A 144179-nucleotide genomic window follows, 5' to 3' on the forward strand; every position below is an offset into this window, starting at 1 on the left:
GACAAGCTGGAAACAATGAAGGTCCCAGGTATCTTAGGGGGCAGCACAGTGTCGCAGTGGTAGAGTTGGTGCCTTACAGTGCCAGAGACCTGAGTTCGGTCCTGACTGTGGGTGCTGTCTGTACAGAGTTTGTACGTTTCTCCGGGTGCTCCGGTTTCCTCCCACACTCCAAAGAACTACAGGTTTGTACAGGTTGGCTTCAGTAAAGTTGTAATATTGTCCCCAGTGTGGAGGACAGTGTTAGTGTGAGGGGTGATTGCTAGTTGGCGTGGACTTGGTGGGCTCAAGGCCCTGTTTTCATGCTGTATGTTTAAAGTCTAAAGTCCAGAGGATGTACTTACAGAGATCATTCAATTGTTTGATCCGGATTGGGGAATCAGTTGCAATGCCTGCATGCGAATGAATAGGAAGTTGCACCCTGTGAGCACATTTTCATGGATTTATCCCTATCGGTTTTCATATATGGTGATGTTTACCCACAATTATGAGGTTCTATAAAGGCAACTCGCTACCATTGTTTCCACAGCATTTCCGTTGGAACTACTGTGGCCAAATGAGATAGTATGAACTCACCCCTAAATGCTTATCACCACATGTGAAGAGTAATCAAGAGTGCCTATCTGTCTAATTAACAAAACTTTACTCAAGAAGCATTACATCTGCGGGAGACATGGGAAAAAGAACTGGAAAAAGACAAAAATAAATTCCATACCTTATTTTAATTTATTTGGTGACTGTGATATTAATCAGATTATAAGGTAACTAGAAAGTGACATTGGATCCTGCCTTTGAAAACTTAGAACAATAAAGTTTAATAATATTCATAAAAGACTGCAAATCCTCTAAGTGATCCCATTCAAATGCAATTTCATCTATAGTTCTGCACAGAAAATTGTTCGCTTAGATGTGGGTCGATTAAATTCCTAATGACTACAAATTGCCTGAGTGAACCAATGTCTACACTCATTCTTTTTAAGTATGACTTCAGTCATGCTTAAGTGTCATATATGGAGAGTTTACATCCACTCTAGGTAAAATATGTAACCAGTTAGATGGATCTAACATTCTCACCTAAAGATTCCATTTGAGCAGGGCTAATTTGCGATTTTCTTCTACAGAATTAAAATGAATCGTTATCTGCCTTTGATAATTACCATTAGTGATTCTCCTGATAATAATAGTTCAGGAAGTGTTTCCACCTCCAGCACATTAGGCACACTGCCCTCATGAGTCACCTGACCCCCATCTACAAAAGTCTGGTCATCAAAAATGAAGTGACAGCTGAAGGAATAGATTTTTACTCCTCTAGTGAATCACCGAGTATCGTTCTAATAGCTTAATCCTTTAGTGCCTTCACACATTTCCGTTCCCTGATGGAATTAATATTGATACATTTGATAATGGACTTTCTTTGTCAGAGAAAGTGAAGTGTAAAGTTGTGAAAGCAAACTAGACCCAAGCTTGATGGCCTGGCTGCAATCAAATTAATATTTTACACCTCACAAAGAAAGTGTTTAGAAAGTATGAAAATGCATTTCTAATAGAGGTTTGGCAAAAATCGACTCAGTAAATGATATGTCCAGAAAATTTGTTGTCTGATGCTAATTTGTAAACATATATAATTTCCTACAAATTCCTTTGGTTGTTTAACAGCGATATTGGCATGCAGAATTAAAATTATTACTTGATTTTAGTGAAGTCACCACAAGATCAGATTTCCAGCTTACTTCTCTTTAATTGATTTTAACTGAATAAGATGGAACTTGATAGAACAATAATGGATGTTAATGATGCTAATGATGTTAATGATGCATGGCATTATTAATATGATAGAAAATGCAGGAGATTAAGAGATACACCATGAGCTATATATATTCAGCTCCCACAGGTTAATTTACAGCTCTCTACCATCTGAAGTACTATATTTTGAAGCACTATATTTTGGCCTCCATTTTATTTTTTAAGCAAGCTTTAAATATTATGATTAAAATGTAGAAACAAGGAACTGCAGATTCTGTTTTACACAAAAGAACACTAAGTGCTGGAATAACTCTAATAGAGGGGTTCTGTTCTAAAACATCACCTATCCATGTTCTCCAGAGATGCTGCCTGACCCGTTGAGTTACTCCAGAGGTTTATGTACTTTTAGATTATAATTAAACCTGTTGTGCAAAAAATACTTACTGTAATTTAAGGCATATGTACTATTATAATAATTTAGTAATCACAAATAACTTCACCAATAATTGTTAAAGATCCAAAAATACCAATTTAACACTAGAATTCTTCAGAAAATGTGATTTTTTTAAAATGTGAGAATTTATAATGATTATTCCTTACCCTCTGCATTTTCCTTTCAGTTTTTTCCTTCCTCTTATCTTTCCATCTCTTCATCTGTATTGAAAGTGATTCTAGTTTTCCTTCCACTGCCTATTGCTCAATCGTTACATTTCATTTGTTAAGGAAAAAGTCCCATCATTCATCTGGCTTCCGAGTAGTGTTTTTTTCCCCTCTCACCGTACCTTTATCAGCTTGAACTTACAGCAATTCAAGTGAGGCAAGCTTTAGTTTTTTACAATTTGGGTTAAAAAAATTGTGAGCTGTCACAAATGAACTTGAACCATGGAAGGAACATAGATTACACCAGTGCCCTGGAATGTCACAATTCAATAAATTGGGCCAGATTTAAAGGGTGTGTAATGTGAATGGATAATTGATCATCTGATATTTCTGAAAAAGGTATAAAATTCCAATTCACAACATTAGATTGAAGTAGCAATAATATCATCCTCAGTTTCACATGTGGATTTTCATATGGAAAAGCAAGTTAACCCTGAGGCAAATAATTATTTGAAAAGACTTTATTGAAGCATCTCAGTTGTCGCCTTCCTGCCCCTCCAGGACTTATTCGTTCTGATCTGCTGCCAAAGTTATTTCTCATTATTTCTTTTCTACCTTTCATTCAATATAAAGCTTTAGTTTCTTTTCTTAGAACAAACTGATCCCTTTTATAACTCTTATGATTCTTGTAAAGTACATCCTTCCATCCCTCCTTTCTGTCCCTTTTGTTATTGTCAACTCCATTGTACCTGTCAGAGCAGTCTTTTCTATTTGTCCAAGGTTTATTTCTTCAAACTTCTATCCCATTCTTTTTGATTCCAGACAGCCTATTGTCTTCTAAAGAAACTTTTCTGTGGTCCCTGTAAAAGATGTATGTATCTCTTCTTACCTTTCCAACATCCAAGTAACTTAGTTCAATATCTAAAAAAGGTTGAAGGGTTCTTTTGGATATCAAATTAACCATCATCTTAACAGATATGTGGTTTATCAGGATTAACAGCACACTTTTGGGAACAGTCATTAACTCAACAATTTCCGTGCCTATTTATGCATCATTGAATTTCTTGAACAGTGACGACCTTGGCTCTTGACTGGGTCTAGTATTGTTCATTCCAAAGTAAGTTTAGATCATGTGGTCTTTTAACAGAGAGACCACAAAGAGTGTGAATAATCCGAGGGTGGTAGTCTGTGACTAGGGGCGTGCGACAGGGATTGGTATGTGGGTCACTTCCATTCATCTACATCTATGATTTTGCAAAATGGACAAAAGGGACAATAAGTTAATCCGTATTTTTTAAGTATACAATAGTATTGTTGGAATATTTTGCTATTTGTCCCCCACCCACACTAAGTACTAAGCACACTGTTAAGTATCATTTAGGTTTGATTGAGTTTGAGTTTAGTTTATTGTCACGTGTACCGAGGTACAATGAAAAGCTTTTGATTGAAGCTCTCTTTACACTCCCCGATGACACATTGACTTCTGAAGAGCATTTTCTTGTAACCTGCACTACCCTCACCATTTCCAACAAAAAGGGTGCAGAGATTTACCTGGATGTTGCCAGGACTCCAGGGTCTGAACTATAGGAAGCGGTTGGGCAGGGCAGGGCTTGAAGGATGACCTTATAAGGTGTAGACAATCAGGAGGGGAACAAATAGGCCATTTCCATGCTGCATTACTCTGTGACTCTACAAATAATTTAATTCATCTCGAGGTGAAAAAGACTATTATATAGAAAGAGAGGATGGTAATGGAAGGTAGGCGATCATAGGCACCAAAACATTATACAAACGTTTTACTGGTTCACAATAAAAAGAAATTGAACCTCATTGTGATTGTGAAACAGTAATTAATTGAATGTGTTGAGAGAGCCTTCAAACTCATAAAACAATTCTTATTTATGTTTTAACAAAATTATCAGTGGAGAATAACGTATTGCAAATTCCCCAAAAAGCATTCCAGATTCCATTAATTCCAAATTATACTTCTTTTGAATTGACTTAATTGCAATAGTATTAGACCCACCACAACTAACCCTCACCAACACCACTCCCAATCAAACATCGCCAGAATAAAATCAAAATTGGTTGAAACTTTAAAGGACCATCATTTTTTATGGTGGAGAGCAGAGATGAAACAATTAAAAGCAGTGGTTCACTTTATGTTTAGAGACACTATGCACAAAGGATACAACGTTTCCCATTGCTTTGATGGGAAAGCTTTGCGCTGGTCTGCTATGTGACTTGAGAGAGTGCCGTCGTCTCACTTTGATCCTGACCGCTGAATCAAGCAAGCAAACAGCAATCAAGCCACTATCAGTCACAGACTGTTTGTGGCCTAGTCCATACCGGAGTCAACAAAGAGACCCCCAGAGGCCAGTTTGAGGCTTCCTCGGTTTACTCAGTTTGTAAATCACACAGGTTTTGAACGATTTGGTGTAAATAAACACATATTCAAGAGTGGAACTGCCTCTTGAACTGTTAAAACTTAACTAGTACTTGAAATAGTGAAACAGCTGTAGTTGATTATGACTTGATACATTTTAGCCTCTATACTGCCTAGTTAAATGTCACAAATGTAAAGTGTTTTTACCACAAAGTGATAAATTCATTTTTAACAAAAAAGGCAAAGAAAACTAACACAGTTGTATAAATACTTGGAAAAGTTATTTAATGTTTATCAAACCAGTTTCTACTAGTCCAAGGTAGGCCCCTGCTACTTTTCATCAATATAAATGGACTTTGAACCAATTTAAGATAGAGCAGTCTGCAATCTAGATTAAACAAAACAATTAGACAAAATATTTAAGGGCCTGTATAAGAAAACAGAATAATACAATTTGAATACTTCCTAAAATATTATTTACTTATTTTGATGTAAAGCTTATGTTACAAAATGTTAGTTAGAGATCTTTTCAATAATTGTTCCAGAAATGAGAAGACCCCTAAAAACTATCTGAGGTTCTAGTCTAAAATAGATTAGGAGTAAAACTACTCATTATTCTTTGATAGTTGCATGATGAATCCATTGTTATTCTTAATTATTCCTTGATTGGATTGTTTACATATTGCAGTTTATGTAATTATGCATGCGTATGTTGTGGTACTTTTGTATGTTTAGATACATATCAATAATCATTGTCGATTCAAATACTAATAACTATTGCAGATTCAATTGCTGACAGCGATATAGACATCTTTAATTGTATTCATCTGCTTACATTCTTTTCCATATATTTTATACAAATGTGTATTTAAACATGTGTGTTTAGATATCTTTTATATGTATGTAAGCTATTTACCACATCAAACTTGATTCTTGGTAACAATTATTTTGATAGAAAACATCAATATCACGATACAGATACCAGTGGTGACCTTCATGTAATCTATTGTTTCATGTTTGAAACAATATTATTTTAGATTAGATTAAAAAACTATAAAGTCATGTTCCTGCGAATGTTATCAGCTGCTTTAATGTTTTGGAGGGTTTTTGCACGTTGAAGTATTTTAAGAATAATTAAAAAACCATGTTATAATATGTACAGTTAGCACAGCAGTTGATTTTCAGTTGTCACTTAGTAGGTTGCACTGACGGATTTTAGTTCATGGGCTATACAGTGCACAACATTTCAAACCATCTTGCAAAGCAGTCATGCTATAGAACTTGAAGTCAAGTCACTATTAACGTCCAGGACTTCTACATTCTAGCAATGTTGAAATTCTCCATCATAATTCATATTCGATGCATTGTGGGTTGCAAAATTCAATAAATATTTTAATTTTACCCAGTAAATCTTAATTTCTTTCTGCTTTTAGTGGTTGTCAGGCTAGTCTCCTTAAATCCAAATGTTATGATAATCAATGATATGCAAATGAAAATCAATACAATGATCTAGTGTTATGCCAGAGTATCAGTGTATTGATACATTGTGACATTACTTACATCCAGTTTTACATGAGATTCCCCCACTGGGAGATGTTGGTGACCACTAGTGTCTCCTTTCATTAGTCATTCTTGAACATTTAGACTCCATTTAAACCACAGCACTGAGTTACCAATGTTCAGTTGTTCTGAATACAGAAACTTTTGTGATAACAATACGAATAATAGTTGGTCCAAACAATCTCCTGTGTGACAGCTCCATATATTTTAAAACAGTTGTTTGTTTTTAATTTTGTGATAAGGTAAATAGTACAGTGGATATTGTTATAGATAATCCATTTGAAGTACAGTAATTATACACAGTGACTTAATCTTACCAGATGAATGGAACACTAAATTGATATCATAATGAATACAGGGCAGCTTGACATTGAACAAGGAACCAACGTCTGTCTCTAATTCAGTGTCAGACTGCCCTAAAGACCATGCAATGTTTGTTATTTTCACTGCATTAGTTTAGTAAAGCCTGTGGGCCTACATTAACTAGCTGACATTTTTTAATAGTTCCAGATGGATCAGTGCTTAAACGGGTTTGCTGTGAATTAATAGTTTTTCAGTGCAAGGAGATCTTGAGATGCAATTTCAGCTGTTGTGCTGATATAAACTCGTAGGACTATTTTGGTTCTCTGGATAATGAAGTCGACTCCAAATGAAAACTGTGGTTTTATTTATTGTAACGTTTGCAGTGATTCTGAGCCTGTTTAAATTATAGTTTACAATATTTCTAAAAAGGAATATGCCACTTGAATGTGTCCACATTGTTGACACGTTTTTGCGGTGCTGCCAAGCATTGGACCTACTGTTGCTCAACAGAAAGTCCACTACTACCTTCTCAAAACAACTAGTAATGGTAAATTGACGCTTGTTGTCCACATCCTAGAAACTAACATATTAAAAATTGCAGCTGAAATCAGATTGTTAGCACAATGACAGTGATGGATAACTTTAGTTCAGGGAAACAAACTGCCGGTGGAACTCAGTGGGTCAGGCAGCATCTGCAGAGGGAAATAGACAGACAACGTTTAGGGATGAGATCCTTCCTCTGGCCTGAAAAGAAGGAGGGGTGATATCCTGCATAATGAGGGTGGGGTGGTGGAGCAAGAGCTGGCAAGTCATAAATTAATCCCAATGAGGAGGGAGTGGGTTGGTGGATGGTGTCAAGTGAGGAAGAGAGGAGTGCAGATAACAACAGAGGCTGGGATGTGATTTGTGGAGGCAACAAGGGGCTGCAGATGATGGAATTTGATGGGAAAGGAAGGTGGAATATGGGACCGAATAATGGAGGTAGGGTGGGCAGGTTAGAACAGTGGGACAAGGGGAACCCGATGAGTGGAGTTTGTGGGTGATGGGCAGTTGGTGTGGGTGGGGAACAATGTTGGTGAGGGAGTGCGAGGGAATTCATGTGAAACAAGAGCATGTGTGGGAGAAATCTAGAGATGGGCAAAAGGGAGAGAAGGACTGAGGATTAGTAGCTTGTAGGGAATTCAGTGTTCATGCCATTGGGTTATAGAATACCCAGGCAGAATATTCAGTATTGTTCCTCCAGTTTGCATTTGGCCTCACTGTAGGTAGTCTCCACAGGTGATACCTGACCGATTGAGTAGCTCCAGCAGTTTGTTTTCGTTTTACTCTAGACTGCAGCATCTCCAGTCTCTTGTGTCACAATTTGTGGAAATACTGGATATGCTTGGGTTGTCCTTTGCAAGAAAGATGTTGAAAATGATGAAATATTCTAACAGATGGAGGGGAATTGTTCCTACAGGAGTTTGATTAGTAACCACATGACACAACGTTATGGTAACTGTGGAAAGAACTCCCGTATAAATATTTTTTAGTGGGTATTATGATCTGGCATAGATCTTAAAAGGGTGGTGAAAGTAGACCGCAATGGTAACGTTCTGACAGTAGCAGTATATCTAGAGTTATGGGAAATAAACAGGAGGATTGAGCTAATTGGATATCCCAAAACTGCAACTTCAAGAACATTTTTCTGATGGTTTGTTGAAGGTTCTGGCAAATCGATCAGTTGGAATCCTTCACCAATTCTGCAATAATAATATTGGAAGGAATGCAAAAATAACCTTGGCCTGCATGCCAACTTTTCTTCAAATGATAGAGTCAGTGAGTGCATCATGTCCTACCACCTCAGTCCTTTCCTTCAGCAACAATTTCCCTGCTTCTGTGTCATTTCATGCTTTTGGCTTTAAACACGTTACCGCAAGTTCAGTTTAGTTTATTGTCACGTGTACCGAGGAACAGTGAAAAGCTTTGGTTGGCTATGAATGGAAAGGTAAACGCCTCCCTCAAATTCTTGTGACATTTGCAACCACTTTCACTGCATTGCATTTACAATACAATACAATACAATACAATACAATACAATACAATACAATACAATACAATACAATACAATACAATACAATATATCTTTATTGTCATTGTAGAGGGGTACAACGAGATTGGGAATGCGACTTCCATTCGATGCAATAAATTAATTAGCTAATCAACAGAAATTTAGACAACCCATAGAAACAAAATTAGAAACAGTTAAAACATAGTATAAAGTGCAAATAGGTCTGTGCCGGGCTGATGTGTGACATGACCATCCGAAGGAGACAGTTCATGGGGGGGCACTCAGCAGGACCGGTTCAGAGCAGCTATAGCTCTGGGGATGAAGCTGTTCCTAAGTCTGAAGGTGCGGGCGTAGAAGGCCTTGTAACGTCTGCCGGATGATAGAAGTTCGAACAGACTATTGCAGGGGTGTGAGGAGTCTTTCTGAATGCTGGTAGCTTTCCTGAGGCATCGTGTATTGTTGATGCCCTCCAAGGCTGGTAGCTGTGTCCCGATAATCTTCTGAGCTCTGTACACTACCCGCTGAAGAGCTCTCCTCTCTGCCTCCGTGCAGCTGAGATACCACACAGAGATGCCATACGTTAGGATGCTCTCTGTGGTGCAGCGCTAGAAGGTCGTCAGACCAGACTTTTTCAGTGTCCTCAGGAAAAAGTCGTTGCTGTGCCTTCTTGACCAGAGCAGCGGTGTTAGTGGACCATGTGAGGTCCTCCGAAATGTGTCTGCCCAGAAACCTGAAGCTGGACACTCTCCACACTGTCCCCGTTGATAAAGATCGGAGCATCAACTGTCCAATTTATTACAATGGTTTATCTTCCACCTCATATACTGCTACCTCGATGGAACCAATCAATTGTCCCATCCCAGTTTTTTCCCCTCAAAATCAACTGAAGTTATAAGGAACTGTTCCAAATATGCATCAATAAAACTGACTGTGTCTTGCCACCTTCTGCTTCAAGAGATTAATTGCTGCTGCTCATCGATAATCTGGTCCTGGATGATCCATCATTTTCTCCATCCGATCATCAAAAAGTCCAAACCACTTTGTCTTCAATCTTTTACGGCAAACTCTGTTCTTTCATCTCCCAACTCAGCCATTGCTTCCTATTCTACAATACCTCTTTGAAGCACAGTTTCAGTCATGTGCTTTTATCATTGTCTTTGTCATAATGTTAAATTTCTACCTTTTTATACTCTCCGAAATGACTAGTGTTTCTGTCTGCATTAGATTGTTACATAGATACAAGGTTTTGTGGTTGGTATTATCAGATTGGTTAACAATTGGAGAATCCCTCCATATAAAGTAGGGTAGCCAATAACTGGAATAATTTGAGAAAAAGTTGAATGCCACAATGAGGGAGAATCAATCTGGAGGGATGATTTATGATAGAGGGAGTGTGCTTCCTCATGATTAATTATGTTGTTGTCTAATTCAAAAAAAGGAAAACCTATAATCAATTGTGCACTGAGATAATTCTAAAAATCCTGCATTACTCTGCCTCTAATTAACTGTTGTGTGCAATATAAATGATCAGTTTAGTTTATTGTCACATGTACCAAGGTATGCTTTTGTTGCGTGCTAACTAGTCAGCAGAAAGACAATACACGATTACAATCGAGCCATTACAGTGCATCAATAGTCAATAGTCAATTTATTTGTCACATACACATAAATGTGCAGTGAAATGAAAAATTACCCGCAGTTCAACAATAAGACCAATAAGAATAATCATTAAAAATGCAATAACACATACAATCATAACCAACACCAAACAAAAGAAACATCCATCACAGTGAGTCTCCTCCACTCCCTCCTCACTGTGATAGAAGGCCAGAATGTCTTTTTCTCTTCCCCTGCGGTCAGGCTATGGGAGTTGCCACATCGGGGCGGTCGGGGCTCCCAACATTGAAGCCCCTGCCGGGCGGAGAAAATCCCACGGCCTATTCCAGGCCGCGCGGGATGGTGAAAGGTCTGCGACGGGTCGACCCAAGCCCCGCGATTCAGGGCGGGCGAAGACGCTGCCACTGCCGGAGTTCCCGATGTCGGCCCCCACTCAGGGGCCTGCGGGTTTCCGACGTCCAGGCGGCCCGCGCCGGAGCCTCCGGAGACAAGTCGCAGCTGCTCCCGCAGCCTCCGAAGGCAGCCAGCGCCGCAGGTGGTGAGTCCGGGCCGCGGGCTCTGCGAACCAGAGCCCAGGTGGTCCTCGCCGGAGGCCGCCAGCTCCAGGTGCATGGCCGGTGGTAGGCTGCAGCGGGAACGGAGACACGACACAGAAAATAAAGGTCGGGTCTCCGTTCGGGAGAGACAATGTTACAGTTCCCCCCCCCCCCCCCCCCACATAACACACAACCGCAAACACTACATTATATTTAAACTACAATTAAGACAAAAACAACAAAAAACACAAAAGACAATGGACTGCAGGCAAGCCGCAGCTGCGAGGTACATAAGGGAATATAAAGTGATATAAAGTGATTGGCTAGTTTTATTGTAATAATACAATGGGTGAATACTGTTAAATCTTAGATCTAAACTGAGAACATAATCATGTTTAAAGCAACAGTATTTAAAGCAAATACTGTTGCTTTAAATCAAAGTGTGAAATGCAATATTTAAAAGAACATTATGCCATAATTAGGAATTGTGGCAGTTAAATCAGTAATATTATGACTCTACCACAATGAATCTGCCAGTTAATATATAATTTGTTTTGAATTATTTTGAAATGGATTCATACCTTGCCTATTTTATCAGAACTATATTTGCAACACAGGCAAACTGATAACGCTATAGATATTCTTATTCACCTGTAGCTTGATGCCATTCCCTGGGTAGTAAAAAGCAACAGACATTAATGTTTTACTCTTTCATTATCATTCAGCTTGACCTGAGAAAAGGTGGGGTGAGTAACACTGACCTGCATACAAGCATAAATAGATATTATAAATGATAACACAGAAAAAGAAAAGTGATTTTTTGTTTTACAAAAGTAGTAATATTGGGAAGCTCACAGACTGTTCAACAAAAAATCACAATTCTTTATTCTAGAACGGGAACAGCAAAACAAAAGATAGACAGAAAAAGCTGGAGTAACTCAGCGGACAGGCAGCATATCTGGAGTGAAAAAATAGGTGACGTTTCAGGTCGAGACCCTTCGAAGGGTCACCCATTCCTTCTCTCCAGTGAGGCTGCCTGTCCCGCTGAGTTATTCCAGCTTTTTCTGTCTATCTTCGGTTTAAACCAGCATCTGTACTTCCTTCCTACACAGAACAGCAAAACAAATATGTTTACCATTTTAATTTTAAATTCTTCATTACAATAACCATTGACCATTCAAGATGCAATATCTTTATTAACTGGGAAGATTTGATCAGTACATATGTGAAACAAGATCATGAATGCATTCATAATAACAGGCTGTATGATTTTGCAGAATAGGTTGGAGAGCTTGTAATTGCAATTTGAAGCCACAGATACATAATGTCATAGTAAGTGCATGAATAGCCAGAAGAGTGAAAGTAAACTGGAAGCAATAGGGAAAGGGAACAAAGAACAAAGCATTTTCAAAAGTTGACACGGGGAATTTGTTTTGATCGAAAGCCTTTTAGTGAGCTGACACCTATCCGAAAATAAAATGTCCAGAAAATTGATCAGTTGAAAAATATATCCACAAACAGAATTAAACTAGAAGCTATAGGGGCAGCACAGTGGCGCAGCGGTAGAGATCCTGCCTTACAGTGCCGGAGACCCGGGTTTGATCATTACGACGGGCGTTGTCTGTACGGAGTTTGTACGTTCTCCCCATGACCGAGTGGATTTTTGCCGAGATCTTCGGTTTCCTCCCACACTCCAAAGACATAAAGGTATGTAGGCTAATTGGCTTTGTGTATGTGTAAACTGTCCCTGGTGTGTGTAGGATAGTGTTAATGTGCAGGGATCGTTGGTCAGCGCGGACTCGGTGGGCCAAAGAGCCTGTTTCCGTGCTGTATCTCTAAACTAAACTAAACTATCTCAGAAGAGACAAGAGAAGTGATATTAAGTATAATAATGATGTTTCTTCGAGGTAAGAGTGAGAATGAAAATAATCAAATATTTATGGAGATGGTGTAGCATATTGGATTGATCAGGCATAGTTTCAATGAAACACAGATTCAATGAGCTAATTGATGATAACTGTATTCATCTGGGCTCTGAATTAGTGCCAGCCTGATCAACAGAGGAGAACAGATGAAGCTTTGCTGATATTGTTTCCTGAAGTAACAGGGAGCAATGATTTCTGCACTTGGGGTGATAAAGTTAACATTTTTGAACAAAAAATGAGAAGTTCTAGCTAATTATTAGCAGTGGAAGAACGAATCAGATAACAAAAGAATTTAAGGAAACTGGTGTGAGCTAATTTTAGATCTAAAAATAATATTAGGGATCGAAAACAATTAATGTGCATAGCAGGGTTATCAGAACAAAAGTTAACACATCAATAGAACATTCAAAAAGTAAAAATATGAAAATGGTGGAAATTGGGTTTCAGGAGAAACAAAAGATGGAAAGACTGTTGATGGATATGGGCAAATTCCAAATTAACATGTCGTTGATATGGTGATTAAAGTTAAAAAAGGATGTGGATTAACAATGACTTCTTTGTTATTTCCTCCATCTCAGACACAGCTCTATGACAAAGCCTCATGAGTTGAAATGCAGTGTTAGGACTTTAACTCGCTAAGGAAACAGCTTCCCAAAATACAACTGGATGCTGGGGCCTCTGTTAATCTGCTCTGTCAGCTTTGACAAGGAGCCACTCCACAAATGCACCCTACTTCACACCTTTTGTGACAATAGGATAAATAAGGAAGCAAGGAATTCACCAGTGTGTTGTAAAAGAACAAGAAACATTTTAGCAACCACGGTGAGACACTGGGAGATGGTGTCCGATCCCTCCCTACCTATGTCCAAGACACCTCACATGCTCTCCGTCTCCTCAATAACTTCTGTTTTCCAGACTCCCACTCCCTCATCATTACTATGGATGTCCAGTCACTCTACACCTCCATCCCCCACCAGGAGGGCTGAAAGCCGTTCGTTTCTTCCTCGACCGCAGAACCAGACAATTTCCATCTACCAATACTCTCCTCCGCCTAGCAGAGCTGGTCCTTACCCACATCATCTTCTCCTTTGACTCTTCCCACTTCCTCCAAATCCAAGGCGTAGCTATGGGCACTCGCATGGGCCCTAGCTATGCCTGCCTCCTTGTAGGGTGCGTCGAACAATCCCTGTTCCAGGCGTATACTGGCCCTATCCCCGAACTCTACCACCGCTACATTGATGACTGTATTGGTGCTATCTCTTGTACTCATGCAGAACTCACTGACTTCATCAATTTCACCACTAATTTCCATCTTGCCCTCAAATATACTTGGACCATCTCCGATATCGCCCTACCGTTTCTGGATCTCACCATCTCCATCCCAGGAGACAAACTAGTGACCGACATCTACTACAAACCCACAGACTTCCATAACTATCTTGACTACACTTCTTCCCACCCTGTTTCCTGTAAAAGCTCTATCCCCTACTCCCAATTCCTCTGTCTATGCTGCATCTGCGCCGAGGATGAGGTGCTCCACACTAGGGCCTGGAGATGTCCTCATTCTTTAGGAAATGGGGTTCCCCACTTCCATTATAGATGAGGCTCTCACTACGGCTCAATATCCCGCAGCTCTACTCTTGCTCCCCCTCCCCCATTCATAACAAGGATAGAGCCCCCTTGTCCTCACCTTCCACCCCATCAGCCGTCGCATTCAACAAATTATCCTCCAACATTTCCGCCACCTTCAATGGGATCCCACTACTGGCCACATTTTCCCATCTCCTCCCCTTTCTGCTTTCCGCAGAGACCGTTCCCTCCGTAACTCCCTGGTCCACTCGTCCCTTCCCACCCAAACCACCCCCTCCCCAGTTACTTTCCCCTGCAACCGCAGGAGATGCAACACCTGTCCCTTTACCTCCCCCTCGACTTCATCCAAGGACCCAAACAGTCTTTCCAGGTGAGGCAGAGGTTCACCTGCACCTCCTCCAACCTCATCTATTGCATCCACTGTTCCAGATGTCAACCTCTCTACATCGGCGAGATCAAGCGCAAGCTCGGCGATCGTTTCGCTGAACACCTCCGCTCAGTCCGACTCAACCAACCTGATCTCCGGGTGGCTTAGCACTTCAACTCCCCCTCCCATTCCCAATCTGACCTTTCTGCCTGGGCCTCCTCCATTGTCAGTGAGGCCCAGCGCAAATTTGAGGAACAGCACCTCATATTTCACTTAGGCAGTTTACACCCTGCTTCCCCTCTCTAACCCCTCTAACCCCTCTCTAACCCCTCTAACCCCTCCCCTTTCCAGTTCACCCACTAGTCTTCTTGTCTCCGACTACATCCTATCTTTGTCTCGCCTCCTCCCCTGACATTAGTCTGAAGAAGGGTCTCGACCCGAAACGTCACCCATTCCTACAATCCATAATGCTAATTTTTTAATAAATCCACAAGGATTTATAGACTCAGGAGACTACAGTTGCTGGAATCCGGGCCAAGAAAATATCTGCTGGAGGAAATCCATGGGTGGAGAAGTTTACATACAGGGAAATAGACAGTTGACCTTTTGGGTTGGAATCCTTCAACTGGGCTAAAAATGTAAAGGGGAGATAGCTGGCATAAAGGGCCTGGCAATTTATCAGTGGATTCAGATGAGAAGGGGATGAGCAGCAGATGAGTCAGGTGGGTAAGGGAAGGGTGGGAAGAGTGACGGAGCCTGGAAGTAGATAGGTGGCCTATCACCACCCAGACTCTGCTGCTATCTCCACCCTTCCGTTCCTCACCTGATTCTATCTTCCCCTTTGCTCTGTATCTTCCCTTTTGCTTTATATATTGTACTTGAGTTTGACTTGATTGTACTTATGCATTGTGTATCTGATCTATTTGTATAGCATGTTTTTCCAATGCTTTTCAATGCTGTCTGAAGAAAGGTCTCGACCCGAAACGTCACCCATTCCTTCTCTCCAGGGATGCTGCCTGTCCCGCTGAGTTACTCCAGCTTTTTGTGTCTATCTTTGCTTTTCAATGTACCTCAGTGCACAGAACAATAATAAACCTAATAAACCAATCAAACCCTCTCGCCTGAACCCACCTGTCACTGACCCGCTCTTGCCTAATTCCCCTCCTCATATTTTTATTCTGGTTATCTTCCAGCTACACTGTTCCTCCAGCAGAAAGGATCTATCATTACTGCAGAAATTTCTCTGCATTATATAAGTAGCTGAAGAGTGCAGAAAGAAAGCCACTAAACCTTCATGATTAGATTATGACTAGATCATTTCTAATGGTTTTCACTAAACCGTTGCATGACTTTTCATTCTGGAAAAAATTGTTGAGATCATGGGTTAAGATAGAAGAGATCCATTCTGATAACGTGATGTATGAGAGACTTTAAGATTAATAAAAATAAATTGAGACTCTCAAATCAAGAAGGCTCACTCACTTCCACTGTCCTGGCTGATAGTCATTTTGTTTTTGTTTCATTATTTCAATAATCATAAATGTATGAGGAGATTGGTATGTTCAAAATCATCAGGACTGTTAAAAACATAAAGATAAGCTGTTTCATACGGACTAAGAAGACCCTTCTATTCAGAAGGGATGAAGCCCAGAGCCCTTCTAGTTAGTATTTGTCCCTTTGCGTCAACATATAATGTTGCAGTGGATTCAGTCTTGGAAATATAACATGTACACATTTGCAAAAGCAAAGTAAGTATTTAACAAGGGCAATTTTAAGGAGTAGGGAATTTGACCAAAAATGATGATGCATTTCAGAATTTAGAATAGGTGGTCAGACCCCCCAGAACCAGTCCTTCGATGAATTAAATTAAGGCCAACCTGTACCCATTAATTTGCCTACACAGAACTGTGCAGCCAGCAGCAGTCTGGAATTATTTGAGTCTAAGTCACAAGAAGTGACAGAACACTGTTTTTTACTTTTCCACTTTCCATCTACCAGTCTCTGTGGATCCCATGTACTTTTATCTTCTGTATCAGAATACTGAGGGACCATGTTCAAAGTTTTACTGAAATTCATGTTTGTTGCACTACCCTCAACAAATATTTTTAATCGCATCTTCAAATAACTCATTTGAGTTTGTAAGATGTGATCTCCCTCACACTGAGCCATGTTGTCTACCTCCTATAAGGCTAAGATGTGAGTAATTCCTCAACCTACGAATCTTCTCTAGTAACCTCCCTCCCACTGATGTAAAGTTTGTTTCCATGCCCATTTTAAACCGAGGAATAGCAATCTAATCTTAAGGCGAGCAAATGGGTTTCATATAGATGGGCAAAAAGATTGGCTTTGGTTAATTGGGATGAAGGCTCTGCTTCTGCGCTGTGATACTCTATGGTATTATGGCAAAATTAGCAGGGAATTGTTTTGAAAATTGGCAGATATTTTACACGCTGAAATGGCCTTCTATAATGTATGGTGATACGGAAACATGAACTAAATGTGGTTATTTATTTCTGTGCAATAAAAAGCAGAGCATAACTAGAGCAGTTTTACAGCATGGGCACAAGGAGCCAGCATGGTGTCAGAGGCAACATGTAGTAATTCTGTGGAAAACAAGAACCACAGATGCTGGTTTGCAAAAAACGGTCACAGAGTGCTGGAGAAACTCAACGCATCAGGCAGCATCTCTGGAGAGTCAAAATGTAGAAACAATGAACTGCAAGTCCAAATGTTGTAACAAATGTAGTCATTCTGAAATGTTGGTTGGGAAACTTATGAATCAATGTCGGAATTGCATAACAGTTGTGGGAAGGACAGGCCAAGTCATTGAGCTTATCCTATTGGAATCATTCTATCAGAGCCAACATAAATATGACCACACAGTTTTTGTTACTAAATTAGGCCCACGTCAGTTGAAAGCTTATCTGCTTTGCATTCTTTTAAATCAACATGATTGCATAAAGAGTGATTTCTTTTGTTTAGCTGCACGTTAAAGTGAACTTAACTATCTGTATTCCCAGTTAGGTTTGATAATGTTATCAGAACAAAAGTTTCCTCCTGCCCACTGCGTGTTTATTTTTTCCTTGTTTTCATTCAGTGCTTCCTGAAGCCCCTTTGTCAACTGAAGGAATAACATTGGATGTTATCATGGATTTTGTACTTTTGGGATCCTTATCACGTGCATTTGTCAACAGATCATTAGTGACGCTAATAAACTAATTATCTGGGTTTCTCCTTGCACTGATTAAAGTCACATTTTCATTGTGTCCTAAAACACAAAAGCTGAAGAAATGAAGACTTCTTATCATCACTCCCAACCAAACCTACAGATTTTCTATTTTAACATCTACTGTATAAACCTAAACACCAGAAGCTAATCTTTGCATTAGATATGCACAGTCATCCTGAAAGCTGTATGAATCTTTTTTGATGTTTCAGTACATGTTTGCCAAGTATCCTTAAGTGGCTGAGGCTGAGAAATGAAATGCATATCCATGGTCAGAAGGTAACTTCTTAGGTTTCAATTAGCAATACAACTGAGTTAAGCTACAACTCAACCAGACAGAATGTGGAAAATTAAATATTGTGAAAGAAAAGTGATAATTTATCAAAGAAATTATGCTGAAATTAAAATCTACAGCTAATCTTGTGTATTGCCTCAGTGTAATCTATTATTCTTTCACTCTTGGGCTTGAGTATGATGCTGCTTATGTATAGGAAGATGTGTACTGAACTGCATGGGGGGAAAAAAAAGGAATTTCACTGTGCCTAGGTACATGTGACAATAAAATACCATTGAACCTTTGAACCATTGAGCTATCAGAAAGGATTTCCAGGTCAGACAAAAAGTTCCCTCTTTTCCACCACACCCTGACTATAACTGTATGTCCAGTGTCCAGGATTTGCTGACTAAGAAAGTGCCACTTTAGTCGAATAGAGGTCATATCTGAGACAGTAAAAGGCTCCACCCCAAAAAGGCCATAAAATAAATCCTTGAAGTGATCTGTGTTCAGAACATTTTCATCAGTTGTTAGCACAAAACATGCCATATAAATGTATAGCACAAAACAGGCTATATATAAATTAATTCCCAGTAACTGTACAGTACCACTTATGAATAATGAATTTCTATGTGCTGCACTCATCTTTATTTTAATCTTCCGTTTAAATGACGTTGGCATGTCATACCAATGAAACATGGATTCTTCCAGTACTATTGAAATCTTGAGTTTACAATCATTAAAAAAAACAATATTTTTGAGAATGTTTATCTTGAAAACATGGATTGCGCTCAGCTTGCTTTAGATTAAATTCAGAATTCTTGGTTAATATTTTAAATTTGTGTGGTGCAGAAAGTTGGACAAGATATATTATTGATGTAGAGACTGCATTTTATTAAGTAGCATACATCTGATATCTTCTTGTGTTTAGCTAGAAACTATAGAGACAGAAGCTGGGAGACACATAGAGAAAGAAATGTTTTGATAGTGAATCATGGACATCTGGTTCATTGAACTTGGAAAATGTTTACAAATTTCTTGGCTTAATTCAAGAGTATCTCAACCTTTGCTACCTGGTATCCCATTTCTGATCTAATAATTGATGTGTCTGCTGGCAAAATTCCTGCACAACCACAAAAGTTTGTTTGCAAAATGTCTTTCTTTGATTGTTCATTCAGTACCTAACAAATCTTCATTGTTTACATGACTACCTGCACCCGGTCTCTAGTTACCGGTTGTGATATATTGTGCAATGCTTTTCCAGTCATTAACTGCAGAAAATGCATCAAACATTTCATGAAAACTTCATGCAGAGGTAGTAATAGTTGAGGGAAATATTTATCATTACTCTAATGTGAACGATTAGGAGAAGGGGAGATGCAACGTGACCTGGGTGTCATGGTGCACCAGTCATTGAAAGCAAGCATGCAGGTGCAGCAGGCAGTGAAGAAAGCGAATGGTATGTTGGCATTCATAGCAAGAGGATTTGAGTTTAGGAGCAGGGAGGTTCTACTGCAGTTGTACAGGGCCTTGGTGAGACCGCACCTGGAGTATTGTGTGCAGTTTTGGTCTCCTAATCTGAGGAAAGACGTTCTTGCCTTAGAGGGAGTACAGAGAAGGTTCACTAGATTGATCCCTGGGATGGCGGGACTTTCATATGAAGAAAGACTGGATAGACTAGGCTTGTACTCGCTGGAATTTAGAAGACTGAGGGGGGATCTTATAGAAACATATAAAATTCTTAAGGGGTTGGAGAGGCTAGATGCGGGAAGATTGTTCCCGATGTTGGGGGAGTCCAGAACCAAGGGTCACAGCTTAAGGATAAGGGGGAAGTCTTTTAGGACCGAGATGAGAAAACATTTCTTCACACAGAGAGTGGTGAGTCTGTGGAATTCTCTGCCACAGAAGGCCAGTTCATTGGCTATATTTAAGAGGGAGTTAGATGTGGCCCTTTTTGCTAAAGGGATCAGGGGGTATGGAGAGAAGGCAGGTACAGGTTACTGAGCTGGATGATCAGCCATGATCATATTGAATGGCGGTGCAGGCTCGAAGGGCCGAATGGCCTACTCCTGCACCTATTTTCTATGTTTCTATGTTTCTATTTGTATTTTGAACTTAGTTGAAGAATGTAACAAATAAACACTGATGTTAATGGTTGCCAAAATGTGTGGTAAGGAACTGCAGATGCCGGTTTCAACCGAAGATAGACACAAAAAGCTGAAGTAACTCAGTGGGATAGGCAGCATCTCTGGAGAGAAGGAATAGGTGATGTTTCAGGTCAAGACCCTTCTTCAGACTAATCAGGGGAAAAGGAAATGAGATATATTGATGATGATGTAGAGAGATAAAGAACAATGAATGAAAGATATGCAAAAAAGTAACGATGATAAAGGAAACAGGCCATTGTTACCTGTTTGTTGGGTGAAAACGAGAATCTGGTGCGACTTGGGTGAGGGAGGGATAGAGAGGGAATGCCGGGGTTACTTGAAATTAGTGAAATCAATATTCATACCACTGGGCTGTAAACTGCTGAACTCATTTATCCCTGTATCTTTTAGACCTAAGTGGATTGGTTGAGTGAAATGGTCCAATATTCGCCAGGATAGGAGCCATTTTAAGAATTGCTTGATAGCACAAAGGAAAAAGGCACCAAAATGAATACGGAAACACACATTGGTGCAAGCGCAAGTGTCTCATGTTTAACAAATTCAACTCCTTCGTGAAAGTACCACCATCCAACCATTTAACATTTCTGTCACTTTTGGATTTTGCTTCAAGTATTGGAGAGTAGAAGTCATACTGCTCTTCATAAAACAGCACTCATCAGACCACATGTGTGGCACAACTACTCAGCAACAACAGGGTTTGATCTTTTCTGGAAGCTATATAACTCATTTTTAGTATCTTTGATCTCTGAAAAAGGATGCCCTTTCAGGCTGTAACTTAACTTTTATTGATTTGTTCTCATGCAAAGCAAATCAAGTCTCACTTTTATGACCAGATTGGCAAACAGATACTACAATTGCCTCTGAGGCAGTGTTTTAGGTCAGTACCATGCTGAGTGAAAGCAAAAGATAAGGTTTGTTTATATCTCTCAGATCCTATATCATAATTTATAGAAATTCAATTGCAAATTCAACCATGTTATGCTCTAGCACTTGCCATACAAAATATTAAAATGCTTTCAATTATATAAAGCTTCCATTAAAACAATCATTTGTAAGTGTCATACAATCAATAATTTCAGTTTCCAATTATAAATAAATTAGTACTTTGACATATTTGCATTAAATAACATATTTTATGTTTTCTACTCAGGTGAAAATTAAGATTTTTGAGTGAGTTAGCTTTGAAATTTTATTTTCTATATTCTAAGTATCTCGACAAATAGGCAAAATTTCAAGTCATCTCAGCTTAACCACAATGTCATTCTTTTATTGCAGCCATGTTTGTATTGGCTGTGCTCCTGCTCAAGGTTGTAAGATCATGCAAAGGTCACAAAATAAGTCATAAAACCACAAGTGACTCCTTTCAGAGCAAGACTCCTTGTAAAAGCCTATACTATAATTATGGGGACTAAATATACTCGTACACACACTATCACTAAATCTTTTTTGTTATGTATTACTTACTATTACAATACTTATTGAAATAAACAAAAGAGTTAGCATAGCTTTAAGAAATATTCTAATTCTTTTTTCAATAAAATCACGTTATTCTAAGTATTCTAGCAGCTTATAAGGCTACATTAGCAATACAACATGTATATACTGAAGAATAACAATTCTGTTTTAACTGCATGTGTGACATCTCTATAAAGCATTACACACTCTGATCTTTTGTTGTATTGAGGTCTGCTAGAGTTTTATTAGGTACAGAGCTATAAAGAAGTCTCAACATATAATTACCAGATGAAGATCTACAGCAGAATATGCAGCTAAAAATCCTTTGGTATTTGTGCTTGTGAATTTCAGACTTTCATGAATTAGATAAAGTTCAAATGCCAGAGTGAAATGTACCAATGATTATTCACCATGCATCTTAAACAAGACGGACTGTTGTGTATTATGGGTTTCTAAAATATTGAACAATGATAATAAAATGATCAAATCCTGATAAATTAGATGGACTTAGTCATAATTGTAAACAATAAAATTAAAAATATATATAGTGATTACATACACATTTCAAAAGAAATACTCGAATTCTCATATCATAACTATTGAATTTAGTTTAGTTTAGTTCAGAGATACAGCGTGGAATCAGGCCCTTCGGTCCAACGAGTCCATGCTGACCAGCGATCCCCGCACATTTACACTATCCTACACACACTAGGGACACTTATACCAAGCTAATTTACCTACAAACCAGTATGTCTTTGGAGTGTGGGAGGATACCGAAGATCTCGGAGAAAACCCACACGGTCACAGGGAGAAGGTAAAACTCTGTACAGACAGCACCCACAGTCAGGATCGAACCCGGGTCTCCGCCGCTGCAAGCGCTGTAAGGCAGCAACTCTACCGCTGCGCCACCATGCCGCCTGAATTGACCCAGATTTGAATCTGCCTTGCTAGTTAAATGTGAGAGTTTTCCTTCATCTACATTTAAGAATAGATCACCAGCTAGAAGAAGTTGTTGCTAATATTTTTATTGCACAAAAAGTCAATGCATTTATTCTGTAAGAAAATAACTGCAGATGCTGGTCTGAAGAAGGGTCTCGACCCGAAACATCACCCATTCCTTCTCTCATGAGATGCTGCCTGACCTGCTGAGTTACTCCAGCATTTTGTGAATAAATACCTTCGGGTCTGAAGAAGGGTCTCAACCTAAAACGTCACCCATTCCTTATCTCCTGAGATGCTGCCTGACCTGCTGAGTTACTCCAGCATTTTGTTAATAAATGCATTTATTCTGATCATTCATTATACTTTATTTTGGTATAGATGATTATTTTAAAGAAATGATGGATCTGCAAAATAAAGGGTACAGAATTTTGTTTTACGTTTCTATCTGCAATAATTGGCAAGAATTATCTTGAAGGCTGATAATTTAAAACGTTGGTACCTTATCCTGAATCCTTCTGAGTTCTGCTGCTTCCACAGAATTGTGCCACTCTGTCACAATATTCCAGATATAGGAGTAGGTAAAAGAATGATTAGAACGTCTTATTTTCTAAACAACATTCTTGCCGCCTCCAGTTAAATTTTACTAGTAGTCTTTGTTAACAAATAATACTGGCTTTGTTGCAAAATACCAAGCAGCAATTAAGTCATCATTTTGTCACTGGTTAACCACATCAAACCCTGCAGGAAGTAATTTACCTCTTTCAAGATAAAGCTGTTTTCATTTAGTTCTGATATCTGATTTTCTCTGAAGCATTAAAAGTATAGCAAAGATATTAAAATTCACAAAGTAAAAGCATTTGTGGTAAGCAGTTTATTTAATGCTGATTTCTAGTTTTGCTCTCACTAAATTAAATATATTGTGACAACTACAATAATGGCAGAGCAGAGTTTATCATCAGTAGCTGTTGCTTACAATTTATTCCACTATATCTTAAAAGGAACTGTTTCATTTGCGATAATGGAGCAAGCTATTTGGTAGAGCTACAACAGTTTGAGGAATCAAAGGTACAAATAAAGCAATGTTAGTTCAAACATGGTCTATTTATCTGCAAGGACAATGCCACTGAAAGTTGAGAAATGCCAGATTGGTGCTTCTTTTGTCTGCTTTGTTGTCTAACCAGATATTGGCCTTCAATTAAACAAACAGGCATTTGTGGGGAAGAGCAAGTTGAGCATTCAAATTAAATTCAGAGGTTCGTCTGGTTTATTCGAGTGGACTGGCGAGCTTGATGTTATCCTTTCCAATCTTATCAAGTGCTGCCCCACCCCAATCCACAGCTTGCTCTTTTCACTGCAAGCAAGTCAGTTTGTTCTGGGACTGTTAACTGTGCAAGTTGAAACCTATAAAATAATACACTATAGTTTTTCTTAAATGCAACCCGACCTGGCTATTGAATAAACATCCAAAAAATTACAATGCCAAAAGACAATGATCTGCAAAGGCCAGGCTCAAAGTAAAATACCTTTATTTTATGAAAGAAAAGAAAATCAACAACTGATCTTCCAATAACTAACTTTAATTACTTTTGTCTGAGTTTATTAAATTGCCAGTCTTTCCAAATATTTATTTTATTGATTATGGACACATGTCTGTTTTTTGATGTTCTTGCATGTTTTCTTTGACAAAAACACAGGGTTCATTTGGATTGTATTTCCGCAGTATGAAACGTATAACCAAGGTGTCACAATAGCTGGTTTTGGATCTCAGCGGTGCCATTGTAAGGTAATAGCAGGCAGAGCAGTTGTCTCTGTATAGTGCAGGTAAAGTCAGAATGTTGCTGACCCTTGGGAAGTCTCAGATTTGGGATGTCGTTTAGAGTTTAGCTGATTGTTATCTTAGCATAGAATGGAAAGTCTCACTGTAGAGATGTAAGCACAAAGTCTAGGCTAGAATGCCAGGGACGTATTGCTCTGTTGGATTCGCCATTTTTCAGGCAACATTTTAAACTGATATTCTGTCTGCTGTCCCAAATGGAAGTGAAAGATCCTCTGGCACTATTTTGATGAAGAACATTTTTGACCAATACATACTCCTTAATAAATATCACAATCATAGCTAATTTGATAATTGTTTCTGTAAGAAGTCATCACTTTACAACAGTAACTATACTTCAGAGTAATGTGGTGGAGAGTCCAAAATCAGTCTTAAGAAGAGCCCCGACCCAAAATGTCACCTTACATCGGCGAAACCAAGCGCAGGCTCGGCGATCGCTTCGCTGAACACCTGCGCTCGGTCCGCATTAATCAAACCGATCTCCTGGTGGCCGAGCACTTCAACTCCCCCTCCCATTCCCAGTCTGACCTTTCTGTCATGGGCCTCCTCCAGTGCCATAGTGAGGCCCACCGGAAATTGGAGGAACAGCACCTCATATTTCGCCTGGGCAGTTTGCAGCCCAGTGGTATGAACATCGACTTTTCCAACTTTAGATAGTTCCTCTGTCCCTCCCGTCCCCTCCTCCTTCCCAGATCTCCCTCTATCTTCCTGTCTCCACCTATATCCTTCCTTTGTCCCGCCCCCCTGACATCAGTCTGAAGAAGGGTCTCGACCCGAAACGTCACCCATTCCTTCTCTCCCGAGATGCTGCCTGACCTGCTGAGTTACTCCAGCATTTTGTGAATAAATACCTTCGATTTGTACCAGCATCTGCAGTTATCTTCTTATACCTTTCCATGTTCGCCAGAGATGCTGCCTGACCAGCATTTGGTGTGTTTTTTTCTTCAAAATTATTCCATTGATTGTACAGGTGCTCCTCAACTTACGATGGGGTTACGTTCTGAGAAACCCATCGGAAACCGAAAATATCGTAAGTCGAGATGCATTTAATACACCTAATCATGTGGCCGGAAGCAAGCTGTAGCTCGCTACGGGTCGCTGCTGTTTGCACCATCGCAACGTCGGAATATCGTAAGTCGAAGCATCGTAAGCCGGGGAGCATCTGTACTGTAATTTGGGATCTGCCTGGGTCTTGTTATAAAAATGCTAGTCTTTATTTCCTGGTGCTAGTCACCTATTAAGGATAATAGACAATAGACAATAGACAATAGGTGCAGGAGGAGGCCATTCGGCCCTTCGAGCCAGCACCGCCATTCAATGTGATCATGGCTGATCATTCTCAATCAGTACCCCGTTCCTGCCTTTTCCCCATACCCCCTGACTCCGCTATCCTTAAGAGCTCTATCCAGCATCAAGAGCTCTATCTAGGAACAAGAGAACAAAACATAGAGTCTTGCCAGACAAATTTTTATGGCCTATGATAATGGTTGACCAGGAACACAGCCATCAAATAATTTGACAAAAAGCACTAACAGGCTCTCTTTTCAAATAGAACTAAAATATATATGCACCATTGCTTATTGTATTCATTCAATATAAATTAAGTTACATTAATGTGTTAATCAAAATGTTTAGGATTAAAACTGTTGACAAATCCTCCAAATTAAAATTATTATACCTAATGCACATCTATACAATTCCTTTGTTTGCTATTTTATAACAAAATAATAAAATAATATATTTTATACCCCTAATTGATGCCTGTTAATATACCAAGAAAAACAAAAGTAATTAAGTATCATTATGTTAGCATTAAGGCAATGATGGATTAGTTTTTGTTTCAATCTTCAAGAATTTCAGGTAACTTCAGGTAGTCCCTGCTGTCCGTCTCTATCCCCTTCCCGGATCTCCCACCAGTCTTACTGTCTCTGACTACATCCTATCTTTGTCCCGCCCCCTCCCCTGACATCAGTCTGAAGAAGGGTCTCGACCCGAAACGTCACCCATTCCTTCTCTCCCAAGTTGCTGACTGACCCGCTGAGTTACTCCAGCGTTTTGTGTATACCTTCAAGAATTCTTTGTTTTCTTTAGCATACTTTTCTTCATAGTAACGTGACATTCAAATGGTAGAGCTAAGTGCTCGAAGAGTCATGGAGACATACACAATATTTAATATTTAACTGCCTAAAGATTTAGTTGGTTGTATTGACTGTTATTTTCTTTTATCTGAGGCTCCTGCTTGTTCTGTGAGAATAAGGATAAATGCAGATTTTGTACGTTCACATGCGTGCTTTGCCTTAGTTTAGAGCTGTGAACATTATTCAGTATTGATGTTCCCTGTGAGACAGTTAAATATCCCAAGCAACAACATATAATCACAGAATTGTTATGGCACAGAAGGGGCCATTCAACAAACTTACCAGAGAGAAGTTAAAAGACACAAAGTACTGTAGTAACTCTGTGGGTCAGGCAGTATCTCTGAGAACATGGACAGATGATGTTTCAGGTTGGGACCTGTGAATTACTCCAGCACTTGTGTCTTCTTTTGTAAATAACCTGCAGTTCTTTGTTTCTAAAGAGAAATATTATACAGTTATATTGTGTAAATTATTCCCTTAGTACAACAATGTCTGTATTATGTTGCTATTTAGGAACTGTTCTGCAGGTAATTCCAAATGTACCTGTAGCCACAGTCAGTGTACTCCACATTCAAATTAAGTTTAAGGTTCTTAAGGTGTGTGTTGTGTGTGTTCAAATCAGGGATGAATTACAATGCATGTATATATGGGAATCTGATTGTTAAACGAGTGCCTCGTCTGATGTATTTTAAGAAACTTCTAATACATCCAGGTTAGTATTTTTTTTGCTTTTAAAGACAATCTCCCCATCAGTTAGAAGCTACTTTCAAGTTATTTCACTTCACAGATAATCTGAAGAGCTGATACATGACAAAAGCAACCAATATCTAAATTAAGCTGCAATGTTTAGAATTACAATATGAAATTATTGATGTCTATTTAATTATTACAGAGTTGACTGCTATAAAAGGTTGTAGAAGTGTAAAAATCGTGTGGGAAATAGAATTGCCAACTGCTGTTTGTTCGTCTGTTTAATTTTTTGATCAGAATTTAATTTGTGTGGTTACAGGAATTACTAACATTAGAACAGAGTTTACAGTCCAATATTGCCTACTACCTTTTTTCAAAATGGTTCAGGAGAGTAGTGAGAGAGTCAGCTCGCCTCCTGCACCAAGGTCGGATATCAGTCGCTGCAGGTAGAACATTACCTGGCACAGCCCTGTGCTTCTCCATTTCTAGCTGCTTTCAGGCTGCAATGGAGATATCTGTAACATAGGTAACAACCTTTCTTGCCTGCATTAGGCATAAGGAACGTTAAAAGCTGGTAACTGGGTGTTGATGCTGGCAAGAGTTAAGTTGAGTTACTCCAGCATTTTGTGTCTAAGCAAGTGACTGGTGTCATTTTGGGTACAGCAAATACTTCTGTCAATTTACTTTTGGAAAACTGGAAGAAGTCGGGTTGTGTAGTTGGCACAAATCCAAAACTTTTTTAATTCTCTCCTTTCTCAGCCTCTTTTCCTTACCTCCTCTCTCCCTCAGCCTCCTTCCCTGACCATCTTCCTACCTGGTGTCCACCTCCCCCTAAACCTCTTCTCCATCCCATAGTACCATATCCCCTCTCATCTTCCTCTCTCTAACTCCCTAGTTACAGGATCAGGTGATTTTTGCAGATGGTCTACATGTGGTCGGAAATATCTCTTGAATATGATAGATGAGTAATCTGAGATATGATCTAGTTGTGTTTGGATGACTAGTGTTTACATTGGATCAATGATTCTCAAACTCTCCAACCCCTGGGGTTTACAGCACTGCAGACTAATCAAAAAGACTGATCAGTCAGCTGGAAACGTCTCACTGGCCTGGGCTTGATACCCAGAATCGCTGTCCATAGCCTCCTTGTGAAACCTATTACATCCAGTTATGAAGGTCTGCATTACTGGGCCAAAATGGCCTAGATTATTAATGCTCCATCTATAAAAGCTGAGCGAATCATTCAATAGTTTTCAAACGTCTTTGATATTTAGACGCAGTTAAAAAGTATTAAAAATGAAGTGATTGAAAAGACGTTAATAAAAAGGAAATAGAAAAAAACATAGATAACAAAAGCATTAAATTAAACTGAAATATTGAAGAGAGAAAGTTACCTTCCCAGACAACAAAGCAGACTGAGCTCCCTGGCTTACATCCCTGTTAAAAATTGGAATTTGTGTAGATCAATTATGGAAAAGAAGATATGCCAGTGGGCAAGTAGGGCCCATTTTTTAGTTTAAGTAGCATAGAGATACAGCACGGAAACAGGCCCTTCAGTTCACTGAGTCCACACGGGCCAGCGATCACTCCCGTATACTAGCACTATCCTATACTCTAGGGACAATTTACAATTTTTACCGAAGCCAATTAACCTACAAACCTGTATGTCTTTGCAGTGTAGGCGGTAACTGGAGTACCCGGTGAAAACCCCCATGGTCATGGGGAAAATGTACAAATTCTGGACAGGCAGCACTCGTAGTCAGGATCGAACCTGGGTCACTGGTACTGTAGGCAGAACATCTACCGCTGCACCTGTGCTACATCCTAAAACTAATGAACTTTTCACTGCAATATTGTACATGCAACTGGCTCCCTCTCCCAGTATAGTGAATGCTCAAAGATAATGCCATAACAGGAATAATCAGGAATGGAAGGTGCACTCAGACCATTGTTTAATTCTAAAGAAGCTTTCTTGCCTCAGATGTTTGCCTGCATTTTCTTTCTCATGCCAAAATCTTCAATGAAGTAGCTCTATTCCAACACTTGTGAATATGCATTCAAAATCATCCATTCAAATCAAGCATTACCCATATTTGCTTCTCCGTTTTGGGTCTGATCCAAAATACAAAGACTTTCACACAACTAATTGGCTCCCTATAATTCACATTACCCACAAGGTGACCCAAGTACAAAATGCCTGAAAATTAGGACAATCTCTTGTTTGCTTTAGATTCATAGAATCACGCATCCATGCCGATCATCAATTTATATCTATACTATTTCCATTTAGCACCAAATGATTCATCGCCTACTGTAGTATAAGAAAATAACTGCAGATGATGGTACAAATCGAAGGTATTTATTCACAAAATGCTGGAGTAACTCAGCAGGTCAGGCAGCATCTCGGGAGTGAAGAAATGGGTGATGTTTCGGGTCGAGACCCTTCTTCAGACTGAAGAAGGGTCTCGACCCGAAACGTCACCCATTCCTTCTCTCCCGACATGCTGCCTGACCTGCTGAGTTACTCATAGCCTACTGTAGGTTACTCACCTGAAATTGGAGCATATATTCTTCATACATTAGATTTTAAGCTACCCAATTGGAATATGAGGCATTGTACTTCCAGTTTGTGTGTTGCTTCACTTTGGCCAAGACAGAATGGTCAGTATTGGAATGGGAAGGGCAGTTAAAATGGTTCGCAACCAAGCGATCCAGCAGGTCTTGGCAGACCAAGCAGCAGTGTTTGGCAAAATGATTCAGTTCAGTTTAGTTTATTGTCATGTATACTGAGATACAGTGAAAAGCTTTTGTTAACTAAACTAAACAAAAATGAACTGAACTGATTAACTAGTCTATGCTTGGTCTCGCTGATATAAAGGAGACAACGCCTGGAATACCGAATATGTGTGGATGAGGCATTTGGTGTTCCTAAAGTGGTTTCCTTTACATCAGTGAGATAAAGTACAGATTAGGTGATCATTTCGCTGAACACCTGCGCTCATCCGCCAAGCCAGCTGGATCTTCTGGTTGCCAGCCCTCATTAATTCCAGCCTTTTTAATTGTAGATTAATCTTGTTACAATAACTTACCTGCCACTGACATTCGACTTACTGGCCTGTAGTTACCTGGCTTATCCCTTCTTTCTTGAGTAAAGGTACAGCTTTTGCCATCCTCCAGTCATCTGGCACCTCATTTGTGGCCAGCAAAGATTTAGAAATCTCTGTCAGATCCCTAGCAATATCTTGGAGATAAATGTAAGGAGAAAATATACAATTAATGGCACGACCATTAACAGTATTGATATGCAGAGGAATCTTGGGATCCAAGGTCATAACTCCCTGAAAGTGGCAACACAAATAGATAGAGTGGTATGGAAGGCATATGGCATGCTTGTTTTCATAGGTCAGGACATTGAGTATAGAGTCAGGAAGTAATGATGCGGCTTTTGTACTATTTGGATAGGTCACATTTGGAATATTGCTTGCAGTTCTGGTCGCCCCATTATAGGAAGTATGTGGAGGCTTTGGAAAGGGTGTAGAGGATGTTTACCAGAATGATGTTCGGATTAAGGGGCATTTTCTCCAGGTAGCGATTGGCAGACTTGACGTATTTTCTCTGGAATGCTGGAGGTGGCGGGACACCTAATAAAAGTATATAAAATTATGAGAGGCATTGATAGTACAGACAGTCAGAATTTTTTTCCCAAGATGGGAAAAAAATCAACTACTGGAGGATATTGCTTCAAGGTGAGTGCGGCAAAGTTTGAAGTCGATGTGCCATGCAAGATTATTACACAGAGGGTATTGAGTGGCTGGAACCACTTGTCAGGGATGGTGGTTGAGGCTGATAGGTGCAGGGAGTGCCGCACGATCGCTGCCTCGCCAACCATCTGTCTTCACCTTTTCCTTCTTTGTGGTTTTAGTATGTTGTAAAATGTATGGTTTAGTTTATTTTTAGTTTTGTTTTATGTGGAGGGTGGTGGGGGAACCTTTTTTTACTTTCCTCGATGGAGATGCGACTTTTGCATGTCGTATCTCCATTCACACTGCAGCCTAACATCGTGGAGTTGGTGGCGTCTTGTTTGGGACTTCTAGAGCTCCAAAACCATGGAGCCTGTGGACTTGAACATCTTGGAGCGGGCGATCCCTTTGCCAGGGGTTGACCTTTGGTGCTCCAACCTGCGGGAGCTGCGGACTTTAACATCGTGAAACTCGCGGTCCCTGGTTAGAGACCAAATTCAGGAACTTCAAGCCGCGGGAGTTTCGACCGCCCTGATGCGGGAGCTTAGACCGCCCCAGCGAGGGAGCTCAATCGCCGGCTGCAGGTGGTTCAACTCCCTCCCGACCGCAGGAGGAAAGGAGGAAAGGAGATAAGACTTTATTGCCTTCCATCACAGTGGGGAATATGGAGGAGCCGCTGTGGTGGATGTTTATGTCAAATTTTTATGTAGTTGTGTGTCTTGTTGCTTTTTTGGTATGACTGTGTGGCAAACCAAATTCCTCGTACGTTGCAAAACATACTTGGCTAATAAATTACGATTATGATTATGATCATGATACGATAGTGGCATTTAAGAGACTTTGAGATAGGCATATGGATATGCAGAAAATGAAGGGATATGGATTATGTGTAGGCAGCGAAGAGTTGGTCTTGGCATCATGTTTGGCACAGACTTTGTGGGCCGAAGGGCCTGTTCTTGTGCTGTCCAGAAACACCCTTGCCCGGCTGTTGCCATGATGCACTCATCCACTGGTGTGAAGGACCATATTTTCTCCTTACTTTTGCTGAAAAGTGGCAAAGGGGGCTTTCTGCTGTTGATGTCAGCGATGTTACAGAAATGGAGAGAATGCTGAGGGTGAAATTTGTTGCCTTGGGCTCATTCTGACATTCAGCTTTAGTGCCATAATGAATTTGATCTTGCAAAAATTCACAGACTTCCCCAAGCTATTTACTCCTGCGACCAGAGATCAGGTCACTTTATGTTTTGGGTCACCAAATGCAATTCTTCAACACTGCTTAAAGCTCCTGTTGGAAAATGCAATACAACTTTAAAAGCCACAAAGTAAATTTTAATGACAATGTTTGTATTTTTATACTTGGAAATATATCAGAATTAAAATAGCCAGCTGTCTAAAATTGCTGGAAGTGTGACATTTGTTGTTCCCGTAATAAATGCAGTGGGATCCCGATTTATAGAAGACCTGACTGTGGGTAAATTTTCCATGACTCTCCTCCCAGTACAGAACTTGGACCTCTTCATCAAGAAACAATACAGGATATTGCCAGGACTTGAGAGCTTGAGCTACAGGAAGAGGTTGCAAAGGCTCAGATTTTATTCCTTGGAGTGCAGGAGGATGAAGGATGATCTTATAGAGGTATGCAAAATCACGAGAGGAATAGATTGGGCAAATGCACAGACCAGGGGAATCAAGAACTTGGGGGTTATATATCTTTAATGTCAGAGGGGAAAGATATAATAGGAAGCAACTTTTTCACACAGAGTGCAGTGGGTATATGGAATGAGCGGCTTGGGGAGATACCTGTAGTTGAGACAGGTATTACAACAACATTTAAAAGACAATTGGACAGTACATTTATAGGAAAAGTTTAGAGAAATATGAATCAAACGGTGGGACTAGTATAGATGGGGTATATCAGTTCACATGAACAAGCCAAAGGGCCTGTTTCCATGCTGTATAACTATGTTTCTAGGTCGCCCACATTAAAAAAATCAACGTCTTATTCATTGCCTACATCCGGGCAGGTAAAAGAATGTGAACGCTTAGCCATCGTTCATGGCTGAGCCAGTTCATCTTAGTGCAAACATCTCCAGCCAATGATGGACCATTACGGACTCCACCCTTCCCAAGGTCATCTGTTGCTAGCCCTATTTTGTTCTGGCCTTTTCTCACCTCCATTCCCCCCTCACCCTCTCCCCACATCTCTCTCTTTCAGTCTGAAGAAGGGTTCCGACCCAAAACGTCACCTAATCCTTTTCTCCAGAGATGCTACCTGACACACTGAGTTACTCCAGAATTTTGTGTCTATCCTTTTACATTAACTTGCTGATAGTTTTCTCAGTTTGGACTCGGTGGGTTCTGTGCTCTATGACCGTGTGACTAAATCATCCTCCTCTGACCCTACATTCCAATTAAACAACTATGGGTTGAAGCTCTAATCTAACAAGCACATAAACTTAGTTGGCTCTAGTGCAGAACAGTGACCGACAGTGAGTTGTGTTGATGTCCTACTCAATCGCTTTTGCTCATTTAACAAGAAGAAAAGTCTTCACTCTATTGCTGGTTAGGGTCTTGCTCTGTGTACCTATCATTTTTCACACTTTTTTTCAAATTATTGGTACTGAGGGAAGACCCAGCATTACAGACTCTAATATATATCTGCATGCGAACACACACACACCCACGCACACACACACCCACAGACACGCACACGCACATGCACACGCACACGCACATGCACACGCACACGCACACATACACACGCACACACACACGCACACACACAGACACGCATACACACACACGCGCACACGCACACACGCACACGCACACACACACACACCCAGACGCACACCCACAGACACACACACACGCACACCCACAGACACACACACCCACAGACAGACAGACAGATGCACACGTGCGCACACACACACACACACACCCACACACACACACACACACACACACACACACCCACCCACAGACACGTACACCCACACACACACGCACACCCACAGACACACACACCCACAGACAGACAGACACACCCACCCACAGACAGATAGACAGATGCACCGCACATGCACACGCGCACACACACAACCGCCTGTTGTCCTCTTTGTTCAGTTCATGTCCAACACTTTTTGGAAGTAGATGGAGAGTGGTAAAGAAGGCATATGGTATGCTTGCCTTCAGTTTTAGGGTTAGGAAGTCATGATGTAGCTTTATAGGCCTTTGGTTAAGCTACATTTGTAGTATTGTGCGCAGTTTTGGTTGCCTCATTACAGAAAGGATGTGAAGGCCTTAGAGGGGGTACATAAGAGGTTGACCGGAATCCTGACTGTATTCAGGGGCATTATCTATAAGAAGGCGGACAAACTTGGATTGTTTTCTGTGGAAATCAAACTAAAGTTGAGGGGAGACCTGTTAGAAGTATATAAAATTATGAGAGGCATAGATAGGATAGGCAGTCAGAACTGTTTTCCAAGGGTGGAAATGTCAAAGACCAGAAGGCATTGCTTTAAGATGAGAGGGGCAAGATTTAAAGGAAATGTGTGGTCAGTTTTTTTACACAGAGTGGTCGGTGCCTGGAACGCACTGCCAGGAATGGTGGTTGAGGCAAATGAAACAGGTACATTTAAGAGACTTTTAGATAGGTGGCTAGATACTGGGAAAGGAGAGATATGAATCATGTGGAGGCAGTACAAGATTAGTTTAATTTGGCATCATGTTTTACATGGACATTATGGGCTAAACACCCTGTTCCTGTACTGTACAGTTGTATGCTCCACAGTCAGTGGGATCCCCCTATAATGTATGCACAATTTCTAGATTCAGGGACAATTCTTCCCAGCTGTTATCAGGCAACTGAACCATCTTACCAACAACTAGAGACCAGTCCTGAGCTACTATCGACTTTATTGGAGACCTCGACCTATCTTTAATCAGACTTTACTGGACTTTATTTCCTTTATCATGTAACTGTACACTGTGAATGGCTCGACTGTAATCATGCATTGTCTTTCCACTGATTGGTTAGTACTCAAGAGAGGCTTTTCACTGTACCTCCTACCACTGCACACGTGGCAATAAATTAAACTAAACCAAACTCAAACTCATAACATGTTCATCTGCATCCCCAAAATGTTCTAATAAGACTGGGAGTTGCAAAATATGAGCAGGAGCGTCCATCAAAGTGCTTTATTGCACTGGCTCTGATCACTCTTCCAACTTCCACCCCTTTTTGAGTGGATGCCGAAATTCACCAATGTGACCTTCCACAGAAACATGTGAGAATTAAATGAAAGGAAAAGGCAAGACTTGAATATTCCATTCATAAACAGGAGAAGGGGAAAGCCATAGTTTAAAACAAAAGAGTAAAGAACTGACTTATAGGAAGAAGAGGGTGGCCAGTGGTGCAGCGGTAGAGTTGGTGCCAGAGACCCGGGTTCAACCCTAACCTTGGGTGCTTTGTGTATGCAGTATGCACGTTCTCCCTGTGACCTCATGAGTTTTCTTCGGGTGTTCTGGTTTCCTCCCACATTCCAAATACATGAAGGATTATAGGTTAATTGGCTTCCATGCTGCATCTCTAAGACTGAAAATGAAACATTGTAGAAATGAGGCTATTTCTACTAAACCATTCATGAAAAAAATGGTGCGATCTGGGTGTTAAAAACAGCTGAATGGCTTCTCTAATTCCATGGATCTGGTGATCTTGTGAGAAAATTACACCACAGGCAAGTTACTCTCCAGAAAGGTTTCACTGAATATGAAGATATCAATCACCAGCACTGAACTGATATCGTTGGGAAACTAAAAAAGCAAGCCAAGATGAATCTTGTTTTTGATAATTCACAGAGGCACATTGGATCGAAAACCAGAAATGTTTTTACTTCCAGTCCTTAAAATAATTCTACATTGCAACTTATGGTTGAACCTAAAGTGCAACACAAGCATTTTGCTAAATGAGAGTAAACACGGATCAGAATGATCAGAGACAATCGCCCATTTATCTGAAGCCTGTGTTTGTTAACCTTTGACCATCAATTCTACCAGCCACTTTCAAAATTAATAGTCAATGTTTACTAAATCAACTATTAATTTTTGAAAGTGGCTGATGGAATTGCTGTTGAAGGTATAAACCCATAATCTGCAAGTGCTGCTGGATCTATGAGATTTACAGCATGTGACACTTGTTTCATTTCAAAACACTTGTGCTTGGGTTAAGTGATTTCTGCTTCCAAGTGAGGTTATTTTGGCAAGGGCAGCTGTTTCAATACTAATAAACTGTAAATTACTTTACCTCTGTTCGTTTGTTTTTATTTTAGGCAGCTAATAGTGATTACGGTTGGAATTAATGGGTATCTGTGTAAACAAAGCCAACAATACAATTGTAACATAACCAGCATTTTCAATGCTGCAAGTACAAGGTCTCCATTTGCAATTCAATCAGACAGAGGTGACCTAAATTCTGTATGATTTATACAAATATGTCAAAAGTATCAGCCAACTCTGTTTACCATGCAGTCCTAAGAGTGTTTTACAAATAAGCACATGACCTAGAATATTTTTGTTTTGTTTTAGATGGGAATTGAATAATTTTTTAATGTAATTTACCATCATTTTGACCTATTTCAGTATGCATAGAATAGGATCACATTTGGTAACAAAAACCATTCATTAACAGGTGCTTTGGGAAGATTCAACGTCATTTGTCACTTAATCCAAGTGACGGAAGAAACACAAGAGAATATGTGGGTGTGGTGCGTTTTCTCATGAATGAAACTGTAATGTTAAAAATATGATAAACAAACATATCTAAAGGCCATCTAATGTTATTCTAATATTTCCTAATCATAGCACATTGAAAAAACCCAGAATCTAAACCAGAAATATTGGCAATGAAATGCTTTTATAACAAATGCCTATGTTGATAGCTTTGTTCCATGTCAGTAAAATATATAGATTTATAGGTTACAGATGTGGGTCAATACATTGTGTTCTGATTTTTATATTGCATGTGTTTTGTTTAACTATAGCAACAATTGCGCTTACTGTATTTAGTTCCCTCAGGTTTTGCACTAAAACTTGGTGGGAATTGCTAGCAGTTCTCTGCCCAACCTTACCAATCCTCAGTGTTAGTGCTGAAAAATTGGGATTCCTGCACAAGTGCCTAAACTTGCTGCCTGCTCTTTGTGGTTGATTTCCTGGATTCGCTCAAATGTTAGAAACCTCGAGGAGTAACAACAGTGGAATGTAAACTTACCGCAGCTCTCCAGTAGTTACACTGGAGAACCTGCTTGTTCAACTTGTGCCAGGTCTAACCTGGCACAGGAAAAACAAGTGTATTCTTTTGAAGGAAGAGAAAGGTTTTGAGGGAACGATGATAATTAACATCTGATATTTCTTTGATTAAGTTGAGTTTGTCCAAAATCTTTTAAATAATTTTGTGTGGTAAATAGTTTCAAGAGAGTGTCAAGATGAGTGTTTGATTGTTATATGTACTGACAATGGAACAAATAAATTCTTACTTGCAGCAACTTAACAGGCATGTAAACGCAATGCACATCAAATAAAATAAAATCAAATAAATTCAATAAATATAATCGTAATATTAGGTAGTCATTATGGTGCTAATACCAAAGTCTGCAGTGCAATCAAAGAAACAGTTCATTGGATGTTCAGAATTGCTTCATTTATAGTATTTTAATTTTTTCCACTGATTTTCAATAGCTTTTAATATTTGCATATATTTTTGTATGACGAGTGACATTCAGACACATTTTAAGCTGTTGATATGTTTGACAGTCAGCCAATCATGGAGGCATGCCTTCGTCAGCCAAGAAGTAAATTGTGCGCGGGCTAGGCTTGTTTGTGCCTGCCTTTCTGTTAGGCCTCACCAACCCACTACAGATCAGGTCCTTGACATTTTCAAATGGAAGAGCTTTGACCAGGAACTTGTCACAGGTCGATCTGAAACCAAAGAGTTACTTATCACCCAAACTATTTCTATCACTTAGGGACTATTTAAATTATACCGTGTCTCCTTGTTATTATTCCTAAAATTAATAATCTTATCTCATATTAAATTGTGATTGCCATGTGCCTTTTCATTTTCTCAACCTGTCAATGTTTTTTCTGATGCCTCCTACTACATTCAGTGGTGAATACATGCTAAGTATTACATTACAAACAAGGTTAAAATGTATACTCATATAAATTACCCTTAAAAACCCTGAACAATATACACTAGTCTACATTGTTTAAAGTACATGGTGTTAGTGCAGGAAAGTGACGCTGATGCAAAATATGAGACATGATCTCACTGAATGATGGAGGGGGCATTAGAGGGCAGATAGAGTAATCCTTCTTCTAGAGGAAGCTTCCATTAATTTGGCACAACAGTGTTTAGTTTAGTTTAGTTAAGTTTAGAGATACAGCATAGAAACAGGCCCTTCAGCTCACCAAGACCATGCCGACCAGTGATCACCCTTACACGAGTTCTATCCTACACGCCAGGGACAATTTACAGGCACCAATTAACCTACAAACCTGTACGTCTTAGGAATGTTGGAGGAAACCCACGTGATTATAGGGAGAAGTACAATCTCTGTACAGACAGCACCCATAGTCAGGATCAAACCCGGGTCTCTGGTGCTATATCATATCATATCATATATATACAGCCGGAAACAGGCCTTTTCGGCCCACCAAGTCCGTGCCGCCCAGCGATCCCCGTACATTAACACTATCCTACACCCACTAGGGACAATTTTTACATTTACCCAGCCAATTAACCTACATACCTGTACGTCTTATAAGGCAGCAAATCTAACACTGCACCACTGTGCTGCCAGTGATTCCAATCAAACCATCCATAGTGTAACGATGCAAGATAAAGTTTAGTACAAGATAAAGTCCAATAAAGTCTGATTAAATATAGTTTGAAGGTCTCTGATAAAGTGGTGGGAGGTCAGGACCGCTCTCTAGTTGGTGAGAGGATGGTTCAGGTGCCTGACAACAGGTGGGGGGAAATAAATCCCTGAATCTGGAAGTATGTGTTTTCAAACTTCTGTACTTCTTGCCTGACAGGAGAGGGGAGGGAGTGACCAGGGCAAGACAAGATGAGTGCATATGGAATCAATGGAAGGGAGGCTGGTGTCTGATGTTTCGGGCTGCATCCAAAATTCTCTGCAATTTCTTGCGGTCTCGGATGTAGCTGTTCTCAAACTATGCTGTGACACATCCCTATAAAATTGTAAACATACAAGGAATTTGATTTGCCAACAGTCATACAAAAAAAGCAACAAGATACATAATCACATAAAAAAATTAAACAGAAACAGCCACCACAGCGGCGTGTGAGAATCCCTCGTGCGCACAGCATAAGCGGAGACCCACAGCCATCAGTTCAATGTCCGGGTCACACACACGCTCCTTCACCATGATGTGACCGGAGTTGTACCAACCGCTGTCACTCTCTCTGCAGTCCCTGTCCGCCCAAACAGTCAGAAAGCCGTCCACACTCACACTAGACTCCGGGATGTTCTCACCAGTGCAGGCCATCTTGTTTTTTCGGCGACCTCACATTCCTCACTGTGATAGAAGGCGAAGAACTTAAATCAGGGTATGTGTACCACGTCACTTCCTGAAGTCGATCACTATCCCCTTTGTCTTGCTGACATTGAGGGAAAGGTGGTTGTCTTGACTCTAGGTTACAAGTTTTTCAATATCCTTCCTGTATTATGGCTCATCATTATTTGATATCTGGCCCACAACGTTGGTGTCATCTGTGAATTTGTAAATTGTGTTGGATTTATATTTGGCTGCACAGTTGTGGGTGTATAAGGAGTGAAGGAGGGGGCTGAGAATGCATCCTTGCAAAGCACCAGCATTGAGGATTACCATAGAGGATGATTTGTCACCTATCCTCACTGATTGTCGTCTGTTGGTGAGGAAGTCGAAGATCCAGTTGCAGAGATGATTGCTGACTCCAAGTTCCATGAGTTTGGTGATGAACGTGGATGGGATAATGGTATTGACAGCAGAACTGTAGTTTATGAATAGAAGTCTGGCGAAGGTGTCTCTCTTATCCAGGTGTTCCAGGGTTGAATGTAGGGCCAGGGAGATGGCATCAGCCATGGACCTGTTGTGTTAGTAGGCGAACTGCAGTGGGTCAAATTTGTTGGGTAGACTGGATTCAATGCTTTCCATAAAGAACCTCTCAAACACTTCATGATGGTAGATGTCAAGGCCACTGGACGGTGGTCGTTAAAACATGAGATCTTGCTTTTCTTTGGCACCAGGATGATAATGGTCTTCTTGTGGCAGGTGGGTACCTCAGAATGAAATAGGGAGAGATTGAAGATGTCCATGAACACTCCCGCTAATTGGTCTGTGCAGCAACTAAGGATGCTGCCAGGGAGTTTGTCCGAGCCAGTTGCTTTCCGTGGGTTTGCCCATAGGAAGGCCGATTTAACTTCTGCAACAGTGACCCTGGGAGAGGCACACTTGAGTCTGATGGGATGGATGTCATCGCCCCGTTGGCCTTCTGCTCAAAGCGACCATTGAATGCATTAATTTCTTCAGGTAGGGCCACACTATCACCAAAGATGTTGCCTCACTTCACTCTGAAGCCAGATATAGGATTCTGACCGTGCCACATTCTGCGAGTGTCCGAATGATTATACTGGGACTCAAGTATGTCCCGGTATTGTCTCTTGGCATTCTTGATGGCTTTGCGAAGATCACAGTGATCTTTCCCTGAATCGTTTGACGTGTGCAGTGGACCTGGGCTTCACCTGGGAATGTACCTCACAGTTCATGCGTGGTTTCTATTTGGGGAACACTTGGATTGTCTTCTTCGGCATGCGCTCCTCTACGCACTTGCTATTAATGGTCATAAGGTCATATGAAATAGGAGTAGAATTAGGCTATTTGGCCCATCAAGTCTACTCCGCCATTCAATCATGGCTGCTCTATCTCTCCCTCCTAACCCCATTCTCCTGCCTTCTTCCCACCTGTACTAATCAAAAATCTATCTATCTCTGCCTTACAAATATCCACTAACTTGGCCTCTGCAGCTTTCTGTGGCCCTTCTTCAGACTGAAAATAGGGGGTGGGGGGGGCTGTTAATGAGTTGATGGCATGAAAAGTCCAAGACTTTCAAGGCCAGCCATAAATGACCTCAGGCAGGGTGATGCAATGGGTTTACTAGGTCATAGGTTTAAGGTGCGAGAGGAAAGATTTAATAGGAACCAGAGGGGCAAATTTTTCACACAGGGTTTATGGGATAAGCTACCATACAAAATAGTTGAGGCAGGCACTACGGCAATATTTAAAAGACATTTGGACAGGTACATGGATAGGAAAGGTTTAGAGAGATACTAGAACAGGGTGGACCCGTTGGGCCCAAAGCTCTCCTGCATTGATGCAGCACCCTCCCCTCACCCACTCCATTCCCCCTCAACCCCCCTTATACAAGCTGTTTCAGCGACTCATCTCGACTCGCCTCAGATAGGTGATAGAGCCATCCCTAATAAAGGAGCAGGCAGGGTTCTGGTCTGGGAAGTCCTGCACAGGTCAGCTTCTCAATCTGACCCAACACATAGAGAATGGCTTTCAGGAAGGTGTTATCACAGGCGCTAATTTGTAGACCTTTCAGCCGCTTATGATACAGTAAACAATCGCCGACTGTTACACAAAGTACTTAATTTGACACACAACTTGCTTCTAACCAACCTGGTGAAGACTCTGGTCGAAAACAGACGCTTCTTTGTCGAGCTGTCAGGAAAGAAAAGTTGCTGGCGCAGGTAGAAAAACGGCCTCCCTCTAGGAAGTGTCCTGGCACCCACCTTGTTCAATATCTATGTTAATGACCAGCCTATCCATCCCAACACCAGGAGTTTCATTTATGCAGATGACCTGTGTATTACAACCCAAAATGCTGACTTCCTTGAGACAGAAGCTACTCTGTGTGAGGCTTTAGCCAACCTGTCCTCGTACTACAAAGAATCACCTGCGAGCCACTCCATCTAAACCCAAGTCTGCACTTTCCACTTGAAGAACAAGTGTGCAAATTGAAGGTTGAAGATCATATGGAGTCAGATTGGAGCACTGTGACAGTCCAGTCTATCTCGGTGTGACTCTTGATCGATCTCTGACCTACAAAGCACATATCACCAAGCTTAAAGGAAAAGTCAGTTCCAGAAATGCTCTTCTTAGCAAGCTGAGTACCTCAAAATGGGGAGCAAATTCTAAAACCATTCGATCAACAGCTCTGGCTCTCTGCTTCTCCACTGCCGAGTTCGCCTGCGCAGTGTGGGAGCGCTCAGCTCATGCAAGGAAGATTGATCCTGTGCTAAACACAAGCTGTCGCTGCATCAGTGGATGCATGAACCCTACCAAAACTGACAACATCTACCTACTCTCTGGCATTGCACCTCCTGGAATCAGAAGAGCTGCAGCCAGTCAAAAAGAACGCCTCAGACAATCAGAGAATGAAAGACACCCCCTACATGACCACCCTCAGCATCTGAAATCACGCAGAAGTTTCCTCTCTTCTGTCCATCCCCTGGACTGCTGTGCATCTTCCACAAGGCTCAAACTCTGGGAAGAGAGACTAGAGAAATCTCCGGAAGACACTCACAAGGCAATCGATCCTTCTGAGAAACTCCCACCAAGTTCCGACCAACCGTAGATAACCTGGCGCAGTCTCAACTGACTGCGGACAGGCATGGGGAGGAGCAAATCGAACATGCTGAAGTGGGGATATACTGAAGATGTGGCAGACTGCGAGTGCGGACGGGGCCTCCAGACTATGGAACGTCTCCTGATCTGTGACATGCTGCAAGACACATGCACGGTAAAGGATCTTGCAGAGGCCAATGACGTGGCACTAAAATTTGCTTGCTATTGGCAAACAGTTGTGTGATGACAAGAAAAAATAAATTGCTGAAAGATTTTATCAACAGCAGCACGGTGGGGCTGTAGTTGAGTTGCTGCCTTACACCGCTTGCAGCACCAGAGACCTGGGTTCGATCCCGACTACGGATGCTGTCTGTACGGAGTTTGTACGTTCTCCTTGTGACCGCGTGGGTTTTCTCCAAGATCTTTGGTTTCCTCCCACACTCCAAAGACGTATCGGTATGTAGGTTAATTGGTTTGGTAAATGTAAAAAACAAATGCCCCTGGTGTGTGTAGGATAGTGTCAATATGCGGGGGTCGCTGGTGGGCCGAAGGGCCTGTTTCCGCGCTCTATCTCTAAACTAAAATAAACTAAACGTGGGGTTGATAAAATGCCAACATTTATCCAAGAAGGTGGAGGTGTGGGCTGGAGTGAAACCAATGGAAAAATATGGTGTTGGAAGTAGATAAGTGGAAAGAAAACAATGCACAACTTCTAGCCTAGGTTGGGTATTTCCCTTAAATCTAAAATGTGCAAGTGAAGCCAATAAAAATAGTTTCTCTATTTCCCGCTTTGTTTGTTTAACTGTCTCATAAAATGATGCAATAATACTTTGTTAATTACATTAACTTCTAGAACTCTATGTTGCAATTGCCTGTCATCAACGAGCCTATGAATGTACACATCCGTGCAATTAAATGTATTATGCAAATGTTTTATTGTGACTGATATTAATTTTCTTCTGAGGTGACATGTGGAGAATGCTTGATCAGGTTCATGACTGACGAAGTAAATATAATCTTACTTTAGAATTTAATCAATGTGATAATATAAATGGATTGATAACAGTCTGATGATACAACATAAATGGTTCCTTTGAATGTGGAGACTGTGCATAGCAGGAAAGTCATGATTGCATCAATGAAACAGGAATCATTCAGAATTGTATTGTTGCAAGATGTGTAATTGTTAATGATTATAATCTCTTATCGAAGATCTTGAGACAAAAATGTAGGATAATACTAGAAGTGGGCTCTGAAGATAATGATACATTAGAAGATAGACTCAAAAGAATATTAATCAAAAATACATTAGAAGAGTTTGGGTGAGGAAAATATAAAATTGATGGAGGAAACAAGCAATATCTTAAAACAGAGAAGTCAAATTTTAAAGGTTATGATAGATCATTATATAATTGCTGAATGATTCAGGGTCTACGTTGTTAAAAGCACAAGTACACCAACTGTATATCCTACCATATCATTCACATTCACACCATACTGCACACATTGTATTAATCAGCAGTACGTGGCCTGTCATCAAAAATAGACATGTTGTATGCTAGATATCAGTCTTAAAAGTAAAAGTTAGAAAATAGAAGATAGACACAAAGTACTAGAGTAACTCAGCAGGTCAGGCAGCATCTCTGGAGAAAAAAGAGTGGTTGTATTTTGGGTCGGAACCGTTTTTTCAGCTCAAGGTCATGCCGAAGAAGGGTTTCGACCTGAAACATCGCGCATTCTTTTACTCCAGAGTTGCTGCCTGACCCGTGGAGTTACTCCAGCACTTTGTGTCTATCTTCCGTATAAACCAGCATCTGCAGTTCCTTCCTACACATTAAGTTAGAAAGCAGTAATGGGAAAAGCAAGATTTAATATTTCATTGTGCTAGGTTAGAAACAGTGCATGAACTGACCCGTTGAGTTCCTCCTTGTGTTTTGCTCAAGATTCTAGTATCTAAAATGATATGTGATAAGTGGGTGGAGAGGCAGATACCACATTCAATGGACAACACACTGATTTAAATACGTAGCATAAAAGTTACGAATTTGGCTGAGTGTAGCCAAATGGGTTCCTGATGCTTCCATCATTTGGAGACACAAACACATTTTACCGTATGTAATGCCGAAATGGTAAAAAGTCCATTTTGGATGAAGTATTATTAATAGCTATGTTGAAACATAAACAGCATTACACCTCTCAGTCCCTCTAACACCTCTATTTTTTCAGACTATTGATTGAACGTTGTTCTGAGTAAGTACCTGTAAATATTCAGGAATTGCCAGGTCTACTGATTTCATCCCCTTTCTCAATCACTGGCTCACATTGAAGCAGATCATTTGGAATTTCTATAGCCTGCTTCAAGATTGTAAGAATTGAGGAAGTTTCTTTGATGCCCAGTAAATAGCCAAAGCACACCTGATGTTCTCTTCATCCATGTAAATGTACCAATATTCAGACAGTGGCTGCTCTATTAATAGCAAAAGTGAACCTGTTTAAATACTTACAAAAAAAATTGTTTATGGGTGGGGGTAAACAAGGGGGAACCAGAGTAATGCCAATCTGCTAGATGCAACAGGACAACATTGCTATTCCAAAGTCCATCACTAGTCAACTGCTGCACAACCCAGACCCAGCTAGACAGAGGTAGAGTTGCTGCCTTAGTTGCAGAGCCCCGGGTTTGATCCTGACTACGGGCCCGGTCTGTATGGAGTTTGTATATTCTTCCTATGACCTTGTGGGTTTTTCTGGATGCTCTGATTTCCTCCCACATTTCAAAGGCATGGAGCTTTGTAGGTTAATTCGCTTCAGTTAAATTGTAAATTGTCCCTAGTATGTAGAATAGTGCTAGTGCACAGGGTGATCGCTGGTCGCTGCGGACTCGGTGGGCTGAAGGTCTGTTTCCACGCTGTATCTCCAAAAGTCTAAAAAGTTAAAAAAAATATCTTCCTGGTCCTTTCTGCTGATATTGCAGCAGCCCAAAGGAGTCATCCTGGAATGAACAGAAACACCAAATATTGCAGTTTGGATAGGATCTTCACTGCAGCAAAAACACCTCAACAAGTTGAATGCCAATCAAGCTACTTTCATTACATTCAACATTTACATGAGGCCCCAAGTCAGAATTAAATTGGGGTATTGATTGGGGACGATCAGCCATGATCACAATGAATGGCGGTGCTGGTTCGAAGGGCCGAATGGCCTCCTCCTGCACCTATTTTCTATGTTTCTATGTAATTGGGCCTCACATCTGCACCAGTACATGGGGAATGTCACACCACAAACCTTAGGTTCCTTTTAGTAGAAATGTGGCTTTTTCTTCAGTGCCTTTACAAATTTCATGAGCATACATTAATTCCAATGCCACTGCTGTTCAAAATCATCAAAACAAGACAACATACGTTTAACGTGAGAAGAAGAGGCTTAAAAGGAGAAAGAAAGACACAGTACTGGAGAAACTCAATGGGTCAGGGAGCATCTCTGGAGAACGTGGATAGGTGATGTTTCAGGTCAGACACTTCTTCAGACTATTGGAGAGAGGAGAACTTCTTCAAAGTAGGCATACTTTGAGGAGATTTGCATTAGAGCAGTCAAAATGTAGAAACTAGGAACTGCAGATGCTGGTTTACACAAAAAGACAAAGGTGGGAGGGGGAAGGGGGGTGGGGAGATATCAGGCATACTCTGTGAATTTGAGGGCAGGGTGAAAGTTAGTGGTAAAGTTAATGCAATTTCTGCATGGATGCAGAAGACAACCCCGATACAATTATCTATGTGCAGAAAAAAGAGTTTGGGGATGGTGCCAATATACATTTGGAGCAAGGACTGTTTGAAGTAACCAAAAAAAAGCCAGGCATAGCTGAGCCCCATGCATGTGTCCATGGCCACACCTTTAACATAAAGAAAGTGAGGGGATTCAAAGGAGAAGTTGTTGAGTTGAGGACAAGTTCTGCCAGGTGGAGGAGAGTGTTAGTGGAGGTAAATTGATTAGATCTCTGTTCAAGGACTCACTCCCAACTTATCCTCAAATTTACCTTCCTCCAGCTTCACAATTCGTAAGGCTTCAATCCTTTTGTTCTACACCATCTGTGGCATTTGTCCAATGATCTGCGTATCAAAACCCCTCTCACCTGTAACTCAGTGGGACAGGCAGCATCTCTGGAGAGATGGAATGGGTGACGTTTTGGGCCGAGACCCTTCTTCAGATCCAGTGTCTGAAGAAGGGTCTCGACCTGAATCGCCACCTACGACATTGAGGCTCTTTGACTCCATGCTAACCCTAATGTTTGCCAAATATAAAGTCTCCATCTAACTGATTCTCTCTCTCTCGCCACTCTCCCTCGCCGCTCTCTCTCTCACTTTCTCGCTGTTCTCTGCCCCGGGCCAGGCCATGTGGTGATGTGGGGGGGGGGAGGGGCCGACGCTGGGGAAGGTGGGGAGTCCCAGCGTTGTTGTGGACACCGGGAAGTGCCTGGGCTGCAGCCACAGAGACCGCCACCATGTACCTGAGACCCAGGAGAGTGCGTGGATAGAGGCTGGTGGGAAGTCACTGCACTGTGAATGGGGCCACAGCCAGCGATCCCAAATCTGAGTTGCTCTCCAGGATGGGGGCTCTGGATTTGGGTTAAGGTTAGGTGGGATGTGAAGACGTGCTGGTAGTTAAGCAGGAATAGGGAAGAGAAGGGAGAAAGTCGTGGTAAAGGAAGGGGAGGGGGAGCAGATGAGGGAAGGGAGGGTTTTTAAGGATGAGGAAGGGAAGAGAGGGTGTCGAGGGAGAGTAGTGGGGGAGTAGGTGGTAAAGAAGGGAAGTAGGGAGGGAGGGGGTGAGGAAGGGAGCAGATGAGAGAAGGAATGTTGTTTAGGGATGAGGGAAGGGAGGGGATTTAGGGACAAGGTAAGGAAAGAGAGAGGATGAAGTAAGGGACGGGAATGGGGGAATAGATGGAAGGAAGGAAGTAGGGATGAGAGAAGGGATAGGCTGAGGAAAGTGAGAGGTGAGGGTAGAGAAGGACATGAGAGGTGAGGGGAGAGGATGTGAGGGGAAGGAAGAAAAACATAAGGAGAAGGATGGGGAGCAGGTGAGATGATGGACAGAACATCTTTCACCATGCCAGGTAGCTGCTGTTTGGCTGTTCACCACCTAGCTAGCCCATTGTGGGCAAAACATAAACACTGTAGGAAGACTAAAAGACAGGGGAACAGAATTAGGCCATTGAGTCCATCAAGTCTACTTTGCCATTCAACCATGGCTGATCTATTTTCTCTCTCAACCACATTCTACTGTCTTCTTTCCCCCTGTTATCTAATCAAGACCTATCAATCTCTGCCTCAAAAACACCCAATGTCTTGGCCTCCACTGCTGTCTGTAGCACTGAATTCCACAGATTCACCACCCATTCCTCCTCATATCCATTTTGAATGTATGACCTTTTATTCTGATGCTGTGACCTCTGGTCCCAGACTCTCCTATTACTGGAAACATTATTTCCACATCCACTCTATCTAGGGCCTAGATACCAATCATAAAAGTAATGTTTGCTGGGCAATCTTCTTCACAAGAAACAAAATTCATAAAGTGAAACATTTTGTAATTATAGCAGATATAGAGAGCAGGCGCCAAAGGTACCAAAAGGTACAACAAAGGTACCAAAAGGTACAACAAAGATACCAAAAGGTACAACAAAGGTACCAAAAGCTGTGGAAGCAAGCGCGCGTGCGTTTGCGCGTCACAACTGATCCAGCCCGCATGAAGTCACAATTTGCCCATTCCGGCCCGTGACCTAAACTGAGTTTGACACCCCTGCTTTAGGGGGAATAAACTTATGAGCATTTCTGGTATATATGTGGGTACAGGTCTACATTAATATGATGGACCTGTGGATTGAAGCCACAGCGAATATGTCCAGCCATCAATCAGAGATGGTCAACCAATTTTGATTATGCTATTTACAATCATATCAGGTGAAATAATAAATTAAGCAATGAAAATCTCTGACTTTTGATTATATGTATCCAGATATTGGATTGCACTCATATTTGCTGAGCCAAATGTATGCTAAGATAATTGCTACATAAAGTTAGAAATAAATCAAACAATTGGGAAATTGGGGCTTCCTCATAAACATGGAGTGTGCGGGTACTACTCCAAGGCCTTGGTTGGTCTGAGGACACTACCGCCAGCAGATGGAGTAAATTTCAGTTATCAGTTCACATATTCCACAATAAAAACAGAAAATGCTGGAAAACCTCAGCAAACCAGGGGGCATCTGTGGAACGCAAAACAAGCTTAACATTTCAGGTTTTAACTTCGTTCAGAGATATAGCCTAGTAAAAGGCCTTCCGAGCCTATACCAACCCATTCACACCAATAGGCAATAGTCAATTTATTTGCCACATACACATAAATGTGCAGTGAAATGAAAAAATACCCGCAGTTCAACAATAAGACCAGTAAAAATAAGCAATAAAAATATGCAATAACACATACAATCATAAACCAACACCAAACAAAAGAAACATCCATCACAGTGAGTCTCCTCCAGTCACCTCCTCACTGTGATGGAAGGCCAGAATGTCTTTTTCTCTTCCCCTGCCATCATTTATATCCCACTTTCCCATCCACTCACTACTCTAGGGGCAATTTACAGAGGCCATATAACCTGCAAACCTCCATGTCTTTGGCGTGTGGGTGAGAAACCAGAGCACCCAGAGGAAGTCACTGCAATCACACGGAGAACATGCAATCTCCATACAGACAGCACTTGAAGTCAGAATTGAACATTGGTCTCTGACTGTGTGAGGCAGCAGCTCTAGGAACTGTGCCACTGTGCCGCCCTGTAGATATATAACCGTTTATCTGAATGTTTGTTTTGTAAGAAAATAACTGCAGATGCTGGTACAAATCGAAGGTATTTATTTCACAATGTTCACAATGTTTGTTTTGCTAAGTGTCTACAGGATTTTCTGTCTTTAGTTCACATGTCCAACATCTGCAGATTCTTTGATTTTCACAGAAGCCTTGATCTGTATTTAGCCTTGCTGTGAGAAAAATTACAGAGTATTTTCAGCAGATAAAAACGCTGTGCTTGAAGTGATATTTTTAATCATGCAGGTTTCATTACTTTCACTTGATGTACTCCCTATTGAACAGCATGTGAATTTCACAGGATATAAATAGCAAACTATTGATCCAACCTCTGTCATAATAATACTCAGCATGCATATCATTATGTGTGCAAACAGCTATGTTGAAATGACATCATTATTAGTATGAAGTGTAGCTTCTTAACAAATGCTCAACTTAATTTTCTGATGAATGAGACCCAAAAGTCCATTAACCATTCCTCTGTCCACTTGCCCAACTGACAACGATCCTGCTGCAATTTTTGATAACCATAAAGAGTAAACTAAAAAAATTGAACAAATTGATCCAATAAGGAAGGACGGTCCATACGTTTGCAAAGGTTACGATTGAATGTGTAGAGTACTGGAGTGACTCAGAAGGTCAGACAGAATCTCTAGAGAATATGAATAAACAACGTTTCCAGTCGGGACACTTTTTCAGACTGATCGTAGGGAGAAGAAAGCTAGAAGAGTGGTGGGGCTGAGACTAAGCCTGGTAAGTGATAGGTGGATACAGGTGAGGGAAGGTTTAGATTGGCAGATGGTTGGACTAAAGCCAGAGATAAAAAAAGACAAAATGTGTGAGATAAGGCGATACGGGTGGAACAGGTGTAAAACGTGAAGCCAAAAGAGTGAATGCAAATGGAGGGAATGGGGGATGGGGAAATGGAGAAATGGGTGCACATGTGGGTGGGGCAAAATAGAGAGAGAGTGAGGGGTTACACAATGGTAGAGTTTGCTGCCTTACAGCACCAGAGACCTGGGTTTGATCCTGACTACGGGTACTGTCTGTGGATAGTTTGTATGTTCCCCCAGTGACCATGAGGGTTTTCTCCAGGTGCTCCAGTTTCCTCCCCCTAACCTGTATCCACCTATCACTTGCCAGGCTTTGTCCTACCCCCACCTCTCTTCCAGCTTTCTCCTAATGTACAGCAATCGACCTGAAAAAGGGTTTTGCCCTGAATTGTTGACTATCCATGATCTGCACAGATGCTGTGGACCCGCTGAGTTACTCCAGCACTTTGTGTCATTTTTTGTGAACCAGCATCTACAGTTACTTGAGGCTTAGATTTTCAATGTATTTGTTTCTGAGATATTGCAACATTATACTATCAGTAATGAGGATTATTGTGTATCGTGTGCGATTTTGGTCTCCGAATTTGAGGAAGGACATCATTGCTATTGAGGGAGTGCAGCGTAGGCTCACCAGGTTAATTCCCGGGATGGCGGGACTGACATGATGAAAGAATGGGTCGACCGTTCTTTTATTCACTGGAATTTAGAAGAATGAGAGGGGATCTTATAGAAACAATAAAATTCTCAAAGGATTGATGCAGGCTAGATGCAAGCTAGATGCAGGAAAATTATAGGCTAGATGCAGGAAAAAAAATTCCCGATATTGGGGAAGTCCAGAACCAGGGGTCACAGTTTAAGAATAAGGGGTAGGCCATTTAGGACTGAGATGAGGAAAAACTTTTTCACCCAGAGAGTTGTGAATCTGTGGAATTCTCTGTCACAGAAGGCAGTGGAGGCCAATTCACTGGATGTGTTCAAGAGAGAATTAGATTTAGCTCTTAGGGCTAAAGGAATCAAGAAATATGGGGAAAAAGCAGGAATGGGGTAGTGATTTGAGATGATCAGCCATGATCATGTTGAATGGCAGTGCTGGCTCCAAGGGCCGAATGGCCTACTCCTTTACATATTTTTCTATGTTCTATGTTTCTATGTAACTCGGTGTTCTGATTATTTCAGTAGAAATAGAAAAACGTGTATTGTGTATCTGTCAAGACTACAAATTGGAAGTCACACTAGGCATAATCTTGCACCACATAATCAACATGAAGGAAGATGAATGCACTCTGCTGTGTTTTACTCATATCATGTTTTGTGGTTGAATCTGTAATAAAAATTATTGTGGAACCAATAAAAATATGGCATAATATTTGAAAAAATATAAGTTCTTGTTATGAAATATTAACACTTCAGATATAATGCTATTGAAATCAGCGCTTGAAAGGTAGAAATTATATCCTATTGACACATCCACATACCCACAGCACTCACACATTGAATCTAGAAACTCTCCTGTCATTTCAGTCAAACTCCTCTATTATAAATACCAGGTGCAATGTCTCCCTCTAGACACTAATTAATTGTTTCTTGTTTCTTTACCAACCCTATAAGGCTGCTTGTACAACTTTATAATAACTGCTCCGAATGCAAACAACATTTTTCTGTTACATATCCTGGCCCAGCATCTCACAGTGCTTACGCTCCTGGGAGCCTTTTTGTGCTTATAATGCTGCTGCTTTGCCTGAGGTGATACGAGAAAATTAAAGCCGAAATTCTAGCTGTCGGATTGGTAAAACTTTTGTCGGAGCGAACAATGGACAAAAAAACAACATTGCCTGGAAGGAGAAATTTGACTCTGCAGTCTGCAAGACCTTGCCCTCTTATAAGAGATGGGATCCTGGACTGCTTTCTGAGGATAGTACAGTAAACATCAACTGAGCTTCAGCGGGCCATTTAAAGTCACCTTGCCTCAGGCTTAACATGATACTTAAGTGCAGCTACAAGAAGGGTAAAGTAAACCTCACAATCATGCCCAAACTATAGGCCATCCTTTTTCCAGCTTCGGGGCTGAAATATCAGAGGGGTCCAGCAGGAAGATAAATCTACAGTAATTTGTCACGTTTTCAATACAACTAATAATATAAATGTTGAGAAGTAATTACAAGTATTCACCGATATACATTAAAGAGGAAGAATTTCAAGGCAGAAATTCAATGCTCCATCTGCAGAACAATCAGCACGATGGGATAGATATAGGTTCCAGGCAGAGGAAGGGGAGCTGGGGTCACTGGAGTGCTCTGAAAGAAGCTGGCACAAACTCAATGGGCTGAATGGTTTCCGTCAATAACGCAAAGCCTCTAATGGTTTTTGATGCCGAAAACAGGAATAAGGTTCAGTGAATATGTAAGTGAGAGGACCTTTGCCTGATGAGGAGTCCCTTTATGAATGTATTCCTAATGTAGGAAAATAAAGCCAAATGTCCCCCGTCCCCCCAACATACCCTGGCCACATCACTGTGACTCATTGAGAAACAATCTCAACATTTGCTTAACAAGATGTGGGTATAAATCTGCTTCCAGAGACCAGACAAAAAAAAATAACGATTGAAGTGTCGACGGAATGTTACACTGTCAAAGAGCTCCACTAGTGGATGTAAAATATCAATTACATTCTTTTAAAGAAGAGCATAAAGTCTGGGTAATATTTTCTTTAAATCTGCATTATTATTTAGACCAATTACCTGGTCACAACCAGGTTGTTGCTTGCGGGCTTCATTACGTACAAACCGTCTGCTGCATTTTCCATACTACTTCACTGGCAATACAAGTAGGGAGAATGATAAAGAAGGCATATGGTTAGCTCACCTTTATTTCTCGGGGCATTGAGAATTTGAGTTAGGAAGTCACGATGCGGTTCCTTAAGACTTTGGTTTAGCCACATTTGGAGTATTGAGTGCAGATGTCCCATCTACACTAGTCCTCCTGCCCGTGTTTGGCCCATATCCTTCTATTCCCCAGATGAAAAATACTCATTAAAGACCTTGCCCATCACCTGTGGCTCCACTCAGAGATGACCGCTTTGGTTTCTGAGGAGCCTTATTCTCTCTCTAGTTACCCTCTTTCTCTTAATATACATTAAATCTCTTTGGATTCTTCTTAATATTATCTGCCAGATCTATCTTCTGCCCCCTTTCTGCCCCCTGCCCAACCTCCCCCCCCATCCGATTTCCATCTGAAATATGCTGCTCAATTCCCAAAACTCCTCAAGGCATGCACTTGTCTCTAATTGCCTACAGCTGTCCCATGTCTCCTTTTTCCTGACCATAGCCTCAATTTCTCTCATCATCCGGTCTTTCTGACTCCCACTTGCCTTTCCCTTTTTTCTAAAGGGAATAGGCAAGCCCTGAACTCTTGTCATCACACTTTTAAATGCATCCCACTTTGTGAATGTTAAGGCTTTAGAAAAGTGCAGAAGAGGTTTATCCGAATGCTCAATTAGTGGGTATTAGCTGCAAGGGGAGTTTGGACAAACGTGGACAGTTTTCTCTGGAATACCGGAGGTTGAGGGATGACATTAGAGGTATATAAAATAATAAAGACATGCATAGTGTTGACAGTCAGAATCTTTTTCACAGGGTGGAAATGTTAGACTTGTGGGCATAGCTTTAAGATGAGAGGGACAATGTTTAAAGGAATTGTGCAGAGCAGAGTTTTCTTTGCACAGAGGGTAGTGTGCGCCTGAAACATGCTGCCATGTGTGGTGGTGGACGCAGATATGATAGAGGCATTTTATATTGGCATGTGATCATGCAGGAAATGAAGGGATATGGATCATATGCAGACAGAGGAGATTAGTTGATGTTGGCAGCATTGTCAGCACAGATTTTGCGCGCTGTACCTGTGCTGGACTGTTCTATGTTTTATGTACATTACAACAATGGCCACATTTCAGAAGTACAAAAATTGTCCTGTGGTTTCAAAAGCCAATATGGAAATGCAAGTTTTCTTGACTTTCATCATTTCACAGCCCAGTACTGACACGAGCTGCAGATCTTCCCAGTTTGCCCTTCAATCTCCAAGAATGAAAGAAAATCTACCACTGCAAACAGATCATTGAAGCATTTAAAACTTGACTTCAACAAAATCAAAATTTTTATGAGCAGCACATCGTGCACAGATGTCATGAGATGTGACTGAAACATGACGTCCCAACTCTTATATTCAATGCCCTATCAGATGAAGGCATCCATACCAAATGCCTTTTTTCACTACTTTGTCCACCTGTGTCACTTTCTAAGAACTATGTATTTCACAAACAGCAGGGGGGGGGGGGGGGGGGACGAAGCAGAAAAAGGGAAAAGAACAGTTGAAACAATGCCAGATTGGCAACTGATGCAGGCAGAGAAGTCAAATTACCTGAAGTTGAAGAATTCAGTGTTAAGTCCACATTGCTACAATATAGTGGTATTGATGAGGACCACAACAAGATAGTTTAGGAGATTGGAAATTAATTACCCCATTACATCAGGATAGAAGCTGTTCTTGAATTTGATGGGATATACTTTCATGCTTTTGTGTCTTCTGCCTAATAGGAGAGGAAAGTAGAGAGAATGACCAGGGTATGAGTTGTCCTTGATTATGTTGATTGCTTTCCTGCAGCAACATGAATTATTGAGGAAGTTAATGGGAGAGAGGCTGGTTTGCATGATGGACTGGACTGCATTCACAACTTTCTGCAATGTGCTCAAATGGGAGATGAGGTGCTGTTCTTCAAGCTTACACTGGGTCTCATTTTGATAGTGCAGAGAGCCACAGGCAGTAAGGTCAGAGTGGGAATGGGATAGACAATTAAAGTGGCAGGCAACAGTGAGGTCATGAACTGCCCACTGCAATGAATGCAGGTGCTCTCCAAAATGACCACCCAAAGTACTTTTGTTTTCTAAAAATGTGGAGGAGACTGCATGGTGAAATTCAGTACACTAAATTGGATGTAAATTCACCACACTAAATTGAAGTGCATGTAAATCGCTACTCCACCTCGAAAAAAACCCTATTTGGGTCCCTGTGTTGCAGGAAGGGAAGAGTGTACTGTATTTGATGTTCACAATGCGTTCACAACAAACTCATTGTGGGTAGGCACGTGAATTGAGGGTAGGTCCTCCTTCCCTCACTGGCGCTGAGTGTAAACGTTTGTGCTTGTGGCGGCACAGTGGAGCAACGGTAGAATTTCTGTCTTATTATGCCAGAGACCCAGCTTTGATCCTGATTATGGGTGCTGAATGTATGGGGTTTGTATGTTCTCCCTGTGACTGTGTGGGGTTTTCTTTGGGTGCTCCGGTTTACTCTCGCACTCCAAAGACGTATAGTTTGTAGGTTAATTGGCATTGGTAAAAATTGTAACTTGTCCCTGGTTTGTAGGATAGTGCTAGTGTACAGGGTGGTTGCTGGCTGGCGCAGACTCGGTGTGCTGAAGGGCCTGTTTCCATGCTGTATCTCTAAAGTCTAAAGTAAAGTCTATGAAATTGTTTCAAGAAGTTCTAGGTAGTGAGGGTGTGCTATTGAGGGCGATTGAGGGCGTGCAGTGTAGGTTTACTAGGTTAATTCCCGGAATGGTGGGATTGTCATATGTTGAAAGACTGGAGCGACTAGGCTTGTATACACTTGAATTTAGAAGGATGAGAGGGGATCTTATCAAAACGTATAAGATTATTAAGGGGTTGTTCACGTTAGAGGCAGGAAACATGTTCCCAACATGTTGGGGGAGTCCAGAACCAGGGGCCATAGTTTAAGAATAAGGGGTAGGCCATTTAGAACAGAGATGAGGAAAAACTTTTTCAGTCAGAGAGTTGTGAATCTGTGGAATTCTCTGCCTCAGAAGGCAGTGGAGGCCAATTCTCTGAATGCATTCAAGAGAGAGCTAGATAGAGCTCTTAAGGATAGCGGAGTCAGGGGGTATGGGGAGAAGGCAGGAACGGGGTACTGATTGTGAATGATCAGCCATGATCACATTGAATGGCGGTGCTGGCTCAAAGGGCCAAATGGCCTACTCCTGCACCTATTGTGCTACCATCAGCTACCATCAGCTGCTTAATCAACAACCTTCCCTCCACTGCAAGGTCAGATGCAGTGGCCACCTAAATCCGCATGAACTAAAAAATCTAAACAACTTTCAGAATCAGGTGGTTAAATGACCAGCACAATTTACATTATTTTAAGTGTCCAGAAATGACCATGTCTTTCAAAAGATGGTCTAAGCATATGTTGATGACATTTTAGAATATTCTTATCATCTAACACTTTATGAGCAATAAAAAGCACCATGCATATTTATTACTGGATACTCAACCATGACAACCACACAAATATTTTGTCTACAAGCACAGATCAGTTTATTCCATGAATGACTCATATCGTGATTCAACAAAGCCTTTCCAATGCAGAAATCAAAACGTTTGTGCTGGAATGTTCCACGTGCATCTTCAGATTATTCAGAAGCTTGGTATCATCCAAGAAAAAGCCCCTCAATCCATTGGCATTTAATCCACCTCTTAAACATATATTTCCCCCAAATTCCCCACTTTGGGACAGGACTCTTCAGCACCAGAGGTAGCAGGCTAATGAGTCACCACTCTAAATTCGTCATTCCAATACAGACAAATTACTGTCCCTTTACTGACACTAAGGCAAACTTCTGGAGGTCCCTACTTGTCAGTACTACTGGAGTAAGTTCATCATAGACACAGCAAAAGTTCAAGAAGACAGATCACCATCAACCTTTCTGGGACGTGGAGATAGGTAATGAATGTAATCTTGCCATTATATGTAAAAATAAAAGTATCAGGAGCAGTCATAATCATAGACACAAAATGCTGGAATAACTCAGCGGGACAAGCAGTATCTCTGGAGAGAAGGAATGGGTGACATTTCGGGTCGAGATCCTTCTTTCGACAGTCATAATGATGCCAAGAATGGTGCCTGGAGCTCACTGGCACGATCATAATGAATTTATTTGTTTTGTCGGTGACTTCATTAAGCTTGTGAGGGAGGAGCCTTATTCAGAGGGCACAGACCCAGTCAGAGTAAAGGACGTATCTTTAGAAAGGAGATGAGGAGGAATTTCTTTACTCAGAGGGTGGTGAATCCGTGGATTTCATTGCCACAGGCAGATGTGGAGGCCAAGTCATTGGGTATTTTTAAAGCGGTGATTGAACGATTCATGATTAGTAAGGGTGTCAAAGGTTATGGGGAGAAGGCAGGAGAATGGGGTTGAGAGGGAAAGATAGAACAGCCATGATTAAATGGTGTACACTAGATGGGCTGAATGGCTTAATTCTGCCCCTATGACTTATGAACGTACGAGCCTTAGTTCTGAAGTTAATTTAAATTAAATACCAAATAATGGATGTTAATCTACAGTCAGGTTTAAATGTAAATGGGAAACCAAACACAAGATGCATCCAAAGGCTTCCTCACACCCCCACCTTTCTACCACCAACTACAATCGGTCTGAAGAAGGATCCTGACCCAAAATGACGCTGATTTATGCCTTTCACAAATGTTGTCTGATCCATTAACTTACTCCAGCACTTTGTGTTTTGCTCAAAATAGCATTAGTTTTAAGGAGTATCTCTTAGGGTTTTCCTCTAATAATTTGCACATTGCCAAATTCTTCTATGAACAATCAGAATTAGTTTTAGAACAAAATTATAAATCTAAATTAATTACAAAAATATTACCTGACATTTTTGATGTGCTACCTTAGTGCAACCTGATTAATCAATAAATTTGATTATCTTAAAATTGATTTGTCACTAACATCATCTAATAACTATCAAACATCCCTATTGTGTCCAATAAAACCATATACAAGTACAACAGGTAAGCAAAGAGAAAAATAACCTGAATGGGATGTTATCTATATACTGAAATCCTTGTTTGTTTGTTCCTGAACTACAGCCAAAACGGTACACGATAGCGCGACAATTTTAGGCCCACCTTACTCACCGTCATCCCTTTAGTGCTAATGGAAGTCGTTTCATTGAAATCGGTGTTATATTTTAAAAGTTATTCACATTTTAAAGTTTAAATCTATCTCCTAGGGAGGGAGGGGGGAGGGGGCGGAGGGAGGGAGGGGGGGAGGAGGGAGGATAAGGGGGTTTGAGGGGACGGGGAGGGGAAGGGGGGTGGAAGGGGGGAGGGGAAGGGCGATGGGGAAGGGGGAGGGGAAGGGGGGAGGGGAGGGGGGAAGGGAGGGGGAGGGAGGAGGGAGGGGAAGGCGGGAGGGGAGGGGGGAAGGGAGGAGGAGGGAGTAGGGAGGGAGGAGAGGGGGCAAGGGGGATGGGGAGGGAGGGAGAGGGGAGGGGGAGGGGAGGGGAAGGGGAAGGGGGGAGGAGGGGGGGGAGGGGGGAGGAAGGAGGGAGGGGGAGGAGGGAGGGGGAGAATAAAGGGGAGGCCATTTAAAACTGAGGTGAGAAGAAACTTTTTCACCCAGAGAGTTGTGAATTTGTGGACTTCTCTGCCACAGAGGGCAGTGGAGGCAAATTCATCGGATGAATTTAAAAGAAAGTTAGATAGAGCTCTAGGGGCTAGTGGAATCAAGGGGTATGGGGAGAAGGCAGGCACAGGTTATTGGTTGTTGATGATCAGCCATGATCACAATGTATGGCAGTGCTGGCTCGAAGGGCCAAATGGCCTCCTCCAGCACCTATTTGCTATGTTTCTATGTTTCTATGTTTCAAACCAAGTTGTGATGCATCCCAATAGGATGCTTTCTACGATGCATCTGTAGAAGTCGCAAAGAGTCAATGGAGACATGATGAACCTCTTTAGTCTTCTGAAGAAGTAGCAATGTTGGTGTGCTTTCATGGCCGTAGCTTCAATGTAGCTGGTCCAGGATAAATTGTTGATATTTACGCCAATGAACTTGCACTCTTGACCATCTCCACTTTGGCATCATTGATGCTCACTGGACAGAGTACATCACCTCACTTCCCGAAGTCACCAACTAGCTTTGTCTTGCACACTTTGAGGGAGTGGTTGTTGTCTGGACACCATATTACTGGGTTCTCTGTTTCCTTCCTGTACACCGTCTCATCGAAGTTTGAAATTCAGCTCACTACAGTGGTCTCATCTGCAAACCTGTAAATGGAGTTAGACTGAAATCAATAAACATTAAGTGGCAATGTAAGTACTTAATACCTGCAATTACGGGTGGCTAATTAGAGCATGGAACAGTACAGTGCATGAACAGGCCCTTCGGCCCACAATGTCATATCATATCATATCATATCATATATATACAGCCGGAAACAGGCCTTTTCGGCCCACCAAGTCAGTGCCGCCCAGCGATCCCCGTACATTAACACTATCCTACACCCACTAGGGACAATTTTTACATTTTACCCAGCCAATTAACCTACATACCTGTACGTCTTTGGTCTGCACCAACCATGATGCCAAATTAACCTAATACCTACCACTTGCGCGTGATCCACATCCCAGCCACAAAATTATCCCAGTCATTAAAAAAATTGCTTTGGAAGTTCCTTAGGGCAGTGTCCTGGACCCAGCAGCTTTACAGTTTTTTTCTCTATCACAAAGTCAGAAGTAGGGATGTTCACCGCTGATTCTACAATATTGGCACATCCTCAGGAAATTAAAAGGTCTTGCCCTACATACAACAAGATCTAAATGGCAGTCAGGCAGGAGTTGATAAGCAGCAAGTGACATTGGGGCTACAAAGGTTCCAGTCTATGGTTGCCCACAATAAGAAAACAATCATTGGAAGGGAAAATGTCATCAAATTCCTGGTATTATACTTTTCACAAGACCAACTTCTAAGATGTTTAGTTACTCGAGCTTAGTAAGTGACCAGCTGCACTTGAAAAAACTGAAATGACATCACTGCAGGTTTCCCAATCTGGATTAATAATGAAATAGTTGAATATATCTCACTCAATGTAAGAGATAATGTCATGGTAAAAGCGTTAGTGAACTAAAAATCGTGGGCATGCATTATATATTAGAAACAAATTAAGAAATTATGCCAGAAAATTTGGAAATATATTATTATTCTTTCATTGTTTCCCAGTCTAGATTCTGGAAATCTTTACCCAACCATGCTGTGGAAATTAAGTTACCAGAAAGTCTGCAATAGTTCAAGAAGGCAGCACCAGCATCTTCCGAGGGACAATTACAGATGGGCAAAATTCTGGTCTTACCAGTGGCGCTCAAATCCCATGAATGGGAGAAAAATAGTCAATCATGCAGATGGTCATGCTATTTTATGCCTGTCTGGTCAATAGTCAATAGTCAATAGTCGTTTATTTGTTACATACACATAAATGTGTAGTAAAATGAAACATTACCCGCAGTTGAACAATAAGACCAATAAGATTAATCAATAAAAATGCAATAACACATACAATCACAACTAACACCAAACAAAAAGAAACATCCATCACAGTGAGTCTCCTCCAGTCCCTTCTCACTGTGATGGAAGGCCAAAATGTCTTTTTCTCTTCCCTGCCGTCTTGTCCCGCGGTCAGGCTGTTGGAGTTGCCACGTCGGGGCGGTCGGGGCTCCCGATATTGAAGCCGCCGCTGGGCGGTGAAAGGATTGGGTTATGTCAGGTGTGGAAGTGCATTTGACAAGGTTCAGCATAGTAGGCTGATCTGGAAGGATAGATTGCATGGGATCCAGGGAGAGTTAGCCAACTGGATACAAAATTAGCGTCATGGAAGGAAGCAAAGGGTGATGGTGGAAGGTTGCTTTTTGGACTGGAGGTCTGTGACTATTCATTTGCCTCAGGGATAGTTGCTGGATGCATTGATGTTTATGGATTACTGTATATCAATGATTTGGATGAGAATGTACAAGGCAGGATTAGTAAGTTTTCAGATGACACTAAAGTAGGTGGTATTGTAGATAGTGAAGATGCTATGTTACTGTTGTATAAGGCGTTAGTGAGGCCACAATTGGAGTATCGTTTTAAGTTTTGGTTACCCTCCGATATCGGAAATATGTTGTTAAACTGGAAAGAGTGCAGAGAAGATTTACAAGGATGTTGCCAGGACTCGAGGGTCTGAGCTACAAGGAGTAATTGGGCATACAGGATTTTATTCCTTGGAGTGCAGGAGAATAAGGGTTGATCTTATTAGATCTTATGATCTTATAAGGTCAAGAGGGGAATAGATACAGTATATGCACAGAGTCTTTTACCCAGAATAGTGGAATCACAAACCAGCAGACAAAGGTTTAAGATGAAAGGAGAAAGATTTAATAGGAATCTGGGGAGCAACTTTTTCACCTAGAAGATGGTGGGTATGTGGATTGAGCTTCCAGAGGAGGTAGTTGAGGCCAATACTATAAGAACATTTAAAAGACATTTGAACTGGCACATGGACAGGGAAGGTTTAGGGTGATATGGGCCAAACGTGACCAGGTGGGACTAGTGTAGATGGGGCACCTTGGTCAGTGTGGGGATGTTTGGCCAGAGCGCTCATTTCTGTGTTGTGTAATTCTATGATTGTAAGTCCTACTAGTTGAGCCACAATAAATCCACAGTTTAACTATTAATGCTCAGATGATATACAAAGTTTTCTCTCATTAAAGTATGTTTTGATGTTTAACCGCAGTGACATTTTTCCACCAGCCAAGCTGTGAAGAGGATTTCATGGAGCATCTTGTCTGCTTCAGCCACAGAGTCTCAACCCGAAATGTCATCCATTCCTTCTCTCCAGAGATGCTGCCAGTCCCCCTGAGTTACTCCAGCTTTTTGTGTCTATCTTTGGCCTGCAATTGACTTATGTTCACAATGAATATCAATGATATACATGACTGTATTCATACTTCAATGACAAGACTCAAGAATTAACAAAAGTGTACATTCATATTTACTTACACAGTGGGTCGCACAGTGGAGCAGCGGTAGAGTTATTGCCTTACATCGCCAGAGACCAGGAGTGATCCTGACTGCAGGTGCTGTCTGTATGGAGTTTGTACATTCTCTCCGTGACCTCCTGTCGGGGAGGATTTAAACTAATATGGCAGGGGGGTGGGAACAAGAGCAGAGAGACAGAGGGGTATAAAGTGAGGGTAGAAACAATAGGTAGCAAGGTGAAAAGTAAAAGTGGCAGGCAGACAGGGCAAAAATCAAAAAGGACCACTTTGCAACATAATTATATAAGGGGCAAGAGTGTTATAAAAACAAGCCTGAAGGCTTTTTGTCTCAATGCAAGGAGTATTCGGAATAAGGTGGATGAATTAAATGTGGAGATTGTTATTAATGATTATGATATAGTTGGGATTACGGAGACATGGCTCCAGGGTGGCCAAGGCTGGGAGCTCAACATCCAGGGATATTCTATATTCAGGCGGGATAGACAGAAAGGAAAAGGAGGTGGGGTAGCGTTGCTGGTTAGACAGGAGATTAACGCAATGGAAAGGAAGGACATTAGCTCGGAGGATGTGGAATCGATATGGGTAGAGCTGCGAAACACTAAGGGGCAGAAAACGCTAGTGGGAGTTGTGTACAGGCCACCTAACAGCAGTAGTGAGGTTGGGGGTGGCATCAAGCAGGAAATTAGAAATGCATGCACCAAAGGTGCAGCAGTTATAATGGGTGACTTCAATCTACATATAGATTGGGTGAACCAAACTGGCAATGGTGCTGAGGAAGAGGATTTCTTGGAATGTTTGCGAGATGGTTTTCTAAACCAACATGTCGAGGAACCAACGAGAGAGCAGGCCATTCTAGACTGGGTATTGAGTAATGAGGAAGGGTTAGTTAGCAGTCTTGTTGTGCGAGGCCCCTTGGGCAAGAGTGATCATAATATGGTGGAGTTCTTCATTAGGATGGAGAGTGACAAAGTCAATACAGAAACAAGTGTTCTGAACTTAAAGAAAGGTAACTTTGAGGGTATGAGGCGTGAATTGTCCAAGATAGGCTGGCAATTGATGCTGAAAGGGTTGACGGTGGACATGCAATGGAAGGCATTTAAAGATCGCATGGATGAACTACAACAAGTGTTCATCCCAGTTTGGCAAAAGAACAAACCAGGAAAGGTAGTGCATCCGTGGCTAACAAGGGAAATCAAGGATAGTATTAAAACAAAAGATGAAGCATACAGATTAGCCAGAAAAAGTAGCATACCAGAGGACTGGGAGAAATTCAGAGTCCAGCAGAGGAGGACAAAGGGCTTAATTAGGAAAGGGAAAATAGATTATGAGGGAAAACTGGCAAGGAACATAAAAACTGACTGCAAAAGCTTTTATAGATATGTGAAGAGAAAAAGATTAGTTAAGACAAATGTAGGTCCCTTGCAGTCGGAAACAGGTAAATTGATCATAGGGAACAAGGAGATGGCAGACCAATTGAACAAATACTTTGGTTCTGTCTTCACTAAGGAAGACATAAACCGTCTGCCGGAAATAGCGGGGGACCGGGGGTCTAATGAGATGGAGGAACTGAGGGGAAATCCAGGTTAGTCAGGAAGTGGTGTTAGGTAAATGAAATGGATTAAAGGCAGATAAATCCCCAGGGCCAGATAGGCTGCATCCCAGAGTGCTTAAGGAAGCCTCAGAAATAGTGGATGCATTAGTGATAATTTTTCAAAACCCCTTAGATTCTGGAGTAGTTCCTGAGGACTGGAGGGTAGCTAATGTAACCCCACTTTTTAAAAAGGGAGGGAGAGAGAAAATGGGGAATTATAGACCAGTTAGCCTAACATCGGTAGTGGGGAAAATGCTAGAGTCAGTTATTAAAGATGTGATAGCATCACATTTGGAAAGTGGTGAAATCATCGGACAAAGTCAGCATGGATTTACAAAAGGCAAATCATGTCTGACGAATCTTATAGAATTTTTCGAGGATGTAACTAGTAGAGTGGATAAGGAAGAACCAGCCGATGTGTTATATCTGGACTTTCAGAAGGCTTTCGACAAGGTCCCACTTAGGAGATTGGGGTACAAACTTAAAGCACACGGTATTGGGGGTTCAGTGTTGAGGTGGATAGAGAATTGGTTGGCGGACAGGAAGCAAAGAGTAGGAATAAACGGGTCCTTTTCGGAATGGCAGGTAGTGACTAGTGGGGTACCGCCAGGCTCATTGCTGGGACCCCAGTTATTTACAATATATATTAATGATTTGGACGAGGGAATTGAATGCAATATCTCTAAGTTTGCGGATGACACGAAGCTGGGTGGCAGTGTTAGCTGCGAGGAGGATGCTAGGAGGCTGCAGAGTGACTTGGATAGATTAGGCGAGTGGGCAAATGCATGGCAGATGCAATATAATGTGGATAAATGTGAGGTTATCCACTTTGGCGGCAAGAACAGGAAAGCAGAGTATTACCTGAATGGTGAACGATTAGGAGAAGGGGAGATGCAACGTGACCTGGGTGTCATGGTGCACCAGTCATTGAAAGCAAGCGTGCAGGTGCAGTAGGCAGTGAAGAAAGCGAATGGTATGTTGGCATTCATAGCAAAAGGATTTGAGTTTAGGAGCAGGGAGGTTCTACTGCAGTTGTACAGGGCCTTGGTGAGACCGCACCTGGAGTATTGTGTGCAGTTTTGGTCTCCTAATCTGAGGAAAGACGTTCTTGCCTTAGAGGGAGTACAGAGAAGGTTCACTAGATTGATCCCTGGGATGGCGGGACTTTCATATGAAGAAAGACTGGATAGACTAGGCTTGTACTCACTGGAATTTAGAAGACTGAGGGGGGATCTTATAGAAACATATAAAATTCTTAAGGGGTTGGAGAGGCTAGATGCGGGAAGATTGTTCCCGATGTTGGGGGAGTCCAGAACCAGGGGTCACAGCTTAAGGATAAGGGGGAAGTCTTTTAGGACCGAGATGAGAAAACATTTCTTCACACAGAGAGTGATGAGTCTGTGGAATTCTCTGCCACAGAAGGTAGTTGAGGCCAGTTCATTGGCTATATTTAAGAGGGAGTTAGATGTGGCCCTTTTGGCTAAAGGGATCAGGTGGTATGGAGAGAAGGCAGGTACAGGTTACTGAGCTGGATGATCAGCCATGATCATATTGAATGTCGGTGCAGGCTCGAAGGGCCGAATGGCCTACTCCTGCACCTATTTTCTATGTTTCTATGTTTCTATGACCTGCATGGGTTTTCGCTGGGAGCTCCGGTTTCCTCCCACACTCCAAAGACGGTTAATAGGTTTGTAGGTTAATTGGCTTCTGTAATGATTTTAAATTGTCCCTAGTGTGTAGGATAGTGCCAGTGTACGGGGATCGCTGGTCGGCGCGTACTCGGTGGGCCGAACGGCCAGATTCCACACTGTATCTCTAAACTAAACTAAATTAAGCTGCACTCCCACAGACTGAATTGTGCAAGGACATTCATCTTAAGCAATCCTTTAAGAACTTGTGTACAAACGGGCATGGAGGCGTTGCCTTATGTGGGCAAATATCTGTAAATTCATACCTACATACACGAGACAAATTATCAAATGCCAATGTCAAATCATCAGGTATTCTCAAAGATTAGAATTTATGAGCGCATGGAGATGGAAATGAAGTAAGGCACACATCTAGGCCCAGAAAATTGCTTTCATGGTGACACCAAGTTATATATATGCATTTAAATATTAAAATGATACTCACAGCTTTTTGAAGAATCTGCATAAAAAAACACTCTTTGTTTTGAATTTCATTGATAATTTGGTTGATTCATGAAGCACCTTTAATGTTGAGGCAAGACAAGCCTTTATTGTTGCTTTGAATAAATAAAATCCAAACAGGTCATTTCCTACGGCAGCTGAATTCGAGCAGGCTGCTTGAATCGCAGCAAAAAGGGTTTTTCCCCCCGAGTATGGTAAATTACAACTTTCTTCCTCATGAACAGCACAATTCCTTTAGATCCTTTTCAATTGTTTAAAGAACACATACGAGATGTAGCAGGTGAAATTATGAATTTCCAATCTGGATAAAAATGGACAAAATTCTGCCCAATTATTTGCCATAGCAACTGGCAAAACACAAAGGCCAGAGACAGATGCAAAGAGCACTGTCCCTATAATCATCAGTACATAGCTCTCAAATCATGGATATACTCTTCCACTATCCCCATCTCTTCAGGGCCAGAAGACTGCACCATAATTACATGCTTTGGAATACTCCACTTAAGTGCTGTAATAATGCAGTTAGTATATGTGCTCTTCAATTTTGCACATGCAATGTAAAAAATAAGATGCAAGATAATAAGTCTATCGAGAGCCAGGAATGCAAGTCAACTAATTTACTTTTTACCATCTCAGCCCTAGTAGCTGCTTCTCTGCTGTATGATAGATTAATAATGTGAGCTGTCCATTAAGATAATAACCCATTAGGAGAGCTCATAGTGATATTAAAACTCGCAAAAAGAAATTATTTTTGGTTGCACAGTCCAGTATCCCATAAATTCAGGACTCTTTGACAGTAATAACTTACACTAGAATATTAGTACACTTAATTTACACGAGATCATGTAATTTGCTTACCTCAGTGATCTTAATGATGATCTAAGCAATAATAGTCACCTTTTATAGTGGTTACTGTCATGAAAAGTCAGAATAAATCATAGAAATAGTTATTATCTCTTGGTGTCATCTAGTGGCTAGCTTGTCATACTACACAATGAAAACTTCTTTTGAACACAATGAGAACAAGTCGTGCAGATTTTTAGGATGAGGTAGAATATAATTCCACCATTTGAGAGGCATTTGGTTTCTAAGCAGATTGTGAGTTTTGTGTGTTATCTGACAAATAAAGCCTCCCAAGCTTTTCAACCTGCTCTGGATGTTACTGCTTATTAGATCAGGGCGCACACACACATCAATGTGAGGTTCTGCTAACGTACGCAGCTTTGGAGATATTGTCTGATGCTCCTTTTAGGCTGACTGACTGGGCATTGTGAAAAACATTTCAGACAAAAACACGATATTTTCTCGTGGCTGACTGAGCAGCACTTAGGATATTCTGACAGATTGATTTGATACACTAACAATCTGATTGCAGATGTCACTGCGGGATACTGAGGAGATGAGAAGCATCCTCTGACCCTGATGTCACCTTCTAACCTGCACAGGGCATACAGAGGGTGAAACAGAATAAGGTGCCAGGGATAATTGTATATCCACCCCTGAATAGGTTGCTGTTCAGAGCGGTCTATTTCCAAGTGCCTTGCATTTTCCATATTGAATAAAAGTGGTTAAGCATTTTTACGCATGATCAACTCTCATTTGCCAACAGTGGACAGTCAACGCCATATTAGTTAATATTTACTCTGGTTATTTCCCCCCCTCACATCCCATATATTCCCGACATATAAACATAATTTACTTAAGTCATGTAATTACATCCAAGTAATTACACAGTTATGTTTATTGCCAAATAAATCTACACAAATCATGTACATTAACTGGAAAAGAAAAAAAAATGTTAATGACTTTCAGAAATCTTTTTATAAAAACCTGAATAAAGACTTACAATCAAATTAATTCAAGATTACAATTCAGACATGTGATTACTTATTTTTATATTGGGACTTCAACATGAATCTGCTCTACCAATGTGCTTTTAATGGACAAATTCCTTTTGGAAACAATAATTACTGCTTTTTGGAAGAAAACCCGGGAGTCAATTTGTGCACGATGGCACCGACCAGTGTCTCCATGACACACAGGGTTATTGGACTGGAGGAGATTACAAAGATAAGCATAAAAAACACCTTTGAAAGAATTTGACAGCAAAGATTAGCTTTACAAAGCTGCGGTGTTGCTCAACCAGGAGTCAGTGTCGGTCAGCATGCTGAGAAGCTATAGAGGAAAGGGACTGGAAATACATCAGGACACAGGCATGTTGACATCAGATTTTATTTAACGGATAGTAGAACAGGAATGTTGGTCCAAAAGTCATTGGAATCGCCATATGTATTGAAATTAAATGGGCACTACCATGTCTTGTGTACAAAATCTATCAAACATTAAAAACAAACATTTTATTGCATTCGTGTGTTCAGAGACACAGATGGGGATTTTAATCACAGAAGACAGTTGAATCATTGAGACATAGAAATGCATAGCATGAAAATAGGACCTTTGGCCCACCAAGCCCATGTCGACCATCAACCACCCATTTTTATGCTATTCTTATCTTAAGCCTTTTTAACCACCCACATTCCCATTACCTCCCCACAGGTTCACCAATCATCTACACATGAGGGGCAATTTACAGTGGCCAATTAACCCATCAACCTACATGTTCTAGGGATGTGGGAGAAAATTGGAGGATATGAGGGAGACCCTCCATGATCATAGGAACAACATGCAAACTCCATAATGCAAAGCCGGAGGTCAGGATTGAACCAGGTTGGGGCTCTGAGCCAGCATATCTACTGTGCTTGCCTGTAATGTACTGATTCATTACATTTTTCAGTGCTTTGCAAGTGAGGCATTCTATTTCTACTCTCACAAAAGAGTAGCAAAAAAGTGCCACCCTGTAGGGACACGCTCATCATCAAGTCATGCAAAGGTGCCCACAAGTCATTCTAGTTGTGAACTGCAATGAGGAGCAGCCATGTTGAGACATTGCACTGGTATAGATGATCCTGCCATAAGCTAGGGTACTGCCTGATTGTCCTCTCCCTCATTCTGAACATTGGACTTTATCTCTGGAACTGTTGTGCCATAATGCTGAGCATTATATTCTGCAGTTGGTATCTTTCCCTTCACTCTACCTATTGCATTTAATTTGGCTTCATTATGTTTATGTATACTATTATCTGATGTGATTGGATAGCATGCAAAACAAGATTTTTTCACTGGACCACGGTGTCAATAATAATCCTAAACTTAAACCTAATCATTTAATGCTTACTTAGTGCCTGCAATATTAGTGCTCTCGCTCACAAGCCAATTGCATTGAATAGATAATACAATGTAAAATAATGCAATCATGACTATTATGCAAAATCACTTTTTCACCATAATACCTTTTGGGTCTCATTGGATCTCCGTGTAGGTGTTACATTTAAAGCTTATCTTTCTAATCACTGCATATTGATTCTGAACTTAAAGTAAAATTTTAATGTGTTCGATACTTCCAGGCAGAAAGGTTCACTGCATAAAATGTTTTAAGTTGTTTGTGATTAAATCTTCGAAATCAGTATTGCGAATATTGCACAATATTTTCATATGTTGAAATCTGCCAAAACCTTTCAATATCAGATAAGTAATAAAATTACAAATAAATCGCACGCACATGTCTTAATGATTTTCCCACTCCAGTGAACTTCTTAGGACTGTTATGGAGGGCGTGCAGCGTAGGTTCACTAGGTTAATTCCCGGAATGGCGTATGTTGAAAGGCTGGAGCGATTGGGCTTGTATACACTGGAATTTAGAAGGATGAGGGGGGATCTTATTGAAACATATAAGATAATTAGGGGATTGGACACATTAGAGGCAGGAAACATGTTCCCAATGTTGGGGGAGTCCAGAACAAGGGGCCACAGTTTAAGAATAAGGGGTAGGCCATTTAGAACGGAGATGAGGAAGAACTTTTTCAGTCAGAGAGTGGTGAAGGTGTGGAATTCTCTGCCTCAGAAGGCAGTGGAGGCCAGTTCGTTGGATGCTTTCAAGAGAGAGCTGGATAGAGCTCTTAAGGATAGCGGAGTGAGGGGGTATGGGGAGAAGGCAGGAACGGGGTACTGATTGAGAGTGATCAGCCATGATCGCATTGAATGGCGGTGCTGGCTCGAAGGGCTGAATGGCCTACTCCTGCACCTATTGTCTATTGTCTATTGTCTATTGTCCACATAATCTTATTCAATTAATTAGCTGAGAAATGTAATCAATGACCCGCTTTTTATTAAGCTTTTGGTTAGATCACGTTAACAATCATTTCCAGAAGAAATCACATTTGTTGTGCATATGGACGGGGCACTTCTATGTGTGATCCATGACAGCGCATATAACATTTTCTTGGCTTCAGATTTAGACACCACTTTACTTTAGACTTTATAGATACAGCACGGATATAGGCTCACCGAGCCCAGGTCGACCAGTGATCACCCTGTACACTAGCGCTATCCTACACACTGGGGACAATTTACCATGCCTACCATGTGGAACCTTGTTGAATGCTTTGCTGATGTTCATGTATAAACAACATCTACAGCTCTGCCCTCATCGACCTTTTTGGTCACGTCTTCAAATACTCAATCAGATTTGTGAGACATGACCTCCCATGTACAAACACATGTTGACTATCCCTAATCAGCCCTTTTCTGTCTAAATGCCTGTGTATCCTATCCCTCAGAATACTCTCTAACTTTCTAACTACAGATGTTAAGCTCACTGGCCTATAGTACCCAGCATTTTCCCTGCAGTCCTTCTTGAATAGAGGCACAACATTTGCCACCCTCCAGTCTTCCGGCACCTCTCCACTATTTAAAGACGACTTGTAAATTTCAACCAGGGCTCCTGCAATTTCTTCTTTGGTTTTCCACAATGTCCTCGGATATATGTCTGATCAGGCCCTGGAGATTTGTCTACCTTCTTACACGATAATACCTTCAGCAACTCTTCGACCGTAATACTGACTGCTCTCACTGCTCTGACTGATTTCCATTGACTGCCCCAAGTTCCTCTGTCCTCCTGTCTTTGTCCTCGGTAAATACAGAGAAGAAAAGCTAAAAACCTAAAAGCCTTTGCGCACTTTCAAATTTCTTTCGGCAAATTTCACGACATTTTATGGTGGACCAGAATGGGAGTTGGAGCTGAGTGCAACAATGGTTCCACAAAACCAAAATGGACAAAAGACTGGGTTGAGGTATTGTATGCGCTAAAAGGTAGTTAATTCTCTGAACAAAATACTTTTGTGGGACATTAATTTTGTTGCTTAAAAAAAGTGCTGTAAAGAACTATTTCAACATTGTTAATGGTACTTGCAGAAAAATGGCTCAAGCCTCTCGTCCATTCGACTCAGCATTGAAAATATAGTTGATATTTGACAGTGATATGAACAATTGATTTCATGTCAATATAACATTTTACATGTAAAATGTTATATTATTTTATGTTAATAACATAACATTTATTATGGTCAGCATATGGAATCCTGCCTTAATCACCTGGAAAAAGAAAATAAATAAAGATGAACTCAGGGAATGGATAGGTACATGCAACTGGGACATTTTGGTCATTACAGAAACCTGGCTAAGGGATGGACAGGACCGGCAGTTTAATGTTCCAGGGCAAGTGCTACAGATGAGATAGAGGCAGTGGTTAAAGAGGAGGAGTAGTTGCTTTATTGATTCAGGAGAATGTCACATCAGTAGACCGAGATTATGTTAGTGTTGGCTTGTCCAGCGTGATATATGGATAGAGCAGAGAAATAGAAAGGGAATGATCATCTTGTTGGAAATACACTATAGGCCTCCAAATAGTCAACAGGAATCAGAAGAACAAGTATGTTAGGAGATTGGAGTCACAGAGAAATTGAGGCTCTGGTCATAGCGCCAAAGAGTGTGAAAACAGGCCATTAGGCCCAATTTGCCCACACATGTCCCATCAGCATTAGTCCCACTTACCTGCATTTGGCCCATATCCCTCTAACCCTGTCTTATCTATGCACCTGTCTAATTGCTTCTGAAACATCGCGATAGTCCCTGCCTCAATTACCTCTTCCGGCAGCTCGCTCCATACACACACCACCCTTTGTGTGAAAGAATTACCCCTCAAATTCCTATAAAATCTTTCCTCCTTCACCTTAAACATCTCCATTCTCGATACTCCCACTCTGGGAAAAGAGACTCCGGTCAATCACCGATCTATTCTTCTCTGATTTTATACACCTCAATTAGATCTTCCCTCATCCTCCTGTGCTCCAGGGAAGAGAGTCCCAGCCTGCTCAACCTCTCCCTATAGTTCATACCCATGTCTTAGTGACATCCTTGTAAATCTTCTCTGCACCCTCTCCAACTTATCAACATCTTTCCTAAAACATGGTGCCCAGAACTGAACACAATACTCTAAATGTGGCCTCACCAACATTTTATTTAACTGCAATATCTCCTCCCAACTCTGACTGATGTAGCACAATGTGCCAAAAGTCTTTTTGACCTGTGATGCCATCTTCAAGGAACTATGTACCTGCACTCCTGGATCCCTCTGCTCTACAACACTTCCCAGAGCCCTACCATTCATGGTGTTGTCCTAATCACCTGCCGGAGATCAGGGACATGCCCGCCATGGACAGAGGACCCACATCACAGACTGGAAGCCGCCCGGAAGGCCCAACTCGCTCGCCCGCCGCAGACTGGGGGCTCGCCCGCCGGGGACAGAGGCCCCACCCAGAAGGCCAAGCTCGCCTGCCGTGGATCGCGGACCCACACCGTGCACTGGAACCCCACCTGGAAGTCCGGCTCACCCGCCCAGCGTGAAAGGAGTCAAATGGAGGGCCGGTAAGCAGACAGGCTGAGGGAGGCAGTGTAGAGCCTCGAAGGTGGAGTGGGCTGCTGGAGGTGCCGTTCCTCCAATTTGTGTCTGGCCTCCTTCTGCAGAAGTTAGATCGGCCTGAATAATATAACTGGCTGCAATGTGATCCTACCCAAGGTCCTACCTGAGGAACGTACTGCATTCAATGCTTGCTTTATCATATCATCATATCATATATATACAGCCGGAAACAGGCCTTTTCGGCCCTCCAAGTCCGTGCCGCCCAGTGATCCCCGTACATTAACACTATCCTACACCCACTAGGGACAATTTTTACATTTACCCAGCCAATTAACCTACATACCTGTACGTCTTTGGAGTGTGGGAGGAAACCGAAGATCTCGGAGAAAACCCACGCAGGTCACGGGGAGAACGTACAAACTCCTTACAGTGCAGCACCCGTAGTCAGGATCGAACCTGAGTCTCCGGCGCTGCATTCGCTGTAAAGCAGCAACTCTACCGCTGCGCTACCGTGCTTTGAGCAAAAGGCAAACAGGACGATGACACCTTCCCGTCAGACTCAGTTGTGCCACTTCCCAGAGTCACTGTTGCAAATTATAGACACAAAAAGTTAGAGTAACTCAGTGGGTCAGGCAGCATTTCTGGAGAAAGGAATAGGTGACTTTTCGATTCGAAACACTCTTCAGACTGAGGGACTGGGGAGAGCGAAACAAGAGATATAGAAGGTAAAAAGAAAAAACAAATGAAAGATATACAAAAAGCAACAATGATCAAGGAAAGGTGGAGCCCACAATGGTCCATTGTTGGCTGTGTGGAAAGTGATAACGAGTTATACCGGCAGTGAAACTCAACAGGACAACAGTGAAATTAGTACGATGACTAGGGTGGGGGAGGGACAGAGAATGAGGGGATACAATGATTACTTAAAGTTAGAGAAATCAATAGTCATACCGCTGGGTTGTAAGTTGCCCAAGTGAAATATGAGGTGCTGCTTCTCCAATTTGTTTTTGGCCTCCTCCTGCTAGTTAGATCGGCCTTCCTTGAGGACGAACCCACAGAAAACAATTGGCCCAGTCGGAGTCCCTGTTCATGTACTTTGAAACTGCGTGGAGCAACTAGCAAGAGTGTTCATGGATATATTGAATCTCTCCCTACTCCGTTCTGAGGTACCCACTTGTTTCAAGAAGACTACTATCATCCAAAGGAAAGCAAGATCTCATGCCTTAACAACTACCATCCAGTGTCCTTGACAGCCACTCTCAAGGTGCTTCGAGAGGCTGGTTATGGAACGCATTAAATCCAGTCTGCCAAGCAACCTTGATGCACTGCAGTTCGCCTACCGACACAACAGGTCCATGGCTAATGCCATAGCCCTGGCCCTACACTCATCCCTGCAACGCCTGGATAAGAGAAAAACTTACAACAGACTTCTATTCATAGACTACAGCTCTACTTTCAATACCATTATCCCATCCAAGCTCATCTCCAAACTCTTGGAACTTGGAGTCAGCAATCACCTCTGCAACTGAATCCTTGACTTCCTGACCAACAGACTGTAATCATTGAGGTGACAAATCATCCTCTATAATAATCCTCATCACTGGTATCGTGCAAGGACGCATTCTCAGTCCCCTTCTGAAGAGGTATATTTACAGATAAAAAATAAAGGGGTGTTTGGGAATACATCTGGGTCCATGTGGGGTGCAATCTCTCATCATCAGGTGAGGGATACTGGCAGTCTTGGGCTCGTCCCAAGCCTGCAAAGAGAGGCATGGTTAGTCCAGGGTCCTCTGCTTTCTCCTCTCTCTGTGCCCTGGTTGGAACTGCCTTGGTTTTTAAGGAGCAGGGCTGACATAGTGCAGGTGAGTAGATCCACTACCATGGCGAATTTGACGTGGCTGTTGCTCCTTTGGCTGTGTCCTCGGCTCAGTTTGGAGTGCTGTCCAGGGTGCTGGTGTTTTCCGGCATCCAGGTGCCGTTCATTGTGCTGGTTGTTGGCTCCTCCTGGCCTGTGTACTGGTGATGGAGATGGGAGCTGACCCTGGGGTGGACGGCTGGTCACAGCCCCCATCTTAGCAACATTGAGTATAAGAAGATAACTGCAGATGCTGGTACAAATCAAAGGTTTTTATTCACAAAATGCTGGAGTAACTCAGCAGGTCAGGCAGCATCTCGGGAGAGAAGGAATGGGTGACGTTTCGGGTCGAGACCCTTCTTCAGACTGATGTCAGGGGGGCGGGACAAAGGAAGGATATAAATTGTTTGGAGCACAAAAGAACCAGCCACATCTTTTAGCTACATTAGTTATCTGCACCAGTGTGCTATATTTTTAGACCCATGGAGTTATACAACATGGAAACAGGCCCTTTGGCTCACCACCAGTACTGACCTTTTCCTCCATCTGCACATTAGATATTGGCCTCTTTCTATTCCTGTCTGAATTTTCCAGTTTCATAAAACATTGTCATTTACTTGAAAATATATTAAAAAAAAAAAAAAAAAGTTTTCCAATGCTTAAACACTTTTGTAGAAAGTAACTGCATATCCCGGTATATACTGAAGATAGACACAAACTGCTGGGGTAATTCAATGAGTCAGACAGTATCTCTGGAGAAAAAGGAGCTGATCCTTTATCTCCAGAGATGCTGCCTGACCCACTGAGTTACTCCAGCACTTTGTGTCTATCTTAAACACTTTTAGTTCATTTTATAAGAAACCTCAGCAGCAGCCACATTGTTTTGCAAAACACACTTCAATATTGAATTAATTTCAGCAGAGAATTTTCTTATTGGCTGTCAGAAATCATTACTGTCTGAAAACTGGCACAACAGTTTTATGATAAAATCACTAGCTGTACAAACCTGGAAATCGTGGAAATACTTTTGGGAGTTTTCAGTCCATTAAAATTAGCCTCTGCCAATCTACCCATGAACAGTGTCATCACATCTCTTTAGTAGTACGTTCTACCTTTCATTTCTAATCAGAATGAAAGAAATACTCTGACTGCACTGTTTGAAAATGTTACAGGTTTGTCTATGGAGATTTTCCTGTTTACTCTTTCTCAATTCTTTTACTACTGTGTGGCAGGTTTGCCAGTATGCCTACTGACCAATTATAGCCGAGGTGAGAAAACAATTATCCCCTGCCTATTAACACTGTCCACAGTGCCTGCTGTCACAATGACCTAACTTAACCTCTTGATTTCCTGGGTTCAAGTCCAATTAACCTTTGGGAAAATGAACTAAAGGAGCAGCATCACTGCACCAACCAGACAGGTCATTGGAGTCCAATAGATACTGAACGTAATCATTTTATTTTCTGCTTCATTTAATGGCAACTACTGTGTTGTCCCATCAATCAATGGTAAAATACTGTGATGGACTAGATCAACCCTTCTAACCTAATGACAGTTACTTTAAATCTCTACAGTTGAGCAGATAATTAGCTGCATTTGTCCAGATCAGGTGATTTTCATAACAATAAGTTGGGAGCAGCTCAAACTTAAATGTACCGGAACAAACTGCATTTAAGAACTGAAGTTGTGAACCGATTTAACATTTATCGATCAATTGCCTAAAAATAACATTTCATATACCCTGTATTATCAGATTCATACTACATGAACTCACCTCCCTAGGGTATGTTTTAAATCTATTCGGCATTGATAAATTGATGTCTGACCTTAGGTCAGACCAAATAAAGAATTGTTTTTTGCCTCATTAAGTTTACCAAATTATAAAGAGAAAAGAGTAGAGAACAAATAAAAGGATAAAGACACACATTATTGCGATGGAATAATGCAGATGGCATGTACATTCTTCAGTAACATCTGTTATTCAAATGCAAAAATCTTGAAGCAGGTCTGAGGATGCAAATAAAAGTACACATCTTGTCCAATGAATTGCTAGAGCAAAGAAAATACACTCCAAATGGGTGCAAAATCAAAATGACCTCCTAATATTTCCCAGACAACCATATGTACAGACAGGGGAACATAAAATGTTGTGCAATTATTTACCAGATAAATAGAATCAGAAAATGTATGGTTGTTTCACATAAGTAGCCAAGGAGAAAAGTATTAGTGCTGTTGCAGTTTTAGGTAGTGCTACAAGATAGATTAACAGCATTACTAAAAATATTTCCTATTTCAGTTATAAGGCAACAAGAGAAAATTACACCAGTTATGTTTGGAGCTTTTGCCTTTTCATACATACCGATTACAATAGATGTAGTGGAGGATGTGATGGATTAATTATTGAGACCAATTGACAAACTCCAGGCATCTATGGAGAGCCATAACTAAATATGTGATTAGAATGAGTCCAGTTAGCTGGTGGTGCACATTTGAATTTGTATTGTCTGCTTAAACCCTCCTCCTGTTTTCAAATAACTGTGAAATCCTTAAATCTATGCACATTATAACAAGAAAGCAAATTGTCCCGAATCTAATTGAAAAGAATTGTGTCCATCTGTTCCACATTAATTTGGCCTTGCTGACATGGATCCTGGTTGATAACCAAATGGCACAGACACAAATTAAATTTGGGAGGACTTCCTCTTGTCGGATTAGGGCATGGGAGTCAAACTCTTGCTGTGAACAAACAAAGCATTACTGGGAGGTACATGTAACAGAAGTCTCTCTCATTGAAAGGCACATGGCTTATGCATAAATGAGGGCAATAAGAGCACTTCAGTTCTTTGTTCACTGCACAACAACAAGAAATGTCATCAACAGATCCTTGTTGAGGGCGTTCTTTGTTGACTTCATGTTATTCCTCAAGTGACATCTGTACTTCTATACAACGTCTATTAAAGAACCGAAGCTCATGAAATTCTGACCCCCCCCCCTTTGTTTTTACTCTGCAGTTTCCTTTTAATTTAACCCATTGCTTATCTACGCTAATTTCTTACTTTAAACATTTAAGTATATCCAGATTATAGTCGGTTTCTTATCACTGCTAATATGATCTTATTTATATTTGAAAAGTTGTTTTTTCTATTTTAAAATTTAATTGATATTTTTGTTGGCATTGCTTTATCTGTATAAATGATGAAGGGTTAGTGGAATTATAGACAATAGACAATCGACAATAAGTGCAGGAGGAGGCCATTTGGCCCTTCGAGCCAGCACTGTCATTCAATGTGATCATGGCTGATCATCCACAATCAGTACCCCGTTCCTGCCCTCTCCCCATACCCCCTGACTCTGCTATCATTAAGAGCTCTATCTAACTCTCTCTTGAAAGCATCCAGAGAATTGGCCTCCACTGCCTTCTGAGGCAGAGAATTCCACAGATTTACAACTCTCTGACTGAAAAGGTTTTTCCTCATCTCCATTCTAAAAGGTCTAACCCTTATTCTTAAACTGTGGCCCCTGGTTCTGGACTCCCCCAACATTGGGAACATGTTTCCTGCCTCTAGCGTGTCCAATCCCCTAATAATCTTATATGTTTCAATAAGATCCCCTCTCATCCTTCTAAATTCCAGTGTATACAAGCCCAGTCGCTCCAGTCTTTCAAAATACGACAGTCCCGCCATTCCGGGAATTAACCCAGTGAACCAATGCTGCACTCCCTCAATAGCAAGAATGTTCTTCCTCAAATTTAGAGACCAAAACTGCACACAATACTCCAGGTGTTGTCTCACTAGGGCCCTGTACAACTGCAGAAGGACCTCTTTGCTCCTATACTCAACTCCTCTTGTCATGAAGGCCAACATGCTATTAGCTTTCTTCACTGCCTGCTGTGAAGCCAATCTTCAACTGATATTTTCTGGCACCATTTTTTGTTTAATTTTGAAGCATATAGAGTCATAGAGTCATACAGCATAGAAACAAGCCCTTCACCCTAACTCATCCAAGCGACCAAGATGCCAAGTTGCGTCATAGGCCCTGTTTCTCTGCTGTTTACATAGAAACATAGAAACATAGAAACATAGAAAATAGGTGCAGGAGTAGGCCCTTCGGGCCTTCGAGCCTGCACCAACATTCAATATGATCATGGCTGATCATCCAGCTCAGTAACCTGTACCTGCCTTCTCTCCATACCCCCTGATCCCTTTAACCAAAAGGGCCACATCTAACTCCCTCTTAAATATAGCCAATGAACTGGCCTCAACTACCTTCTGTGGCAGAGAATTCCACAGACTCACCACTCTCTGTGTGAAGAAATGTTTTCTCATCTCGGTCCTAAAGGACTTCCCCCTTATCCTTAAGCTGTGACCCCTAGTTCTGGACTTCCCCAACAATCTTCCCGCATCTAGCCTCTCCAACCCCTTAATAATTTTGTATGTTTCTATAAGATCCCCCCTTAATCTTCTAAATTCCAGCGAGTATAAGCCTAGTCTATCCATGAGTCAGACTGCTCCAGAATTAAACATTCTCAGAAAGTATCTATTGAATACCAGCTTTCTAAACCAGTAACAATTCATCATTTATACAAATAAAGAAATACAATTAAAAATTGGAGGAACAGCACCTCATATTTCGCTTGGTTAGCTTACACCCCAGCGGTAAGAACATTGACTTCTCTAACCCAGTAGCCCTTGCTTTCCCTCTCTCTCCATCCCCTCCCCCTTTCCAGTTCTCTCACCAGTCCTACTGTCTCCGACTACACTTTATCTCTGTACAGCCCACTCCCCTAACATCAGTCTGAAGAAGGGTCTCGACCGAAACGACACCCATTCCTTCTCTCCAGAGATGCTGCTTGTCCCGCTGAGTTACTCCAGCATTTTGTGTCTACCTTCGATACACACAAAAATATCTGTTGTTTGAAAATAACAAACACAGGTTTTCAAATATGTAAACAATATCTTTTTTTACGAGGGATAAGAATTCCAACAGTAATTTTGCTCTGCTCTAAACTTACAATAGTTTGCATTTTAAATCTAATTTTCTAATTTATGATTTTTCTTGGACAGCTGCCTGGAATGAATGATTCCTGTTTGATTCCTGTTTGATTCCTGTCCTCTTCTTTGGACAGATTTTTGATAATGATGAAGGTTCGATAGGTTTTATGTTGCTACAGATCTGGACTCCCCTTAAACGTTTCATTTAAATGCCTGGAGCACGAGTCCCTAAAGGGGCAGTGGACCAGTTTAGAAGACATCTATAAGTGAGGTGCTCAATTTTATAAGGTGGAGTCAGGCAATCAGAATTGCAATTCCTGCTTCTACAGTATATTAGTACTGCAGCTGTTACCAACATCAATAAACCTGCAAATATGACGTTTGTTCTCCTCAACCAAATCATTAATGTATAATGTTCACAGCTGGGACTCAACCATTGATTCCAGACTTGTTTACTCCCAAATAAATTCTCAATCCATTACCATGAGCTTCATCCACTCTAACCTCGATGACAAACTCTTATGTTGGATCTTATCAAAACCCTTTTGAAAATCCACAAATAATACATCTAATGGGTATCCTCATCTATTCTATTCATCATCATATTGTCACATTTTCTATACTCCAATATACAGGAGTAATTCCAGAGTCTATAGAATTTTTGAAGGTAATAACCAAGACATAAACTATATATATAGACAAAATTCTCAAAACAGATCTTTAAACCCTTGAAATTTATTTGTTTTTGTCTCACCGCCATGTTACTTTTTTTGGATAAATCTTCAGTTCCTCATTCTAATTAGATCCTTTGTTCTCTGCTATTTTTAGTTTTTCTGCCTTCTATCATGATCACGGACACAAAGCATCTCTTTAATCCCTCTAGCATTATCTTATCCTTTATCCTTAACATTCTCTCATCCTTTATCAACATTTTACAAAGATCGTACCCTTCATGACCCTCTTACCTCCAACTATCACCCTTCTTACGGCAGCATTTCCCCTTGCAACTGCAGGTGATGCAACATTTGCTCTTCCACCTTCTCCCTTCCCAGCACAGAGGGATCTAGATAGTCTTTCCAAATGAAGCAGTGATTCACTTGCATTTCTACTGATCTAGTGTACTGCATTCAGTGTTAACAATATGATCTCCGCTGCAGCAGAGAAACTGTGCAGATTTGTGGAGCATCTGTCTGCAGGGGTGATTCTTAGCTTCCTTTCATCTGCCATTTTAATTTTCCAGCCCACTCCCATTCTGACTAATTGGTCAGTGGTTCCATATACTGTTGCAATGACACCCATCACAAGCTTCATCTTCTGCCTAGGTACTTTGCAGCCTTATGGGCTCCACATTGAATTCTCCTTGATTTCTCAGTCCGTATCAGTCATTCATATGTGATATTGGCTCGGCTGGTTTATTTTTTTCCCTTGTTTGTAAAAGGCCGTGCCCAGCCTGTTCCTGGTTTGCATGTCACAACATCTATGTTCCTTTGTCTCTGTTCGTTTTGTCTGTTCTCATTTTCTAACTGCTTCTATTCACTCAGTGAACCATGAACCTTTTTACAACTTCTACCCTTGGTCACCTTGATTTTACCCTATTAGTGATACCCCTTGCCCTACAATCCTGAATGCAGCTTAACAGTTATTTCGGCTTCTTCCCAGTTCTGACAAAAGATTTTCAACCTGAAACATCAGCACTGCTTCTCTTCACACTGATTTGGCTTGGCCTGCTGAGTATTTCCAGCACTTTTCTGTTTAATTTTTTTTTAAGTACCCTTTTCTATTAATTCATTATCCATCAAAACTTTATGTTGCTAAATTTACTTAAATTTCTGTGGGTGGAACATTGTAAAAAAAAAATTGGAAATTGGTGAAAGAGAAATTCATCTTTGGTCATTAATTCAAAATACACTAAGGTATTTGACATTTTAAGCTATCGATTGCACTTCCTGCTGCACAATGTTTCCATTGAATTGAAAGGAACTAAATTTGTTGGGGGTGGTTACAATTGACAGCTGATATTCTCACTCATATTTGCCACTATCAACCAAAAATAAATTTCATCCTCCAGTGCTTATTTTGTGATAGGCTTGAATTTTACTTCCACAAACCAGACAAGAAGGTTGATCATGCATGACCTTCTGAATCTGTGTCAACTACTGTGTGTTAAGCTGACAAGACATTAAATCAAGGTTCTGTCTGGGACTGTGGTGGTTTAGATGCATGACAGACATCCCTTGCTATTATTTATGAGCAAGTAGCTCATTCTCCTGTTGTCCAAGTATTAGGTATTACCATAAAAAATATATTAATTTGTCACTTGCATTATTGCCATGTACAGATTGTTTTTGGCAGAGGTTTGATGACTTTATAATAAATCGCTGCACATTTCAAAATTAATTGCAACTAACGGTGGAACTCAATGGGTTGACAGTGTTTGTATAGGGGTTCGACCTGATATACTGACATTTCCTTTTCCTCCATAGATGTTGCTCGACCCATTGGGTCCTCCAGCGCCTTGTTTTTTTTTGCTCCAGAGTCCAGCATCTGCAGTCTCTTGCTTCTCAAAATGAATTGAATGTATTATGACTTTGGAGATTCAATGAGATGTGACAAGACAAATTCAATTGGCAGAATTACAAAGATGACTTCATAAAATGCAAGACAAAAGTTGAATAGTTAATATTCACATTTAACTCCTGGCAACCTAGTAATTGCAAATCAAATCAAAACCAAAATTATATCATAATCTGATCATTCTCAATCATAGCCAAGTCCTGACAAGTTATTGCAATCTGATTATTATTAATTGTACTTGTTTCTGAATGCTGGCAAATTACAACCTATTTTAAAGACATTGGACAGGTTCATGGATAGGAAAAGGGTAGAAGGATATGGGCAAGTGGGACTAGTGTAAATGGGGCATCTTGGTTAGCATGGGCAAAGTGGGCCAAAGTGCCTGATTCCATGCTGTATGATTTTATGACTCCAACCTATACCTGACTCCAGATGTGCTATCTCACCTTGGTAATCACGAATTGCTTTGGAATCCTATTCTATCATTATAGCCACAAATTAATTGAGTGTGAGTGTGATCATGTACCTGGTTGCATGCATGTGTGTGTGAATGCATGTATGCAATAGACAAGATTTAGCCAAAAATGGATGATACATTACAAACAACTTCTGACTCCAAACTACCATTGAAGTCAGTCTTCAGTTAATTTGGTTCACTTATTGTGATATCAGGAAATGGTTGATATAGTGTTTGTAGGCTCTTTGGAGTACAGCAAGTAAAAAGGGCTAGAGTCACCAGCAAAGCAGTTTTTATCGGAAGCAATTAATACTTACTTAAGCAGCAGACCAGGTATAATAATCCAGTTGCTACTGTCTTTATCCTGACCAAATGTTTCGATGACCATTCCCTCTGGTCCATTATGGCACGTGACAAACATTTAACCTTTGAAACTCTCTGAGGATGTTCAACATTTTTTTTCATTATCATTATGATCTTTTTATACACATAGAGGCATAGAGTCATGCAGCAAAGAAACATACCCTATGGCCCAGCTTTCCCTTGCCGACAAAGCTGCCTTTGAGGTTCTTTAATATGTTCTACATTGATTGCAGACTCCCAAATCAACTATTTCTTCAGCCTGATCACTGGCAACAATATATAGTCTATTGCTTATCGAGTGCATCTGTGATTCCTGTTCTGTGTCTTCCCAAGACATTGAAGATACAGTCTGCCCTTGGAATCATTTCCACTCACTCAACCCACAGGGAAAACTCTCAGGATAACCACCATGATCTTCATCTGCCATCAGCTCCTCGTCTCCCTGAAGGGTTCTGACCCGAAACATCATCTATCCATCTATCCATCTTGTCCAGAAATGCTGCCTGACCCACTGAGTTACTCCAGCATTTTAAATCTATGTTTCTATATTTTTTTAAGTACATGGTGTTAGTTCAGGAAAGTGGCACTGATGCAAAATATGAGACATGACCTCACTGAATGGTGGAGGGGGCATTGGAGGCCAAACAGAGTAATCCTGCTTCTGCAGGAAGCTTCCATTAATTCGGCAGAACAATAATGACAGATTTTCTGGATAATTGGATATTATTACTATCAGTACCCTGACACACTTTTAGTTCACTTTTTTTCAGATGTTACAGAGTAATATAATAAATATTGAAATAAACCAACCAACCCCTCTCACCTGTAGCTAGACACAAAATGCTGAAGTAACTTAGCGGGAAAGGCAGCATCTATGGAGAGAAGGAATGGGTGATGTTTCAGGTCGAGACACTACTTCAGACAGTGTAAATGAGCATCTGCAGCCCCTTCATACACATACCCTCTCACCTGTATCCACCTATTACTTGCCACACTCTGTCCAGCACCCCCCCCCCAACATCTCTCTCCCAGCTTTCTCTCCCCCCCTCCCATTACAATCAGTCTGAACAAGGGTTCCAACCCAAAATGTCACCTATCCATGTCCTCCAGAGATCTGCCTGACCCGCTGAGTTAGTCCAGCACTTTGTGTCTGTTTTTGATTTAGCACTGCATCGGGATCCTACTAAAATTAAAGTAAATGAGTAAGAAGGTGAATAATCTCCATGGTTTGAGTCATACCAAATACAAATGAAAAGCATTTTAGTTTTATATTAAGATCCTTCAAGGTTGTGGGTGTCACTGGCAAGTTAAATAATCATTGTGAAGTAAGCTGTTGAAGGAACAACGGGATATGGATCATAGTCATGGATGAGTCATAGAGTCTTACAGCATGGAAATAGGCCTTTCGGCCCAATTTGCCCACACCGGCCAAAATGTCCCATCTACACTAGTTCCATCTGCCTGCGTTTAGCTCATATCCCTCTAAACCTGTCCTATCCATGTACCTGTCTAAATGTTTCTTAAACATTGCGATAGTACCTGCCTCATCTACCTCCTCTGACAGTTCGTTCCATACACCTACCATACTTTTGTGTGAAAATGTTACCCCTCAGATTCCTATTAAATCTTTCCCCCCTCACCTTAAACCTATGCCCCCTGGTCTCGATTCCCCAACTTTGGGCAAGAGACTCTGTGCATGTACCTGATCTATTCCCCTCGTGATTTTATACACCTCTATAAGATCACCCCCTCATCCTCCTAAGCTAAAAGGAATAAACTTCTAGCCTGCTCAACCTCTCCCTATACCTCAGGTCCTCGAGTCCTGGCAACTTCCTCGTAATTCTCCTCTGCACCCTTTCCAGCTTGACAAGTTTTCTCCTATTACATGGTGCCCAAAGCTGAACGCAATTCTCTAAATGCGGCCCCACCAACATCTTATATAACTACAACATGACCCCCCATCTACAGAAATGGGTGGAGAAATGGCAGATGGAGTTTAATCTGAGCAAGTGTGAGGTGTTGCAATTTGGGAAGTCAAATGTATATGAAAAATATTCCATTAATGGCAGGGCCCTTAACAACATTGATATATAGAGGTACCTTGGCTCCATGCCCATAACTCCGTGAAAATGGCAATACAAGCATTTAGAGTGGTAAAAAAGGCATACTTGCTTTCATAGGTTAGGGCATTGAGTATAAGAATCCAGAGGTCATAATGCAGCTGTGCAGGCCTTTGGTTAGGCCCTATTTGGAGTATTGTGTGCAATTCTCATCAACCCATTACAGAAGGATGTGAAGGCTTTGGAAATGGTGCAGAGGAGGTTCACGAGAATGATGCCTGGATTCGGGGGTGTTAGTTATCGGGAGAGGTTGGACAGACCTGGAATGTTTTGCAATGTATAATATTCTGAGAAGCATAGATAGGGTAGACAGCCAGAATCTAATTCCCAGGATGGACAAATCAAATACTTGAAGGTACAGCTTTAAGGTGAGTGGGGCTAAGTTTAAAGGAGGTGTGCAGGGCAGGTTTTATATGCAGAGGATGGTGAATGCCTGGAATGCTCTACTGGTTGAAGCACATACATTTGTGACATATGAAAGACTTTTGGCTAGGCATGTGGATATGCAGGGAATTGAGGGATATGGGTTATGTGCAGGTCGATAAGCGATGGTCTTCGCATCATTTTCAGCACCGACATTGTGGACCGAAGGGCTTGTTCTTATGCTGTACTGTCCTGTGTTCTATGTTCTATGATCTTGAATTCATAAAACTGTTTTTCACTATGATGAAGAGTGTGCCACTCTCCATGCATCACAACACACAGTATCACAAGTTCTATTATGTCTTTCACCCAACAGTTTCAATTAATTTTGCTGAAAAAAATGTTTTCCGTGAACTCATCCTTTTTGTAGTTTGAAGAATAACTGCATTCACGTGTGCAAGATATATCTTCTGGATGCGCTGGGACGCATCCTCAGTGTTGTAACCTGGGGTCATCGAGTGTTTCGGGTCTCACAACATCAGACACCCTCGCCCAGGCGACCCAGCCGGGATTGATCTGGCCCCGACTTGCGTCCCGGCAGCAACTGCCCACGGATCAGCCCTCTTAATCCAAATCCACCTAGTGCCTTTCTCTGCGGCTTCGCTTGCGGAGTGAATGGCCCTCTTCTTTGCCAGCCCCGTAATGCCCAATTGGTTGAGGACTTTGCAGAGTGAGCGTCCTGCAAAGCCTCTACAGCCCACCTCTATGGGTTCATAGCATGTCTTCCAGCCTCTGTCCCGGCACATCTCTACCAGCTTCTGGTACTTTGCGCGTTTCCTCTCATTTGCTTCTTCCATATGCTCTTCCCAGGGCACTGTCAGCTCCAGAATGATCAGCTGTTTTGTCACTTCAGAGGTGTCACTTGAAGAATAACTGCATTCACATTCTAATTCTAGCAGGATATCAGAGCTCATTCATCACTTATCATGTCCTTATTTTGTAATGTGACGAAATAACAGCCAATTTTACTGCTTTCTGGTGATTTTTGGTAATGATTGGACATAATATGAAAATCAATGGCTAGAACGTTAGGGTAATATGGTGTCATATCAAGGCTCTTAGGAATATAATGTAGTTACCACAAATTCATTAAATGGGTGCCATTTCGGGTCGAGACCCTTCTTCAGTCTGAAGAAGGGTTTGGACCCAAACGTCACCCATTCCTTCTCTTCTGAGATGCTGCCTGACCCGTTGAGTTACTCCAGCATTTTGTGTCTACCTTAAATTTGAACCAGCATCTGCAGTTATTTTCTTACAGAAATTCATAGAAACATAGAAACATAGGAAATAGGTGCCGGAGGAGGCCATTCGGCCCTTCGAGCCAGCAGATTCATTGTGATCATGGCTGATCATTCACAATCAGTAACCTGTGCCCAACTTCTCCCCATATCCCTTGACTCCACTAGCCCCCAGAGCTCTATCTAACTCTCTCTTAATTCATTAAAGCTTTTTGTAATTATACTTATTTAAATAAGGCTGATTAGTTGCTAAGATTAAAGTCAACATCATCCATAACCAGATTTACACCTGCTATCTTTCCATACCCAAACGAATCCATTTTGGATGCATGGATCTGATTGTCCTGAACCCTGATCTCAGAGTTAGGTAATGAGGTACAGGGTAGCCTTTGTGAGCCGATCCCTCATCAAGTGTGCAATCGAGGTTTTGTATCCATAACATCTTTACAACCTGAAGACAGAGTCTCAACCTCTCTCATTGCATGAGTTGGTAATTATTTTCGATAAATGGAGACATTTAAGAACATAAACATTGTCTTGAACTATTTCAAATATAAAAACACACATTTATTGTAAAACAATTAAGTAACTGAAACATTATATTAAAACATTGTATGAGATTATTTATCCTTACATGCACATAATCCATATAACTCCATTCCCTAAATATCCATATGCTTCTCCAAAAGTCTTCCTAAACTCTCGAGTGGGAATCTCATTTATCACCTATGGAATCTGTTGGCATCTGTCAGACATCTTATCATGGGCCTGGAGTCGTTGTGCTTATCCCCTGCTCTTACTTATCTTTCAATTAAGTGATATTCTTGATTCCATTTTTAGATTCTGTTTAATTCGACTCCATTTTATTCATCCTACAGTTAATGTAATAATAGACAATAGACAATAGGTGCAGGAGTGGGCCATTCGGCCCTTCGAGCCAGCACCGCCATTCAATGTGATCATGGCTGATCATTCTCAATCAGTACCCCGTTCCTGCTTTCTCCCCATACCCCCCTGACTCCGCTATCCTTAAGAGCTCTATCTAGCTCTCTCTTGAACTTATTCAGAGAATTGGCCTCCACTGCCCTCTGAGGCAGAGAATTCCACAGATTCACAACTCTCTGACTAAAAAAGTTTTTAGGTTGTTTCTACAGAGACATTGTCAACCCAGGAAACACTAGTCAAGCCTCTGATAGACTGCAGCATCTGAAGAGGTAAGTTGGAGAAACTGAATATCATGAAATGTTGGATTTAAAACCATCTGGAGAAGAAATATTTACATTGTAGTAAGATTTTAAGCAATTGCCAGCAGGATTGAAAATAAACTTGTTTAATTATTTTTTTTAAACCAAATCAGTTGCATTTAATTTGTTCTGATAAATGTAAGAACAATTGTACATGTATGACTGCAAATAATTCTGAAAATACATGTAGATGCTATTCCTTTCTCTTGCCTTCTCTTCTCAATCTATTGTCATATTGTACTCTTCTAGAACTTCCCATGCTTGCATTCTGGAATAGAGTTAAATGAAAACGGCAACAGTAGTTGATGCAATGTAAAATAATTATATGCCTCAGAAAATATTGGATGTGCTGCAGATTTTTTTTCTGTCCAAGTTCCTCTTTCTCCTAAGCCCTGCACATCCAATTGCAGGCAGGTGCAAGCCTTAAGTTGATTTGAATGATGACATTGAACTAATCTTTAGCGTCCCCTCTGGGGTATTTGATAGAGACATGCAGAAGTCTTGTTGTTGCAGATTAATGCCTCAGGTCTGCAAAAGGCTGTTGCAATGCTGAAGCACTTAGAGCAGTAGTCTTTGACAAGGGAAAGCAGACAACTCAAGGCTATCCAGTCAAGCAAAAATAAAGGGCATTTGGAAGCTTTTATTTGTGTTAATTCTTGGTTTAAAGCTACTTGAAATGTATATTAACGTCACAGGTTCCTAAACATTTATCACCAAAAAAATCTTTCCTAGATTCTTATTTTTCAGGTCAATGTGGTAAAATATAGAAAAAATCTGCAACGTGTTATTATTCTCTTTTCTTTTTCACAACATGGTGAATCAAAAAAAAAGTTTAAAGTCCTTATGTATTTGCTAATGAGCATGGTTAACAAATATCTGCACAGGGACAGATTCAGATTTCTGAATCATTGGGATCTCTTCCGGGGCAGGGGTGACCTGTATAAAAGGGGCGGATTGCTCCTAAACTGGAGGGGAACCAACATCCTAGCGGGAAGGTTTGCTAATGCTACATGGAAGGATTTAAACTAGATTGGCAGGGGGTGGGATCCTGTGCAGGACAGAGGCACGTGAGAGGCTAGAAGTTGGTATGGAGGATGGTGTGGGAAAGGTTAATGGACAAAATAGGCAAAAAGCCAGAGAGCGAGGAAGGAGGGTTGGTTTACACTGTACGTATTTAATGCAAGGGGCTTGATGGGTAAAGCAGATGAGCTTAGGGCGTGGATAGGTACGAGCGACTGGGACGTTGTAGCCATGACTGAAACCTGGTTAAGGGAGGGGCAGGACCGGCAGTTCAATGTTCTGGGTTACAGGAGCTTCAGGAGGGACAGGGGTGAGGAAAAAGAGGATGGGGGAGTTGCATTGTTGGTTAAGGAAGATGTCACGGCTGTGTTCAGAGGTGACATTACGGATGGATCGTCTAGTGAGGCTATATGGGTGGAGCTGAGGAACAAGAAAGGGATGATCACCTTGTTGGGGGTGTACGACAGACCCCCAAATAGTCAACGGGAATTAGAAGAGCAAATGTGCTGGGAGTTTGCAGGCAGCTGGAGGTCAAATAAGGTTGTTGTCGTAAGGGATTTCAACTTTCCCAATATAGACTGGGGAGGGTTTAGATGGGATGCAATTCCTCAAAAGTGTTCAGGAGAGTTTTCTTAAGCAGTATGTGGAGGCCCCCACATGTGAGAGGGCAACTCTGGATCTAGTATTGGGAAATTGAGAAGGGGAAATTAATGAAGTGTTTGTGGAGGAACCTTTTGGGACCAGTGACCACAGTTCGATTAGGTTTAAGATAGTTATGGATAGGGACGGAGAGGGTGCACGTGTTAAAATGCTCAACTGGGGTAAGGCCAACTTTGAGGATATGAGAGAAGGTCTCGCTCAAGTTGACTGGAGCAGGTTATTTGAGGGGAAGGAACATCGGCCAAGTGGGATGTTTCTAAAAGTGTACTGAAGAGAGCTCAGGATGTGTACGTTTCCGTTAGAGTGAAAGGCAAAGCAGGCAAACATAAGGAAGCTTGGCTGATGAGGGAAATTGAGACATTAGTCAAAAACAAGAAGGATGCATGGGACAGGTATAAGCAGCTGGGATCACGTGCATCCCTGGAGGAGTTTCGGGAACTAAGGAGCAAACTAAAAAAATCAAAAGGGCAAAAAGGGGCCAGGAGATAGCTCTGGCGGGTAGTAGAAAAGACAATCCCATAAGATTTTATCAATACATATGCAGGAAAAGGGTAACTAGAGAGAGAATGGGATCTCTCAGGAATAAAAGCGGTCACCTCTATATTTACCAAGGAGAAAGAGAGTAGGACGGAGGAAATTGGAGGAGTCACTGGAAGTGTCATGACAATAGTCAAGGTTACCATCAAAGAAGTACTGAAGGTACTGTCGTGTTTGAAGGTAGACAAATCTCCGGAGCCTGATCAGATATATCCGAGGACATTGCGGGGAAACTAGAGAGGAAATTGCGGGAGTCCTGGTTGAAAGTTATGAGTCGTCCTTAAATACAGGAGAGGTGCCAGAGGATTGGAGGGAGGCAAATGTTGTGCCTCTTTTCAAGAAGGGCTGCAGGGAAAATGCTTGGAACTATAGTCCGGTGAGCTTAACATCTGTAGTTGGTAAGTTACTGGAGAGTATTCTGAGGGATAGGTTATACAGGCATTTGGATGGGCAAGGGCTAATTAGGGACAGCCAGCATGTGGGAGATCGTGTTTTACAAATCTGATTTTTTTTTTGAAGACGTAAGCAAAAACGTTGATGAGGGCAGAGTTGTAGATGTTGTGTACATGGACTTCAGTAAGGCATTCAACAAGGTGCCACAAGGTAGGCTGCTCTGGAAGGTTAGATCTCATGGGATCCAAGGAGAGATAGCTGAATGGATAGCAAATTGGCTCCATGGAAGGAAGCAGAGGGTGATGGTGGAAGGTTGCTTCTCAGACTGGAGGCCTGTCACTAGTTGTGTGCCTCAGGGTTCAGTGCTGGGCCCATTACTGTTTGTCATCTACATCAATGATTTGGATGAGAACATCCAGGGCAAGATCAGCAAGTTTGCTGATGATACAAAAGTGAGTGGTTTTGGGATCTGGATCGATTGGCCAGGTGGACGGAGGAATCGTTGAGGGAATTTAATACAGAGAAGTGTGAGTTGTTGAATTTTGGGACATCGAACAAGGGCAGGACCTACACAGTAAATGGTAGGCCTCTGGGTAGTGTTCTAGAGCGGAGGGATCAAGGAGTACAAGTGCATGGTTCCTTGAAGGTCGAGTCGCAGGTAGATAAGGTGGACAAAAAGGCTTTCGGCACTTTGCCCTTCATCTGTAAGAGTATTGTGAATAGAAGTTGGGAAGTCATGTTGCAGTTGTATAAGACGTTGGTGAGACCGCATTTAGAATATTGTGGTCAGTTCTAGGCACCATGTTATAGGAAAGATATTTTGTCAAGCTTGATTTATGAGGATGTTGCCAGGACTAGAGAGTGTGAGCTATTGGGAGAGGTTGAGTAGGCTAGGTCTCTATTCCATGGAGCATAGGAGGATGAGGAGAGATCTCTTAGAGGTGTACAAAATCAAGAGAGGAATAAATCGGGTGAATGCACAGAGTCTTTTACCCAGAGTAGGAGAATCGAGGACCAGAGGACATAGGTTCAAAGTGAAGGGGAAAACATTTAATAGGAATCCGAGGGGTAACTTTGTCACACAGAGGGTGGAGGGTGTATGGAAGAAGCTACCAGAGGGGGTAGTTGAGGCTGGGACTATCCCATCATTTAAGAAACAGTTGGACAGATACATGGTTATGAGGGATATGGACCAAGTGCAGGAAAGTGGGACTAGTATAGCTGGGGCATTGATGGCCGGTGTGGGAGGGTTGGGCCGAAGGGCCTGTTTCCACACTATATCAATCTATGACTCTATCTACAATATTTTGTCAGTCAAATTAAATTTCAGACATAAATGCAGCTTTTGCAAACATTGCTGAAAAAAGTAGACACAAAATGCTGGAGTAACTCAACGGGTCAGGCAGCATCTTGGAGAGAAGGAATGGGTGACATTTTGGGTCGAGACTCTTCTTCAGACTGATGTCAGGGGAGGGGGTGGGACAAAGATAGGATGTAGTAGGAGGCAGGAAGACTAGTGGGTGAACTGGGAAGTGGGAGGGGAAAGAGAGGGACAGAGGAACTATCTGAAATTAGAAAAGTCCTGAAAGACCTAGAAAAGACCTGAAAGGAACCATGCAGGTACAGCAGGCAGTGAAGAAAGCCAATGGAATGTTGGCCTTCATAACAAGGGGAGTTGAGTATAGGAGCAAAGAGGTCCTTCTGCAGTTGTACAGGGCCCTAGTGAGACCGCACCTGGAGTACTGTGTGCAGTTTTGGTCTCCAAATTTGAGGAAGGATATTCTTGCTATTGAGGGCATGCAGCGTAGGTTTACTAGGTTAATTTCCGGATTGGCGGGACTGTCATATGTTGAAAGACTGGAGCGACTAGGCTTGTATACACTGGAATTTAGAAGGATGAGGGGGGATCTTATCGAAACGTATAAGATTATTAAGGGGTTGGACACGTCAGAGGCAGGAAACATGTTCCCAATGTTGGGGGAGTCCAGAACAAGAGGCCACAATTTAAGAATGAGGGGTAGGCCATTTAGAACTGAGATGAGGAAAAACTTTTTTAGTCAGAGAGTTATGAATCTGTGGAATTCTCTGCCTCAGAGGGCAGTGGAGGCCAATTCTCTGAATGCATTGAGAGAGCTAGATAGAGCTCTTAAGGATAGCAGAGTCAGGGGGTATGGGGAGAAGGCAGGAACGGGGTACTGTTTGAGAATGATCAGCCATGAACACATTGAATGGCGGTGCTGGCGCGAAGGGCCGAATGGCCTCCTCCTGCACCTATTGTCTATTGTCTATTGTCTAGCTGAAGAATTTTTAAATGTCACCGTCTATCAGAGATATTTAAAAATGTTTACAATTTTTCAACAACCTTTTGAGTTGCTAAACGTTGTCAGGGACAGGGCCTTAGGACTGAGATCTCTTCACCACTCAGAACTTGTTCTGTCTCTGCAGGCACCAATCTTTTCAATGGCCATTCATTCAGCACTCTGCATTGAGAGAACAGAAAGGCAGGAGCTGATTCCAAGCAGGATTAGAATGGATCACCCAGTCCTTTATGTTTTTCACAAATTGTCACCTTCCCCAGAATCGGTGGCATGCACACTGATAGTAGTTCTGCAAACCTCACTATGAGAGTATAACACTGAGGTAATTTGCCTTCAACATCATAATCCCATCCAAATTCATCTCCAAACACCTGGACCTCAGGTTCAGCACCCCCCCCCCCCTCTGCCACTGGATCCTCGACTTTCTGACTCATAGACCACAATCACTGAGGTATAGGTGACGGCACATCCTTTGCAATAATTCTCAACACCGGTTCCCTTGAAGGATGCGTTCTCAGCCCTCTACTATACTCCCTATACACTCACGACTGAGCAGCAAATTCAACAGTTTGAAAAGTCCGGGAGCAGAGCAAGGACGCCCGTTGGCTGAGCAGTAAAGTAAGTGCTAATCACAGTTCAACAGGCAGTTTAAGTGAGAAGTCAGGTAAATTGGACAATCAGGCAATTTAAATTGGTGATATAAGCAAGGCTCACAAAAGGGTGCAGCCCTGTTCAGGTGCAGCCCAGTGAGGGAAGTGCGAGTCTTTGGCTGCGAGTCTTCGGCGAGGAGGCTGAGGTGAGGAGGATACCATTGTTTTAAGCCAGAGCTGGTTATAGGCACAAGGTGATGGCGGAAAAGTTGGTGCGGTGTGTTTCCTGCAGGATGTGGGAAGACAGGGACGTCGCGGGAGCTTCTGGGAGCTACACCTGCAAGAACTGTGTCCAGGTGCAGCTCCTGAAGGGACGTGTGGTGGAGTTGGAGAGGCAGTTGGATGACCTCAGGGCCATCCGGGAATGCGAGAGTTTCCTCGACAGGACCTATTGTGAGGCTGTCACGCCAAGGGTCCAGGTCGAGCGAAGGTGGGAGACTGTTTCCGGGGGGAGTGGACGTGGACTACAGGAGACCCCAGTGGCTGTGCCTATTGCAAATAGGTATACCCTCTTGGGAACTGTCGGGGCAGAAGACGTTTCCAGTCCGAGTGGCGGACCTGTTGGCAAGGATACACGACGGGGGAGACCGAAGTCTGGAAGAGCCGTAGTGGTCGGTGACTCCATAGTCCGAGGGACGGATAGAAGATTCTGTGGCAGCAGGAGGGACTTGAGGATGGTCTGTTGCCTCCCTGGTGCCAGGGTTCAACACATCACAGACCGGCTTCAGAAAATCCTAGCGAGGGAAGGCGATCAACCTGAAGTCGTTGTGCACGTGGGCACGAATGACGTCGGGCGGAAGAGGAAGGAGGTGCTACAGCGGGAGTTTAGAGAGTTGGGAAAAACGCTGAGAAGTAGGACGTCGAAGGTGGTTATCTCTGGACTGCTACCGGTACCTCGTGCTGGTGAGGCCAGGAACAGAGAGATAGAGGGTATGAATTTATGGCTGAGGGACTGGTGCAGAGAGCAGGGATTTAGATTTCTGGACCACTGGGATCTCTTCTGGGCTAGGGGTGACTTGTACAAAAGGGACGGGTTGCATCTTAACAGCAGGGGGACAAACATTCTGGCAGGCAGGTTTGCTAGTGTGACACCTGTGGCTTTAAACTAAGTAGTGGGGGGGAGGGGTTAACAAATTGTGAATATGAAGATGAGGTAAAAGGGAATACAGGAGATATTGCAAAAGACTCTAGGAAGAATGGGAACAGAAGTTCCAGAGCGGAAAAGAAATTAAGGGCAGGGCCAATTGTGAACGATGTGAGAGGGGAGGTAAATACAGAAGTTAAAGTGTTGTACTTAAATGCGCGTAGTATAAAAAATAAAGTGGATGAGCTTGAGGCTCAGTTAGTCATGGGCAAGTATGATGTTGTAGGGATCACTGAGACATGGCTACAAGAGGACCAGGGCTGGGAACTGAATATTCAGGGGTACACAACGTATAGAAAAGACAGACAGGTGGGCAGAGGGGGTGGGGTTGCTCTGATGGTAAGGAATGATATTCATTCCCTTGCAAGGGGTGACATAGAATCAGGAGATGTTGAATCAGTATGGATAGAAATGAGAAATTGTAAGGGTAAAATGACCCTAATGGGAGTTATCTATAGGCCCCCAAACAGTAGCCTCGACTTAGGGTGCAAGTTAAATCAGGAGATAAAATTGGCGTGTCAAAAATGTAATGCTACGGTGGTTATGGGAGATTTCAACATGCAGGTAGACTGGGAAAATCAGGTTGGAAATGGACCCCAGGAAAGAGAGTTTGTAGAGTGCCTTCGAGATGGATTCTTAGAACAGCTTGTACTGGAGCCTACCAGGGAGAAGGCAATTCTGGATTTAGTGTTGTGTAATGATCCTGATCTGGTAAGGGGACTAGAGGTAAAAGAGCCATTAGGAGGCAGTGATCACAACATGATAAGTTTTACTCTGCAAATGGAAAGGCAGAAGGGAAAATCGGAAGTGTCGGTATTGCAGTATAGCAAAGGGGATTACAGAGGCATGAGGCGGGAGCTGGCCAAAATTGATTGGAAGGAGGCCCTAGCAGGGAAGACGGTAGAACAGCAATGGCAGGTATTCCTGGGAATAATGCAGAGGTTGCAGGATCAATTTATTCCAAAGAGGTGGAAAGACTCTAAGGGGAGTAAGAGACACCTGTGGCTGACAAGGGAAGTCAGGGACAGCATAAAAATTAAGGAGAGGAAGTATAACATAGCAAAGAAGAGTGGGAAGACAGAGGATTGGGACTCTTTTAAAGAGCAACAAAAGTTAACTAAAAAGGCAATACGAGGAGAAAAGATGAGGTACGAGGGTAAACTAGCCAATAATATAAAGGAGGATAGCAAAAGTTTTTTTAGGTACGTGAAGAGGAAAAAAATAGTCAAGGCAAATGTGGGTCCCTTGAAGACAGAAGCAGGGGAATTTATTATGGGGAACAAAGAAATGGCAGACGAGTTAAACCGTTACTTTGGATCTGTCTTCACTGAGGAAGATACACACAATCTCCCAAATGTTCTAGGGGCTGGAGAACCTAGGGTGATGGAGGAACTGAAGGAAATCCACATTAGGCAGGAAATGGTTTTGGGTAGACTGATGGGACTGAAGGCTGATAAATCCCCAGGGCCTGATGGTCTGCATCCCAGAGTACTTAAGGAGGTGGCTCTAGAAATAGTGGAAGCATTGGAGATCATTTTTCAATGTTCTATAGATTCAGGATCAGTTCCTGTGGATTGGAGAATAGCAAATGTTATCCCACTTTTTAAGAAAGGAGGGAGAGAGAAAACGGGTAATTATAGACCAGTTAGTCTGACATCAGTGGTGGGGAAAATGCTGGAGTCAATTATAAAAGACGAAATTGCTGAGCATTTGGATAGCAGTAACGGGATCGTTCCGAGTCAGCATGGATTTACGAAGGGGAAATCATGCTTGACAAATCTACTGGAATTTTTTGAGGATGTAACTAGGAAAATTGACAAGGGAGAGTCAGTGGATGTGGTGTACCTCGACTTTCAGAAAGCCTTCGACAAGGTCCCACATAGGAGATTAGTGGGCAAAATTAGGGCACATGGTATTGGGGGTAGGGTACTGACATGGATAGAAAATTGGTTAACAGACAGAAAGCAAAGAGTGGGGATAAATGGGTCCCTTTCGGAATGGCAGGCAGTGACCAGTGGGGTACCGCAAGGTTCGGTGCTGGGACCCCAGCTAGTTACGATATACATTAATGACTTAGACGAAGGGATTAAAAGTACCATTAGCAAATTTGCAGATGATACTAAGTTGGGGGGTAGTGTGAATTGTGAGGAAGATGCAATAAGGCTGCAGGGTGACCTGGACAGGTTGTGTGAGTGGGCGGATACATGGCAGATGCAGTTTAATGTAGATAAGTGTGAGGTTATTCACTTTGGAAGTAAGAATAGAAAGGCAGATTATTATCTGAATGGTGTCAAGTTAGGAGGAGGGGGAGTTCAACGAGATCTGGGTGTCCTAGTGCATCAGTCAATGAAAGGAAGCATGCAGGTTCAGCAGGCAGTGAAGAAAGCCAATGGAATGTTGGCCTTCGTAACAAGAGGAGTTGAGTATAGGAGCAAAGAGGTCCTTCTACAGTTGTACCGGGCCCTGGTGAGACCGCACCTGGAGTACTGTGTGCAGTTTTGGTCTCCAAATTTGAGGAAGGATATTCTTGCTATGGAGGGCGTGCAGCGTAGGTTCACTAGATTAATTCCCGGAATGGCGGGACTGTCGTATGTTGAAAGGCTGGAGCGATTGGGCTTGTATACACTGGAATTTAGAAGGATGAGGGGGGATCTTATTGAAACATATAAGATAATTAGGGGATTGGACACATTAGAGGCAGATAACATGTTCCCAATGTTGGGGGAGTCCAGAACAAGGGGCCACAGTTTGAGAATAAGGGGTAGGCCATTTAGAACGGAGATGAGGAAGAACTTTTTCAGTCAGAGGGTGGTGAAGGTGTGGAATTCTCTGCCTCAGAAGGCAGTGGAGGCCAGTTCGTTGGATGCTTTCAAGAGAGAGCTGGATAGAGCTCTTAAGGATAGCGGAGTGAGGGGGTATGGGGAGAAGGCAGGAACGGGGTACTGATTGATAGTGATCAGCCATGATCGCATTGAATGGCGGTGCTGGCTCGAAGGGCTGAATGGCCTACTCCTGCACCTATTGTCTATTGTCTATTGTCTATTGTCTAACTCCAACTCCATCTATAAATTTACAGATGACTCCAGTGTGGTGGGGCGAATCACGAACAACAACGAGAAGGGGTAGAGGAAGGAGGTAGAGAAGGAGACCGGGTGTCAAGGCAACAACTTCTTTCTCAATGTAAGCAAGATGAAGAAGCTAGTTATCGAGTTTAGAAAGCATGGTGTAGTACAAGCCCCAATCAGCATCAACGGTGTGGAAGTGGAAATGGTTGAGAGCTTCAAGTTCCTAGGGGTAAATATTATTAATAATCTATTATGGATAAACCGCATTGAAGCTACAGTCAAAAAAACACATCAATGCCTTTATTTCTTCGGAGATTGAGGAAATCCAGCATGATTCCAATGACACTTGCACATTTCTACAGATGCACAAAAGTAAATATACTGTCAGGTTGACTCATAGCTTGGTTTGGGAAAAGCTCTGCTCTAGACTACAAAAAATTGCAGATAGACACAAAAAGCTGAAGTAAATCCAATGAATAAAACATGCAACATGCTCTCTCGGTGCTCCCCCTCTGTGATTCACCCAACTAACAGCTAACAATGGCCTGTTTCCTTTATCATTGTTACTTTTTGGAATATTTTTTTGATTCATTGTTCTTTATCTCGCTACATCATTGTCTATATCTCTCGTTTCCCTTTCCCGTGACTTTCAGTCTGAAGGAGGGTTTCAACCTGAAACGTCACGTGACCCATTCCCTCTCTCCAGAGGTGCTGCCTGTCCCGCTGAATTACTCCAGCATTTTGTGTCTATATCGCTTCATCTGGGGGTCAACGATGGACCGGGTGCGACGGGCCACAATGCACAAGTCGGCAGACAACGGGGGTAAAAGCGTGCCCAACGTCGCCCTCATCATGATGGCCACCTTTGTGTGTGGCTGCATCAGGTGGAGCGTAGAGCCAAGGCACGTGGGCACCAAGTGCCACAACCTGCTGAGGTTCTACCTGTCCCTGGTGTTGCAAAGGATAGGCCTGACGCAGATGCCACGCAATGTGCCAGTCAACTGGACATTGCCGCACCATCTGTCGCTCGTGGAAAAGTTCTTCCAGACCAACACCTTTGACCACAAGTCCATCGGGCAGTGGTCAGCACGGAACGTCCTGCAGGAACTGCAGGGATATAACTCCATGGATCCTGTGGCGTGGTTCCCAGAGCAGACTGCCCAGCTTGTCTGGCAAAATGCCTCATCGCCAGAACTCACCAACAAGCACCAAGACCTGGCCAGCCCTCCTAGTCAGATCCTTCCTGCATCACCGGAGCCTCACTACCAGCGCACGTTGCCCTCGGGACAGCTGCTATGGAGAGGAGAAGGTGGCCCACCTCTTCACAGAGTGTGGATTTGCCAAGAGAGTCTGGAGAGGTTTGCAGGGGTCCCCGTCACGAATTATTCCGAGCAGCTCCGTCACAGAGGACTGTGATCTACGAACTGTTCCCAGGGATGCATTCAGAGACTGACATCGAGTGCTGCTGGAAGGTCATCAACTCGGTGAAAGACGCTCTTTGGTCTGCCCGAGCTTTGTTGACCTCCCAGCGGAGTGAGCTGTCCGTCGGGGAATGTTGCCGACTGGCCCGCTGCAGACTGCAGGAGTCCGTGCTGAGGGACGCACTGAAGCTTGGTGCAGCCAACGCCAAGGCTCTGTGGGGGAGGACCACAGTCTAGGGTCCTTCTGCTGCTGGACATGGGGGGAGGGTGTGGTGGAGACGCCCCTCCAAATAAGGGATTCTGTGTAAATTTGGCAATAAATATCTGCATTGAATGTATAACCTCCGGGAATGTTGGATGGAGTTTCTGAAAAGAAAATGTTTTTGTAAATATTTATTACTGGAATAAAGTATTTTTTGATAAACCAAATAAAAAAATGGTGTCTATATCTATGATTTGTCTCTATTTCCTTCTGTCTGAGGAAGGTCCTGACCCAAAACATTACCTATCCATGTTCTCCGAGGATGCAGTCTGACCTGCTCAGTTACTCCAACACTTTGTGACTTTTTTTAATATGATTTTTTTCAAGTTGTCTACCAGCTCTAACAGTAGTTATTCTGGATTGTTGAATGAATGTAAGACGGGGAATATTTTAACTCAATTGAACAGTGAATGAGAAATTTTGAAAAAAAAGATATTGAAAGGGAAATTCTAGAGGTTTGAGTGGGTGAGCTTGAATAGCTTGGGCAAGCATGAAGCTGCAGAGCCCAGACCTCATCTCTGGGGAGAAAGAATGGGTGACATTTCGGGTCGAGACCCTTCTTCCAAAACGTCACCCATTCCTTTGTCTCCAGAGATGCTGCCTGTCCCGCTGAGTTACACCAGGTTTTTGAGTCTATCTTCGGTTGAAACCAGCATCTGCAGTTCCTTCATACACCGAGCCCAGACCTCCCTCAGCGGTCCAGTGTACCACTCCTGATTCAAATTCCTTCCCAATGACAGATTTTAGACTTATCTTATTGAGCCTTTCTCTTTTACACACACATTTTACAGACCATGGTAGCCATACTGAACAGTTAGAAGATAGTTTTTAGTTTAGTTTTAGAGATACAGTGCGGAAACAGCTCCTTCAGCACACCGATCTCCACACACTAGCACTATCCTACACACATTAGGGACAATTTACAATTATACCAAGCCAATTAACCGACAAACCTGTGCGTCTTTGGCGTGTGGGAGAAAACCAGAGATCCCGGAAAAACCCCCACGCAGGTCACGGGGAGAACGTACAAACTCTGAACAGACAAGCACCCGTACTCAGAATCGAACCCAGGTCTCTGGCGCTGTAAGGCAGCAATTCTACCACTGTGCCACTGCGCCACTGTGCCACCCATGAAGGATAAAGGATCCTCATGAGAAAGGGCATCATAGGACTCGGTATATGCAGGTATCCAGCTGCCAATGAAACAATTCCATTAAAACGTTAACAAATGCAAATCATACAGCAGGTCTGATGAAGGGTCTTGACCCGAAACGTTACCTATTCCGTCACTCCAGAGATGCTTCCTGTCCCGCTAAGTTACTCCAGTATTTTGTGTCTAGCAGGTTTTAAGGGACAATTTTAGCTGAAACCAATCTTGTCCCAGGTAGCTAGACTAAGTTAAAAGGGCATTTTAATTTTTATTCAATTGCTGTGATCAATTTTAAGTAGAATTTAACATAGGTTGGGAAAAATTCAAGGTCTCTTAACTCTATCCAGAATGTAAAATAGAAAATGTTCCATTACCGCAGGTGGTTCCTGCAGACTTTATGCCAAAAAGAAAAGTTCACAGCAGATGGTATTTATTTACAATGTGCAAGTTGTTTGTTTCAATTAAGCTATGCATCATATGCAAATTGATTTCTTAAGTATACTGCCATCAACTTTCATTGGACTCGCTCATCTACGGAACTAAGAACTTATTAATATTATCATCAAGCTAAAGTAACTTTTTATGGCATCCATTGCTCCACAGGGATTGTTGTTTTGCCATTGCCAATGACTAGGTCCTACGTTTACAAGGTAATTAACAGTAATAAAGTAACTTGCTGATTTGTCGGGGAGTGCTTGTTTATTTACAGCCTTGGACAGACCTCATGAGTTAAAAATTGAGATAATCTTGCAAAGCTGGTGACCTCAGACATCAGACAACCAAGAAGAAGGTTGTTATATATTTAATTACCTCAATTTTCTTTCTTTCTGTTCAGCTGGTGAACACGGGGACTGGCAGAGGCATGAAAGATCACTAAATAATCTTGTTACTGCAAACAACACAATAAGAACATTTCAATTTCCAAATGTATTTTGTTGCCTTTCGCCTTGTATTTTCAGCTTGCTCTATTCTCAGCACACAAATATACTGCTTCATTAGTTAATTGTGCACTAGGCAGCTCTTTAGGGCTAACAGGCAGTGGCCATTTGTTTTATGGCTCTGTTTTTTTACTGTATGTTACAGCCTGATGATGGTGGTAATGGTCGGGGGAAGGGTGCAAGGTGTCTGCCTGAGTCATCTGTCAAATTAGCTATTTGAATTATTTATTGCCTTAGTTTAAAGCATAAAGTTGTTGTGGAATACCAGATGAGGATGATTTTGATGCCCTAAAGCACTGACTCAGATTCAAATCTGAGAGAGTAGATGTTGTGCAATAAAAGTGCAGCGTCTGTGATTGTGATTTAATGTGAAGAAATACAGTCGAGGTTTAAAGAAAGCTTGTCAATGCTGCAGGATTTGAAGACTATTGGAAAGCAGCTTTCATAATCTATTCCTCAGCAGAGATATCTTGTTAGGTTGGAGGTTGAGAGAAGTATTAAAAATTATGGGAGGCATGGATAGGGTAGACAGTTAGAACCTTTTTTTAAAGGGTGAAAATGTCCAACACTAGAGGGCATAGCAATCGGGTGAGAGGGGGAACATTTAATGTAGACTAGACGGGCGTGGACCCGTTGGGTCCAAATCTCTCCTGCAACCCTCCATGCAAACCCCCCCCCCCCCACTCACCCTCTCCATGCCTCCTCAACTCCCCTTATACACCCCTCCTCCCCTCACCCCCACATCACCCACTCACTCACTCCATCCCCCCTCGACCCTCCTTTTCCCCCCTCCTCCCCTCACCCCCCTCACCCACTCCTTCATCCCTCGGCCCCCCATATCCCCCATCCCCCTCCCCCCACTCACCCACTCCATCCCGCCTCAACCCCCCCTTATCCACACCCCTCCCCCCGTGCTGTTGGCCCCATCGCAAAGTCAAAATATCGTAAGTTGAAGCATTGTAAGTAGGGAAGCATCTGTATTAGATCAATGGGCCCCAACTGCGCACGAGTGGACCTTCTCCCTTTGTGACATCGAAAACGCAGCTCGGCGGCGACGGTCATCTTGTTTGACCCTCTGCCGCCGAGCTACACCATGGCATGTCAGTCGTGGGGCACGCTGGGACGGGAGCCGGTCCTCCCGGCGGGGGGGGGGAGCGCATTAATAAAGTTAGCAGCAGCTCGTCGGCTCAGCAGCCCCCCCCTCCTCATTAGCCGGTACTCCCATCACTCTGGTGGATCCCGCCACCGGCGGCCATTGTGGCCCCCCCCCCCCTCACTTGGGCGGGTCCAATTGTTACGTCTAACGCAGCTGACGGCCATGGTAAGTTGAAAAATGATTTTCTAAACTTTAAAATGTCAATAACTTAAAAAATATAAGACCAATTTGAATGAAACTTCCTCCAGCCCACCCCAGGACAATGGTGAGTAAGGGGGGCCTAAAATAGTTGCACTATCGTGTACTGTTTTGGCTGTAATTCCGGATCTATGGGAACAAGCATACGGCACAAACATACGGCCTCAAGAGTTTAAGTAATGTATAGATAGATGTGTGTGGCAAGTTTTTTAGACAAGAGGGTGGTGGGGTCCTGGGACGCATTGCCTGGGATGATGGTGGAGGCTGAAACGATGATGGTGTTTAAGATGCTTTTGGACAGGCACATGGAAGTGCAGGGAATAGAGGGATATCGATCATGTTCAGTCAGATGAGATCAATTCAGCCAGGCATCATATGCATCAGGGCCTGTTCCTGCAGTCTGTACTGTTCTACATTCCATGTTCTATGTTCTACATCTTACTTTGATATGCCAAAAGCAGTCTGAACATGTCTGAAAAACAGTTATATCTTGGATTGTAATCATTACAAGTGATTACAGTGTATGCTTCATGATTGGCATTACTTTAGTGCAAATAATAATCATACTTGTATCAAAGTACAGATTAAAAGACGTGTCAAAATGAAAGAATTTTATGTAAGAATATATAATGCATTCATTGTAAAATTAGTAATTATTATTTGAGAAATATGATTATGTATTCTAACTGTAAAGAGTTTCAGAAACCATTATATAATTATAACACAATATATATAATGTGTTGAGTACTGTATTTACAAACCTGTTGTTTTGCTGCAAGTAAGAATTTCATTGTGTCGGAAGGAACTGCAGATGCTGGTTTAAACTGAATGTAGGCACAAAATGCTGGAGTAAGTCAACGGTCTGAAGAACGATTTCGATCCAAAACTTCACCAATTCCTTCTATCCGGAGATGCTGTTGTTACTCCAGCATTTTATATCTATCCTAAGAATTTCAGTGTTCTGTTTTGGTAACTATTGACTCTTGCCTCTTGACCACCACTCTTGACTCTCTCCTGAATCTTGATTGTGCAGAAAAATGAATGTAATCCAACAAACAAAATAATGCAAATTGTCTTGTTAATGACAAGAGTGCTATTTGGCACTGATTTTGAAATCATTGTTAGAATTCCTGGATTGCAGAGTTATCTTTACAAATATCACATAATTTTCCCTTCATGGATGCCGGCTGGCCTGCTGAGTTCTTCCAGCACTTTGTTTTACATCTGATTTAAATTTACAGATCGTTTTAATTTCTTAATGCTATAGTTTAACAAAGGATATTAATGCTACCAACTCCATTTAACACATTCAACATTTCTCCTGATTCCATTCGCATTCCGATCAGTTATCCTCTTTAAAGCATCTATGCCATTCACCTCTGTAGTAGTACAATTGAAATCTGATATGATGCAAACAGGAATAATTTTCAAACATTGTGGTAATTATTGGAGTAATCATTTGTGCATTAACTAATAACTCAATCTTTTTGTGGAATATCATGAATTTTTATACAGGCTACATTTTCACACTATTTTTCCCAGGGTGGAAATGTCAAAGACCAGAGGTCATAGCTTTAAGGTAAGAGGGCCAAAGTTTAAAGAGGATGAATGGGACAATTACTTTATACAGAAAGTGATGGGTGCCTGGAACACACCACCAGGGGTGGTAGTGGCGATAGATATATGGGCCATGGATCACATACAGGGAGAGAGGAGATTAGTTTAATTTGGCAACATATTCAACATGGACATTGTGGGCTGAAGAGCATGTTACTGTGCTGCATTGTTCTATGTTATGTTTGTTTGCTTGTTTATATTTTATTTCAAACATGTAAAACAAAAAAAAGATAAAAACAAAACAAAATAACAATAAAATGAAATGAACGATAAACCTATACACAGCAATGAATAAATTCTCATAAACAACACAAATTAAATCCTACATGTTCGAAAAGGAGTAGGAGGAAGTATACACTTATTTATTCCGACCCCTTCTCCACTACTCATCAATTAATTCACAAACGTTATCTCATCTACATATATACATATATACATATATACACATATGCATATATACATATGTACACAGATAAATATACACACATACACATATATACATATACACATATACACATATATACATATATACATACACACATATACATACGCACACATATATATGCACACACATATACATACAATATCAATAGTCAATAGTCAATAGTCATTTATTTGTCACATACACATAAATGTGTAGTGAAATGAAACATTACCCGCAGTTGAAACACTAAGACCAATAAGAATAATCAATAAAAATGCAATAACACATACAATCATACACTAACACCAAACAAAAGAAACATCCATCACAGTGAGTTTCCTCCAGTCCCTTCTCACTGTGATGGAAGGCCAGAATGTCTTTTCTCTTCCCTGCCGTCTTCTCCCGAGGTCAGGCTGTTGAACTTGCCACGTCGGGGCGGTCGGGGCTCCCGACATTGGAGCGCCCACTGGGCGGTGAAAGGTCCACGGCCTACTCCAGGCCACGCCGGACGGTGAAAGGTCCGCAGCCTATTCCAGGCCACGCCGAACGGTGAAAGGTCCACTGCGGGCCGACCCAAGCCCCGCGATTCGGGGCGGGCGAACACGCTGCCTCTGCCGCTGCCGGTGCTCCCGATGTCGGCCCCCACCCAGGGGCCTGCGGGCTTCCCACGTCCACGCGGCCCGCGCCGGAGCCTCCGGAGACGAGTCGCAGCCGCTCCCGCAGCATCCGCAGGCAGCCAGCGCCGCAGGTGGGGAGTCCAGGCCGTGGGCTCTGTGAACCAGAGCCCCAGGTGGTCCCAGGTGCATGGCCGGTGGTAGGTGGAGCCCGCCGGTCCCAGGTGCATGGCCGGTGGTAGGTGGAGCCCGCCGGTCCCAGGTGCATGGCCAGTGGTAGGTGGAGCCTGCTGGTCCCAGGTGCATGGCCGATGGTAGGTGGAGCCCGCCGGTCCCAGGTGCATGGCCGATGGTAGGCCGCAACGGGAACGGAGACACGACACAGAACAAAGTTCGTGTCTCCGTTCGGGAGAGAGAATTTTTTACAGTTCCCGTTCCCTCCCACCCCCTCCCCCCCCCCCCCCCCCCCACATAACATACAAACACTACACCATATTAAAACTACAATTCATACAAATTCATACAAAAACAACAAAAAACACAAAAGACAGACGGACTGCAGGCAAGCCGCAGCTGCGACGGCAGCGCTGGCTCCCACCAAGATGCAGCACAGAACGCCACACATATATACACACATATCCACACATACATATACACACATACATATACACAAATACATACACGCACATAAATATACACACATACATACACACACATACACACACACATACATACATATACACAAATACACATACACACACACACACTTACACATGCACATACGCGCGCGCACACACACACACACACACACACACACACACACACACACACACACACACACACATATATATATATATGAGGGATTGGGTGATGTTTCGGTTCGAGATCCTTCTTCAGACTGATATATATATACACACACATATGCACAAACATATACATATATACATACATACGTATATCCATACATATGACACATACATATGTATATACACATATATGCACACATGCAAACACATACGTATATGCAGTTTATAAATAATTATCCAAATTTTTATGTAGAACGTGAATATCACACTTTGTTAATAAACTAAAACTTAACCGTCATCACAGCCCTTCCTTGTTCTTATATCTCTGGAAAATATTTTTTTTGTACATCTTCTTGAACTGAGTAGAAACATAGAAACATAGAAAATAGGTGCAGGAGTAGGCCATTCGGCCCTTCGAGCCTGCACCGCCATTCAATATGATCATGGCTGATCATCCAGCTCAGTAACCTGTACCTGCCTTCTCTCCATACCCCCTGAGTATAGGAGCAAAGAGGTCCTTCTACAGTTGTACCGGGCCCTGGTGAGACCGCACCTGGAGTACTGTGTGCAGTTTTGGTCTCCAAATTTGAGGAAGGATATTCTTGCTATGGAGGGCGTGCAGCGTAGATTCACTAGGTTAATTCCCGGAATGGCGGGACTGTCGTATGTTGAAAGGCTGGAGCGATTGGGCTTGTATACACTGGAATTTAGAAGGATGAGGGGGGATCTTATTGGAACATATAAGATAATTAGGGGATTGGACACATTAGAGGCAGGAAACATGTTCCCAATGTTGGGGGAGTCCAGAACAAGGGGCCACAGTTTAAGAATAAGGGGTAGGCCATTTAGAACGGAGATGAGGAAGAGCTTTTTCAGTCAGAGAGTGGTGAAGGTGTGGAATTCTCTGCCTCAGAAGGCAGTGGAGGCCAGTTCGTTGGATGCTTTCAAGAGAGAGCTGGATAGAGCTCTTAAGGATAGCGGAGTGAGGGGGTATGGGGAGAAGGCAGGAACGGGGTACTGATTGAGAGTGATCAGCCATGATCGCATTGAATGGCGGTGCTGGCTCGAAGGGCTGAATGGCCTACTCCTGCACCTATTGTCTATTGTCTATTGTCTATCCCTTTAGCCACAAGGGCCACAACTAACTCCCTCTTAAATATAGCCAATGAACTGGCCTCAACTACCTTCTGTGGCAGAGAATTCCACAGACTCACCACTCTCTGTGTGAAGAAATGTTTCTCATCTCGGTCCTAAAGCTCGGTCCTTATCCTTAAGCTGTGACCCCTGGTTCTAGACTTCCCCAACATCGGGAACAATCTTCCCGCATCTAGCCTGTCCAACCCCTTAAGAATTTTATATGTTTCAATAAGATCCCCCCTCAGTCTTCTAAATTCCAGCGAGTATAAGCCTAGTCTATCCAGTCTTTCTTCATATGAAAGTCCTGCCATCCCAGGGATCAAGCTGGTGAACCTTCTCTGTACTCCCTCTAAGGCTAGTAATGTTTGTGCTTTGCTTGAGTTCCACATCCAAATCATTCCACAATTTCACCCCACAGATTGAAATACATATACTCTTCATTTTATTGATGAATGAACATTAGTACATTTCCAAACTTAGGAAGGTGTGCAAATTTGACGGAAGCATGTAGGGAGTCTCATGCAACCGCTAATTTTTTTTAAATCTCGGAGGTACTGGTCATGGGTTTGGGAAGTGTTAATGAAGCAGCATAGGTGAATTTTAAATATAGTAAACACAAAAAAAAGCATGGTGCACATCTTCAATTATTTATCGGCATGGTGGCACAGTGGTAGAATTAGACACAAAATGCTGGAGTAACTAAATGGGACAGGCAGCATCTCTGGAGAGAAGGAATGGGGGACGTTTCTGGTCGATTCCCTTCTTAAGACTCAGAGTCTGACGAAAGATCTCGATCTGAAACGTCACCCATTCGTTCTCTCCAGAGATGCTGCCTGTCCCACTGAGTTACTCCAGCATTTTGTGTCTATCTTCAGTTTAAACCAGCATTTGCAGTTCCTTCCCACACAGCGGTAGAGTTGCTGCCTTAACGCGCTAGAGATCCGAGTTCAATCCTCACTATGGGTGCTTGTCTGTGTACGGGGATCGCTGATCAGAGTCAGTGGGCTGAGGGGCCTGTTTCCATGCTGTATCTCCAAACTAATCTAAACTAAACTATCATGGTCAAGAAATGTTGGTAATTGTACATCATTAGAGTCATTTATAATATCGCCACCTAAACAGCTACATCATAGCGTTCACAGAGAGCGGGTTGAGAGGAAGCGCCTTCACCCCAATACGATTTATGAGTACCAGCAGGAATGGAGAAGAGAGGGAAAAGAGTTTCATGTTAACAAGAATGGAAGAACTCCTGTTGAGTTTTAGCATATACCCTCAACCATGTCCCATTGTTGCACTGTCAAATCCAGACCACCATGCCAAACTCATGATGCTGCAAGCACTCCTGTTACTACCACAGGTATTACCAGTTCCAAAACTAAGAATCTTTCTAAGCAATTTTAATAAACAAAATCTGTGAAATGCTCTACAGTAAAAAACATTTCAGCAGGCAGGAATTTTTGATATATTCTTTTCTGATTCTAAGAAATGGGGAATATGTTTATTTGAGTTCAGTTTGATGTTTTATTTGTTCATAGTTGTTTTGCCAGTTAATTCAAACCTTCATGTTATTTATTATTGTTTTGGTTAGATGCTGAACTTTTGTTTCATGTGCAATGACCCTGTAGGTCCAATGTCTACAGTAATAAGGTGGATGCTTCCTGTCACATTGAACTGACAGAACTTACTTCCACACTAATAAAATGAAATCCTGTTTAATAAAGCACTCTTCCCCCATTGAACTTATCTGTACCTGTTCCTGGCAACCCTGGGGTCAAAGAAAGATCAAGTCATGGTTGTGGTAAATCAATGCCTCAGAACAAATCAGTGGACACTAAAATCTGAACAGTTGCATGGACTGACCTCACTGACCCCTGCCTTCCTAGCCAGTAACATCTGACCTGGCAGTAAAATTTATCACAACATTTCAATTAAATCCTGGCAGCCATATAGTCAGCACTCTGCCCTGCTTTGGTCTGACCTAGTTCTGCTTGAGAGGGTCAGGTACTGTTATTACTGGCTGTCCTTTGAGCATGTACCAGGTACTGGGAAGCAGAAGGTCTTCCTTTTCCATTGGTCTAATCTCCATCCAGGTTTAATGAAGTGGACTCAAGAGATACTAAAAGTATGAGCATAATCTTTCTAAGGAAAGCAAACCAATACACTAAAGATTGATCTCCTTTGCATGGTTATTTTGAAGGTCATTGTATAATTCGGACTTTTTTTTCTCAAACGAAATAATCCAGCTGATTTCAGCATGTCGAGGAAATCTTGTTTTAGATTATTGCAATTATAATTTTCCATACACATTTAATATTCTTTGGTAGTTTTACCACAGAGGATGCAAGAAAGTCACAGATATTGAATTTCAATCAGATTAATTTGGATGTAAAGAAAATTCATTGGATGTACTTGAGAAATACATGTATGCATTTAAATTGACTTGCTGGAAAGATTGTAAATGTTCCTTGCAAATATGATCATTACTTTTGCAAATGAAATCATTCCGTGTGAAATCCAGTTAATACTTCGTCACTGAGTCAGAGAGCAGGGAAACAGGCCCCTGGGCTCAACTCATCCATGCCGTCCAAAATGCTCCAATTTGGTCAGGTCAATTGCAGGTCCCATTTGCCTGCACTTGACCTATATTTCTCTAAACTTTTCCTATATATGTACCTGTCTGAATATATTTTAAATGTTGTTATTGCATCTACCTTAACTATTTCTTATGGCAGCTCATTCCATAAATCCAAAACCCTCTGAGTAAAACGTTTGCTGCTCAGGTTCCTATTAAATCTTTTCCCTATCACCTTAAATCTATGCCCTGCCATTCTTGATTTTCCTTCCCTGACAGAAGGACTGTGCCTTCACCCTATCTATTCCCCACATAATTTTATACATCTTTACGAGATCACCCCTCAGCCTCCTATACTCCAAGGAATAAAGTCCTAATCTGCGCAACCTCTCCCTTTAGTTCAAGCACTCAAGTCCTGGCAACACCTTTGTAAATCTTCTCTGTACCATTTCCAGCTTAATGGCATTTTCCTATAGTAGCATGACAAAAACTGAAAGTGTGGCCTCACTAATATATTGCAGATATGTAACGTAATGTTCCAACTTCTATGCTCAATTCCCAGTCTAATGAAGGCCAGCATGCCAAAAGTCTTCTTCACCAATCTACCCGTGATGAAACTATCAGGGATCTATGTACTTACCTACCTAGATCCCTTTACATTGCAACACTCCTCAGGGCCTTATCATTCACTGTGAAGGTCCTGTTCTGGTTTGACTTCCCAAATTGCAGTGCCTCGTATTTATCTGATTTAAACTCCATTAGCCATTCCTTTGCCCAGTTGCCCAGCTGATCAAGATCCTGCTGTAATTCTCGGCAATCAACTTCACTGTCTATGATACCACCTATTTTAGTGTCATCTTCAAATGTGCTAAACATGCCTTGAACAAACTCATCCAACTTGTTGAAAAAGATGACAAACACAATGTGCCCGGCACTGATCCCTGAAGCACACCACTAGTCACAAGGCTCTAGTCTGAGAAACACCACCACCCTCTGCCTTCTACCATGAAGTCATCTAGGTATCCCTGGATCCCATACAATCTAACCTTCCATTGCAGTGTATCATGTGGAACATTACCAAAGGCCTTACTGAAGTCCATACAGTCTACAGCTTTGCCCTTGTCAACCTTCTTGGCAGCTTATTCAAAAAAACATGACCAACCACACATAAAGCCATCCTGACTATCCCTAATCGACCCCTATTTTTTCCAAAAGTATTTATATCTTATCTCTGACAATCATCTCCAGTAACGTTCCAACGACAGATGTTAGGCTTACTGGTCTAAAGTTTCCAGGTTTTTCTTTACACCCCTTCTTAAACAGAGGCACAACATTAAGTAGAGACACACCATTACAATTAGCAAGTTAAGGAAGAGAAAACTAAACAGACTTATATGTTTATTTCTGCGATTTGTGAGAATAGAAGTGAAGTTATTAATTATGATTAATTTCTGATTACATTAAAATCAATGGTTGATTATTCCTCTGAGTTCTGAGTTCTTCCCTCTCTGACACTAAGCTTGCTGGATGTGCATTTGCAGTACTATCACAGACACAAACTATATTTCTGGTGCAAAAATGAGATATCGAGAGCAATAGTAGTTCTAAGGATGTCTCTGATAATTGTCTCTTGGGAGCATTGAAATCTAGGATCATACTGCTTATAAATGGATAATATCAAACCTTTACTCAGTTAACCTTCTGGGACGATCGCTATTTTTACTTTCTGGGAGAATAGATTTGTTAATTATTATACAAACACATTGATTTAGTTAGCTGAAGAAACTCTTTTGTGAAAAGGGTGGTGATGAGTCAGCAGACAGGAGAGTGAACACCAGGTTCAGTGGAGCTGCAACAACCCCTCACTCAAGGTTTAAAAAACCAAGGAACTAAATGTTCACTTGAGAAAGGAGAAGTTGGGAGACCACTTGCCAGTTTGCATTGGTGGGTTGATAGTGGAGAGAATTAGCAGCTTCAAATACCTGGTCATTACTATCTCAGATGACCTGTCCTGGGAGCAGCACAAAGACCAAATCACGATGAAAGCGCACCAGCGCTTTTACTTTCTTTGAAGATTTAAGGGATCATCATGTCACCGAAAACTCTGACTAGCATCTACAGATCCACCGTCGAAAGTCTCCTGGCTGGTTGCATCATGGCCTGGCAATGGCATTCCAATGCACAGGAAGGCAAGATGATGCAAAGCATGGTGGATCATCGGCACAGTCACCCCACCGTCAAAAGCATTTATATGAGGTGCTGTCTCAAGAGGGCAGCATCAAGCATCAAGGGACATGCCCTCTTCTAGCTGCTACTCTCGGGCAGGAGGTGCAGAACCCTCAAGTCCCACACCACCAGGTTCAAGAACCGCTACTTTCCTATGACTGTCAAATTCATGATCCGACTTATTCCTACCTCAGTAAAGGAACACTACGGATCACCTTCTGCACTTCCATGGACTTGTTTTCTCATTGTGTTTTGCACGAATGTCTTGTTTTTTTGCACCGTATTTTGATTTTTACTGGATTGTTGAATTCATGTGTAATTTGTGTTCTGTGTATGTTCCCTGAATCTACGTGCCTGTGATGTTGATGCAAGCAAGATTCTCGCTGTCCCTGTACTTCACTGTACTTGTGCATTTGAAAATATACTCCACTTGACTTAAAAGAGTTAAATGACATTCAACTCAATTACATCAAACACTATTTAATCTCATTCCTCTCTGACAAACTATTCCTAGTTTCGGAAGCATCCCAAAGAGCAAAACTAATTTCCAGTTTATTTTCTTCATTACCAAATGACTTTTCAGATATCCATGCACTACCTCTTTGGTTCCAATTCAAAAGTACAAATACACCATTGTGTTTCTATCTATTTAAGATGAAGGCTTAACACAAAGTGTTCAGGTACCTAAATGGGCCAGGCAATGCACAGGCAGTGTTTCCGATTAGGATCTTCTTCAGACTGATTCAAACCGATTGATAGCAGGCTACTTGTACAACTGTGTAGGAAGGAACTGCAGATACTGGTTTAAACCGAAGGTAGACACAAAATGCTGGAATAACTCAGCGGGACAGGCAGCATCTCTGTAGAGAAGAAATGGGTGGTTTCAGGTCGAGACCCTTCTTCAGACTGAGTTACTCCAGCATTTTGTGTCTGTCTACTTGTACAACTGTGCTCCATACAATTGTTTGCTCAGTTTTTCTTTTTCTCTAAATAAAGCTTAATGGTTTCTCTATTTGTTTCTCAACTCTCCTCATCTGTGCAATCCACCTGTAAGAACTTCATCTTTATCTTCAAACATTAATCACTCACCTCTCCTTCCTCATAACTCTGCTGTTTGCTTTAAAATGGATACTAATAGCCTGACATCGGTGATGGGGAAGGTGCTGATGTCAATTATTAAAGAAGTAATAACGGTACATTTGGATAGCAGTAAAAGGATTGGTCCAAGTCAGCATGGATTTATGAAAGGGATATTGCTTTGTTTCGCACCTGTTCTTAAGGCAGTGGTTATGTTGGAGACCTGTTGGTTAGGATTATGACTTGCATTCTGTCATGTTGCAAAGGTAAAATGGTGATGAGTTTCTGTGTAGAGTAAAACTTTAAGAAATATTTTCCCAAATGTTCTTCCCAACTGGTGGAATCAAAGGCTCCATCAAGGTTATAACAAGGTTAAAAGAAAAATCTAAAATTCCTTGCATTGTGGCTCGTGCTGGTCCCTATATTTTTACTGGTGTCGTCATGTGGTGAAGATCATGCCCAGTATTTCCTCTGGAGATGGGAATCTATATTGTGATTCAGGGAATTTACACTAATGGGAGGAAGAAAATAATTCATCTCTTCTGGCACCTTTCTGAAAGTGTCTGTGGTTCTCACAATGGCCACATCAGTCCTATCAGAAGCCACAAAACCAAAGTGGGAGCAAATCCTCCTGAATCTTCAGACACTGTCAAAGAAGAAGAAGTCAGAGAGTTGTGGAATTCTCTGCCTCAGAAGGCAGTGGAGGCCAATTATCTGAATGCATTCAAGAGAGAGCTCGATAGAGCTCTTAAGGATAGCAGAGTCAGGGGGTATGGGGAGAAGGCAGGAACGGGGTACTGATTGAGAATGATCAGCCATGATCACATTGAATGGCGGTGCTGGCTCGAAGGGCAGAATGGCCTCCTCCTGCACCTATTGTCTATTGTCTATTGTCTAAGTTGATAATATTTTGAATGTACTTCATTGACTCTAAAGTGCTTTGAGATTTCATTTAAATGTGAGTCTTTTTCTCTAACATCTATCCTACTCACCTTGGAAATAGGGAAGCATACGAGAAGAAATTTATTCAAGCCAATTCCACAATACATTCCAATTATGGTTGACTTGGAAAATAATCTACATTTCCCCAAATAAATGCCCAGGAATTGCAGTAAGTTCATGCTCACTGGTAATCAAAGACAGTCAGGAAAGTCCCCAGAACAGCCAGCAAAGTCCACAGCTTCCATCTTGCGTGGGAATCTTGATTTTTACAACAACACGATGAGCTATTTCTCCTGCGCATGTGCAATTTTTATTTCACATTGGCATTTCTTATCACTTGATTAGGAATAAACTGTTGTTAAAAATAACGTGGGATAATGTCTTTCAGCATCTTCAGAAACCCTTTGTCAGACAATGCAATATGCAGCGGTGAAATCACGAGCGTTGCTACCTCCCATAGGATATCACAAGTTTCCTATCGGACAACCATGAGAATGGCCCCCAAGCCTGATGACAGAAAAGGATCTGGTTAGTCTGCAAGGAAATGACTAAGCCTGACTCAGGGTAATGGCATGGGGCAAACGGACACAAAGACCAATATCTGACAGGCTGATTGACTAGACTGAGGACACCAATTTCCTTTACTTGTTTTGGTACACTGCACCACTTTGCATGATTAAACATATCGTGGTTTTCAGTTTCACCGTGTTGTGAGTTGTTCCTATTTATTTTTTTAACAGAGAGAATATGCTCGGAGGAAAGGGGAAGCTCCAATTTCTCACATTAGATTTTATCAGCGATACAAAACCTGTACCAAATCGATCAGTAGGTAAAACATTTTGTTTTGCTGTTTTGGCCTTGTCAAAACAGCAGTGGGTGTGGGAATATGTTGGCACAATGGTTGTTTTTTCCCTGATTTGGAAGGAGTCAGCATTAATTACTTTGAAGCAATGGCATTTCTTTTGTTTTGGCTTTTCTCAGTAGACAAAGTACACAGAGCATCTAACAAGCAGTAAAAGATAAATTACTTCAGTTACTCCTGAAGATTAGTCTACGATTCTTTCAGCAGCTTCCCACACTTCATAAAATATTCATGCACACTTACACAAAATAATGAACATATATTTCCGTTACTGGGACAAAGTTCCAATTGCAGTAGTTCAAACAGATTATTGTATTAGGTCCCCCATCCCTTGCAACTTCGGTATCCAAAACATATCACAAAGTTTCAACAAATCCCCAGTCTGTAATAAAAAACGTCACCAGGTTAGGCTTATTTCAATTCTCATCATCCAAGATAATGGAAAGCATCCCATCACACTCCTGACTGTGACTTACAGAAGATAGACACAAAATGCTGGAGTAACTCAGCGGGACAGGCAGCATCTCTGGAGAGAAGGAATGGGTGATGTTTCGGGTCAAGACCCTTCTTCAGACAAGATGTTGGATGAATTTTGGAGAGCCCAAAGGTGAATCACCACCAATGAAATAGCAAAAATGGGGCCCAAGCCAGGCGACTCTCTGCATGCTGGTTCGAGAAGCAGCTTGCAATCACTCAATACAATCGCTTCATTATTTTACACCTCTGAGGAGTAAACATAGAAACATAGAAAATAGGTGCAGGAGGAGGCCATTTGGCCCTTCGAGCCAGCACCGCCATTCATTGTGATCATGGCTGATCATCAACAATCAGTAACCCTTGCCTGTCTTCTCCTCATATCCCTTGATTCCATAAGTCCAGAGGATTAGCCAAGCAGGATTTCCCCTTCATAAATCCATGCTGACTTGGACCAATCCTTTTACCGCTATACAAATGCGCCGTTATTACCTCTTTAATAATTGACTCCAGCATCTTCTCCACCATCGATGTCAGGCTAACTGGTCTATAATTCCCAGTTTTCTCTCTTGCTCCTTTCTTGAAAAGTGGGATAACATTAGCTACCCTCCAATCCACAGGAACTGATCCTGAATCTATTGAACGTTGGAAAAAGATCACCAATGTGTCCACGATTTCTTGAGCCACCTCCTTGAGTATCCTGGGATGCAGACCATCAGGCCCTGGGGATTTATCAGCCTTCAGTCCCATCAGTCTACCCAATACTATTTCTCGCCTAATGCAAATTTCTTTCAGTTCCTCTGCCTCCCTTGATCCCCTGTCCACTAGTACATCTGGGAGATTGTTTGTGTCTTCCTTAGTGAAGACAGATCCGAAGTATCTGTTCAACTCTTCCGCCATTTCCTTGTTACCCATAATAATTTCACCCATTTCTGCCTTCAAGGGACCCACATTTGTCTTTACTAATCTTTTTCTCTTAACATACCTAAAGAAGCTTTTACTGTCCTTTATATTCTTGGCCAGCTTCACTTCGTACCTCATCCTTTCAGCCTGTATTGCCCTTTTTGTTACCTTCTGATGTCCTTTGAAAGTTGCCCAATCCTCAGGCTTCCGGCTACTCTTTGCTACCTTATACATCTTTTCTTTTAGTTTTATTCCATCTCTAACTTCCCTTCTCAGCCACGGTTGCCTCTTACTCCCCTTAGAATCTTTTTTCCTCTTTGGAATGAAATGATCCTGCATCTTCTGGATTATGCCCAGAAATTCCTGCCATTGCTGTTCCACCGTCATTCCTGCTTGGATCCTTTTTCCATTCGACCTCGGTCAGCTCCTCTCTCATGCTTTCATAGTCCCCTTCATTCAACTGCAACACTGACATTCCTGGTTTAACCTTCTCCCTCTCAAATTGCAGATTAAAACTAATCATATTATGGTCACTACCTCCAAGCGGTTCCTTTACCTTGAGTTCCCTTATTAAATCTGGTTCTTTGGACAACACTAAATCCAGAATTGCCTTCTCTCTGGTAGGCTCCAGCACAAGCTGCTCCAAGAATCCATCTCGGAGGCACTTTCCAAACTCCCTTTCTTGGGGTCCAGAACCAACTTGATTTTCCCAGTCTACCTGCATATTGAAATCCCCCATAACCACAGTGGCATCACCTTTGTTACATTCCAATTTTAACCTGCTGCAACTTACACCCTATATCCAGGCTACTGTTTGGGGGTCTGTAGATAACTCCCATTAGAGTCTTCTTACCTTTACAATTCCTCAACTCTATCCATTTTATCCCATTGCTGAACATAGTTTGCTGAAACTGCGCTTCAACATGGTGAGTGTCATCTCCTTCATGAAGAGAGGCAAGTATGTTGGTTTGTGCTTTGCAATATGTTTGGTGCTGTGTGTGGAATGGAAGTGTGGCAGCTGTGAAGATATGGGAATGCAGCTTGCAGCTGTATTAAGTGCATGAGGTGGAACACCTCAATTATAGATATGAGTCTTGGCAGACTGAGAATGTTGATAGTGAATGATCAGCATTCTTCTTAAATGAACAGTGACAAAGGCCAGTGAGGCATTTGGTAAGACATGGTATTTTTAAGTACATTCTTCAATCTTGACCCGTGCTTTCCTTAATGACAGTACCAGTGGTTTTTTTTTTGTACAGTGTACCAGCACCTCTAAAAAGTTAATGATTTTTAAAATCATTAAAGTTTAGAAAATAAAACTTATTCATTAAATGAGACAGTCAGGCCCTTAAACAACTTCAGCATCTTCAATTTACCCTTCAAAGTTTTCTCCTTGAATCTACCTTAAGGATTGATCACTGTAACTCGATACATGTGACAATAAACTAAAAACTGGAACTGGTGGAATAGAATGTTCAACAATAAAAATGCAGACAGATCTTGACTATATGTGTTAACTCATGTAATTATGGTAATTGTTTCTATGAAAGTTGATTTACATTAAATTCTAGAAATTGCCTGGAGTTCATTGTGAAGTTAATTCTATAACAATTTGGTTGTTACATTGGTTATGTCTAAAAGAAGCATATCTTGCAATATAAAGTAACACATTAATTGAAAGCATAAAATTAATTACATTCTGAGTCTTCAAAAACTTGAGCATTATGTAGCTGTTTCTGCAACAAGGTTCAGTAGATCTCTTGAGGTCACCAATAACTCATTGGCACAGTGGCACAGCTGGTAGAGCTGCTGCCTCACACCGCCAAAGACCAGATTTTGATCTTGACCTCTGGTGCTGTCTGTATGTTCTTCCTGTGACTGTGTGAGGTTCCTCCAGGTGCTCCGATTTCCCAAAGATATGCAGGTTTGTAAGTTAATTAGCCACTGTAAATTTAGTTTTAGTTTTTTTTGTTTTATAGATACAGTGCAGAAACAGGCCCTTCGGCCCACCAAGTCCGCACAGACCATATCATCATATCATATATCTACAGCTGGAAACAGGCCTTTTTCGGCCCTCCAAGTCCGTGCTGCCCAGTGATCCCCGTACATTAACACTATCCTACACCCACTAGGGACAATTTTTACATTTACCCAGCCAATTAACCTACATACCTGTACGTCTTTGGAGACCAGCGATCATCCCACATTAACACTACCCTACACACACTAAGGACAATTTTACATTTTTACATTTACACTTACATTTACACCAAGCCAATTAATCTACAAATCTGTACGTCTTTGGAGTGTGGGAGGAAACCGAAGATCTCGGAGAAAACCCGCGCGGTCATGTGGAGAACATACAAACTCCGTACAGACAGCACCCATAGTCTGGATCAAACCCGGGTCTCCAGCGCTGTAAGGCAGCAACTCTACCGCTGCGCCACCGTGCCACCCTGAAATTGCCCCTAATGTAGGGAATAAATGTGAAAGAGGGATAACATAGAACTAGTTTCTTAGTTTAGCTTTGTTAAAAAACAGTTAGAAGGTCTCCAATGAGGTAGATGGGAGAGCAGGTGAGAGGATGGTTCAGTTGCCTAATAAATGCTGGATAGAAACTCCCTGAACTTTTATGTAGGAAGCAACAGCAGATGCTGGTTTACACCGAAGATAGACACAAAATGCTGGAGTAACTCAGCTGTGCAGGCAGCATCTGGAAAGGACAAATGGGTGACGTTTCAGGTCGAGACCTTTCTTCAGACTGAGAGTCATGGGAGAGGGAGTCTAGAGATATGGGTATGGTGTGAAAACAACAGGTCAAAGCAGGCGATGATAAGGAAATGTAAATGGTTCATTGTTAGCTGAGGGCAATCAGAAGCACCTCTTGTCTGATGGGAGAGGAAAGAAAAGGAAGTGACCAAGGTGAGACTAGTCCTTAATTCTGCTGGAGGCTTGCCGAGGCAGTGTGAAGTGAAGATGGAATCAATAGAAGGGAGGTTGGTTTACATGATGGTCTGGGCTACATCCACAATCTCTGCAATTTCTTGCGGACTTGGATAAAGCTGCTCCCAAACCAAGCTGTGATGCATCCGGTAAACTGCTTTCTATGGCGCGTATGTAGAAGTTGGAGAGAGTTGTTGGGGACATGCGGAGCTTCCAAAGCCATCTAAGGAAGTGAACATGTGATCGATGGTCTGCCTGGAATCGGTGGACCGAAGAACCTGTTTCCATGCTGTATCTTTCAATCCGTCAATCAAACTTCAGAGAACTCCAAAATGCAGTGACAGATAAGTGGGATAGAGAAAATATCTAAAAGGAAGTGAACTTTAGGGCTACTAAACTCAATAGCTCCTAAAATAGACAGAGAGATCACAACTCAGATTAACCCAGACTCATTGGGCAGGCAGCATGCTGTTTCTATGTGTGCTTTCATCATCATGATTGTTACTGGCTGTGCACTTCAGTAGGGAACCGAACATTGTGTGTGGCTATAAGCACTTAAAACTAACTGACACACCTTAAACCATTCCCCTCCTCTAAAAGGGAGATCATACAGCGGCAAGAGAAATTGCAACAAACTGAAATCCAAACAACTTGCACTGCCCCCCACTGTGTAAATTGGAAGTTTTGCCCTACAGCACCATGAGCAGATCTCTCCTTGTGCCAAGAGCTCTTCTCTTCTCCTCTGTCTTCTGCCTGTTTGCCCTGGTCTTTGTTGTCTTTCCTCATTCCTTCACTCATGCAGCACAGTAAACCCTCGTTATAACATGACTTAGGGGAAGGGGGAATAGTGGCCATTATTGCCGATTGTTCGCTATAACCGAGTAAGGTATTATGATTGCATGTAGTTGAAACACAGATCTGCAGATGCTGGTTTATGCACAAAAGGATACAAAGTGCTGCAGTAACTCAGCGGGTCAGGCAGCATCTCCGGAGAACATGGATATTTGATGTCAGGACTCTTCTTTAGACTGATTCAACCTGCTGAGTTACTCCAACACTTTGTGTCATTTCACCATAAAACTAGGTGCCAATGTCTCTGGCCTGGAGACAGCAGCTTTCTTCCGGCCACCATCACCGACAGGACACACTCGGTCACCATGGGGCCTCCCTCTCCTCTCACCAGCTGCCGCTTCTTCCTGTCGGCTGCGCTTTGTCCGCTCGCCACTCCACTGCCACGTCCTCAACCTTCTCCCCTGCATCTTCCAAGGTGGAGTTTGTCAGCGGCAACGGTGGAGAAGGAGGAGCAGGTGATGGGGGAGGGGGAGTGGACAACGCGTTGGCCAACAGGAAGAAACGGCAGCAGTTGAGAGGGGAGACTGGTGCACGGAGACTGAGCGTGTCCTGTCAGTGGCGGCAGCCTGAAGAAAGAGTTATCAGGGGCTACACCGTGAGCCACAACTGCAGCCACATCAATGGGACCGTATGGTGTGACGTAGGGCTTGCTGGTGCACCTTATGATTCTGGGGTGGTGTTGGAAGCATGGGCTGTAAGCGTCCAGGGATATGGTACGAGCAGGGAGTGCCATTGGCTGGTCCGTCCGCTATAACCAAAATCCATTATAAAAGGGTCTATAAAAATGAAGGTGTACTGTATTGCAAAAGCAAAGATTACAGGTGCAATCATGTCCCTGATCATGTGGTTTGTGCAGGTCTTAAAGTCATGGTGCAGACCTTCAGTACCTGGCATGCTATTCCCCACCCACTTTTGCAATTTTATAGAATTTTATAAAGTAGTAAAACGCTTGGAAATTTGCAACAATGGTCAATCAAAATTTTTTAGGCTTTAACATGAAATGGCACTAAAATGACATTAAAACTGGCTTCTGAATATCTATTCAGATAGCACGTCGAGTCCAATAGTAATGGTGTTAAACCGATCTTGTGTAATGATTGATATCAACATCTTGTCTGCCTACCACTTGCAGGTATTAACAAAATATCTAATATTGACACATCATTGTTTGATTCATTAGAAATACCACTTCCCAATTTGAATGGCTATCTAAATCTGCAAAGTCTAAGCTTATGCAACCTTGTAGTCATTTCCATGGGGGCCAGGGAACTAACATTTGGATATTATTTAGTGACGAGCATGTGGTACATGTACTCACTATTGCCTCTTTTCTCTTATCCTATCCTTGCTAAAGTAGATAGTCTTTTTTCAGACTCTTTGTCAAAAACATCCTTTGTTTTGTTCATGCAACTTAAGCAACTGTAATTCTCAGGCATCTCTACACTAGGTTCCCACAGAACACATCCTTTGTCAACTAACGACTTACTCTTGCAAACAAAATATGAGCAAATTTCCGCATCTGATTCGGCACAGAGTCCAGCCTTTGGGAGTGTATCTGGCTGAAAATGAATTTAGTTTGGTTACCCTGCCAATGTGAGCTGCATTGACAAGCAACTCACCCACATATGCAAACTCAAATACATTTTCATTGTAGTGGACCCAGTAATTTTGGTATGGTATTATTAGCATTGCTAAGAACGGCTTATCACTGGACAGTGTCAATGCTATAAGCTGCTAGAATTACAGGGCACCTTTGCAATTGTGCTGCTGCTGATGTGAAAGCTGGGACTTTGAATTCAAAGTGTTGTCAGAGATTTATAGTCAGTTCTGACAGTGAACCTATAAATGCATCGGTACTTGGGGAACTTTTTTATCCCCAAAGTTAGGGATGTTCCTCTCATTTCACATGAAAATATTTGATCCTTTTAACTCTGGCAGTGTGAGATGCAAATACGATAGGTCTCTCTTCTCTATTAGCTTGCAAATGGTGGGTTACTACTCCAATACTATTTGGAAATACAGTACATGCAAGTTTCAATTCTTTTGATTATCGTTGTGCATAAGCATAACACTCCCTGCAAGCTGATTTTTATTTAATATGAATGTTTTGTTAGAATCATAAATCCAGTTCCATGAACCATCCTGCCTATCAGGTGAAGGTTGAGGGTGGTCCATCAGTGAGGGAGGGAGTAAGTGTTTAGGAGGTGATGGAAGAGGAGCTGATCAAGTGTTTCACAGTAAAAAATGAAAAAATCATGAAACTGACCTGCAATTCCAAGTTTGTGATCTGCACTGCACTATATGGACATCAAGTTGGAAACAGAAAGTTGCAAATATCTATTCTTAAAGATCTTCCGTCATTTGTTTCAACAGGTCGTTATTTTAGCAATCCTATTAGCATTGGCCCACAAGAAGCGATTGCTCTGTCTAATCAAAATGCCTGCTTGCTTTGACATTAGGTATTCCCCAATGTCTTTTCATGTGTACATTTCCTGAAAATTTCTAGTCACTCCACCTCAAGTGGTTCTATTTATGCCATAATTGACTGGCCTTGCAAATTCATGTGACCAGCAGCTGCTGGTAGCACTGAAAGGGATGTAAATAATAAGAAAAACAATTTTCTATGTCCCAATGTTTCTTCTTCTCTATACACATTTCATGGGGAAATGTAATAATGTCTTTGTTGGAGAGTTTCACATTCAAGTCTAACAAAATGGCTGAATGAAAGTGTACATCTATTTACAGACAGAACATAACAGTGCACCAGCTGTTGTGAGCCTTAATATCAAATCTGCAGGTTTATTTGTTTGGAAATGATGGTGGCTAAGAACACTTCATTGCATGCCATTAGCAATGCCAGTTTCCTCTGCTCCCTTTTATATATTCAGGCCCACTTAAAAATTATATAAAACACCTTTCATGACATATTCTCCTAAATCGTGGCCTAATTAGAAGTTTTTTTTAAATTTTATACATCTGCTCCCATGTTTGCTGAAGAGAGAAAGCTGGATAAATTGGCACTCATATCAGAGCACAATGGGCTTTAACGTCCCCCTTCATTCCTAATAAGGCTTTAATTGTTATTGGTGGATGGTTGAAATAAAACAACTTTCTTCTTGAAAATGACAGGTGGTTCACTTGTCCGTATGTTAGGCAGAGGGAACCAACATTTACTGAGGGGAGCAGACACACTCGGTGACATGATGATTTGGTATTGAGTCATGCTGCCTATTTCTTCCATGCTATGAGATTCATTCACTATAGTGCTGATCTCATAAGCTTCTTTTATACTACTGACTCCACTCCATCAGCTGAATTTTAATTCGGAGCATTTTGATCATAAGACAGGTAAGGTTTAGTATATTTCAATAAATCTCAATGTTTGACGCTGGGAATCAATAAACCGTCCTCTCTTTTGGGTTATTAAATTGCATCTGTAACATTAGCCTCCTCTCTTTAATTGATTGTCTTTCACTATGATAAGAAAGTCAATGGCGATCAATAGCACTGCCCTATTTTTTACCTAATATAATGTTTTCTCTTAATTGGCTGCCCGGGTGGTTTCACAGAGCTCCATGTGTTTCCAGAAGTCAAAGCGTATGTTGCAGCCCTTGTAAACTATTTTACCTTGTGCAAAAACTATTGATTTTATAATGCAATCCTGGGGAAAGAAAAATCAATAGCAATCAGGGCTATAGATTATGCTTTCCAGGTATGTCAAAGGCTAGGGCAAGCTTCCTTCAGTAGCAATACCAGCTAGTATCAAATTAAATGTCTACAAAATATGTGGACAAGTGCAATGCAGAATTCTATAGCTGTGTCCTTTCTAATAACAATCACAATCTCTTTTTTCTAAAAAATATAAACATTATCTAGATGAATGATAATTAAATGATCAACTTTTTAAAGTAGAGGTAATGCCTTGCATTTGCTATCTTACACTTTAAATTGTTCTACTCAGATTCATCAAAAAGTGCCCAAATCTGATGTGTCCTGTTATATACATTGATGTCAAGCAAAAAAAAAGAAACATGTCTCGTCAATATACAGGGTAATGTGTTGATTAAGTGGTCACTAATATGATGAATACTGATTTCCAGCCAACTGCCTGATATAATTGTAAGCAAAATGCTGAACAGATACATGAGCAAGGTCTCCTTTGAAAGCATAAAATCAAAACTTGTTTGGAGAAACTGTTTTCAATGTCAGATTTCTATGGAATTTTATTCTATAGGATAAGGATCACGTGCAGGCAGAGAAGATTATTATAACTTGGCATCAAGTTCGGCACAGCTATTTTGGGCTGAAGCGCCTGATATTGTTCTTTGATCAAAATATGTATACAAAAATACATTTTTCATTTTCCAGGGATGTGGGAGAAGAGATTTGTCTTTGGTCATTGGTACTAAGTGAACACAAGAGCTCAGTCAACAGTTACGGTCACCTCTCTACATTTAAGTCATAGGACCAAATGTCAAGAGGTGAGTTGTCGATCCACATACGTTTATGTAGCACGAACAAACAAAGATAAATTTCTCTTTGGTGACATTTTAATTGTAATGGAAGAGTTGACCAGATTCTGCGAGTCATGAACCCATTAAACTAGAAGCACAACTGTGGCCACTTTGTCCACTAAGTCCCATGGCACCTCTTTGTATGAGAAAGCCAGTAAGTCCTTTTCCCTGCTCATTCTGGAATTTGTTTCCTTCCAAGTGTTCATCTACATTGATTTTGAAACCAACAATCAAATCTATCTTTAACGCCTTTCACATTTCAGAACATAATTTCAAATGGCACATGAAGGTTTTTGCATGTGTCTTCTTTGGAACCCTTTTGTACTTCAATCTATCCACTCGGGTTCTCAATCATTCCACTTTTGGGAAACATTTCTCTTTAATATTTTGCCTAGCTCCGTCAACTCGTTTCGCAAACTTCTCTTTCAGATCAGACTCAGCTTCTCCTGTTTGTTTTCAAACATTCCTGGCAAAACAAATCACCCCAACACTGCTCCGCATCAACATCTTCTGTCATGTCAGTCCATTTGGCTATTTGTCTATATTATTTTCAAGTCTGTTAATAGCCTTCTCACCATTTAGTTTCTTCCAAAGTTCATGGCATTGATCGGTATTTTAATCCTCTCCTATACACTTAAGTCCCCCAAGTTAAGTACAGTGAATTTTCTATTTATGTACTTTCCATTCCAGGATAATTGCTCGTTGGTCCAAGCAAATTAGCTTACAGCCACATGCTGTGGTTCACCGTTTTACAGAGTCATAGAATTATACTACACGGAATTAGGCCCTGAGACCACCCCCTGGTCTATGCCATTCATCAAGAACCAATTTACACTATTCTTATTTTATCCCCCCCCCCCCCCCCACCTTATTCCCATCAGATTCTCACAAGTTCTACAACCCACCTACATTTTGGGTCAGTAGCTAATTAACCTACCGACCCACATGTCTTTCACGTGTGGGGGGAAACTGGAGTACCTGGAGGAAATCTACGCAGTCACAGTGAAAACATGCAAACTCCACATAGATAGGGTTAGAGGTCATGATTGAACCAGAACCGGCAGAGAGAGGCAACAACTCTACTTGCTGCATTGCTGCACTACCTACTCGCTCTTAATATTAGTTCATCAATACCAAAGACTGCTTTTATGCTGAATTCCATGCGGCAATGACCTTGCAAGGAAATATCAGGCATGCAATAATCAGGGTAGATACTGTGGTAACCAAATCAGTGAGGGTCCAAGCTATTTTCATGGGCAAGCGAACTGCCCATAAAAATAAAATGCTGCCTGCAGAGCAACAATCTGAAGAAGGGCTCGACCTGAAACATCAGCTATCCATGCTCCCCAGAGATGCTGCCTGACCTGCTGAGTTACTCCAGTACTTTGTGTCCTCCCTGCAGACAGTTTGCTGATTAGGAAAGTGGAAAACAAAATGACACGTGTGCTACTTAATAGATTGCAGCAGCTCCTTAAAGAACAATTAGATCAGAACAAAGCGCAAGCATTCAGCAAGAGTGACGACAGAGACAACGTTAAGTGGTGGAGAGGAGAATTCTAACCCTGAAGAAAGATGAGTGTGTGAAAGTAGAAAGATTACAAGTGTTGACTTCAAAAATCAGACCTTAAGCTGCTGTTGTACAACCAAACAAAAAAATGTGAATAACGACAAAAAATACTGAAAATATCGAGCTGGTTGGGCAGCATTTTTAGAGGAAGAAACAAACGTAATTCAATTATTCAATTCAATGATTCAATTCACTTCAATGGTACGTTATCGTCACATATACCTAGGTATAGTGAAATTCTTTATTTTTGCATACAATCCGGTAAAATTACACAGCAGACCTCACATAGGCAGTACACAAAGAGTCGCCACGTTTCTGGCGCCGACAAAGTTTCTAACGTTCTTAGTGCATTCTTATCTTCTCACAGCAGCAGTAGAGTTGCTGTCTTACAGCGCCAGAGACCCGGGTTCGATCCTGACTATGGATGCTGTCTGCATGGAGTTTATATGTTCTCCCAGTAACTGTGTGGGTTTTCTCAGGGTGCTCCAGCTTCCTCCCACACTCCAAAGACGTACAGATTTGTCGGTTAATTGACTTGGTAAAATTGTAAATTGTCCTTCGTGCGTAGGATAGTGTTAGTATGTGGGGATCGCTGGTCGGTGTGGACTCGGTAGGCTGAAGGGCCTGTTTCTGCGCTGGATCTCTAAACTAAACTAGAAACCACTTATCAAGTTTTGCTCCATCTAAGCCTTTGGTACTGAGCAAGTCCCAGTCAATATTGGGGAAGTTAAAGTCACCGAAGAAGATAACCCTGTTGCTTTGACATCTTTCTGTAATTTGTCTACATGTATGTTCCCCTCTATCCTGTTTGATTTTGGGGGAGGGGGTCTGTAGTACAATCCCATTAGAGGGCCTGCACCTTTCTTATTTTTAAGCTTTACTCATATGGCCTCGGTGGACAAACACTCCAGTATGTCCTTTCTGAGTACTGATGTGACATTCTCCATGATTAGTAGCGTGAATCCTCCTCCTCTTTTCCCTCCCTCATTATCACATCTGAAACGTTAAAATCCTGGACATCGAGCTGCCAGTCTAGTCCCTCTCGCAACCATGTTTCTGCAATGGCCACGACATCATAGCCTCTGGCACCGATCAAGGCTCTAAGATCATCTGCTTTTCCCACAACATTACTTGCATTGACTTGCATTGCAGCACTTGGGAGTCTCTTGCTCTGGACCGTTCAACCTGGCGTAGCAAGCTCACCACAGGAGCCCGTGCAGCAGAGAACAGACATACTGCAGAGGCCCAGAGGAAACGCACCACGCGCAAGGCCCGGGCTACCTCCACTTCCACTGCAGCAGCCATCCACTTGTGTCCTATGTGTGGGCGTGCCTTCCGGGCCCAGATTGGCCTCACCAGTCACTTCCGGACCCACAGTGAGCAATCCTCCAACTGAAAGTGAAGTCATGGTTATCTTCGAACCCGAAGGACGAACAACAACAACAACGACAACAACAACTTCCATTGAAATCAACGCACTTCAGCCCATCAGCTTCAGCATATTCCTTCACCGCTCCCTGCCTGTCCTTCCTGATTTTACTAATCTTAATCTCTACCTTCCCATCATTCCTTCCAGTTCCTGACCCACTACTCTGGTTTCTCCCCACTTTGCTTTTCTAGTTTAAACCCTCCTGAGTAGCACTAGCGAACCTGGTCCGCAAGGATATTGGTCCACCTGCAGTTCAGATGCAAACTGTCCCTCTTTTACAGGTCACCTCTGTTGCAGAAAAGATCCCAATGCTTTAAAAAATTGAATCCCTGCCCCCTGCACCAACTGAGCCATGCATTCATCTGTCCTGTCTACCTATTCCTACTCTCACTAGCACGTGGTACTGTGAGTAATCTGGAGATTACTACCCTTAAAGTCTTGCTCTTTAATCTTTTGTCTAATTCCCTAGATTCACTCCACAGGATCTCATCCCTTTTCCTAACTATGTCATTTGTGCCAATGTGCACAATGACTTCTGGCGACCCACATTCCCATTAGAATATTCTGCAGCCACTTGGAGTCATCCTGGACCCAGGCACCAGGGAGTCATCAGGGCATCCTGGAGTCTTGTTTACTGCCACAGAATCTCCTGTGTATATGGATAGAAAAGTTTCATGGGCTAAAGGAAGGTAGATACGTGCATAGGAAAAGGATATAGGCTAAAAGAGGTCAAATGGGTTTAACTTAGATGGAGCATCTTGGTTGGCATAGAGGATTTTAGCTGAAGGGCATGTTTACGTGCTATATGATTCTAATACTTTTAATTCTTCTTTCTTTTTTTCCAGTTGCTCTTTGTTAATCTTCCATTCCAAGTCTCAGAACTAATGTAGTTAAAACCTGTGCAAAATTGCAGTGGAAGTGAAGATGAAACTGATTTATCTAACTACAGTTTTATTGCAAAATGATGTATTTTTAATGTTTTAATAAGAAAACAAAGTAATGCTCAGAAGTCATTTAAATGGCAATTTAGTGCTGAACCTGTTTAGCTGGTCTTTTGGAAATGAAGAGAATTTTTAAAATCATATCAAGAGCATAATTTTCCACTAGCTGTATTTTGTTCCACATGTAAATTAAGACATAAATTCTTGCTGTAATTTGACCTGGGGTTTTGAACTGTAGTATAAAGAAAAATATACTGAATTCCTAAACCCACACCTAAGAATTTTTTACTTTGAAGTGGTACATAATAAATGTATTTATTTTGCATTTGTGTTACAAGCTTGAACTAATTTCAAATTTAAATTAGCTGATTTGATAGGCTTATTGTGTGCATCTGAACAAAGAGCTGCAGATGCTGGAATCTTGCATGGAACTCAAAGTGCTAAAGTAACTCATCAGGTCAGGCAGCATCCACAGATACTGTACTCTTCAGAATCGGTGCTCTTCTGAAGTAGGCATGCATTATTTTGGCAAGATTTAATTGCATATCTCATAATGGCTCTGACAACTAATTAAGTTCTGATCTTGGATAAATGCTAGGCTCAGTGGCTGATCTCCATCGGAAAAAATAGGTGATTTTTCAGGTCGGGACTCTTCTTTAGGTTGATACCATATCTAGAAAGAAGGTTGGAAGTTAGGTATCCTGCATTAAATGATTTTTCGCCTGACAACCAAAAGCTTTGCACCATTTTCAAGCAACAAGCCAAGAGTGAAGAGAGTCAAGAGTGTTTAATAATCATCTGCACTTATAACAGAACTACGGAATTCTGATTTGCAGTATAACAGGCCATATGTGCAGAATACACAAAAATAATATAAAATGAACAAAAATCCATAAATTAATAACAGAATTAGAGCAAAAAAATCCCCAAAGTCCTTAGTGCAACCATAGACAGTCAAGTGTTCTTGTTGTGTGGTGTTCAAGAACTGATGGTTGTTGAGAAGAAGCTATTCTTGAACCTGGACCTCATCGTTTTCAGACTCCTATTCATTCCTCTCGATGGTCAGAGTGAAATGAAATCATGGTCAGGGTGGTGTGAGTCTTTGGTGATACTGGCTGCCTTTTTTGAGGCAGTGCCTCATATAAATCCCTTTGATGGTGGAGAGGTCTGTACCTGTGATGGACTAGGCAGTGTCCACAGCTTTCTGTAATCTTTTTCGTTCCTGGGTGTTTGAATTACCAACCAAGGCCACGATGCAACCAGTCTACCAGCTCTCTACCAGACACCTGTAGAAGTTTAAGAGATTATTCATCAACATACCAAATCTTCTAAGGGTGTAGATGTGTTGATGGGCTTTCTTTATGATTGCATCAATATGCTGGGCCCAGGACAGATAGAGTCATAGAGTCATAGAGTGATACAATTTGGAAACAGGCCCTTTGTCCCAACTTGCCCACACTGGCCAACATGTCCCAGCTACACTAGTCCCACCTGCCTGCATTTGGTCCATATCCCTCCAAACCTCTCCTATCCATGTATCTGTCTAACTGCTTCTTAAATGTTGGGATAGTCCCTGTCTCAACTATCTCCTCTGGCAGCTTGTTCCATACACCCACCACCCTTGGTATGAAAAAGTTACCCCTCAGATTCCTATTAAATCTTTTCCCCTTTACCTTTTACCTATGTCCTCTGGTCCTTGATTCATCTACCCGATCTATTCCTCTCATTATCCTATACTCTGATGATCTTATAGATCTGAGTGCAAACCACAATTTGGGAGCAAGTTCTTGATAGTGCAAGAATTAGTCCATAGTATTCTGTTGCTGAGATAGGATGAGAGTTGTGCAGGTTATGTGCAGTGTGACTTAATTTTAGTTTAGACATGCTGAAAGATTCATTTTCCACTTATTCTGGATCTTCAACTTGTGGGGATCTTTTATTTTTTAAATTTTGGGTTTCATCAGCCAGGCTAGATTCCTATCAAGCAAGGAGCTTGCAGGCTGAAGGTGAGTGGAACTTGTTAACATAGTGGGGTTATTGGAGATAGCGCAGCATTTGAATGTAAAAGCAGGAACTGATCACTTCACATCAACTTGGCTGATAGCAATTATAAATTACAGGTGGCAAGGTTTATGTTCCCAAACCAGCAAGATCTGCAAATTTATGGGCTGTGCTCCGATTATGTAATCCAGGAGCAGTCTGAGATTGTAACCTGAGATCTGACTGGATAGACAGCAGCCGAGGAGCCAAGAAATCCAAGGATCAGTTGAGGCAGCACGGTGGAAGAGTTGCTGCCTTAAAGCACTTGCAGCGCCGGAGACCCAGGTTTGATCTCGACTAAGGGTGTTGTCTGTACGGAGTTTGTGCATTCTCCCCATGACCTGCATAGGTTTTCTCCGAGATCTTCGGTTTCCTCCCACACTCCAAAAGTAAATTGGCTTGGTAAATGTAAAAATTGTCCCTAGTGTGTGTAGATAGTATTAATATGTGGGGATCGCTGGTCAGCGCTGACTCGGTGGGCCGAAGGGCCTTTTTCCGTCTGTATCTTTAAACTAAACTAAACTAAAAGGGGGTAGGATTTGTGGACAGTGACAGGACACCCAGAGTCATGGCTTGCTCAAAATAAAACACATATATCATCAAAGTAAGAGCCGGGTGGATCTCTCCACAAGAGGCACTGGGACTTCTGGGTTTATTGTCCCACGTAATAGGATCACTTGAGGTGCCAAGAAGAAGGTGGAAAATGTATAGGAAAAAACTGCAGATGTTGATTTAAACGAAAGTTAGACACAACACAAGAGCGGTACGGTGGCGCAGCGGTAGAGTTGCTGCCTTACAGCGAATGCAGCGCCGGAGACTCGGGTTCGATCCTGACTACGGGCGCCATCTGTACAGAGTTTGTACGTTCTCCCCATGACCTGCGTGGGTTTTCTCCGAGATCTTCGGTTTTCTCCCACACTCCAAAGATGTACAGGTACTTAGGTTAATTGACTGGGTAAATAGTAAAAATTGTCCCTAGTGTGTGTAGGATAGTGTTAATGTGCGGGGATCGCCGGGCGGCGCGGACTCGGTGGGCCGAAGAGCCTGTTTCCATGTTGTATATCTAAATCTAAAAATCTAAAATGCTGGTTTAACACAGCGGGACAGGCAGCATCTCTGGAGAGAAGGAATGGGTGATGTTTCGGGTCGAGCACCTTCTTACAAATTGCTGGAGTAACTCGATCCGAAACGTCACCCATTCCTTCTCTCCAGAGATGCTGCCTGTCCCGCTGAGTTACTCCAGCATTTTGTGTCTATAGAAGTTGGAAAATGTTGTTGCCCAACTAAGCCACACCCCCGAGCTACCAGCAAAATGGTCAAAAATTTCTAAATCTGAATAATCCTGAATGTGATAGCATTCAGTAACACATATAAATGGTTCCAATATTTGAAATATTAAAGAACAAAAAAAATAAATTAAACTTACTCACTTTTTGATTAAAACATTTTATTAAGTGAAAATTATTAAAATTATTAAAAAATTGAAAAAACAATTTTAGAAACAATTGAAAAAAATTAATTTTCACTAGTGATAGAGTCCTATCAATCTTTGACTGCACAGATCGTGGACTGTGAGGAAGTCTGTCAAAGTGGACTGCGAGATATAGATCAGCCACAGAAATAAGCAGAAAAATGACAGATGGAGTTTAATCTGTGCAAGTGTGAGATGTTGCACTTTGGGAGGTCAAATGTAAGGGGAAAACATACAATTAATGGCAAGACCCTTGACAGCATTGATGTACAAAGGGATCTTGGGGTCGAGGTCCATTATTCAATTGAAAGTGGCAATGCAAGTAAATAGAGTGGTAAAGAAGGCATATGGTATGCTTGCTATCATAGGTCAGGGCATTTAAAATAAGAGCCAGGAAGTCATGATGCAGCTTTATTGAGTTTTTTAATAGAAATTGGTTTAGATCACATTTGGAGAATTGGATTCAGTTCTGCTCACCCCATTACAGGTACGACGTGGAGGTTTTGGATGCCGAGACGGTTTACTAGAATGATGCCTGGATTCGTGGGTATTAGCCACAGGTTGGACAGACTTGGATTGGTTTCTCTGGAATGCCAGAGGTTACAGGGAGACCTGATAAAAGTATGTAAAATTATGAGCGGCGATCGTTTCGCTCAACACCTTCGCTCAGTCCGCCTTAACCAACCTGATCTCTCGGTGGCTGAGCACTTCAATTCCCCCTCCCACTCCCAGTCTGACCTTTCTGTCATGGGCCTCCTCCAGTGCCATAGTGAGGCTCACCGGAAATTGGAGGAACAGCACCTTATATTTCGCTTGGGCAGCTTGCAGCCCAGCGGTATGAACATTGACTTCTCCAACTTTAGATTGTTCCTCTGTCCCTCTCTTCCCCTCCCCCTTCGCAGCTCTCCCTCTATATTCCTGTCTCCACCTATATCCTTCCTTTGTCCCGCCCCCCTGACATCAGTCTGAAGAAGGGTCTCGACCCGAAACATTACCCATTCCTTCTTTCCTGAGATGCTGCCTGACCCGCTGAGTTACGCAAGCATTTTGTGAATTAATACCTTCGAAAGGGAGCGCGGTTAGAATCTTTTTTTTTCCAGGATAGAAATATCAAATACTAGATGCTATAGCTTTAAGATGAGAGGGGCAAAGTTTAAAGGAGATGTGCGGGGCAAGTTTTTACACAGATCATGGCGAGTGTCTGAAATGTTCTGCGGCGGGTGATGGTTGACGCATATACGATAGAGGCATTCAAGAGACTTTTAAATAAGAATATAAGCTGGTCTTGGCATCTGACGTGGCACAGACATTTGTGCCTAAGCGCCTGTTCTTGTGCTGTACTGTTCTATGGTTTATGTTCATAGAGTGATAAAGCATGGATACAGGCCCTTTGACCCAACTCGTCCATGATGTCCAACTTGTCCATGTCAACCATGATGTTCCACGAAGGTCCCATTAGTCCGCAATTGCCCCCTATTCCTCTGAGCCTTTCCTATCTATGTACCTGTCCAATTGTCTTTTAAATGGTGTTATAGTACCTGCCTCAACTACCTCCTCTGAAGGCCAGAGAGAAGCAGCAGCCAGGAACAGTGAGAGTGAGTTTTGGCTGGAAGTAGGTGAGTCAGAGCGAAAGAAGATTTAAAAAGAATGCCGAAAGCCCAGGTTCGAGTAATTTACAAATTAGCCCTAAAGTAGTTGATGAGGTAACAGATAAAGAAATGCAGTTGTAGCAGAGTGGCCTTGTTGGGAGAGGCCTTGTTGGGTGGTGTGCCTTGGTGAGTAAAGTGTGCGTCTTTGGCTCGAGAGTCTTCGGCGAGGAGGCTGAGGCAAGGAGGCTACACTTGATTCGAAATTTGTTATTTTTTTGGCCACTGAAGAAATGGCAGGCAAGTTGGTACAGTCTGTTTCCTGCAGAATGTGGGAAGTCAGGGACACTGCTGGTGCTTCTGGAAACTACACCTGCAGAAATTGTGTCCAGGTGCAGCTCCTGAATAAATGTGTCAGGGAACTGAAGCAGCAGTTGGTTGAGCTCAGGGCCATCCATAAAAATGAGAGTTTCCTGGACAAGACCTACAGTGAGGTTGTCACACCAAGGATGCAGGAAGAGCGAAGGTGGGTGACTGTGAGAAAGAGGAGTAAATGTGGAGTGCAGGAGACCCTGGTTGTTGTATGTATTGAAAACAGGTACATCCTTTTGGGAGCAGATGACACAACAAGATTGAGTACCAAAATAACTGCAGATGCTGGTACAAATCGAAGGAATCACAAAATGCTGGAGTAACTCAGCAGGTCAGGCAGCATCTCAGGAGAGAATGAATCCTTCTCCTGAGATGCTGCCTGACCTGCTGAGTTACTCCAGCATTTTGTGATACCAACAAGTTTGAGTGGTGGCCAGGGCTGTTATTCCAACCCTGGTGCCGAGGCTCAACAGGGAAGAGTGACGTCAGGCAGAGCCATAGTGGTGGGTGACTCCATCGTCAGAGGTGCGGATAGGAGATTCTGTGGCATCAGGTGAGACTCCAGGATGGTGTGTTGCCTCCCTGGTGCCAAGGTCCAGGATGTCTCGGAGCGGTTGCACGGCATCCGCAAGAGTGAGGGGGAGCAGGCGGAGGTTGTTGTGCATGTTGGCACAAATGATATAGGTAGGAAGAGGAAGGAAGTTCTGCAACAAGAATTTACGGAATTGGGTAAAAGACCGAAAAGCAAGACCTGCAAGGTAGTGATCTCAGGATTGCTTCCAGTACCTCGTGCTAGTAAAGGTAAGAATAGGAAGATAAGGGAAATTAATGTGTGGCTGAGGAGTTGGGGCAGGGATTCAGATTTCTGGATCATTGGGATTTCTTCTGGGGCAGGGGCGACCTGGAAAAAGGGACAAGTTGCACCTAAACTGGAGGGCATCCCATATTTCGCTTGGATAGCTTACAACCTAACAGCATGAACATTCACTTATTCTATTTCAGATAACTAACCTGCAAACAAATTCCCACTTCCATACCCCCCCCCCCCCTCCCATTCTCCCCCACCCCATTCCTTCTCTCCCGAGATGCTGCCTGACCTGCTGAGTTACTCCAGCATTTTGTGAATAAATCCATCTATCACTTGCCAGGCTTCACCCTGCCTCCACTTCTCTTCCAGCATTCTCCACCTCCCCTTTCCCACTATACCCTGACTGATGAAGGCCAACATACCAAAAGTCTTCTTTACCACCCTACCTACTTGTACTGCCACTTTCATGGAACTATGTACCTGTACTCCTTGATCCCTCTGCTTTGCAACACTCCCCACAGCCATACTGTTCACTATGAAGGTGCTGCCCTTGTTTGACTTCTCTAAATGCAGCACCTCTCATTGATTTGCATTAAACTCCATTAGACATTTCTCAACTCACTTACCCAGTTGATCTGCCCAATCATCTTCACTAGGCACCACGCACTTTAGTGTCTTCTGCAAACTCACTAATCATGCCTTATACATTCTCATCCAAATTATTGATAGAAAACACAAACAGCAATGGGCCCTGTATCGATCTCTGAGGCACACCACACATCACAAGCCTCCAGCATGAAAAATACCCTTCCGCCATCAGCCTCTGTTTTCTTTAATGAAGCCAATTTTGTATCCAGTTAGCTCGCTCTCCCTGGATCCCAGGCAATCTCACCTTAAAGAGCTGCCTAACATGTGGAAGTTTAGCAAGGATTTAGCAAGTCCATATAGGCAATGCCTATGGCCTTGACTTCATTAGCCTTTTTAGTTACCTCTTCAAAAAATGTAATAACATTCATAAGATGTGATCTCTCAAGTGCAAAACCATGCTGTCTATCGTAAATCAGCAGCTGTCTATCCAAATACATCCATATCGTATCCCTCAGAATCCTCTTCAGTAACCTACCTACCACAGATGTTAGGTTCACTGGTTTACAGTTCCTGGCTTTTTCATTACAACCCTTCTTAAATAAAGGCTCAACATTAGCCACCCTCCAGTCATTCGGCACCTCACTCATGTTTGTAACTGCTCCCCTTTATTGATGTAAACAGTATTGTTCACCTTACAGCAGTTCTAACCTGATGCAGATGATCATATTGTTTTCCAATCAAAGCTATTGAGTGATCTGTGCAACCTTACAGGGTCTCGTATAGGTGAACATTTAAGTAACCAAAGGAGAACTGTTGACTGCAATATTGGGAATTCTACATTCATCCATGTATGTTCAGAAATCTTCCAATTACAGAGAAATCACCAAGTTCTCAAAGTGTTCACTTAATCCAGCACAGTAACATTTCAGTCACATCTTGTTAAACAAATAAGCATATAACCTTCTCCCCATAACCTCGGGTGTCAGAGGTTATGGGGAGAAGGCAGGAGAATGGGGTTAGGAGGGAAAGATAGATTAGCCATGATTAAATAGTGGAGTAGACTTGATGGGCCGAATGGCCTAATTCTACTCTTATCACATGATCAAATGATCTTATGACACTTGTTTCATTAGATTTTCTTGAGATTCCAAAATAGGTAAAATTGGTCCTCTGGGCCCTGTACAAAAACCTTGTGATTGTGCCCTTGGTTTTCACCACCATCAGCTTTTTCCCTTCTGTTCCAGCTTAATACTGGGCAGCCTTTTCCCACCATCTGCCTTGGTCAGGAAATCCTCAAATGGCAAGTTAATGAGGCCCAGCTGTTGGAAATGACTGAGCCTGCTTCTCACAGATGGTCAGAATCATCACTGCTGCTCTCTTGCTTGGCATTTTGAAAAGAAGTACAACAGTGCACCTTGACATCATCCATATAATTTACTAATACCAGTAAACTGGGCCTGATATAATACATCAAAAGTAAATAATCCTGTTATATCAATTTATAACAATGCAATTTTGTATTAAATCATGTCTTTAAGAAACAGATGTACGTTTCAGTAAAGCACCATGAAGAAATATCATAATCCCTTCTTAGAGGATGTATACATGAACTAAACCTTACAATATCCATTATAGTTGCCTTATTCCTTGTGAACGGAGCATCCCAAGCCAGTTTAAAAGTTTAACTGGATAATTTGATTGCAAGAAATGAAAATTCAATGAGAAGTTAAGAATCCCACTGCTTCAACTTTTCATTGAGATAAATATGCTAAATGTTATCAACAGTTGCACAATGCAGTATGTGTTTTGGATAAAATATGTATTTTGATAAAGTAATAAAGTTGTAAATAATAAACTGATGAAATGCATCAGTGTGATCACTGCATTCAAATGGCCATGTTTTAATTGTATATTGTACTTCACTTTGTAGATATTATTAATATTATTAATCGTACATCACTTTGTAGATGTATGCTCATTTGTTTAACAAGATGTGACTGAAATGTTACTGTGCTGGATTAAATGAACGTTTTGAGAACTTGGTGATTACTAAAGTAGTATTTTTTACTGTATTTTTACTCTCAGCTATTAGGGCATTCGGATAACAGATCTTTTGGGCATTTCTCCAATGAAAACCACTGAGAAAAATGTAATCTTATATCATTCTTGGATTATTAATTAAGGCTCATGCAACGGTCGACCAGAAAAATTACATGTGCAAAAAAAAAGTTTCAAAACTGAAATTGAAAAAATTGGCTGCCATACACCAGCATTTTGGAGAACTTAATTTGGGGAAATGTTTGAAAATAAACATATCAGATAATGATTTTGATATGACACCCCAGATGAGGCATATTGATTTGACTGAACCGTATTCGATCAGACAAGGACAATATGGATAATATAAAAAAATTTATACAACAAAAGGGCCAATGCCGCTTACATGCAGAAAGCTTAGCTGAATGTGCTGCAGAGTGACAGCAGGACAAAACCCCTATCAAATCAAATTTTCCACTTCATTTTTTCCACCATCAATACACAACATAGAACTGCATGTGACTCAAATTGGCAAGATGAGAGGTAGAGTCGAATCTTTTGTCAGTTGGTGACTCTTGTCACCAGTATTTTCCACAGAGCTTGTCTTGAATGCCTACTTAACGCATTTGATTTGTTAAGACCAGTACTTTTTTGAAGACATAAAGGCATAAACGTCATTCCTTGGTGTTGGTCTCTCATGGATCAATGTACTATAAGCTGCTCAAGCTATTTAAGGGCCTGACTGCCTAATTTAATGAATACATTTTACTTTTTAAACTTTAGTAATCATTTTGTAATATTAACAACTTATTTTTTTTAAAATATGAGTAATCTTTTGGCAATGTAAAAAAATTTGAAAATCCAGTTTTCAACTTTTCAGAGGTGCGCGTAAACTGTACTGGTGCAAACGTCACAAATAACACTTGTTAAGACTAACAAAAAAAGGACAAATTGGACAAATCAATCAAATTGAATGAAATTAAAAATCAAAGCTTATACATCTCTCCCACGTGTCTATGGAAAAATAAAAGAGAAATCCTTCCATCTGCTAGGTCACGCCGACAAGATTCATTCTGTCAAGTCTTAAAAGCAACAATAGCTGTGCCTGTGGGATACCTCTAATTATTAGTTAGAGCAGCCTTGTGCCTGCTGTAATAGCATTGTTCCGGTAGCATAAGACCAAATGAGAGTACTGGCTTCAGGCTGTGAGTTAATAAAGTGCAACTTTTCGATTTTGTTCCTCAAAGGCTCTCGCATTGTGGAAAAGCCATGAACAACATCCTTGGCCTTCCTTTTGGTTCAGCAGATTGAATCTGTCAAGTTGAGTTAAACAATGACTGAAGGACATAACCCTACCAGGACATCATTTTTTCTGCTAATTCAATCTACGTTTAATCAATGAAAGTAATTTATTGTTTGTTTAAGTCTCATATCTAGTGAATCTTGAGGTTTGTGAAGCACTGTGTCACAGGGCTGACCTCCTCCCCTTTGTGAACTTGAGCTCATTTATCAAGGGTAAAATGGAGGCAATTGCACATTGCCCCACTGTCACACACTTCCCAAGATTTGGTGAGATCATTGGTTTGTACTATTTTGGATCAGCGCGTCGACCTATTCATGATGGTTCAGAGGCAAATGAGCAGTCCATAAATAGATTAAAGTGCGAAAAAAATCTTAACATAACACCATTTCAGTTAAATGCAGCACAACTCTTCGTGGTGAATCTTATGTGACCTATCATATTCAGCTTTACCCATTTACCTGCATTGTAGAGGGATGTTCTGCCTGAGATCTGAATGAATAAAACATTGCAGTTCAGTAATAAAGAAAGTAGCAAGCAGTGACTCACACAAGTTCAAGGACTTTATTGATCAGCTGGCTGTTCTTAATCAAAGGCTGTCTCCTCTTCCACTTGTGGTGATTAAATAAGTCTAAGTAAGTGTGATGTAAGGCCTTTGACTTTCATAAGGGCACTGTATCAGGCCTTTGGCAAATGCTAATAGTCTTGGAAAGTTTAAATTGTTCAGAACTGTTATATTTTAATACATATAAATAATATATTTAGTAACAAATTAATTGTGGTGTGGCACAGTGGTGCAGTAGTAGAGTTGCTGCCATAAGCACCAGGGACCCAGGTTTGATCCTGCCTATGGGTGCTGTCTGTACAGATTTTGTACATTCCCCCCGGTGACCACGTAGGTTTTCTCTGGGTGCTCTGGTTTCCTCCCACATTCCAAAGACGTGCAGGTTTGTAGGTTAATCGGCTTCAGTAAAGATTGTAAATTGTCCCTAGTGTGTAGGACAGTGTTAGTGTACGGGGTGATCGCTGGTCTGCGCGGATTCGGTGGGCTGAAGGACCTGTTTCCACACGGTATCTGTAAACTAAAACTACATAATGATAACTAGATAGATTCTTCATGCACTTGAGCTTATGGATTTAATATCAACGTTCAAATTTTTAAGGTGCCTTCTTTGGAGTGACTAGATTAGCTTTCAGTTTCAGGTGGTTTCCTTCTTTTCATACCTATTGAAATCCTCTGCAATGGTTAATATTATTTTATTGAACAACCTAACGATGGTAATGGAACCATGGCAGAAGATTTGTCTGCACAAGTGGGACACCTAATACAGTATCTGAAACTGATGGTCCAGATCCTAGTGCCGTGCTCACTGCACCTTGTTGGATGCAATAGAAACTGCTCTCTTCCCCTCTCTTTACAGTGCATTCAGAAAGTATTCAGACCCCTTCACTTTTTCCACATTTTGTTACCTTACAGCCTTATTTTAAAATGGATTAAATTCATTTATTTATCATCAATCTACACACAATACCCTATAATAAAAAAGCGAAAACAGGTGTTTAGAAATGTTTGCAAAGTAATTAAAAATAAATAACTGAAATATCACATTTACATAAGTATTCAGACCCTTTGCTATGACACTCAAAATTGAGCTTATGTTCATCCTGTTTCCATTGACTATCCTTGAGATGTTTCTACAACTTGACTGGAGTACACCAGTGGTAAATTAAATTGATTGGACATGATTTGGAAAGGCATACATCTGTCTATATGAGGTCCCGCAGTTGACAGTGCATGTCAGAGCAAAAACCAAGCCATGAAGTTGAAGGAATTGTCCGTAGACCTCCGAGACAAGATTGTGTTGAGACACCGATCTGGGGAAGGTTATAAAACAATTTCTGCAGCATTGCAGGTCCCAAGGAGTACAGTGGCCTCCGTTATTCTTAAATGGAAGAACTTTGGAACCACCAGGACTCTTCATAGAGCTGACCGCCTGGCCAAACTGAGCAAACGGGGGAGAAGGGCCTAGGCCAGGGAGGTGACCAAGAACCCGATGGTCACTCTGACAGAGCTCCAGAGTTCCTTTGTGAAGATGGGAGAACCTTCCAGAAGGACAACTATATCTGCAGCACTCCACCAAACAGGCCTTTGTGGTAGAGTGGCCGGACGGAAGCCACTCCTCAGTAAAAGATGCAAGACAGCCAGCTTGAAGTTTGCCAAAAGGCACCTAAAGGACTCTCAGACCATAAAAAACAAGATTCTCTGGTCTGATGAAACCCAAGATTGAACTCTTTGGCCTGAATGCCAAACGTCTGGGGGAAACCTTGCAACATACCTACGGTGAAGCATGGTGGTGGCAGCATCATGCTGTGGGGATGTTTTTCAGTGGCAGGATCTGGGAGACTAGTCAAGATCGAGGGAAAGATGAATGGAGCAAAGTACAGAGAGATCCTTGATGAAAATCTGCTCCAGAGCGTTCTGGACCTCAGACTGGGGCGGAGGTTCACCTTCCAACAGGACAACGACCCTAAGCACACAGCCAAGACAACGCAGGAGTGGCTTCGTGACAAGTCTGTGAATGTCTTTGAGTGGCCCAGCCAGAGCCCGGACTTGAACCCAATCGAACATCTCTGGAGGAACCTGAAAATAGCTGTGCATCGACGCTCCCCATCCAACCTGACAGAGCTTGAGAGGATCTACGGAGAAAAATGGGAGTAATTACCCAAATACAGGTGTGCCAAGCTAGTAGCATCATACCCAAGAAGACTTGAGGCTGTAATCGCTGCCAAAGGTGCCTCAACAAAGTACTGAGTAAAGGGTCTGAATATTTATGTAAATGTGATATTTCAGTTATTTCTTTTTAATTACTTTGCAAAAATTTCTAAACACCCGTTTTCACTTTTTTATTATGGAATATTGTGTGCAGATTGATGATTAAAAAAAATGAATTTAATCCATTTTAAAATAAGGCTGTAACGTAACAAAATGGGGAAAAGTGAAGGGGTCTGAATACTTTCTGAATGCACTGTATTTCTCAGCTGCATATCTCAGCCCCAGGCCAGAGACATCAACAGTAACAACTTTCTGGCATCTGTCCATCTGCGGGAGATGATGGTGCGGCTTGGCGTTGTCCTGCTTGGAGAGGGAGATTTTTCATCTGTGGTTTTCTTTCGCATTGTGCCCAACAAGGATGAAGTGTCCCCTTCATTTGATTCGGCCGCTGAGCATGGGCAGGTAAATAGGAATACAAACGTGCCCAGCATTTGCATTCCCCTCTCGACCTGATAGGCTGATTCCAGAGGAACGGCGTGGCTACTGCATCTGGGGCCTACTCGGTTGCAGGAGTTGCCGGAAGGCGGATGCACGAGGGATCAGCCGACCGTCTCTAGGGACTCCAGATCCAGTGCTTTTGGCTCTCCTGAGCCTTACCCACAAGGCAGCGGGGTGCTATTTAACCCATGGTTGGGACCTGGTTGATGGACGTCAGGACGTGTCCTTACGCCGATGGGCCTGCACGTCGCATCTCTGGGGGACAGAGTTCCTCCGAGATCCCCACGCAGTTTAGCCTAGGACTGAAGGTGGTCCCAGTTACCATGTGTTGCCATGAGGAGGCACTGCAAGAGTCTTGATGATGCAGAGGTTATGTACTGGCAGGGGGAGGCTTACGCACTCGGCTTCCTTTTTCACAAAAATTGCTAGCCAGCGGCATCTGGATTTATACCAGGGCACTAGACACATGCAACACCCTGTGGCTCGCGCCACCAACCATAACAACTATTGTTTAACATTATCATGTATTGTCTTTCTGCTGACTGGTTAGCACGTAATAAAAGCTTTTTACTGTACCTCGGTACACGTGACAATAAACTAAACTGAACCTGAGTAGTCGCTGGTGAAATTCTAATAGATGACCTTACACTTGTCTACATGATATTCCTTTCACCAAATCCTTGCCCATTAATTTAGCTTTTCCTTTACCCCAAAAGCCTCCCCGCATCCTCCTCACACAACACCATCACCTTTAGTGCACCAACACAAGCTTCAACCATCTGAGAAAAAGTGTGCTCTGAGGTCAAGTCCCCAAACCTTACACAAAGCCATGGGCTACTGGGCATGAATGACTTTTAACCTTCTGAATGCCTCTGAAATATGGACTGCAAGCACTTCAAAGCAAGAGGGATATGATCTCTTATCATAGTTGCAGCACAGTGGTGCACCTGCTGGAGCTGTTGCTTCCACAGCACCAGAGACCCAAGTTTGATCCTCATCTCAGGTGCTGTCTCTGTGGAGCTTGCATGTTCTCCATGTGACTGTATGCATTTGCTCTGGATGCTCCTGTCTCCAAAGACATGCGAGTTTGTAGATCAATTGACCACTGTACATTGCCCCTGGTGGATAGGGAATGGATGCACAAGTGGGGTAACATTGAACTAGTGTGAACAGGTAATCGATGGTTGGCGTGGTCTCGGGGGGCCGACGGGCCATTTTCCATGTTGTTTTTTTCCATTACATTCCTGACCAGTCATTAGTTGGAACCACACAGAAGCCGAATATAAATTGTGGAAGTATTGTACCACCTCTCAAACTATTAACCCACCCACAACATCAACCACTTCCTATCCAACTGGTGGCAAAACCTGCTGAGCCGACCTCCACACATTAGCCACATCAAATTCAACAAAACTGGAATGGACCAAGGCATCATTGACCACGAGGGGCAGTCGAAGAAGAAAAATCAACGTTAGATAGATCAATGTGTTATAGAAACATAGAAAATAGATGCAGATGTACGCCATTCGGCCCTTCGAGCCAGCACTGCCATTCAATATGATCATGGTTGATCATCCAAAATCAGCACTGTTCCTGATTTTTCCCCATATCCATTGATGCTATTAGCCCTAAGAGCTATATCCAA

The sequence above is a fragment of the Rhinoraja longicauda genome, chromosome 1, assembly GCF_053455715.1.
Source record: "Rhinoraja longicauda isolate Sanriku21f chromosome 1, sRhiLon1.1, whole genome shotgun sequence".
NCBI lineage: Eukaryota > Metazoa > Chordata > Chondrichthyes > Rajiformes > Arhynchobatidae > Rhinoraja > Rhinoraja longicauda.